This window comes from Mytilus galloprovincialis, chromosome 2, assembly GCF_965363235.1.
Source record: "Mytilus galloprovincialis chromosome 2, xbMytGall1.hap1.1, whole genome shotgun sequence".
In the NCBI taxonomy this organism is placed as follows: domain Eukaryota; kingdom Metazoa; phylum Mollusca; class Bivalvia; order Mytilida; family Mytilidae; genus Mytilus; species Mytilus galloprovincialis.
The window spans coordinates 44,577,010-44,684,691 of NC_134839.1; the positions used below are offsets into that span (position 1 = coordinate 44,577,010).

Genomic DNA, 107,682 nt, shown 5'->3' on the forward strand with positions numbered 1-107,682 from the left:
GTCAGCGGTCTAAGGTTCGCGTATTGCTTTTCTTTCTTAAAGAAAACAACTTGTTTATATATTGTGACTTAGATGGAGAGTTGACTCATTGACCTCATGTCATCATCTTGTAGTTGACAAATATATTGATGTATAAAAAAATATATAGCGTCTTACTGAAGCTAGATGTTCACGATTCCAACAACGGAATCTAGGATCGTTGTGTTTCAACTTAAGAAAATTCGTATATATGGTATTAGGAGACAAATAAAATGAGATTTCAAACCATTTAGATATCCTCATTTCTAGTTTGAGAACAAGGAGAATAGCACTTAAATTTAGGTTGAAGTATATAAATTGGATTTAAAACATTAAACTGGTACTTTTAAAAGACGATGAACCTGCATCACCTGGTAGCAGAAGATATGTGTAAAAAAAACTTATAACTTGTACAAAAACCCTGTACAAATTATAATAAACTTACATCTTGTACACAACATATATATCCGGAACATAAATATATCTCAACTTAGGATAGCAGTTCCTTATTTTTTATGGAGATGTTGTTTACCGAGCGCGGAAATGTAGAAACGATCCGGGTAAACTCATCGATTCTTTAAATAAACCTATTATAAAACGTTCCAAATTCAACACAAGATTAGATCTTTGAATATGGCTTTATTAAGCTAAATATTATTTTTATATACATATTTACATGTTAGGCTCTACAATCCGTCGATACTTGTATCTTGGCATTGCACAAGATCATGTTTTTTTCGGACTGTTAATGGCGTCTTTACATTAAACCCATTGGATTTCAGATGTGTACTGATTGATATACATAAATTTAGTCGATTTGGCGTTCACACGGTCCGATTCCAGTCAAAACGTCGAATGGAAATAGCGTACGTTTCGATTTCAGATTGTATGGAAAATCGTATCGTGTGAATGTACCTTTAGATTTTAGTGTCTTCTTTGTTGTAGGGATGTATAAATAACCTGCAACGTCCAGTTTGTGTTTTTTGTTAGATGGTTTGTCTGCTCTGTATCGATTTGATGAGTTACGTTCTTTCAACAGATTTTATCGTTTGTTCTTATTGTGCACTCCATGTGCACTTTCACAAGTATGGGGAAAGGTTTGGCGGCAAGCAAAAGATTTTAACCCAGCCCCATTGTGTATGTGACAGTCCCAAGTCAATTGTCTTTAATTGTGTAAAATTTGTCATTTACGGGCCCTTTAAAGCTGGCTATGCTGTATGGGTTTTGCTCATTGTTAAATTATTGAAGGTCGTATGGTGACCTATATTTGTTAACATCTATGTCATTCTGTCTTTGGTGGAGAGTTATATTTTAAATTATACCACATCTTCTTAAATATAAATAAGCATTAGATTTTTAGCTGCCATTTTGTTCCTATCGTCCGTATGTATATATATAATTCGTCACAAATTTAGCCCAACAATGTTGGATCTTTAAATTTGCTTTTGCAAATTTTTGTTTTTCCCTTACCGGGATTTGAACCCTTGCTTCTGTGACAACGTGGAAACACCGCCTGCACCGTGTCAAGCGTACAGACACTTGCTCCCATATATACCTTAATATAACACATATAGGATTTTTTTTTCTGAGACAAGTGCCTGTGGTCAAGCGCTTTAGACCACTCGACCACTTTGGTTACATAAAATATAGCCTTTTCTGGTCGATGTTTTACATTTGCTCGTCGTCTTTATAGTGTTCAGGTGTAACACAGAACATGATGTAAAGCAGCGAGAAGATGGTGTGCCTTTCAGATCAGCATATATATCTATAATACTAAAATTACGAGGTCCAATTTGTCAGCCGTCATCACGTAAAAACGACGAATCAAAGAATTCAACTTTATATATAACTAATATAGTACAAAGGTGTAGATTAAAAATTACACCACTCCAGGCCCTTTTGTTTTCCACGTAATTAATTTTGCCAATAATTGAGAAGTTCCGGGTCGAGTCCGATACCGATACCAATAGTATATTCACCTGTTACCGATTACCTTATCTGTACGTTCCGCATCTGACAGGCGCACCACCAAACGGTGTATTCAGGATTAATATGCTATATGCACGGGTCATAATCACAGGGTTGACACTACTAAATTGTCAAATTGTTACCTTAGTATTGTAGTATTTTAATCAGTAAGACTTTCTAAGATAACAATACGAATACTAAAAATCTGTGACTAAAAATAAGGCGTATAGGTACAGTTTTCAATTTGTTAGCGGGCATGACGTAAAACAGCGAATCAAAGAATTCAACTTTATTTATAACTAATATAGGACAATGCTGTTGATTAAAAAATACTCCATTCCATGACCTTTTGTTTTCCAAATAATTAATATTACCAATAATTGATAAGTTCCAGTTCGACGGGTTCAAACACAAAGATTTGAAATCAGAGAAAACTGTGTATCTTATAATCGGCATGACTTTATCAGATGACAATACTAATACTAAAATAAGGCTTGCGCATGGTTATATACTTTTATTAGTTCAGTCACAGACCCGCGATATCACGGGTGTGTTCTAGTAGATATAAAATGTGAGAAGAAATTCAGTTATTTTTTTCGACACAGTTTTGTATTATTAAATCAAGACTGTTCACACTTGATGCGGCAAGACTCAGTAAAGAACAAAATATTGTGGGACTTTACATAAAAATATTCACCTTACCTATGTACGTAGTGTATGATATATAAAGTCAACAAAGCTCTATTACAAGTGTATAATATTCTATGACACTCTGTAAAGCATAAAAGCAAAACAGGCACTGCTAAAGCTGGAAGCTCTTGGATAAACCATCCTAATTTGCCGTTCATTACGTAAAAACTTTTCTCAGCATATCGTCCGTACTTTGCCTCTGTAAATAGCAAGGATGCGAACAGAAACGCGCTCCATGCTATAAGTCCTTTAGCTAAACCATGGAAAAGTTCCTCTGATGCAACCATTGTCTCCAGATATATAGTTATACAATACCTGAATATTTCATTTTGATAAAAATAACACTCTTCATATTTCAAGCAACCAAATCGATAAATCCAAAGTTGAATGAGGCCACGTTAAGGTACTCGGTGATGTACTTGTATCAGTATTGTATGTTTCACAAAATCAAATATAAAGACTTATATATATCACACGCGTCACAACTTATTCTATCCACCGTAAATAAAATGAAATAAAATAATAAATGATAAATCCACGTGGGTGTCAATTGTATATTTGCTGATTAATTTTATCAATCCATATCAAATTATCAATATAAATATTATTGGAGTTAGTTGTGTACACGAATTCGGGACTATGTTTTATTCTGAGAAGTATTAACAGCACGAAGACAATGCATAGAAAATTATCAAATCCACTACTACATAACCTTGAAAGACAAATTAAAACAATGCAATGCAATAAGTATAAGTGGTAACAGGTTTGTGTATATTTCAAAGTTAACATTATACAAATATAAAATCCTATAACTTGGTATGGCTGAAATAAACTGAGCTATACTTTTCATTTTAAGAAAGAGATTTTTTAATCACAAGCAATATCATCATTTTGGCTTTCTTTGACTTTTCCAAGTTTCCCGATTGGGTCCTTTCTGGACGTTGTCTGACGCCATATGAACATCTGTTAACTTCCTGTTGTTAATCTATGCTGTGCTATCAATGTGGACTTTGATATTGTATAGTATTACCAGGGTAATTCTGGATAAATGAATTGTGGTATTAAATAACATTCATTATAATATATCATTAGCAATAATTTAGATCTTGAATTGTATTGTTTAATTAATAATGCATACTAAAGGGATGTTGCTAAACGGCGGAAACGGAAACGGAACGGAATACGGAACGGAAACGGAAAACGGAAACAGAAAGAATTAAAATTGTTCTTTTTGGTTATTTTATCTTCATAGGCATGTTTTATATAGTATAACACATGTTCACAAGAAGGAAAAACATGAATAAATTCAAAATAAAAGATTTTAAAGACAAACAGACACACAATAGTACACGAAACACAACATCATATAAACTCAAGGCTGAGCAAAACGAACCCCACCAAATACTGGTCAGGTGGTTAACTTAGTTGCTCCGGTAGGGTAAACAGATCCAGCTCCACATGATACACCCGCTTTAAAACATAGACATGAATTCATATTCATTCACACTAAAGGAATGTTGAAATTTGAAAGTTATCTTTATTTGTATTGGTAGTTTTTAAAGATTTTGGAGCTATGTTAAGACAACTGAAAACTAATTCTTCTCTGTACTTTTTATGACGGAAATGATACTTTATTTTACACTACGCATCTGATCGTTTGGATGTTTATATGCTAATCTTTTCTCGCCCCTACTTAAGTTATGTCTTTCCATTTTGAATATAACGGTTTATTTAGTGGTACATATTTAGTTGATACAATTATAGTGAATTGTTATTTCAATGTTTTTGCTCTGTCATGGTCGTTTTCTGTAGGTAGACCTGCTGTGTCTTTAGTTGTGGTATACTTTTTTATATCGTACATAGCTCTTCCAAGCTAGCGAGTTCTCGTCACTTGGCGTCCGTCGTCCGTATTTGTCTTCGTTTACTTTTACAAAAATCTTATCTGAAACTACTGGGCCAAATCTTACCGAATATACGTATTTTAGAAAGTCGTCTTACAGCTTTGGTTAAACTTGACAACAACCATCATTGGTGTATCTAGTTTAAAAAATGTGTTAAACCCTGGCTGCCAGCCAAGATAGCCGACATGGATAAAATTAAAACATAGGGATAAATTTAAAATGCAATTGCTGTCTATTGAAACCAGCTATTATTAGCGAAATTCTGATGTGGAAAAACATGTTTAGAATGTTGAGCTCTAACTAATGTCCATTCACGTCAAAACGGTCAAATGATTTGTTTTTTTTATAGGAGAAATGTCAACTCTTTATTGGAGTTCTCACTCTTTAATGATTTTACCAATCTTTCGTGTTTTGCTAATTATTTTGAAAACTATAAGTCATAGCTAATACTGTTAAAACAAAAATGGTTAGCAAGACAAGATTTACAAACAAGTCAAAATTTTCGCTATACGGTAAGTAGACTTTTTAAAGTAAATAAATGATTGCCCTAACATGAAGCCGTTTTATCCTCTCTTGTGGGTTGGGTAAAAACTAAAGAAGATAGAGAGATTTTTGCCATGAACTATTTAAGAGGGTGGTATAAAAGTGGAGTCAAATCACGAAAACACGTGAAATAAAAATCGCAAAAACCGTTGCACGGATAATAAAAATCGGGAAAAACAAAGCACGAGAAATTAAACCGTAAATATTAAGAGAAAAGTACTAATAGGTATTACTCAGCTGTTTTTGGAGATCATGTAGTTATTATTAAGTTTATTACATATGAAATATCCGGGATGACTTTGAATTAGTCCCGGTTTACTTTTAAATCAAACTCGGGACAAGCACGAGAAATTAAGAGTACTGACACGAAACACGTAAAATAAGAAGGGGAATACACGAAGCACACACATCGAACCAAACACGAGAAAAGGAGAAATAAAACGTCAAAGCACGGAAACACGTGAAATAAACGGTCGAAAAAATTGCACGAAAATAACCCTTTATCACCCTAATTCAATATAATATTGCAGAGGTCCTATTGTTTAAGATGCACACATACCTAGATGAATGGCACATGCTCTTTATATATAGTCTCTTGTTGTTGCTTTTTAGCTGTTATGTTTCCAAAACTGTTTGCGTTTTTCTTTGATATCTAGCTTCTATCCTATTGTCAACTTAATTGTCGTGTGATTTCGTTACTTCCGTCATGATTGATTTTCGTAGTTCTTTCCATTCCCCCTTAAATTCCGTTCATATAAATATTTTCTTTCCGTTTCCAGGGCGTAGCTACCCGGAGGCACGACAGCACGTGGGTGCATCCACGTCGTTTTCACAAATAAAAAAATATAAAAAAATAAAAAAATAAAAAAAAGCAGAAGAGAGAGATGAGTTGGTAAATCGGAATCGGAGACTGTTGGTGTCTTTCCGTCTATCCCGGATATTAGTTTGACAACCTAGTTACAAGTGTTGATGAAGCTGTTCATTCAGAAAACTTGAAGATCGTAGCTCCGAAGTTGCGTGCACATTGATTCGGCATGCAAAAAAAGAAATCGCAAAATAAAAATTTATAAATTGAATTTTAAAGGAAACACCTATGTTGTCACTTTTTTTAATTGATGACATATCATTAAATAACGACATTTGGTTTCAAAATAAAAAAAAAATGGAGATTATGACAAAATCGGAAGGTTACTTGTATTTTTTACAAGATTTTTACTTTTGAATTTGTAATACTCAGTCTAAGATATGTAGTTTTGGAGCACATTTTACAGTGAACAGTTCATATCAGTTTGGAATGAGATGTACCAATCGACATTAGAATTGTCAGATCCCTTCGATATCGTTAAAAATATGCCGAGACGATGTGGTTGACAGACTACCGGAGCCAATCACCCTGCAACCACGCCAAAACAGTATTGGAAAATCTCATTATTTTTTACGTTCATAGACCATATGATAAGGCAACTGGAGAGTGGAGTCGCGTCAAGTTATCAGAAAATCGCTTCTTTGTGCTCTATCTGCTTCATCGTGTTGTAGGAAGTATCACAAACGAACAAATCTCAATATTGTCTGAAACATACGAAACTGACCTAGCATGTAATTTTGACGAATTCAATTGGGAGGTCGCTCGATGCCGAACACGAACGCTGGTTTATAACATCTCGCGAGTGCTACCATGCCATGATGGCCCTGAGATCTATCAGTCACGGTACTACGTTTGTAATTGAAAACAAATGTACGATCAACAATGAACAACGAAAGATACATGGCATTACTGCATATTCATCGGGATTTCAGTGTGAATGTTGACAAAGTAATAGAGAAGTTTGTTTCTGCCCAGACCCGAAGAGCAGATTTTGGACAATTTTGAGTAAATTCTGTATCACAAATATGTGTTGTTTATGTATTACTATATTCAGAAGATTTATTAATAGTTTTACATTCATAAATTTTTATCTACATATAGCTCCTCTTTTAACCGTCCTATGACCGAAAACCGAAATTTAAAAAAAAAAAAATCTGCATAATAGGGTGCCAAATTTTTTTCGCCTCGCACCGCTCGGCAGTAGTTGCTTCCACATCGTTTCTTTCTAGCTACGCCCCTGGTTTCCGTTCCGTTTTCCGTTTCCGCCGTTAATCAACACCCAGTTAATAGAGGAATCATATGGGGGATTTCTAGAATTATATTTGTATACAATGAAACTATGGTGTTTTTACAGAAACTATAATTTTTTTTTATTTGTTTAGCTTGAATACATATTGAATTTGTGCTTTGTTTAAAAAGAGAATTTAATTTTAAACATCTCCGTAAACAAATCCAACCTTTTATAACTTACATATATTTTCAGGTACCCTGTACTTCACAGATTGATGCCTTGATACTTTTCTGTATATCTGTCACCTAGTTTTCAGTTGCAATCAGTTAACTTTTTTTTATAATATATTTACAATAGCAGATGGGGAAAATACATGAAAACTCAGATAAAGGTCAAATCTGTTAGATACATTGTTTGAGAAGTATATGTTTTATCAATATCACTGGAAGAAGTGACTGCAAGCTAAGTTGACATTTTCACTTGTTAGCAGACTGTTTTGCTTGATGACAATGTAAAGGATGAAACATATAATACAAACGGCATTAGATTTATGTCAAGTTACTGTTGCTAATAAACTACACCCGAGCCTATACATGTGGAAGTTTTATACTTTGACTGCTATAGTAAAAGTGAGGATAAATATTCAATCAGGAATAAGGAACTCATGCATTATCTGTACCATTACGTTTATTTCAAGAAGCATTTTTTTTTTTGGATTCAAGAATCGGATGACAGCCATTAAGAATTAAAACAGCATGAATAACGAAATGCTGAACCTTTTGAGCACAGAAAAAGTTAACGTGAGATATTCAAGTGCAGGTAAGTTAAATTCAATACACAGTAGCATCCTTCTCATCTGAGTAATGTCCCTCTATCACAGATAATTCCCGATTAGCACATTGCTAGAAAACAAAACATTATTGATGCCAACATTAAAAACATTAATAATGTAATTAAGCAGAAATACGAAAAAATAGTGCGAAATTTTTTATCTATTAACCCAGTCCCTTTTGCATATATTCATCTTAGTACTATCATTCAGCCACATGCATTTGTTTACAAAAGTATTCACCCTAAAAAGTTTTTTAACTTTTTTTTTTAAAGTTTTCTGGAATATAAGATTTTAGTTACAAAACTCTGAATACTAATGTGTTGTCAAAGACATCACCTATGACAATAAAATATTTTCTAAGACTTCTAAGAATTTACAAGGACCTGTTGTGTTTTTCTTCCCACCAAGTTTTTTACCAGTTAAGTTGTAACTTGTTATAAATGATTGCAGAAAAAAAAGTGAATAAACATTGTCTCTTGTCTTTTTTAGAACTTATTATTTTTTTCTTCACATAAAAAGAATTATCCTACAATGTTGTCTCAATTGTACTTGATATTTTTTTTCCTGTATATATGGGTTTTTTTAATATCAATTTTAGTAATTTTTGGACTTGAAGAATTCATTAAACATAACATTTTAATACAAATCAACATTTTATTTAATAACTTTAATTGACTTGTTTATAATAATTAAGTTATGTTAGTACATTAGTTTATTGATAATTTATGAAATAAACAATATATGATAAGATACTATGCTCAATTGCTCTAGATAAAATACTATGAGTAAATTAGCATGATTAGGGTATCAGCTAGCATCTACTTAGGTATTGTTTCAATTAACCCATTTGTAACCCCCTCCCTCCCTATTATACTGCAGATGACAACCTCATTCAATAAATTCTGGAGAACATTCTCATAATGCAAAACAGTTGGACTTTAATCATTTTCTTCAATGGGTTACAAAAAATGTGTTATGTTGATCACGATTGTTTGATATTCTATATATTATCTTTTTATTTGTTGATAGAATGAATATAATCTCTGGAAAATCTCATTTAGGTAAGTGTTCTGAACAGGTGTATATTTTAAGAATTCACTCAATTATTGTACAGGTCATTTAGGTGCCTTAATTATACTTGTAAATATGTCAAGACTATATGTTTCACATTGATTTTGAGAAAAGTGCACATTTGAAGTTGTTCTAATTCTTATAAAAAGTCAGGAAATTCTTTCAATATTAAAAAAAATAATATGTGAAGGTAAGTGAGTAGTCTGTATACTGACAGCTTTCTTGTTGGAGATTTTACTTATTAATCCAATTTAGATGAATTCAATAAACCTTTCATGTTCTTTGAAAAAAGATTCTTTCTGATATTTGAAGATTTCTTTTGGGTATATTACTCATTTGAAATATAAATTATTCAGTGGTTGTCTTTTGCTCTGTCTTTTGTTGCTGTTACAGATATATAGTTTTCTTTGTTTAACATTTGTCATATCTGAACATTCAAGTTTCTAGCTGGTAACAGTGGTTTTGATATTTTTTTTGCTGTTGTGAAATGCTATGCTCTGTGAAGTAAACAGATATGTTACACTTAGTTATGAACACTGTCAGTCAAATTTTGAACTGGTAAAAAAATAGCTCACCTGGCCTAAAGGGTTACACAAGAGATTCAAAATTGTACAAATAACTTGGTGCAAGTCTTACATAGTGTTTTAAGACTAATGAAAATAGCAACTAGACAGAATTCTATTTTGGACAATAACCATTTCAGAGATACTAGTATATGCCCCTTTTTTACTTTGAAAATTGCAATTTTTTTTTCATTCTGCTACTAAAGTTTTCCTCATCCAAATTTTATGAAACTCATACACAATTGGTCCACAAATAAGCAGCCTATACAACGTATTGGAAAAGTATTGTTTTTGCCCCTTTTTCTCTAAGGGGTTAGAGACTTAACCCTTGAAATCAATCTTAACCTTTCTTTTGAAGTGTGGAACCTTGTGGTACATTTACTGTACATAGAGACCCATACACTTATACCAAATTTATTTTCTGGAAACCTAAAAAATGCTTGTTTTTTGCCCCTAATTCCTAAACAATTAGGATGATAACACCCAAGATCAATCCCAACTTTTATTTTGTGGTATGGAACTTTGTACAATTTCATAGAAATTCATACACCTATAATAAAGTGTGGAAATTAAATGTCTTTGGACGTCAGGACAACATTGATTTATGCCATGATACAGCCACAAAACCTTTCGTTTGTATAAAATTACAAATGATAAGCTTAACAAGTTCTTCAATATGTGAAGATAGCCAAAATTTTCAGTCAACTCTGTATAGGAGTTATTTCCCTTTAAAGATAATCTATTTTCCCCCATTTTTGGAGAAATCATGGTGGTAAGATTAAAGACTGTAATCAGTAAAAATCATCTTTGTGACAAAGATATCTAAAAAGTGGAACAAGGCCTATATTGTAAGTCAACTCTGTTTTGGAATAATTGCCTCAAATTGACTATTTCTATCTATTTTATGCAAATTATCAATTGTTCAACAACTATACTAGCAGAACTCTACTTACAGATAGCAATAAACTGTAAATATTATAAATTATTAGCGAAACATGATAAACAAATTTTGTATTTTTAAAGTCCTTTTATTAAAATAATGCCTATAATGTTGCAGAGTGGCCATAATTGATGATGTACATTGATTGATCTAGGTAGCAACACATGGTCTTTAGAGTCTCTTATTAGATAACCTGGCAAAATGGGTGTGAAGTTGTGAACTATCGATACCCTGTGCCATCCATCTTCTGTTGTCCATCATTGTCGCCCATCATTCATTAACTTGATAAAAAATTTAATCTTCTAAAACTACTTGGCCAAATAAAAACAAACTTAGCCACACTCGTCCTTGGGTGTCTAGTTATAAAGTGTGTTTGTAAACTAACCTGCCAACTGACCTGGGCTACAAACTGCAAACAGTTATGGATAGAGAAAATCTTACCTTGGCACATATTTTCTAAATAATCAGATCTAATAACTCATTAGATAAAAGGTAAAGATGGATAGAAAAAACCCACCTTAAATTAATTATTTAAGGACAGTAATATCTCCAATTGTTTTGTTCCTAATGAGTTATTAGATCTGATTATTTAGAAAAAGCAAAAATTATCAGCAAGACAAGATTTACTACTAAGTCAAAACAGAAAAAAATTATCAGTCGGCATTGCCCTTAAATGACAATTCTACAGTGTTACCACTGTTAGACACTCTTAATAAGAAAGAATAGATCTTTTCATTAGTCAACATGGCCAAATAACCATCAAAATATAATTCATAGAGAAATACTGATAACATCAAACATGGCCAAATAACCATCAAAATATAATTCATAGAGAAATACTGATAACATCAAACATGATCTGCTAGTCAAATAAGATCTATAAATAAGGCAACATGACCAAAATCATCTTTGAACTCCTGTAAAATTATCATATAATCAAAACTATTTGATTACCACTATTAAGAGTTATTGCCCTTTAAAAGTTACTAGAACACACCCGCGAAATCGCGGGTATTCAGAGCGTATTTGAAAGGATGTAAAGTGTTGTAGGAAGAATTTTGTAAAAGATTTAATGACTTGAGAATTTCAGGAAAAGTTTCAAAAGTACTAAAAGGTACTTGGAGACAGGAAAATGTTTTTTTAACCCTCCTCCTTCATTTCCAAAATTCCCATTTTTTGTTTTCTATTAATTTCATTATAAACATACATTTAGTGTACATGTATTGTGAACATTCCAGTCAGGAGCCTGTAATTCAGTGGTTCAGTGATATTTGTTTTTCGTTCATTTTTTGTACATAAATAAGACTGTTAGTTTTCTCATTTGAATTGTTTTACATTGTCATTTCGGGGCCTTTTATATCAGACTATGCAGTATCGGCTTTTGCTTATTGTTGAAGGCCGTAATGTGACCTTTAAATGTTAATTTCGGTGTCATTTTGGTCTCTTGTGGAGAGCTGTCTCATTGGCATTCATACCACATCTTCTTTTTTTTGTAAAAAATTTAGTGACTTGAGAATTCCGAAAAGGTATCAAAAGTCATAGGTAATTTGGGACAGGATAATTGTTTTTCTAGCCCGGTTCCTCCTTTTTCCACAAAAAAAAAATCTTTTTTTTTTGTTTGTTCTCTATTAATTTTAATGACACATGAATAATTTAAGTGCTTATCTGTATATAATGAACTTTCATTACATGGGGGGAGTCGGGACTGGGCGGATTTAGGGGGGCCGCCCCCCCCCCCCTTTTCTGGAAAATAATTGGTGGCTTATATAGGGAATCACTGAAGAATGACCGTATGAAAATTTCTGGATCCGCCACTGCGGAGGGGCCCTGATCCCAATATCCCGGGCTTAAAAACATGAAATCCTGAGATTCTGAATTTCTTATACAAATTAAATATCTCGACATCCTGAAATTCGAAAAAAGAAATCCCAGATCCCGAAATGGTCAATCCTGAAATTTCGATCTTAAAAACACCCGTTCCAGACGTCCCGAAAGTGTATTTTCTTTTTAGTCAATTCTCAGTTTAATAATTGATCCACAGCGGTCATTGATTGATTATTCAGACCCTCTCTATTAAATAAACTCTGTGACTGCCGTGGATAGTAAACTTGAAAATTATTTCAGACAGAAAAATACACTTTATTCGTATTATATGAATTTGTTTCAAAGTAAAAAGAAAAACGCAAACCGGGGTTCTAATTTGACTTAAATTTCGTCAAATGACGGATATAAGACAGAAAATACACTTTATTCGTAGTATTAATGTATGTTCAAATTATACAGAAAAACGCAAACCGGAAGTCTAATCTGACTTAAAATTTCGCCCAATGACGGAAACATATCCGGACGTCTTTTTTCTCGTTTTTCACCCAAAATAACTCAATCCGAATAATCATATGAATGGATGACAAATGCGATTATGCACTGTACCCATAGGACACAGAGGCATGATGATTAATTTATTGCGGAAAGAAGAGAAGCGACACCCAAAATGAGGTCTTCTCGTTTAATAGTATAGATATGAAACAAGTTTCTTTTTAAAATCATAATGTTGTTAAGGAAATTATTGAACAAATGAAATAACTTGTACTAAATCAAGTCCTCTTTTTTTGTTAGTTTTTTGTTTTTGCCTGTTATCTCAATAACAAGATTGATTTTATAATAATATATTCCTGTTTCTCTGATTGATTACGTGTATCTTGCATTATTCAAGTTGAGTTCATACAGAAAAGCACACATAAAACTAAGCCATACTTCTGTTGAGATTATTAAATAGTAAGTTCAAATACTTTAAAAGGATTTTTACTTTTGAAGTTTTATCGTTTTAAAATTTTGAACCAATCATATAATTGACTTTCTAACCTTTTAAAGGATAATTTCACAAATTTATGAATCTGATATGAATTTTTATCAAAGGACATTTAAAAAGGCCGGAAACAGAGATGTTTGAGATAATCATATATACAGGTGATTCTTTATTTGACAAATAGCCCACCTGGGTAACAGCATGAACTCTTTGTCAAAAATAGCTATATTTACAGTTATGTAAATTTTTGTGAGTACCAACTTCCTGTTGGGATTATTATTATACCACACTTATACTTTAGACTAAGGACCATTGACAGTAGCTGTGGAAATATATATCTAATTGTCTTCAATTATCCCTCAAATTATACACTTTCAAACAGATTAAGGTCTTTGCAATTTAGATAGAAAAAAGTAAAAACACAAAAATACTGAACTCCGAGGAAAATTCAAAAAGGAAAATCAAAAATCAAAAGGCAAAATCAAAAGTCCAAGCACATCAAACGAATGGATAACAACTGTCATATTCCTGACTTGGTACAGGCATAAGAAAGAGAGCTTGGTGGATTTCTAAGGAGACATAATTTATGTTATTTTGCCAAATAAGGAGTACTTCTATTTTGTTCTTGATAGTAATGAAAGTTGCATACAAACATGTAAGGCCATCTTTACTTATATTTTAGGTATGGATTTCTTGAGTTATAATTTAGATATAGCCAGAGACATATATATGTCCCTGATACTGTTATTGGCTAGCTATTGGGAATTTAAATGTGGTTTGTTTTAAAGTGGGACACTTTATGGGCCATACTATTATAACTGAGTTGACAACCCCACCCAATTTTGTAATTTTTCCAAACATATAAAATTTGACAAGAAATGAGCCACCATTTTATTTAACAGCTTAGTTTTCAAATTGTAATTGCATTCAAAGCCAATTTTGTTTTCATCATCTTTTTCTTTTGCTTTTTTTGTTTTATAGGTAAGCTCCATTTCTTTATTTGTAGACAAAAGTCATTTCTTTTAAGTTGTCCTCATTTATTTATTTCATATATATTATATAATCAATATTTTACCAAACAAATATTCAAACTTATTTTCAAGTCTATTTTTGACATTATTGAATACTCCATTTATCATTCACATGTTAACAAGGTTGTTTATGTAAAATGGGAGAAAACAAAAAAATAAAATAAAATTGAGACTGGAAATGACCAAGTACGTCCCAAAATTGATTTTCTGTTCTCTAACTTTAGTTTCTTCACCCAAATGTTATGAAACTTATTCACAAAGCTTTTTTCGACAAAACAAAGATCAACTCTGATTTTGGTTGCGGCACTTTAACCATTTTAGAGTTATGCCCCTTTTCAAATAGAAAAAATGCTGAATAATTTTGTTTCTGTTCTTTAACTGAAGTTTGCTTAAACTAGCCGATATGAAACTTATAAACAATGCTTATTAACACAAAACTCTGATCAAGTATAAATTTGGGTAGCATGACTTTTACAGTTTCTGTCAGTTAATGTGTCTCTTTATAATTTTATGTACAACCAGGGGCATCATCTGTGTCCCATGGAAACATTTCCTATTTATTTATGCTAGGGTTCTGAAGAGTTTACAGAAGTCTCTATTACACTCTGGATGCTGCTGTTTTCGAAATGCAAATTATAATATTTTTGTCTACAAATAATATCCAGTAAACCAAGGTTAATCTATCATGGCATTATTAGGAATACATAAGAATGTTTAAGTGCATTTCATTGGCGGATCCAGGAGGGGGGGGGTTGTTCCAGGGATTGGACCCCCCTTTTTTTAGCCGATCAATGCATTTGAATGGGGACATATCGTTGAAACCCCCCTTTATCCTGGGTTGGAAATCCCTCTTTTTAAAATGGCTGGAAACGCCCCTCCATTTCTAGTGCCTTGTTAGATAAGCTGTAAATAGATTTTTTGCTGATTAAGATAAAGGATGAGTTTATTTTGATTTCATAGATAAATAGCAGTAATGATTGTTATTTCCACAATCTCCTGAAAATGTTGAGTTTTATTTAAAAAAAAATGACCTGTGCTGATCTATTTTTGTCCTAAAGCATGATATTATATATTAACAAGTGCTAATATTATGGTCATTTCTGTGTGAAATTGAAAGGAAGAAAGAAATAGAAATGGAAATCTTAAGTCAAATTTTCAAAAGTTACAAGTAAGTACCTTTCGCCCTGTAATTTCCTGTAACCTGTTATTTTCAGTAGTAAAATAGCTATTGGATTAATTGCCTCAAAAGTAAATCTTCCTGCTAGTCATATCTAATCAACAGTAATCTACACCTGTTAGGTTTATAAATATACCATGTTAACCTAGAATTTAAAACATGCCATTAAATGCAATGTGATATCCTACATTTTTCATGGTTTACTATATGAAATATGGTTTCATTGATCAAAGATCCCCTTATCAAATTATTAAATTAAACCTTCTGATTGAATTACCTCCCTTAGTTGTAGATCGAAAAATATATACATTTTATCAAATTTCTTTCTTGTCTTGGATACAAAAAAAACCATATTTTCCTTTCAAAACTTCCTTTGGCAGATATTTACAAATATATTGTTTTATCCTTATAAAAATAGCTTAAACTTTGAAAATTTTCGGAATGGAAAAGATGAAATAATCATGTTTTCAAAGAATTTCCTAAACTTCATGTATCTTTCTTATACTTTTGAATCTGACATATTTTTTTAATTCATGTTATTTGATAAACCAATTTAGAAGCTATATTTTTGGTTTGTTTGTTGTTAATAAGAATAAAAAAAGATTAAGATGTAAGAAGATGTGGTATGATTGCCAATGAGACAACTATCTACCAGAGACCAAATGATATGGTAGTTAACAACTATAGGTTGCTGTATGCGTTCAACAATGAGCAAAACCCAACTATAAAAGGCCCTGAAATAACAAATGAAAAACAGTTCAAATGAGAAAGCTAAACAATGTTTAAAAAACAAATATACAAACGACAACTACCAGACTACTGAATTACAGGCTGCTGACTTGGGACAGGCACATTCAGAATGTGATAAACACGAGATTAGTAACTGTCACTTTTGGACTTGAGAATGTACTAACCCACTTATAAAATGTGTCAAACCTTCCCCTAATCTGGGACAGTGGTGTAACAGTACAACATTAGAACTAGCTATATAAACAGTTTAGCTCATTAAATCTATTTAAGAGTATAACTCAAAGAGACAGCAACAAAACTACACCAAAATAATCTAGTATAATTATATAAGGTAAGTGTATTAATACAACACAGGATGTGGGTTTATTGAGGTTGTAACTTAACATTTAAAAAAAAGTTAAATGTCCCCTGCCGCAAGGCCTCATTTGGGACATTCACATAATGGGCAAAAGAGCAACAGTTTTGAACCCAAAACTTTGAACCTTCACACAAAGATTGCACATAACAAGGTTAAAAGTTGTGCACCTGCTATATGGAATTGTTTGCATGATTACTTTTTTTTTATTTCCATATACATATACATATAGTATTTAAATGTTTGAGTTATTATATCAGGAAATAAAACATATTATTTATACATTTTCTAATGTGAACATTCATCTTTTTCTTCCTCAATCTTTTGAAATTTGGTTTAGGTATTGGCTAATATTATAAATACAAAGAACTTGTCAGATAAGGAAAAACCAACAAATCTGTTCATTCTAATCTGAGACTACTATGTGTTATAGTAGTCTCAGTTCTGATTCAATGAAGGAAGAAAAACATATATTCAACTTATAAAAAACCCTAAAATTATTCAATTTCTTGGTAAGATAATTAATTCAAGCATACATTTATAACTGCAGAGCACCATTTGGGGCTGTATAAAGTGTGTGTTTACTGGAATTACGATCACAGGTAAGTGTATGGTTATAACAAGAAAGTACTGAACTGCAAAAACTGGGGAAAGTCTGTAAATCCTGACTATAGCAAAAGCTTGACTATATCAACCAACTCAGCAAATGGAAAATAACTATTATATTCATGATATATTCATATAGCACCAGGATGCTATATGAAATATGTTTTTGTTCAATATAGTGTTAAAATAGTATGAAGAATTTTCATTTGTTCAAAGATTTGTTGTTTTGAAAAATTCTATACATAACTTCTAGTATATTTTGTAATCCAAAAAGACTCCCAATTGTTACCAGCTAGGTTACTGTTTTTAGTTTAAAGGGTAGTATTCCTAATTATTTCTGAAATCAAGATAAATATAACTGTTGAGGTTATTTGGTTGTTCATAATTGATAGTCTTCAGATATTCTTGGTTTTTCTAAAAAATGCACACGAAAAGTGTCTGCTTCTGTAATGATCAAGATTATATCAAATAAAGTGTTTGCTTTATTGGATCACTACTATCTGATTGGTGTAAATGCAAAAATTATTTTTCAGAAAGCACATATTCTAAAGACTGATAAGATTTGTTTTTTTGATAGTTTTTGTATAAAGACTTTCTTGTACACATGCACAGATTAATATTGTTGAAACTGCCAAATGTGTCAGAAAAATGTTAAAAACAAACCAAGCTAAAATTTAGGCATCGATCAAAGCATTTCAAATCAAATAAGGTGTCATAATTTTATGTAATAAACATCACCAAAAATAATGACTGTTCTTTTCATTTGCAGTATTTTTAAAAGCTGAAAATCCTACAAGAAGTGTTCACCATAGCCAGTTATAAAAATAGACAGAAGACCATAAACTCTAAAACAAACTCTTATGCACACCTAACCTTTACAAAAGCCCAATTCCTAAAACCTAACACATAACATAAAAGAGGGGCTTAAAGTTGGGGCGGGAGGTATCTGCATGGAAGAACGCAAAATAAAATTGCCATTTCACGATGAACGAACAATTAAACAATTTCTTGCTAGTTGATCTTTTTACCAATTTAACGAAATACAGGGAATAAGGAACCTTTTTCTCGGCTGCACGTGAAATAAAAATGATGAAACATGTTGCATGAAAATAGCCCTTTACCACCCTCATAAAACTAACCCTAACATAAACCTAAAACATACAAAACAGGGTCCCCTTAAATGAATGTAGACACAAAAATAATAATCAGAAAAAATTCTACAAAGAAAAACAATAAATTATATGAAACTTGTAATACAAGAATAAAATCAAACAAACAGCAATCTATGAACTGTGTTCCATTCCCATTTAATACATTATGACTTAATAAACTTTTGCATGGTAGGGGCTGAATGTTAGAGACTTTTACACTGTTGATTCTCCCACCCTGACTCCTTTTGGTATTCATACATTGAGGAGTCCCTTAGTTTTTGTTTGTCGCCTAAATTTGCCTCTTCAAACATTGGTTAAATTATAAATGTCACCTTTATTAACATCTTCTTGATGAATCTGTCACATTCTTACAAATAACTGTTTAAGAGACTTGCTTTTTACCACCTTAATTGGGAAACAACCCTTCCAAATAATTACATTCGATAAATTCTTAAGAACTTGACAAAATGAAAAGAAAAGGGATAAAACAGTAAAGCGAAATAGACCTGTGAATTTGAAGCTGGTATTAAGAAGCATTCAAACAAGTTACTAAGGACTCATGGAGTTTTTCCTTGCAAAAGGCACTGACCATTGATTTATTGTGAGGATTGATTTTGTCTTGGGACAAAAAAAAATTCTTATGTATTTAATGAAAAAAGAACTAACTTTTATTCCGTAGAAAACAAACCTCCCTTCTGAAACAAATACTAGTAATTGTTTCAAGAAGCTTGTAATCAACCAACTATTGAAAATAAGTACCCCCTCCCCCTAATTGTCAGAGGATGTATTGACTGCAACTCAAGTGATAATCAACATTTTGAATCTACCAGCCGAAACATATTTCACTTTAAATAGAACAAGAAACAAAACATTGATGAGGAACAAACAAATTTCAAAACAGCATACTGTACAAACCAGTTCTGGTGAGAAGATTTGAGGCTTCTTCAAATCATAAATCCTCAAAATATATCATAACATAATGCATCCAACTAGAGCAAAAGAAACATTAAAAAAATTTAATAAGACTTTTTTTCTTTTATCCAGGCTCTGTTTAATCATGTGGTGCAAGATCTGTGCTTATATAGACAGGCATAAAACTTTTCAACCTGAGTCACTATAAAATTCAATTTGTGTTGCAATCAATCTCTTATTCTATTGCCTTACAGTTCAAGAGTTCAAAGTGTATGAAAAAATGATAAAAATCAAGTTACTGTCAAAGAACATTGAATTGAATTCTAACCAGCAGAAATCTTTTGATGCATAATTTTATCACTTTTTTTCATTTGCGACAGCTGTTGATTAAATTTACTTAAAAAAATACAGTTATAGATTTATGTATGTGAATCAATCAAAAACTTAACAAAGAAATTTTTTCCCCTTTGCAATCTGGGGGAGTAAGCAGTCACACTTCGTTGATCCTTATAGTTCCATTCAAACTTGAAAGAGGTTTTGTAAGGTTACTTATCAGTTTGAAATAAATTTAAACATTTTTTACCTTTTACCAAAGAATGTTCACTTCAATTGATTATGAAAACACATACTGGTGTGTGACAAATGAATCGTAGCATTTCTCTTTTTGCTTTGGATGTAGTTATCCAAATCAGATGAATCTTTCTTGATGTGCTTTTGTTTTGGAGATTCTGTTGTTAAACCCTACAATGGATTAAACTGTGACAATATTCAGGTTGATTTTCAAGCAAATTACCCCAGGTAAGGACCTAAAACTTCAGTTTATGCAGGAAGATTTTGAATTTGAAATGTTTATTCATGATCCAGATATTGATTAATTCTGATGCACTTGTACTAAGTTAACCCAGGGTATTTAATTTTTACCTGATTATAGAAGTCTAAATAGTCAGTGTTTAATTGACATTCTGTATTAAAGATCAAAACTAAATATTATGAAAAAAGATTGCCTACAGACACTATTGATATCAAAGTAAATATGTGCACCATAAATTATGATGTAGAATGTAAAGTTGTTTGAATTTTTTATGAAATCCATACAGTTGTTTGTTCTTTTCAGACATAAACATGATATTGTCATATATGTGCCAATAGCTTTTGTAATATAAAATGATCTAAGTTTTTCTTTGCTCTCATAACTGTATGAAATTTAGCTACAGTCAAGTCATACTGTGTTCATTGTTTCATTTGAAATACAAAAAAGTTTTACTTTTAAGTTTAAAGGTTAAGCTTATTCCAAGTTTACAAAAAAAGCTTTAAAATATGTTAAATGTGTGATGATTAATTGAACTTGCACATCACTGATCCTTTTTTGTTTTGTTATTTTCCTTCGTTTGCTATGTTACCCTTAAAAATACATAATTTCATGGATTACCTTTGCTGTCTTTTGAACGTAAATCAAACAGCATTATTGATGCATACTCTTGTGGATTTTGGTTTAAACTACTGAATTTTGAGGAGATGTGAATGATTTACACAGTGTTTGAGACTGGTTAAATACCATTGCAGTTTATATTTGATAGATCTTGTTTAGACTCTTGTGTATATAATCTGTTGTCATCAGAAAGGACATACCTATCTGTTTGAGATAAATGGTTTTACCTTATAGGTGACATATATAGCATAAGATTACTTTATCTTTCAATTTTCTCACCTTTGTAGCACACTGAATTTCTTCAGATTCATGAGGAATATTCAACTTTTAATTTAAGGGATTTTATGGTCAGTGTTATAGCTATGTAAAACACTTTCAAGGTTGTTATGTTTCAAGTGTGTTATTATTTGTGAATGTTAAGATTCTGAAAATATTCACCTTTACTTAAAGAAGCATTTTTATTGTCAAAACTGTTTGACTTGCATGACACTTAAATTCTGGGTATGAACATATACCAAGACTGAAGAATATTTCACCCAACCTAGACTTAATTTTCATGGATCAGTGATCAAGTTTTCTTTGATCAGTGATCAAGTTTTTTTTTATCCATGATTTAGGTTAAGTTTTCAAGGTCAAGTTCATATCTCAAATACTATTTAAGCAATAGGTCAACTATATAAGGGGTGTGGAATGATTAGGTTTACATTTCGAAATGATAGGTTCATCTGACATTAACCTCATTTTCATGGTCCATCAGTCAATGTCAAGTCTGGATGGTATGCATGGTTTGTTTCTCAGATATTATAATTAAGCAATAGAACAGCTGTATTTACGGAATGGCATGATTATAAAGTTTACATGTCTGTATGACATGTTTCATCTGACCTTGACCTTATTTTCATAGTTCATTGGAATATTTAGTTTTGTGATTTGATCATTTCTGAAATAACTATTAGGGATACTATATTTGATGTATGGAATGATTGTAAGGTATACATGTTAGTTTTACAGGTGTCATTTGACCTTGACCTCGTTTTTCTGGTTCATTGGTTAAGGTTTAGTTCTCTGTATTTTACTTTGTTTTTCAAATATTATAATCAATAGGTCAACTATATTTTATGTATGGAAAATTTGTAAGGTTTATAATTTTTTTGTCTGTCTGGCAGGTATCATCTGACCATGAACTCATTTTTTAGGTTCATTTAGTTTAGTTTAGTTTTCCCATTTAAGTCTGTTTCTTATACAATGAGGAATAGGTCATCCTTATTTGGTACATTGGATGGTTATAAGGCTGGCAGGTATCACCTGACTTTAACCTCAATTGAATTGTTCAGTGTTCAGTTTCATTGTTTGGTCTGTTCAAGGATTTGTATAGTTAGACTAACTATACAAATCCTTGGTCTGTTTCTTGGGTATTATAGTCAATATGTCAACTATATTTGTATAGTGTATGGAATGATTGTAAGGTGCACATATCTGTCTGGCAGGGTTTATCCAGGGATTTGTATGGTGTATGGAATGATTGTAAGGTGCACATATCTGTCCGGCAGGGTTTATCCAGGGATTTGTATGGTGTATGGAATGATTGTAAGGTGCACATATCTGTCTGGCAGGGTTTATCCAGGGATTTGTATGGTGTATGGAATGATTGTAAGGTGCACATATCTGTCTGCCAGGGTTTATCCAGGGATTTGTATGGTGTATAGAATGATTGTAAGGTGCACATATCTGTCTGGCAGGGTTTTTCCTGGGATTTGTATGGTGTATGGAATGATTGTAAGGTGCACATATCTGTCTGGCAGGGTTTATCCAGGGATTTGTATGGTGTATGAAATGATTGTAAGGTGCACATATCTGTCTGGCAGGGTTTATCCAGGGATTTGTATGGTGTATGGAATGATTGTAAGGTGCACATATCTGTCTGGCAGGGTTTATCCAGGGATTTGTATGGTGTATGGAATGATTGTAAGTGCACATATCTGTCTGGCAGGGTTTATCCAGGGATTTGTATGGTGTATGGAATGATTGTAAGGTGCACATATCTGTCCGGCAGGGTTTATCCAGGGATTTGTATGGTGTATGGAATGATTGTAAGGTGCACATATCTGTCTGCCAGGGTTTATCCAGGGATTTGTATGGTGCATGGAATGATTGTAAGGTGCACATATCTGTCCGGCAGGGTTTATCCAGGGATTTGTATGGTGTATGGAATGATTGTAAGGTGCACATATCTGTCTGGCAGGGTTTATCCAGGGATTTGTATGGTGTATGGAATGATTGTAAGGTGCACATATCTGTCTGGCAGGGTTTATCCAGGGATTTGTATCAGGTGTATGGAATGATTGTAAGGTGCACATATCTGTCTGGCAGGGTTTATCCAGGGATTTGTATGGTGCATGGAATGCTTGTAAGGTGCACATATCTGTCCGGCAGGGTTTATCCAGGGATTTGTATAGAAAGATCTTAATATACAAATCCATGGTTTATCTGACCTTGGAAAATTTAGCAAAACTTTTGATCATTTTTTTGCTTCTTTACTACTGTTGTGCTCATGGTAATGAAAGCAAATTGGTTGATTCATCTTAATACAAATTGAATGCCCTAAACAAGTGTATATTTGAAAATATAAATGTTCATGTACTTTTGAGTGAAAAAGATAAAGATTTATATAAAATGCATAGGTGAGGTAGTTCAGGCTCTTAAAACCTTATTGTCTTATAGTTTCATAATGTAGTGAATCGTTTAAGATCAAATTACTTTTTGTAAAGAAGATGGTTGCAATAATTAATGTATTGATATAAATTAAAGAGAAACTGAATTTGCATTATTTACTTTTGAAGGTACATGTATTCCAATATTAAATGTTTATTGAATTTGTTTGAATTGAAATTTTCTGATTAGCTAATTGTTTAGTAATTAGCTATATATGAAAAATAAATTTACTATTTGGTCTATTTGTGTAATGTATTGTTAGGTGAATTTTAAGATGGATTACAAGTAACATATTGATCGCCTATCCATTAAATACCTTGATCACATGACTTTGCACAGGTAAACATTAGGAGAATGGACCATAAGTCTCATTGTACTGTATAAACATCTGAAAACCAAAGTGTGGGTTATGGTTTTGGCCTGGTCTCATTTTGTAAAAATAGTGGATATTAAGGCATGGTCATCCTGTGTAATGTTGAACTAGATTGATTTTAAATTGATCCATCCATGGCCTTGTAACATGGATATCTTTCTACATTTTGTTTAAAAGGTAGGTTTTTAAACTGGAAGTTTAGGGGAAATCTGGAAACTGCATTTGCAATCAGCTGTTAAGGATTTTTATCTTTATATGTAGGGTCATGATACCATTGCTTGATTGAATTTATGTTTAGTTGTATAAAGATTGATTATGTTTTGATAAAAAGAAAAGCACACAGTGTGTAGAGGATCAATACCTACATTTATAATATCTAAAGTGATTAAAATTCTTTAAACATGATTACACGGAAATGGATTTAAATCATTAAGAAAACTAACATCTAGAAGTGGAATAAAGTCAAGTGGTATGTATGTTTTTGTGTATTTCAAATTTCCAAAGGTAAAAATGTGAATAATTGTGGCGTGCTGTACATGTAGGTTGTGAGTTATGTAATGTAATGCCTTAAAGGTGTTGTTTGATTTAAAGATACAAATAAGCATGCACTGATGCAGGATGTGTAATAAAGTCCTTTATAAACATAAAAGTACAAAAACTTTATATTTTGAGATTTTTATTCTGTGTAAACTTCATTATCATAATACATGTAATATGTAACTAAGTTTTGACACAGACATAATACAATTGTATTATATGTCTCTGGTTTGGTGAATTTTCATCCTCAATTATAATTTTGTTAAAATTAGAAAAAAATTATGCTAAAGTTTTGCATTTTAATTGATTCCAGTTAATGATTTTAGACATTTATAGATCTGAATATTTCCTAAACCAGGATTATAAAAAAGGGAATAGGGGAGAGGGGTTCACAATAAAGCCAGATGTTTGGAATAGAATGCTGTACATAAAGGGACTCAACTGATTACAATAAAATTGAGAATGGATACTCTCTTTACAAAGGTTTTGCACTTTTGTAAACAGAAAAGGGGATACTTTTTATGTTGTTTTTAACTCTCTAAACATTGAACTTTGAGTATACCAACCAACCAAGCTCTGGTTATTATGCATATTGAAAATAAGAGAAAACACCAAAAAAAAGTTCTTTGATTTAACCTGAATTTTGAACAGTGTGCTTTTGTTTTCTCTCTTGATGTTACTGGAGACAATCTTGTTCTTGTTTCTTAACTGATAACACAATCTCAATGCATTTTATCAAAAAAGAGGGAGTTGGTGGGAAATCTGTAAAAATCCAAAAATGACTCCTGATTAAAAGTTATGAAAGCAGGTGCACAACTCCAAACATTGTTTTTTTTTTTTTAATTTTGTACTGGACATGTGCTATACTATATAATTGAGTTTATGATACCTGTATCTGTCTGTCTGTTTAGACATTAATTATCTATTAGTGTACTTCCAAAACAGATTAGACTTGAAATGGAATATTAGGGTTCATTAATTTGCTTGAATAAATTGATTTAAGTAAGAAGTTAAAGTTTCAAATTGTTTCTATTTTGAAAGCCTGATTAGAGCTTGTTGTATGTGTAATGAATAAATTGAGATGATCTTAAATATGATAGCCAATATAATAAAGGCATTTTATAGATGTGTGTGGTTTCATTAGTTCTCAAACTGGTTTTATTTCAGGATTATCTTTAAAAATTGTTGAGGTAATTTGAATGATGCCAAACAATACATTCATCATGTTTACCTCTTTTAAAATAGTAGACTAGTATATCATTTTAATACATGCATATGATTTGGAAAATTAATCATTGTCCAATTTCTTAAACTACTATATATCCTATTTAACTTCAGGACTCCTGTTGTTTTACGAAGTTACTTTTATTCTAATAAAGACTGTTATAATTTTGGAAGTCCACACATTTTTTTTTATTAGAGTGCTTTAAAACATTTCTTCATTTGTAAATTTGCAAGACATGATTTTAAGTGTAATAGGAAATATCAAATTAACTTTTATCTAAAGAAGTAAATAGAGGTTTCATCTGGACAGCTATGAATATAGAGGTAAAGCAATTAAACTGAAAGTAATATTTTTTATATAAAGTGGAGGAAAATGATATATTATATTTTTATTTGCGGATCTTAGTACTTTTTAAAAGTACTGTATTAGTTGATTTGACAATTCTTATTATGTCCTATATAGGCACATAATTGCCAGAAAGAGTTGTGGTTAAATTTAGATTAATTGTGGTCATTCTTCTAAATAATTATTTGCATTATATGCTTTAATCCTAGACTTACCAGTCATGTCTTTGCATACAGCTATAAGTTATTCATGACAAGTGTAACATTGATTGTTTAGATTATCATTTGAAAGAATATCTTTTGTATCTGCACAGAGCATTATACATCAGCCAAAATTGACTATCAAAATTTCTTTCTGTCACATAAATCTTATGTTCATTATAGGACCAATAATAATAAATAGGATAGTTCTTTTTTATGCCCAGTGTAATGTGTTTTGGGGAACTGAGGTTCAAAGAAATACTGGGCATCTCTTACAGTCTGTACCTCGAACCCATAAGGTCTTGTTATCCTCCCACAAGTAACTATCTGTGAAATTTATATCATAGGTATATATCAGCAAAGTTTTGGACAATTTTGAAAATCAGTTCCAAACAAATATGTTTTTAAAAAGTGCTGTAACTTGCAAATAGGAATTATATGGAAAATTTGCACTGTATTAGCACTCTTGAGCTTACATTTCTTGCAGGATTGATTTGAAATATCTTTTGAAGGTTTATATATCTATGTAGGGGATGATTTTGAAAAAAAAAAATTGCATGAGGAAAGTCCCATAGAAATGTATGCACTTAGTTTATTAAGTTAAAACACTCTCAAGTGTACAATTCAATGTATGAAATTTAGATCAAAGGTTTATATCAGCAACATCCTTCACAAGATCCAATACAACACTGATATTTTTTTAACAGGAGTTATGTTCATAGAAATGTAAATTCTATATAAAACTGGTAAGCACTCTCAATTGTACTTGCCAGATATTCATGAAATGTATTTTTAAGGTTTATATCAGTAATGTTTCTAACATAAGTACAAAAATCCGTAATATTTTTTTATAGAAAATATTGCCCATGAGCAGATGAGACCAAGTTAATAACTTCACATTTTGCAAATTGTGAAAGTACAGACATAATTGAAATAACAGTGTAATTTTTTTAGTAAAAATTTTGTTGAAAAAGCAGGTTGGATATTTACTATTAGCATTTATTTATCTTATTTTTTTGTTATTGTGCCATATGGATTATGATGCCATTCAAAAATATATTCTGAATGTTTAAAAAGGGGATTTTTTTTTGGTGATAATTTTGGTTCAAAAATTGCTTAAAAAAGTGCCTGGACACTCTTCTGAATTAATTTGATTTTCTTATAGATTGGATTTGAGTAGGCATTCATATTTTCCTGCAAAACTTTCTTGATATATATAATATTCTTCCGCATTAACACAAATTTGTGCATAGATACTAATGATTTTTTTTATATATATATTTCTAACCTGAAACAGCAGTGCAACATTACAACATAGACAGAGACACTATAAAATATCAATAAAATGGCTTTACTCAATCAAAAAGACATATTTACTAAAATAAGTCCAATAATATGACTTACTGTAAAGCATAAATCATGTATCAAAATCTAAACAAACATGATAACAGAAAACATTTTTTTCCCTTAAAGTTTATTTTCTTTCCTCTGGTCTATTGATTGCTTAAAATGTAGGTGGTATTGGTAATTCAAAATTTTTGGTGAATTTTTATCACCTCAGGAAATACTGTAGAACAAAGAAATTGAATTTCAGAAATCTATATTTAATTATTCCTCTCTATAAAGAAATGAGGGTACCTGGATATGGGGAGAGAGCAAAGCTCGAATCCCCAAGGGATTTACTGACCCCATATATATTGTATAAGGTCACTAGCACACCGTGTAACAAGTTTATCTTACTGACCATCTTCACATGTGGTATTTTGACTAGTGGCCTATCAAAGTGATCTAGTCTTCAATACTTGGTTTTAAGATCCTACTTCCATTTGTCTATACAGAAAACAAATAACAACTTTTTATCATTAAATTTGTTTTATGAATTTATTTCAATCGTAAATTACATTTATCAATTTCTTAGTCTGTTGAATCCTTTTAGATTTCTTTTTTTTTTTGGTTTGAAAGGGAAGTAACTCCGTTATGCCACCAATAACAACTTGTAAGCTTAAACTATGTTTTATGAAATTATTTGAACCTTTCATCATCAATTTCTTCGTCTGTTGAATCCTTTCAGATTTTCCTTCAACACCGTGTTGTTTTTATTCAGAGATAATATTTTTTAACCTGTCCGTCAGTGAATCAGTTTGTCCTTCAGTCATTCGATAAAAGTCAAACTATATTGAATTGCATTCTTTCTTTAATATATAATCCTATATTATGAGAGGAAGAATCCAATTTGATTTTAATATCAAATTAACCTAACATAGCCTGAAATTTGTGCAAAAAAGAGATTTCTTGATGTAAAGGGATTCCAACCTTAGGGAAATACATCGTCACACTTAATGGGAGGAGAATATATATTTATTTTGATGTAACCTTTCTAAGGTCAAGGTCATGGTTACTAAAATACACCCAATTTGTTTTAAAAGTCTTTTTACAGATTTAAATTGAAATACTACCAATATAGAATTATAATTTTTCTGGTCTATTTACATGATACAAAGTCTTATTTATTAAGAGTAAGATTTTGAAGGTCACTATGTCTATGGTCAAGGCCATATTTAATTTTTTTTAACATCAAAATATGTGTAGAAAAGAGGTTTCCACATGCTTTAAATCAGTTACTAAACATGGGATAACAAACTTGCTAAGTTTTATGGTCACCTCTCTTTATTCATATTGATGAGAAGAAATTCACATCGATCTTCTTGTTACTATGTCTGTACTGTTGAAAATAAACTTACTAATAACTTATTTGATGAGATGTATAAGATGTCTTAAATCATGATGACATTTTGCATATGGGGACAAGGGGTATGTGAGCTTTTTCATTAAGGTTTTATATATATTGCTCAAGTTGTAGGAATAAAATATGTTTTCAGAGATCTTTAAGCTTAAGCTATTTTTCTTTTAGAACCCTGGCCGTTTTTTATTTTGGGATCTATCACTGGTAATTACTACCTAAGTGTATTGGTTTATTATCTAAATATGATATTGTAAATTATACATTTATTGGAGAGATAAATATCAATGATTCCTGTCAGCGTTAAAACAATGTCAGTTTATCTTGTTCCGTCTTCAATATATTTCTCTGTGTATGTAAATACACTTTTATTAAATAAGATCAGGTCAAGACATTGTGTAGATTTTTCACAAATCTGTATTTGAGAAGTTTATGCCAGGGTTGTTAACATTAGAAGTAGAGCAAATTAGTTTATGTGCAGTGCTCTTGTTTGTCATTTTACCTTTAGAATGTCAGCATTTTTTAGATATCTTCTTTTGTGCCACTTCTTTTCTAAGCTCTATAGATACAAACTTAGAAATGATTTTTTTTAGATTTAAATTCTAATCTTCATCTGAAGATATGAATTTTACCTTTCAGCAATTGCCTCCAAGGAACAGGGTAACATACTTTTACATTTTGCACAGCCAAAGGGATGCCCCTCTTTGGCAAGGGTTTTTACTGCTGGTGGGAAAAGACCTAAATTCCACTCAAACTGGTGCTAGGAACCGTCTTAAAATTGCAGTGAAATGAGAGGGTATTTTTTTTTTGGGGGGGGGGGGGGGGTTTGGGGGGGGTCTTTGTATAAAATGCCTCACTGTGACCTTGAGAAATTAAAAAAAAAACAAGGTTCTTTTGCTGTTTGTAGTGTTTGCTGTGCATGTTCTGATTTTGTGTCATGGATGAATACCCCATATCATTTCTTTTCTATTTTAAAATTTCCATATTTCTACTCTCCAGTCAACCTTGGATATGTGACAGTTGTTGAAAGAGGAAAATGAGTATGCATCAATGAAAGGGCACATTTGGGATTATTTTTTTAATGGAAACTATTTGACATTCATAAAGAGGACATATATTGGCACTCTTTAACAAAAAGACATGTTTTGCAGTTCAATAGTATCATATGGTCATGTTTGGAGTAAAAGGGAAATGCTAAAAGTGTGTTTTTTAATTTATCTACTCTTCTTTTCTTTTCATTTTTGTCGAGCCTTCGACTTAGTCGAAAAAGCGAGACTAAGCGATCCTACATTCCGTCGGTGGCGGCGGCGGCGTCAGTGTCCACAAATATTCGCTCTGTGGTTAAAGTTTTTGAAATTTTAATAACTTTCTTAAACTATACTGAATTTCTACCAAACTTGGACAGAAGCTTGTTTATGATCATAAGAAAGTATCCAGAAGTAAATTTTGTAAAAATAAAATTCCATTTTTTCCGTATTTTACTTATAAATGGACTTAGTTTTTCTGCGAGGAAACATTACATTCACTCTGTGGTTAAAGTTTTTAAAATTTTAAAAACTTTCATAAACTATCCTTGATTTGTACCAAACTTGGACAGAAGCTTGTTTATGATCATAAGATAGTATCAAGAAGAAAATTTTGTAAAAATAAATTTCCACTATTCTGTATTTTACTTATATTGAAGTTATAAATGGACTTAGTTTTTTTGCCAGAAACAAAACATTCACTCTGTGGTTTAAGTTTTTAAAATTTTTATAATGTTCTTAAACTATCCTGGATTTCTACCAAACTTAGACAAAAGCTTGTTTCTGATCATAAGATATTATTCAGAAGTAAATTTTGTGAAAAAAAAAATCACTTTTTCCGTATTTTACTTATAAATGGACTTAGTTTTTCTTCCAGTTAACATTACATACAGTCTGCAGTTAAAGTTTATAAAACATTTATTAGATTCATAAACTATCCTGGATTGTTTTACCAAACTTGGAAGCTTCTTTCAATCAAAAGACAGTATCAAGAGGGAAATTTTTATTGATGTTTTTCCTCGTTTTTGTTGAGTCTGCGATTAACAGCAAGAGTAGGCAAGACACTGGGTTCCGTGGAACCCTTACAAATTTTTTAATCTTAACCCCAATGCAATGTCAAAGTTCATGTTTTCAAGGTAATTTTAAATCTTTTAAAAAAAAGTTCTCAATACCTAATAATGGTTGCCACACATATATAACTTTGACTAAGTCAGTGAGACAATGCAATTCAAACCTTTATATTGAAAATTTAAAACTGTGACAGTTGAGTAATTGCAAGATTACTTTAATTATAGTTTAAGTTGTCATCATTTATATTGGTATATATTATCAGGAATATACACCTGAAAAATGTTTTAGGCTTAAAATCCTTAACCTTGTCAGCATGCAAATAAAGATGTTTCATCACCTTTTAAAATTGAACAATAAAAGTTGATGTTATCATTGTATAAATAGATTTAAACTTAGACACAAAGAATGTTTGGTTTAATCCTTAGATTGATTTTTGATATGGACTTTGATATAGGTGTAAATATAAGGTGTCTGTCTAGAAAGGGATTTAGCTTTGGGAATTTTAAATTACCATTAGGGGACTTGTCTAATTTATACTGTGGAGGAAGTATTTTAGTGTAGATTCAATATTCAGATTCAATATTTTATTAAAGTCTCACTACTTGCAATACATAGATATACAGTACATACAGAGTATATACACAATATAAAACAGACAATACACAGATATAATAAAATACAAGTACCATTCTATTAAGAATTATGAGAGACTGTAAAACAATGTCTATATAAAACTAGTTAAAATACATACGATTATTAAAATAATTTCATTTTAAGAATATAAAAAGGTATTTCTACTTAAATATCATAGCAGGTTTTGGCAACCATATCATAACAATTAATGTTTTTAAATAAATAAACAAATTTATCATAATCAAACAAATCAATAAAATCTACATTATATTTCATGTGTATGTCTGTCTGTGTTTCTGCCTCTAATTCTGTGATTCTGTCTTTGATTCTGTCCTTTCATTAGTCTTATAAATTTGTTTAGATTAGAGCTTCTGAAATATGGTTTCATCACTCATCAATTTTCTGTTATCCTAATACTCATACATTTTTTTTATGGTCCTGCACGAAATTTTAGTCACATTTTTTCAGGAACTACAAATCAAGGTTTTCTAGTTTTTGGAAATATACTTCATTTGAGCATGCAGCTTACACAACATGATACATGTATAATAAAGAAGATGTGATATGAGACAACTCTCCACAAGAGACCAAAATGACACAGAAATTAACAACTATAGGTCACTGTAGGCCTTCAACAAATGTATTCTTAATAAAGATTATGATGTATGTTGACATCCATTGCTCATCAACAATCTGTTAATTGTTATAGGAGGTTCGCAACTATCGGCAGTCCAACTTGGTATTTATATAACTGTTCTTAATAAGACATTGAAAGTATAATATAACAGTTGAGTTGTCATCAAAATTTCTCATGTGCAAGACAGTTTGCAACACTTTTACACCAGTCCAACTAAAAGGACTTAATTCTAATGTTTTGGATGGTAATTTGATACAACAGCTTTACCTAAAGATTTCTTCAATGACTACCAGAAGAAAGTATACAAAATGAACCATTAGAGAGAGGAGAGTGTTAATGTAAAATTGAAACGTAACAATATAAGAAAACCAAAACAGATTTCTAGGTAAACATAACATCTTTACTACCCCTAAACCATTTAGCCAAATTTTCAGATTTATACCCCAGTAACATAATATGTAAAGATGTGTAGTGATTTCATAAGAATGTTTCATATTTCAACCAACATATAAAAATGAGTAATTGAAGCTTTATCAGAATTGCTATCTTGGTGTAACTAGGGGTTACAGAATTTTATACCGTCCCCATTTGGTAAAAATGTGTAGCAGAGTTATTATTATAAGAGTTTTTTTAATTTCAACCATGGTATAAAAAATGAGTAAAGGAATATTCATAAGAAATCAATTGTTATATTGGTGTAGTTCATGGGGTGTACAGAATTTAACACCATTGTTAAAATTGCACCCCCCCCCCCCCCTTACACCAAGATAGATACTAACATCTAACACAAACCAGAAAAGTATCTATAATCAAAGCTTAATTTCATCCCTGTTGTACATATTATTTGAGAGTATTTCCTCCAGGTGTGATTTCAAGCAGACTGCAGTCATTTTGTCATTAATTAAAAGTATTATACTGTATAAAATAGTTATTTCCTTTTATAATTTTCTGTTACAATCTTTTAGACTATGAGATTTAGAGTTTGACATACAGTATTGTATTCACACCTGACTGTTTTTGAAGAGTCATTTTTTATATCAGTGGGTTGCTTTCTCATTGACATCTTTTTGTTGACAATACTGTTAATGTTACTAATCTAAGTGTGTTTTTACCCTACATGAAAATTGCACACATTTTTGCTAATCAACTTTTGAACTAAGTTAGCTATAGGTCAACTATGGTAGCTTTTTAAAACATGGTATACATTCATAGGAGAGATGGAAAGGATAATGATAACTTAAGAAGCCTGTTCACAAAACTGTATAAGGTTATATATAAATGATGTTGATTTGAATAGCAGATGATTTTAAAATACCTTTACACTTGTTATTTTCCAGCAATAAATAGTTGGTGACTACAAGATGTTACCATACTTAATAATGTAACTTACTGAAAAAGAAAAGAATACCATATTTAAGTGTAAACAATGTTTTTAAATGAATTTCCTCTGCCTTTCAACTATTTGAAAAGTTTTCTACCCTGTGCCATAAGTACAATGGACATTGTCATAGAGGAAATAAAAATGGGGCATATTACAATTAGACAGCAAACCATTATGGAACACACTCAACCAAAAGACCTTTTTTTTAAGATGATTTTTGTATAAAGTTTAAGAATAGTACAATATTGTGCATAACACTTCTGTAGCGTGTTAAACTATAAGTGAATGAGAAATGGCAATAAGTTAGGTAGTTTAGTATGGATCATGATTGAGCAATTTTCACAAAATTTAGGAACTATACTGTATCCTAGATGTAGAAAATCAGTTGGAAACACAACGTCAAATAGAATAAAAGGGAAATTAAAGTTTTAAATCTGGTTATTTGTGTAAATAGATTTGTTTCGATCCTATTAAACATAGATGATACCCATTTAAATACTATGTGAGAATTTTCATTCCTCAGATGTTAATTTGCCTGAAAAAATAACCACAGGAAATACAGAATTTACATTATTGTAATATGTGAGAACTAATTTAAGTTGAAGGAAACTGAATTTAGCCATATTTTATACATACAGGTTAATAGATATTTCCTACAGCTGAAATAACTGTAGTAAGTCATTTTTATTATTATATTATATATTTCAGAGTCTGATAATGGGGAACAAACACACAACATCTAAGAAGGATGTGGAATTTCCTGGTGAAATAAGAGGAAGAAGCAGATCCTTTACAGGATTTTCTTCAAAATTTCGTCGGAAAAGTAAAAGTCCAACACGCGAACGCAGCTCATCTGTTTCAGAGCAACGTCCAAAAAGAGGAAGCTTAAAATCTAGTCAAAATAGTGATGCTTATTCTGGTCAGAATGGTCATACAAAATTGTCAAAAACTAATTCACTGCCTGTGGACAGTTCAAGTAAACCTGTTACTCTTATTTGGAATAAAAAGTCTGCCAAGGAAGACAAAAATGATTCTTCCTCTTCAATTTCTACCTCAGCTCCCTCTAGATCTCGATATATGCCTCATCACCATAATTCATCAACAATCACATTTTTGGAAGGGAAAGATACACTTGGGCGGGACACAATTCGTAAAAGTTTTACACAACAGGAGATGGATGAATCTCCAAGATCTACAGCCAAAAGGATGAGACAACTCACCAATGTTATATATGGAGATAAATTAGCTAATCTTTCTCTACGCAGAGGACTTGCAATACAAAATCGTGACATGTCTTTGTCACAAGCAAGCCTGTCAAAGATCTCAATGAAGTCTAGGTCACTTCATAGTCTGCTGTCAACAGATTATGAGAATGATGAATTTGAGGACAATTTTTGTGAAAAAAGTTCAAAACAACCAGATTTTCACCAAAGTAATGATTTCTATTTTATGCGACCAAGAACAGGATCTGCTCCAGCAAGTGAATTGACTCAGAAAGGAAAAATGGCTATGGGAGCAGGTGACATTCAGAGAAGAAAAATATCTCATCAAATGCCATTAGAAAGTACTCCTAAAGAATTAGTTAGAAATTCAGGGTCATATGAGAAGGTTAATCGAAGGTCTCCTGAAGAGGTAATACAAGCCAGAAGAATGCTTGTATTTAGAGCTTTGAAAACTGAAGATGGGGTTGTTTTTCCTGATAATTCTAAAATACAAAATGAAATTGCAAATAATGGAGGTCATGTTTCCCCAACAAAGAATCTTAGAAATGTAGGTGTAAGGCAACAATCTCCCACAAAGGAATGGGTTAGTTCAGCAGAATATTATAAACAAGATTCACACAATCATGACATGTATGGCAACAGACTAAAGTCACCTAATTATGTTGTATGTAGCAACAGCTCAGACAGTGGCCCAGTTCTAGGCAATGACTTGATTCATTATGCTGCAGGAAATAGCTCTGAGGCTTTATTTGATAACAGATCTGTTTCACCTGGCAATAGCTCAAGGTCATCCTCACCTATTAATAATGAACAAAGAGCAATATATTCACAAATTGTTTGTACCCAAAACTTGAAGAAGTCACCGGTTAAGGAGGATCAAAATTCTAGAACTTTAGAAAAGAACCGAAATCCAAAAACACCAACCAAAAATGTACTGCCAAATATTGATGAATACAAAGTTTTAAGTTCAAATATATCTAAAGGTGATCGCTGGGGATCTTATGAAACTTTAACAAGAAAAGCAAAAAGTGATGATGAATTTATTGATCAAGAAAATTATCTTATGAGAGAGAGGAGTCATAGCTTCTCTTTGTCTTCACCTAAGCCAGGTTTTCGAAAAGAGAAGAGGATTGAAAAATCTTTTTATGATGGTGTGTGCATTTCGCCAATAATGGACTATGAGCAGTCTCCAAGATTACATACAAGAAGCAATAGTTGGTCAGTTCTCCATGAAAAGCATAATATCACTCCAAGGACAAAGGGTCACCAATCTATGAATAGATTATGGAGTTACAGTGTAACATCACTATCTGACATGAGTTCAGATCTTTCGGGAAATTACTCACAAAGGTTTCTTGATGACAGATTTAATAGAGAGAGTGGTAAGTAAAGGTTAGATGTCATGTATTTTCACTAACTAAATGTTCCATGTGCTATTACAGAAAAGTCATACTCATATAAATACATTTATATAACATACAGATGACTGATTTATTGATTATTGGTATTTAAGGGGGCTCACAGGTCTAAATCAACTTTTTTTTCTAATATAGGATTTTGCTATTTTTTTCTATGATTAAACTTTATCTTATACTGTACCTAATAGAAATATAACATAAAAATATGGGGTCAACGTTCACTTAAGCTCACAATCTGCCTCCGAAAGAAGCATACATTTTTGTTTATGTCCTTTTTTTCTGTTGAACTAATAGGAGAAATATTGGTAATATCAAAATATAAAAAAGAACTAAATTACAGAAATCGCTAAAATTTTACAATCATTTAGTTTATGTACAGTTTGTTTGAAAACAATGATAAAAAAAATATAGGTCACCGATGAGTTAAAAAAGATATTTCAATTTAACGTAAGAAAATTACATGTTTGCACCAAAGGGAGACAATTTGGAGCTTTTTCAATGATTTAAACATTTAAAAACGTCATCTGTGGCCAAACCAAATAGATTTGTCTGCGTAATTTTTGTACCATATTATAAAGTAATAACTAATAGTGTTATAAACAAAATTTGTAATGAAAAATCAAATGTTTAATTTTTGCTGAATTTTTATACCCACGAGCCTCCTTAACAACAGTATCAGTACTATTGGCTATTTGTTGGCGCCAGTTTTTAATGGTGTTTAGTTGAAGTGGGAAGTAAATTTTATATACTTTCTGTAAGTAGATAGTTTGTTGAAACACTCATTGTACAAGGGAAATGTTCATCAAAGTTGCCTTGGCTCCTGGGGCTTGAATATTAAAATGCAATTGTCATCTCAATTAATTGTGTGCAGGAACACAGGTGCAGACACTGTTTCAAATGACACTTTAAAAAAAATACAACAAACACACAAGTATAAAACTTCTCTTATGGTGTACTTTAGGTGATGTTGAGAGTATCAATTTACTTGTACTAGTCAGAAGAACCACAGTATTGGTGTCAGTCTTATGAAAGAGATCTGAATATAACCTCTTTGTCTCATGAATTATTATTAGTTTGACTATATTTTTTCCTGTTAGGAAGCATTTCACAGTAAAAAAAACCAACTTAAACCCACTAAAACTATAAAAAAAAAAAAGAGAAAATTTTCATCACAAAAAAAAAAAAAAGTTTTATTCTCTGGATTCTTTTATTTTCATGTGCACCAATTTTCGTGGATTACTGAAAACTTACCTTTTCATGGATATTTGATTTGGTGGTTAGGCCAAAGACTGCATACAACGGGAAAGAAAATTTGTTATTCGTTGGACATGTTAAATTGTGGTTAACCTGTACCCATGAAAACCACGAAAATTGGTAGATAGATAGATAATTTTATTAACCAATCATGGTGCCCAAAATTTGAGCTATACAATCAAATGAATTACAAAATAAAGCACAGAAAATGATTAGAATGATTAAAGTACATTTAAACAAAAAACCACATGAATACACATTTACACTAATTAACCTGATATAAACCAAGTTATTGACAAAACATAGTTGTTATGGGTGCCACTGTGACCTGGAGAAATTACATAAATCTTTAGGATAGTTCTAGGTCTATGGGAGACAACTCCTAATCAATTTTATTTCCTATATATATATATATATATATATCTATATATATTTTTCTTCTATTTTTTTTTTTCAAACAACAATATTTTCTATAATTTTCTTTCGTTTTTCAAAAAGGGAGTGCAATAAATTAGATAAGTTTGAAGTAACAAAAAAATCTTCAGATGAAAGAATCCAAACAAATTTCATTTCATCAGATAATCTTGAAAAATTTTTGAATTTAGAATTTAAATTAGATAGATGTTGAGATCGAGTATCTTTTAGAACAGGACATTTTAAAAGAAAATGTAGTTCGTCTTCAACTGCGTTCTTACATAGCTTACACTTTCTGTCTTCAGCTTTAATTCCAATATACCTCCCTCTTTCGATTTCAAGATCATGACAGCTAGTTCTAAATCTTGTGATTATTTGCCTGTCTTTTTTTTAATTCATTTTTAAATATGGTTCAAACATAAAAATATTTTTAAATTTTCTGTAAGTTCTTAATTTATTGCCAGATTGTAAATTAGTACACTTCCCAGAATTGCTTTCTAAACTAGCTAACCAGCTTTCTTTAAATTTAATAGTTAAAGATGTTTTTACTTTTTTTAGAATATGGTTTTGTTTAAAGTTTGACTGGTTAACAAATAGATATTCTAAGTCTAGAAATTTAAATATATGTTTAATGCTTCCTATCCAAGATTCCTGGTTATGTTTGTCCATAGAATGAGATAGATTTATGGCTTCCCTTAGAATAATATTTGAAGGTTCAATATCATTCATAAGATGGATCCAATATTTTACCATATTCATTATTACATAATACAGTGTAGGGAGTGAACCTAGTTCTCCTCTACATGCCATATTTGATGTTTTTATATTAACTCCAAGAAAATTTACAAAGCTTAGCTTAGTATCGAACGAATATAATGAATCCACAGTATTTCTCTATGAGATGAAATATAGAGATCATATCCAGGAACCAATATGTAAATAAATCAAGTTATCTATGAATATTAAATATCTCGCCAAAAGAGGCATCACAGGTTTTAGAAACAATCTGTATTTATAAAGTGCCACCTTCAGATTCTTTCTATAACAGTCCATAATCTCAAGAAGAAAGAATGCACATTATTTTGATTTCATTTTTATGTGAAATATGCTGGTTCATTTGGATAACCTGCACCTGTCCTGACAAAATCTTTTTTAAATCTTATTACAATTTTTGTAAACAAAATCATTAGATTAAATAATTGATTGCATCATATTGAATAACTTAATCTAAAGTTTATATTTTGGTTAATAAAATGAAAATTTGAATGGGTCTTTGAAGTCATTTTAAGAATCTCAGAATAAGATGTTTCTTTTATTATATATAGTTTTTTTTTCTGACTGTAATGTGATGATATTAAAAAAAAGATGTGGTGAAAGACAAAAGAGATTGTTTTTATGTTTATACACAATGCTGATTACCACAAAATACAGATCAGGTTTGAATTTTGGTGTATAAAAAAGAAGATGTGGTATGATTGCCAATGAGACAACTGTCCACAAGAGACCAAAATGATACAGACATTAACAACTATAGGTCATGGTACGGCCTTCAACAATGAGCAAAGCCCATATTGCATAGTCAGCTATAAAAGGCCCCTAGAAGACAATGTAAAACAATTCAAACGAGAAAACTGACGGCCTTTTTTATATAAAAAATTGAACAAAAACAAATATGTAACACATAAACAAACGAGAACCACTGAATTACAGGCTCCTCACTCACTCAGACTTGGGACAGGCACATACATAAATAATGTGGCGTGGTTAAACATGTTAGCGGGATCCCAACCCTCCCCCTAACCTGGGACAGTGGTATAACAGTACAACATAAGAATGAACTAAACTAAGTGCTAAAGTCACTTTTTAACTGCTAGAGTAATGCCCCTTTACATATGGAATAAAATGCTTTGCCGAGGGCAGCCTGATACGACTGCAGAGGTGGAACCCTGAACAGCTGGTGCGAGTTTGGAAACAATTACATTAAAGCTTGATATTGTCTGTATTTGGATTGTGATCAAATTTTTGACATCATATAGGATTCTTACACAAAATAAATGTGGTGAAACCCGTACAGAAATTGCTAACAAAAGCACATAAGTTTCACATGTGAAGCACATGAGATGCAAGTAAGAATTGTATGCAAATCAGGTTGCTCATATGTGCAGTTTGTTAGTTCATATGTGCCCACAAAAATCTAACATAATGCTCACATGTGCAATTCAAACCTCAGGTGAGCTTTTATCATCCATGTTAGTTTTATGTTAGTTTTGTACTTTGAAAAGTTTTTCCATTCTTCTAACCATTCAAAACTAACCTACATCATTGCTCATATGAGCTTTTTCAAAATGACATGCCCAGTCATGTACTTCCTGTAAATTCAAATTCATGAAAAGCATGCAATAAATGGAGGTAGATGGATATGGAAAATGTTAAGTCCTATATTGTGCTATTTGAAGAAAGGCATTGTTGAAATCTGATAAAACCAGTGTGGCTGTGGTTAATTATTTGTAAGTTATCATTTCTATTTCATTATTTTCATTTTTGTGTCAGATTTTGAAATATATTACAATTTTAAGTCCTTTATGGGAATATATATACAGGTTGCTTCAAAATAAGTACTACATGTATAAAGATTTTTCCTTTTTGAACTTTTTGAAATACAGTACTTATTAATCAAAGACATTCATTGTGTACTAAACTTGCAAGTCCCTCTTTTAGTTTTATAATGTAATGTTATGTTTTTAGTCATGATCATGATTATTGTTTAAATAAAAAAAAAATAAAAAAATATGAAAATCATAATTAACTGACAATAATTAAAGAATATAACTCTTTTAACATGATGTATCAGTTATTTTATTTTCAACTGAATTATTAATCAAGGTCATCGTGATGTAAAAATATATATAACTCTAGAAGTATTTATACCTTTTGTACACTTCAGAATGGTTTCAACATTGACAAAAAGAACATTTTGAGGATCAAAATGTGACTTTCATGTTTATTTTGTGAGAAATGACATACCAAAATAATCAGATGTCAAAATAGTGGCTTTCTTAGTTACGAACTGGTAGAAAGTGGAATTTATCCCTTCAAAATATTTGTCAACGTCCAATGAAAATTATCATTACAAACAAATTGCATAAGAATGCGCAATTCTATGCAACTGAAGATTTCTTGCTAAACGTAATACTGTGATATAATAATTGACACATCCTGTTTGGTGTGTATCTCCTGCATATCAGTTTAAAAAAACAAAACAAAATATGATAAAAAAAAAATCCACCCCACCCTTTTTTTTAAAACTCCAATTGGAGTAATTACCTCCAAAATCAATTCCAATATGCCCTTTGTGGTATGGTACCTTGCAGTACAATTTCAGAGGATCCATACACTTAAACAGTTATTGTCTGGAAACTAAAAAATCCTGAATGTTCGAGGCAATTACTCCAAAACTCAATCCCAGCATTCCCTTTGTGATATGGAACCTTAAGGTACATTTTTAGAGAGATTTATACACATACACACAAGTTGATGTCCAGAAACTACAAAAATGCTTTTTTTGGGCACCTTTTTGGCCCTATAATTCTTAAACTTTTGGTACCATAACCAGAGGCACTTGTCTCAGAAAAAAAAATTCCTATATACCTTAATATAACATTAAGATATTATATTAAAGATATACAGGAAAAAATTTCTGAGACAAGTGCCTGTGACCTTCAGAGAATCTTGATTTCTAGAATATCAGATGGTCCATAATAGACACTTTCAAAACTCACTAATAAATAAGAGTGAACCCCCTGAAAAAAAGCTATCACAGCCAAGAATAGCTTTAGTTGTTACCTCCTTTGGACTGTTAAACACTTAACACCAACTATTACATAAATTCCTTACTGTACATTTTTGTACATTACAATGATAATAATTTTGAAAATGTCTAAAGCATTGCTATGGTGAATCGGATTTGATGAATTAAGGATGTACTTAGGTGAGGTTTTGGAATTTGTGTCAAATGTTCGGACTCCTTGGTGTTTTTCCATACAATACAATGTAAAATATTTTGCCCCATAACACCCATTTATTTTTTCTTAGAAGACTTAATAGCTCATGAAAGGTCATTTACCAAAATTTTAGAAGATTCTTGATTTTCTTTTTATTGTTTTGAGACCCAAATGATATCAATGCAAATATAAGGTAAAAGTCCGAGTCAGCCTATTCCCGCCATATTTTAAATCTCAAATATCTGGAAAAGGAGGTCCATGAGCAATGAATATGTTTAGCTTATCTTTATCCTTAATTGATGCTCTACCAGCTTAAAGTATCAATTTTAATTTCTTAATTTCATAATTTTTACCTAACCTCACCTAAGTACATCCTTAAGAAATTTATTCAGAAACTAATTGGTTGCATCTCCCTCAGAATAACTTCATCTCAAATTTATTTGACAATTACAAGTACCCATAGATTGTAAAGGGAATATAAAGTCTCAATTAGTCGGGGTTTAACCTTTTCATATGATTCTCAACAAAGATTTCTACCCTGTGTTTAATATATTACCATGAAAGACAACCCTTATTATTTCAAGTCAAATTTGTTGATTTATGAAATTATCAGTATGAAAGTTTATTTAAAGAAAATACACTGTATATTTTGAATTTTTATTTAAAGGGTGAAAATTGTTAGAAAGTATGTTTTTAATATTATTCTATTTAAGCTGGGACACAATATATTGACATGCTCCCATCACTGTTAAGGATTTGATATTTAATACTGATACATGGGAGGTAACTCAAGTTATATTAAAACAAATCTACTCCAAAATACAGTTCTAAAATAGGAGTTGATTTTACATCTTTCCACATATAAAATTTTAGTTTTCAAATGAATTTTCAAAGTTTCAGAAGCTGATGGAATAGTTTTACATTTTGATTTTATAATCAATATCAAATAAAAGTTAGTTATAGATAAAATCATGTTTATATAAAAGAATGATTAAGATTATACACAGATTTGAAATAAGTTAACTCTCAAAAATCAAAATACATTAGACATTTACAAAATACAAATATGAATTTAACTCCTTTGCCCCAATCCCTCCCGTAGTTGTGAAGGTGACCACCATTCTTTGATGGCCCAATCTGACCCTCCAGACTCTTTTAAAACGTTCAAAACTGCTCCATCTGAACTGTCTTGACAGCACAGACATTAATTATACAATTCATAAACTTATCTCAGAGGTGTGTTCATGAAAATATGGAAACTTTTATAATGGCTTTTTGTAAGTTCAAAAATCAGAAAAACGTGCAAAGTATCCAAAATCAGGCGGGGTAGCAAGTCTTTTGGTGGCCACTACATTACTGGTATGGGCTGTAGTTATTAACTGTTATCATAAATACATGCATAGGTGATACAGGTAGACAATGAGGTGTAATATGGTCAAATGAAATCTGGTTTGTAAACTAAAGGTCACTGTTTATATGTCAGAAATCTGTAATGACATTTAGGCAGACCTGTCTTGTGAATGATAGACCCTTAAGTCATGGACTACTGGAATTATATAGTAATACGTTAATGGCAAAGAAACACAGTTTGGTCAATATTCACCTCTGAAGGTCGTCATAAAATAGAAAAATAGATTTATTTTAGATCACTGTGTTCTAGTTGAAGGTCATTATAAGTTACTGAAAATGAATGATCACTGGTTTGGTCCTTTTTATTCAGGTGCAACATACTGATACAATACTGAGTGCAAGTTGTACAACTGCAATGATCAACAAACATTGAGAGTCTATGTAACCTTATGTTGAAATTCTATCCTCTGAAATGCCAATCATATACAGGCAGTCTCAATACAACTTCAAGTGTTTGATATGTACAAATGTACAGTACAATGTATGTTTATAAAAATGAAAGATTTAGTATTTTATTTGAACCTTTTCAGTGAAAAGTAATGACAAAATGGATAATACGAAAAAAGTGCAAGAGTGTAATGCCAATGTTGGCCAGGTTAATTTATTTGTTGATCCTTACAGTTCCGTTTAATCTCCAATAAATTCTTTTGAAATCTGGGGAAATAGGTAATTTAGTCAATCAATAGCAATAACTCCTGTTAGGTATCGACTGAGTATTTTTAAGCACTGCTGCCTTTTTCTGTAGATCATATTAAGCTGATCATTTTTTCATGTACAATTTCTCTTTATCTACAATAGTTTCTGCAAAAAAACACTGATGGATAATAATCACCCTTAAAGGGTGTAACTTATAGAAGGCATTGATTTCTGTCTTATTGAATGACTCGTAGATCTTGTCCTGCAGATCATTTCTACTATGTACAGTTTATCTATTGTTGTTTTGAAAATGATAGCCATAATCACAAAGTCATTTAAAGGCAATATAAGTTACATAACAATTTTGGTCAAAATGTTAAGTTACGAGTAGGTAAATCTTGACATTCTCAATATCCAATATTAGGTCAATGTGAGGAAAATATCAAAGTTTTTTGTATGAGGCTGAGAAACTGGGGAAGGGTGAGGTTGTACCAAGCCCTTCCCATGTTTTGCACTGAGAACAAAAAAGTTCATATTTTTATGATACATGTATTGACCTAATATTGTCTTTATACTGCAAATTAAATTAATACATTGATAGCTTTTCAAATCGTAACACAAATGTCAAACTTATTTTCATCCCTTAATGGAACCCTGATTGTGGAGAAAGTGTTCCCCGGTGAAATTGTCATTATGCAAATATAGCTATGTTACTATATTTAGGAAATAAACACAACTAGATGCATTATAATTAAATACCGGAATTCTGATTGAAATAAAAAAAAAATAACAGATTTCAGAAAAAAAGAGGAAGGTTAAACAAATCTCCTATCCACAAATTCATATGGTGAATAGTTGTTTCATTGGCAATTATTTCAATTCTTCCCATTTTTACATCACAATGACCATGAAGGCATTCCGATCGATCGATGTATTGTTGCCATACTTAAAAAATAAATATAAATCTTGAATCAATAATTGTCCCAATTTTATAAGTCAATAATTGATAATTTGATATGCATGTTTTAAAATATGTGTCATACATTATTTATGATAATTTTTATAAATATTTTTTTTTTCTAGATATTAAAAGGAGTGGTATATGTTTTTAAAAATCCACTTTTAACTGTTTACTACAAGAAGGTTATGTAAAACAATTTGCTGTTTTAATAAATTATAGGTTGACTTAACAAAGATCAATCTCTTTAAACTTTTTATTGTTCAAAAAATTCTTCTTCAACTCATGTAAAACTATTTTACCCACAATTCTTTAACAATTCATTCATAAAAGAATTATCCCCTTCAGGATTAAAATTCATTCATGAATTGTCTCCCTTCTTATTGTTTTGTTTCCAGACGATTTCACTCCATGTGGATTACATTCTACCTTGTAGGGGTAATTGTCAAATTCGACTACTTTAAGATGTTGAGACATCAATTAGTTTGAATAAGATGATATTAAGTTACTGTTAAAATGAAGGAAAAACTGTATTCGATAAAATATATGTGATAAACGAGCAGTTGCTTAAATTAAATAAACACAAACATGAGATCCTCTTGAGAACCTCACTTTAAAACATTTGTGTAAATATTTCCTATCAAATACACACCTGAACAAGTTACATACATGTTTAGAATCTGCAGGTAAAAATCAAGTGAGTTGTTTTACATATTTATTGTACTTCTATGGGAGGATTCAGTTGAAATATCATAGATAGGTAAATTTTTAATGTTTTTAAATGTTAAAAGAGAAAACGAAGGAATTACGACTGTTGTTTAGCGAGAGTGGCCAGTAATGTAAATTTCATTCAGGTATGTGAACATATTTTCACCTGGCTTTCTGGTTATGTTAAATGTGATTATTGACCTTTTATATCGGAATACACTTGGTCAGCAAATTTAGCATAAAATGGGTCTAATATTGAAATAGTTTTCATGTTTTTGACAACAAGTAAAGGACCTATTATATTACAGTGTAATTTGTCATAAGGAGTGGTTCATTGTACACATGTAGGTACATTTTACCAGGATATATATTTAAGGGAAGTCAAAACATCATTCTTAAACTGTTGTATTTTAGTTCACATGGCCCATAAATTGGCATGAGGCTAGTCTGAGTCTCAGTATACATGGTATATAATGTGTATGGCCATCTGCTGTTGATTCATTTTTATACAAATTATTATTCCCTGATTTATTTAAAACGGTCACACAACAACAGACTGAAGTGTATTTATAATTTTTTGAATAATATGGTTGTAAATATTTTTTCTGGTGATGGTAAGTTTTAACTTTAAATTCTGGACTTCCATATTTTTCCTCTTCCATCAATTTATTCTTATCCTTTTCATACGACCGCAAAAATTGAAATTTTTTTTGTCGTATATTGGTATGATGTTGGCGTCGTCGTCTGCATCTTCGTCGTCGTCCGAATACTTTTTAGTTTTCGCACTCTAACTTTAGTAAAAGTGAATAGATATCTATGAAATTTTAACACAAGGTTTATGACCACAAAAGGAAGGTTGGGATTGATTTTGGGAGTTTTGGTTCCAATATTTTAGGAATTAGGGGCCAAAAAGGGCCTAAATAAGCATTTTCTTGGTTTTCGCACTATAACTTTAGTTTAAGGTAAATAGAAATCTATGAAATTTTAACACAAGGTTTATGACCACAAAAGGAAGGTTGGGATTGATTTTGGAATGTTTGGTTCCAACAGTTTAGGAATTAGGGGCCAAAAAAGGGCCCAAATAAGCATTATTCTTGGTTTTCGTACAATAACTTTAGTATAAGTAAATAGAAATCAATGAAATGTAAACACAAGGTTTATGACCACAAAGGAAGGTTTGGATTGATTTTGGGAGTTGAGGTCCTAACAGTTTAGGAATTAATTGTCCTGGGGCCAAAAAGGGGCCCAAATAACCATTATTCTTGGTTTTTCGCACCATAACTTTAGTATAAGTAAATAGAAATCTATGAAATTTAAACACACGGTTTATGACCATAAAAGGAAGGTTGGGTTTGATTTTGGGAGTTTTGGTCCCAACAGTTTAGGAACAAGGGGCCCAAAGGGTCCCAAATTGAACTTTGTTTGATTTCATCAAAAATTGAATAATTGGGGTTCTTTGATATGCCGAATCTAACTGTGTATGTAGATTCTTAAGTTTTGGTCCGTATTCAAATTGGTCTACATTAAGGTCCAAAGGGTCCAAAATTAAACTTAGATTGATTTTAACAAAAATTGAATCCTTGGGGTTCTTTGATATGCTGAATATAAAAATGTACTTAGATTTTTGATTATTGGTCCAGTTTTCAAGTTGGTCCAAATCGGGGTCCAAAATTAAATAATTGGGGTTCTTTGATATGCCAAATCTAACTGTGTATGTAGATTCTTAATTTTTGGTCCCGTTTTCAAATTGCTCTACATTAAAGTTCAAAGGGTCCAAAATTAAACTAAGTTTGATTTTAACAAAAAATGAACTCTTGGGCTTTTTTTATATGCTGCGTCTAAACATGTACTTAGATTTTTGATTATGGACCCAGTTTTCAAGTTGGTTCAAATCAGGATCCAAAATTATTATATTAAGTATTGTGCAATAGCAAGAAATTTTCAATTGCACAGTATTCAGCAATAGCAAGAAATCTTCAATTGCACAGTATTGTGCAATAGCAAGAAATTTTCACTTGCACAGTATTGTGCAATAGCAAGAAGTCTTCAATTGCACAGTATTGTGCAAAAGCAAATATTTTCAATTGCACAGTATTGCGTAATAGCAAGACATATCTAATTGCACAATATAGCAAGAAATTTTCAATTGGAGTTATCTTTCTTTGTTCAGAATAGTAGTTGAATCACCTTAAATCATTGTTTTATACAATATACAATGTATATTCACTTTGACTACCAACCAATCTTTAAAATATTTATGATGTATTTAAGAGTAGTTATTGTTGCAAACTCCATTAGAAATTTGAATTGATATCAGTTTTGGAAAAAGGGAAAGGGGGATGTGAAAAAAAGGGGGGGGGGGGCAGGTTAAATTTTTCTCATTTCAGATTTCATAAATAAAAAGAACATTTCTTCAAACATTTTTTTGAGAGGATTAATATTCAACAGCATAGTGAATTGCTCAAAGGCAAAAAAAAATTTTTTAAGTTCATTAGACCACATTCATTCTGTGTCAGAAACCTATGCTGTGTCAACTATTTAATTTTAGATTTAAACAAGTTTGAAGAAGGAATTTTTAATTGATTTGCAAAATCTTAACATTTGTTTTGTGTAAAAAAAACATATAATGTCAAAAATTTGATCACAATCCAAATTCAGAGCTGTATCACCCTTGAATGTTAAGTCCATACTTGCCCCAACTGTTCAGGGTTCGACCTCTGCAGTCATATAAAGCTGCGCCCTGCGGAGCACCTGGTTAATCTTTAAAAAATTTTCTTGTATTTTTTTTGAAGGGTTATAGCATGTGTTTGTAAGTCCTTGTGTCCTGTGCATCCTATTCTGAAGTACTGTGGATTCATTTATTTTCGTGGGTACCAATTTTCGTGGTTTGAGGAAAACTTGCATATTTGTGGATATTAAATTTCGTGGTTTTGGCAAAGTCTACACCTATTCCTTTGGAAAACTTATAATTCGTTGCACATTTGAATTCGTGGTTCTCCTGTACCCACGAAATCCACGAAAATTGGTATCCAACGAATATTAATGAATCCACAGTAGTATAAAAGTTGAAATACTTCTCATGATACATAAGACATAAACATGGATTATTACAGATCAGTTGAATTATCTATTGTACATGTAGATCTAGAGGATCTTTCAAATTAATGTTCAATGTAGGATTCAGTCTCAGAAGTAATTATATAGGATAAAATCAGATGTAGAGTTGTCACTTGTTCAGAAGTACTTAAATATATACATTGTATACATAACAGGCTATTATTTGAACTTGGAATTATTTTTAATTATGGAATTTGCTTGATTTCTTGTTATTGAAATTTTCAATAAATTCCACGTTTATTCTGTACTGAAATGTTCTGTGCTGCGCACAACTCTTTCTATTACAAAGAAAATAGTATTTTTCAATAGAATGTACTGTGCCGCGCACAACACTATCTAACCAAAATACATTGTATGGAAAGTGTTATTAACCGCTCAAAAGATCATAATACTAAATATTACATGGAATTTATCAAAAATTTTAAACACAAGAAATTATGCAAATTCCATAGTTAAAAATAATTCCAAGTTCAAATAATAGCCTGTTACATGTACATTGTATACATTGCATATTATATAGGAAGCAGTATAATATTCTAATTTATCTTGAAAACCGTTATGCACAGGGAAAATCTAACTTATTTTAGCAGTTAATTTTCTTGAATGGCAAGTTTTTTAGTCCTCAAAAAAGTCACTGAGGAAAGACAGGGGTGTTCAGTTTTTTGTAGCACTGATGGATCAACTGGAGAATATGGAAGAAATAGTTCTCTTCAATGATTATTAATGAATGAATCAGCATTACATTTAATGATCTTTAATGGCTTATCTAACCACATTGACACAAACAGCAATCTTAAGCGCTGTAGGCAGTGTCAAAGAGCAATCTAGCGCTGTAGGCTGTGTCAAATAACAAACTAGGGACGAAAGCTGTGTCAAAGAGAAATATAGCGCTGATCTGTTTATGTGTCAACATGTCTATGTGTCTATATGCTGATGTGTCTATATGTTAATGTGTCTGATTGGAGACTATGTTTAATAACAGGCATACATTATATTTGATACAGGTTTTAAACAATCCCAATGCTGCTGTATAAATATGTTATTGGTAAGGAACTACTTCTACCGTATATACATGTAACAGTTGAGCCCCACTGACACATCTTATATCCATGTACCGGGTACATTATTTTGGCCAGCCCTCCCCCTCCCTCTCCCTCTTTCAGTCATGGTTAACTTTAGAATGTTTGCATAGTACATGTAGTAGTAGTTTAAATGTTTAAAAACCTGCATGCTATCAATTCATTATACGGTTCACTACTGACCCCCTGCAGACCATAGAGGGTGAATTAAAAACCAAAGAGAATTCACCGTTCTAGATGTACCTCACCCCATATGGATTTTACTAACCCTCTATTATAAGTTATATGGTTTGCTACTGACCCCCTACGGATCCATAAAGGGTTAGTAAAATTCAGAGGCCGGAGGCCGAACCCCTATTGTTTTGATTCGCGGTCTATGGTCCGTAGGGGGTCAGTAGTTAACAGTATAACGAATTTATCGCACGCTGGACTTTTTCTGCTGCTTTATATTGAAAAATAAAAAAAAGAAACACAACTAAATTTATAGATGACGTCACCATTAACGCGTCATGAACCCCTTACAGTCTGATAGGAGGTCACCACATGACGGCGTTAAACCAATCACAGCGTGATGATTTACCCGCGTTGCGATAATGATGTGTAGGGAGTCAGTAGGGAACCATATAACTTACAATGAGGATGCACAATTTTACTCTTTGATTGCATAAATTAAAATGGGGTAGTTTGCGACCCCCTGTGCATGTTATTAAGAGATATAGTCCTTGAAAGAAATTGTTTTAAAAACTGTTTTTGTCTGACGCTATTGAAGATACAAATGTATATTAGAAAACAATATGTAGCTAATATGTTAAACAGGGCAAGATTTGCAAATAAATCAACATGACCATAATTGTCAGCCTCACAAATCAGCAGGGGCAAGAATGGTCACTATATTTAAAATTGATATGTAGCTCTGAATTTGGATTGTGATAGGTATATATATATACATGTTATAATTTTAAACATATTAGATCTTATGTCTTATGACATATATACTCAATTCAAATCAATGTTTGACTTAATTTATTTGTTTATTTTCGGCCAAACTGTAAGCTTTTTTTTTTTACAATAAGCACAATTCAGGGACAACTATTTATTAGACTACTGAAAAGGTGTTGCCACTTAAGATACAGATAACTCAAAGTTTAACATTTCAAATTACGCTACGGTGGGGGCATATAAATTAAATATATGAGATTCTATGATTGATGTGCTGAATCTAATGCTGTATTTAGATAGATTTTTGATATTGGACAATATAGGTAATTTAAGTCTAATTTTAAAACTTTCAGTTTAACATAGCTATGATATGACCAATATATGTATATATATGTGTCAAATATAAGGAGAGTATATTATGAACTACAGTATATGATTGAACTTTATTAGTTTAGAAAATTCCATGGATTTCTAAAGTATTTCATTGTTGAGAATTTCATGACATTGTCAAACACAAGAATATAACTTACAACTTTTTCATTCAAGTAAATCAATTTTCATTTTCTTTTGACACTCTCTAACATTACATTTCCTCTAGGGAACCCTATATATACATGTATATATCCATACTGGAACTTTACTACATGTAGCTTTAATATGTATACACAGTCCTATCAACTAAATAGAGGTCAATTCCACAACCCATAAATTTTGACATTAATATAAGTTTTTTTTAACAAGAATTGATTACATAACATGACAATTTATTAGGAGACCTGATTATAGGACAATTTATGTATCATTTAATACCACGTTGACATATATATGGTAATATAAAGAATTACAGAAAAGTGAAGTATAATCGATGTAAACCCAGACACAAGTGAGAAGTTAAGCCCCCCCCCTTTTTTCTAAGAAAATTTGGTTGATTATATAGGGAATCACTGAAGCATGACCATAGTGGGGCCCCCCCTTAGGCAGTCAGTGGGCCCCCACTTATGAAAATTTCTGGATCCTCCACTGGCCTTTCCACTTGTACTATCCTATTTGGCAATTTGGTGCTTGATAGATAAAGGATTGTTGCATGCAGTGCTAGCAATGATTTCCTTAAAACAAGTTTATAAATTAAGCTATTGGTTAAAACAAATATAAATATGGACTAATTCAAGTACACCTTCTCTGGTGGGCTAAATTTTAGTGACTCAGCACAAGGTAATTTTGAATTTAAAGGTTCAGTTAACTAAAAGCTAGCTCATATTAATAGAAAAACATCTATGTTTAAAATTTTATAACAAAAATCTTTTTCATAAAGTCTGCAGATTTTTTGAACAAAAATTTTGGTTTTATTTGCCACAAAATCCCCTTTTTTGCTCACCTGGCCTAAAAGGCCAAGTGAGCTTTTCTCATCACTTGGCGTCCGGCATCCTTCTTCGTCCGTCGTCGTTGTTAACTTTTACAAAAATCTTCTCCTCTGAATCTACTGGGCCAAATTAAACCAAACTTGGCCACAATCATCATTGGGGTATCTAGTTTACAAAATGTGTCCGGTGACCCTGCCATGGCCACCATGGCAAAAAATAGAACATAGTGGTAAAATGCAGTTTTTGGCTTATAACTCAAAAACCAAAGCATTTAGAGCAAATCTGAAAGAGGTAGAATTGTTAAACAGGTGGAGATCTATCTGCCCAGAAATTTTCAGATGAATCGGATAACCCGTTGTTGGGTTGCTGCCCCTGAATTAGTAATTTTAAGGAAATTTTGCTGTTTTTGGTTATTATCTTGAATATTATTATAGATAGAGATAAACAGTAAACAGCAATAATGTTCAGCAAAGTAAGATTTACAAATAAGTCAACATGACTGAAATGGTCAGTTGACCCCTTTAGGAGTTATTGCCCTTTATAGTCAATGTTTAACCATTTTTCTTAAATTTTAGTAATATTTTACAAAAATCTTCTCCTCTGAAACTACTGGGCCAAATTAATCCAAACTTGGCCACAATCATCTTTTGGGTTAGAAGTTTGAAAAATGTGTCCGGTGACCTGGCCATAAAACCAAGATGGCCGCCATGAGGCCATAATAAATAATAGGTTTGTTTGCCCAAACGCTACCTACCCAGAAAAAAGCTGCCTACTCAAATTCTTTTATTGTCCTGATTTGAAGAAGTTTTTTTTTAATCAAATAGGCATGAAGACTAATAAACATCTGATACTTCAATTTCTTTTTTTGAAAAAAATAAATAAAAAATGCCTACCTACCTACCCACTGTCTCAACCTTTGGGTAGGGTTTGGGCAAACCAAAATATTTTTAAGTATGGCCTGGCTAAAAATAGAACATGGGGTAAAATGCAGTTTTTGGCTTATAACTCAAAACCCAAAGCATTTAGAGCAAATCTGACGGGTAAAATTGTTTATCAGTTCAAGATCTATCTGCCCTGAAATTTTCAGATGAATCGGACAACCCGTTGTTGGGTTGCTGGCCTTGAATTAGTAATTTTAAGGAAATTTTGCTGTTTTTGGTTATTATCTTGAATATTATTATAGATAGAGATAAACTATTAACAGCAAAAATGTTCAGCAAAGTAAGATTTACAAATAAGTCAACATGACTGAAATGGTCAGTCAACCCCTTTAGGAGTTATTGCCCTTTATAGTCAATTTTTAACCATTTTTCGTAAATCTTAGTAATCTTTTACAAAAAATCTTCTCCTCTGAAACAACTTGGCCAAATTAATCCAAACTTGGCCACAATCATCTTTTGGGTTAGCAGTTGGAAAAATGTGTCCGGTGACCCGGCCATCAAACCAAGATGGCCGCCATGGCTAAAAATAGAACATGGGGTAAAATGCAGTTTTTGGCTTATAACTCAAAACCCAAAGCATTTAGAGCAAATCTGACATGGGGTAAAATTGTTTATCAGGTCAACATTTATCTGCTCTGAAATTTTTAGATGAATCTGACAACCCGTTGTTGGGTTGCTGACCTTGAATTGTTAGTTTTAAGGAAATTTTGCTGTTTTTGGTCATTATCTTGAATATTATTATTGATAGAGATAAACTGTAAACAACAATAATGTTCAGCAAAGTAAGATTTACAAATAAGTCAACATGACCGAAATGGTCAATTGACCCCCTGAGGAGTTATTGTTCTTTATATTCAATTTTTAACAATTTTCATAAAATTTGTAAATTTTTACTAACATTTTCCACTGAAACTAATGGGCCAAGTTCATTATAGATAGAGATAATTTTAAGCAGCAAGAATGTTCAGTAAAGTTAGATGTACAAACACATCACCATCACCAAAACACAATTTTGTCATGAATCCATCTACTTCCTTTAATATTCACATAGACCAAGGTGAGCGACACAGGCTCCTAAAGAGCCTCTAGTTCTATTAAATGCAATGAAACAATAAGTGATAATGCTTTGCACGAAGATTCTGCTTGGTATATATATATGTACAAAATGATCCATCTCTATTATTCATTGTTTTTGCTGTTTTGATACTATAACAAATGTATAATAGTTTATTACAGTTTGAAAATTTTGTAATTTACACAACTACTGCAGGGGTCATATAGCTTAATGTTGAATCCATAAACAAAATTGTCATAAATAAAGAGAAATATTATACTTAAGTCATATGGAAACGTTTGTTTATTTACCCTTTTCAGAGGCGGATTTAGGCCCCTCCCCCTTTTTTAGGAAAAAAAATTGGTTGCTTATATAGGGAATCACTGAAGCGTGACTGGAGCGGGCCCCCTCTTAGGTCAGTCAGTGGGCCCCCACTTATGAAAATTTCTGGATCCGCCACTGCTTTTTGTTTTACATAGTAAATAATGCTTGAAATGAATTTGACTGTTCAAGGATTAATATTTAGGAGAGGATATGGATGGAATTAATGGTTAAGTGCCAGCTACCTTTTTGCATGATCAACAATACTACATCAAAAGGAATTTAATCAGGATTTTTAAAGATATAGGTCATATGGTCTGTGAGATGTTAATTTTATGTTGCATGCTTTGATATGTGGAGATACATGTACATGTATATTTGTGTAATATTACCATTATACTGAGTTTATGATCAGTATTCATGCTATTTATATATTTATGTTCACTTGTTACATGTATCATGTGCTTTACTTTTAATTGAAGAAATTAAAGTTTGCACTACATGTATTGGACTGTAAACTGGATACTTGACATTTATAAGTGTAAATCAGACATGTTGTATTCAAGTTACATGTAGCCTCAATTGACTTTCAAACTGTTTATGGAACAAACACAGGTCGGGTTCAATATACTTGAATTATACATAAACAGTTTGGGAAATAATCGAACTGAACTTCAGTAGTTGTAGTAGGCAGTTTTAAATCAATCAATTGACAGAATAATGAACTGAAAGGAAGAATACCATTCAATTTTAAACTGTTTGTATGACAAAAGTTATAACCTAGGAAGTAAGGGTTTAATTGTTGTGGTTAAGAAAGTTAAACTATGTGAAATATATACAGACAGTTATGTTGTGGTAACAAGGTTACAAGATAAAGGACTACCATCAACTTCCTGTCATCAATAGTATGTTTATTAAACAGTAATTCTATTGTTCTATGGATGATATGCATTGAAAATGATTTTTTTTGAGGATTTTTATAAAGTAACCACAGCATATATCCTTACAATTTAAGTGATGAATTTGGTGAGATATTAGATTAAATATTAATTTATAGAAACAGTGAATACTTTATACATTCAAACTGTTATTTCTTTTTCGATTTTTCCAGATTTGGGCCTAATTCATCAGTTGAATATGGATAGTGATACAGGTGGAGTTTGTCCCATATGTCACATGCCATTTGACAAAGGAAAGAAAAGGAGATTAATTGATGCTTGTGGACATGAACGTTGTTACATGTGCATGTTTAACCATGACACATGCCCTCTTTGTGATAAAAGTAAGTTTTGATTACTACTGGAAGTTCCAAATTTTAGGGGCATACAATACAGTTGTAAGAGCAGATACATGTAAGGTATCCCAAGTTAACGTTGGTTTTCTTAAAATTGACAATGATAATCTTTAAAGTTCATAGAAAATGAGTAATAGGATAACTATAATTGGTAAATTGGTTCCTTGCAACATCTACATGTCCATCAGGTTGGGTTCACCTGACATGAACCTCATTTCATGGATCAGTGATCAAGGTTAAAGTTACATGTTATTTAAGTCCTTATATGGGTTACTATAAGCATTATATCAACTATATTTGGTGTATGGAATGATTATAAGGTGAACATGTCAGACAGGTAGGTTTAATCATCTGACCTTGATCTCAAACTCATGGTTCATTAAGCAGTGTTTAGTGTATGTTATTTGGTCTATTTCTCATATAACATTGGCCATTGTTACATTAGAGTTTGTTTCTGTGTGTGGTACATTTTAATGTTGTGTTTCTGTTGTGTCGTAGTTCTCTTTTATTTGATACGTTTCCCTCAGTTTTAGTTTGTAACCCCAGATTTGTTTTTTTCTCTATCGATTTATGAATTTCGAATAGCGGTATACTACTGTTTCCTTTATATGCCATACAGGTCCACTGCATAAGTGTATGGAATGATTAAAAGTTGTTGGTTTTCTCCGTGCACTCCAGCTTCCTCCACCAATAAGAAATGTCTGCAACAAAATAGCCCATAAGTGGCGCTTAAAGGAGCTTTAAAACACCAACAATCAATCAATATATCATTTATTTAGTTTGATTTATTTCCCTTTGAACAGAAAATTAATAAGTACAATTGCATATGGATAAAATTAAACTTTTATTTGTTTCAACAAAAATTGAATTGATGGGATTCTTTGAAATGCAGAACCATGTATTTAGAGATTTTGGGCTCCTTATTCAAATTGGTCCTCTGACCTCATTGAGGTCTAAAGGGTTTAATTCAACTTTTGCTCAGTTTAATCAAAAATCGAATTCTTGGGGTTCTTTGATATGTTGATTCTAACAATGTACTTAAGATTTTGGATATTGGACCATAATAGCAAAATGTCTAACTTCAAAATTTTCAATCCCTTGACAAAATTCATTTTGTGTCAAAAACTTATGCTGTTTCAAATATTCAATTATAGTCCAAATTCAGAGCCGTTTTAAGCTTTATTGTAGTGTCCATACTTGTTCAACTGTTCAGGGTTCAAGCTCTGCAGGAAATCTGGTGTGCTGTCATTCTGACAGCCTCTGGTTATTTAATATTTGTATGCAGGTTTACACAATAAGAGAATTCAAAGTCTAATTCATTTTATATATTTTAAAGTGTGAAACCACCCAATGCATTAATATTCCAAATGTCAAAGGTGAAAGTATAATGCAAATAACATTCATGAATCCTTTTAATTTTTCACAGATTTTGTTACCCAAGCAAATAATTTATTACAAAGCAGTGATTCCTTGTCACAGCGACCAAAATTAAAAACCAATGGACATTTTTCACCCAAGATGCAGACTTCACAACCATACAGATACAGCAGTCATCAGGGACCAGTGGATTCAGTGACCCAGACAACACCCAAACTACATGTATGCCAGACAAGTATGTATCTTGTGTGTCAATTCATTGTGTGAATCTGATAGTGGTAAAAATAGGGATGTTTTATTTTATATCTAAGTTGCCTGTCTATAAAATAAAGAACTGAGCTACCCCTCATGTACATAAATTTGATTTGATTTGTAACTTTATTACCAGCAAGTTTCTATGTTTCAGTCAAATATTTATGATATTGCACTTTTAACCTTCAAATTCAATTTGCACAACGTAAAATACACCATTATAAGATTTACACAATGATTTGTTGTGCAGCTTTTATTAATATTTTCTATGTAATGCTGATTAATCAATGAAAGTACAGCAGGTCGCTAGTGAGGAAGATGGACTCATTGTATAGTCATGTTAGTATAAGTTGAGATTAACTGCTATAAAATACATAACAGATTTTTAGGATACGAAGTTTACTAAATTATACTGTTTAAAAAAAGGAAGACTTTATTTTGATTCATTGTTGCACATGCAATGTTGGAAAGACAGTGTGAATGGAAAGTCTTAGATTATTGATATTATATTTGTTTTAAATGAATTTACATTGCATATTCATCATGTCCATATGAAACATTGGACTATAGAGAAATTTTGTTTTTGAAGTAAAATCAATAGTGTTTTGAATAGGACAGAACCAAACCAGCTTAATTTGTTTGACATACGACTTGTTAAGAGTTGTACCTCTGTATTATACCATTTAATATTCCATTAAATATCATTATGGACTGGAATTTCCTAGGCTGATATCAATTACAGGCATTCAAGTTGTCTTAAACATTTATACTCTTACATCATGGTCTATAGGAGCTAGTGCTGAATCAAAGGGAAACAAAAGAATAATGTCATTACTGTGACTTGACTGTTAGTGCTGCTATCCAACTATAACAGCTTATTCAAACTTCTAACCAAATTGCAATTTGTTTTATAAAACCAAACTGTTCAACTGGTCAGAAATAGTCAAAATGTGAAAGTGCTAGGTGATAAATTAAAACATACTTGCAATCCTATAAGTTTATAGTCCACTTTTAATAATGTTGTTGAGGAACATAAGTTTAACAGTTTGTATAGAAATGTTATTGTCATTGTCATGCTAAAGGTGATAGCTAGTAATTTTGAATTGCTATAAAAACGTCCAAACTAAGATTTCATATAGTTTTTCTTTCGAAAAGTCTTCTATTACAATTATCTGCTACACATCTCTTCCCACTGCCTCTACCTGAACTGCTGTGATCTCCTCTCAGCATTGTTGTAGATGAAACTTGTTAGTAGATATTCAAGTTTGTTTATATTCCTTTGCAATAATGGAAGTTCAGAATGTGACGTCAAACTTAGCTACTCGATAAAACCGTCTCAGGTGTGATTACAGATGCAAAACTCACCTGTTGGGAAATCTTTTTTAATACATGGAATTTTGAAATTGAGTTCTTGCAATTGATTACTAAATTTATTTGAAAGAAGTAAAACCATTTAAAAGAATTCAACATTTAGACTTATATGGCACTTTAATATACGATCAGTATGGAGGTCATTCATCATCTTGGGTTGCAAATATTAGCAAATGAGCAGTCCATATTTTAAGGAAATAAGCATATGTTGATGCAGAAATGCAATACATTTTTGGAGATCGTTCATATAAATGAGGAAAATAATATAATTTTATCTTTTGATATATCTACTTTGTTTACAAATGCATTATATACTTTTTTGATCAATAGAACTTACACTTTGCCTGATAAAATAGGAGGATAACTCGGATAATTTGATTTAAAAAGGAATGTACAGAGAATTTTTCTTTTTACATGACATTGTTTTTTATGTCTAATACTTATAAATTGCAATGTATTCACAACTTTTGGATTGAATAAACATTACTTTGGTGTTTATTTTTTCCACAGAATGAAGGAGTTTTTCTGTCATCACAAAGTTTGGATCTTCCTGTCACCAAACATATTAATTGATAAAAAATCAGGAATGAATTAAAAAAAAAAATGATAAGTGTTTAAATAAATATCCATTGTCTTTATTTCTGCAACATGTGCAAGTTGGGTTTAAATTGTATTATTTGATAACTTTTTGGGGTTAAAAAACATGAATGTCAAAAATATGACTAGTTTTTAACCTTGAACATCCTGTAATAAATTTTATAAACCAATAATGGATATCCCATTCATGTTTTCCCACAGGACATTACATTTTTTATAACATTGGAATTCAATCTTGTAAAGGAAAACATGAACAATTACAAATAACTGATGATAAATCATATTATTTAAGAAATAATTCTATACTGCCATGCTCTATGCTCATTTTAACATAGGTAGGTGTTATATTTGTTAATATCTTAATACCGAGCGTTAGCGAGGTATTAAATGTTTACAAATATAATGCCTACCCATGTTAAAATGAGCATAGAGCATGGCAGGATAGAATTATTTCGATTCTAATAGGAATATTTGAATTTTTTCACTTCAAAGCGGACCTATAGTAGACGCTCAGAATGTCGCCATTTTGATTTCATGAACCAAAAAAGTTATAGAAAATCAGCAGTTTATCAATAAAAAAAGAACAGAAACATTTAAAATTACTTCTAGAATGTTTTTATTTAATTTCCTAGCGAGCAAGTTGAACACCAACAAAAATGTCCATTTTGATCTCTGGCGTTTTTCAAAATTCATCTGACGTTGCAATTTCAATTGTGATGTCAATCACGTGCAGCCCATGTTCTATTTGAATTAGAACATGGCTTTGTACCCAAAGCTTAAGAAGAACGTCATATTAGAATCCTTTGTATATTCATGGTTAATTTGGAACATATCTATTTAAATCAGAAATGGTTTTGAAGTGAACTCTATTGGCACTTATACCACATCTTCTTATATATCTGTCTATCTTGGATGGATATTTGATATGCCTTATAGTCTCAGCATAGATCTGAAACTCATATAACTCAAAATGTACTGGGGGTTGGGGGAGTGGGCATATTAAATTGATAACTTGACTATGCAAGTGTACTCATTATCTACAGGGGATATGTTAAAAACTATATATATGACAATTTTATATTAGAAATTGTCACCTACTTAATGCATTGAGAAAAGATTTTTATGATAAAATAAAACTTGTGATAATTTCATAGAATTAAACAGATTTTGCTTTCTATGTAAGAAAATATTGATTTATTAAAAAAGTATTATACACCTATGGCCTTTAACCCTTTCCTCCATAGTGACGCCTTTTGACGCCACCCCCTTTACTCCATAATGACGCCCTTTGACGCCTGTGTAGGATCTCAGTTGAAAGGCTGTGACTACAAAGTGTCTGCAGTAGACTAAATAAAATTTGTATCCAATATGAAAAGGAATATCATAGGAATATCCGACTTAAATTTATTTGATAAAATATTTGTTTTTCGCAATGCATTAATACTTGAAAGCATATTTTCAGAATTTTATTGAAAAAGCCTATGCGAATCAAGTGTGCAAAAAAAAAAATCAATGGAGGAAAGGGTTAAAAGGGTAAATATTCAAAATTGTCAACACTAAAAGGTTATTTCACAGCCCAAAGTGAAATAATTTTTTAGGGTTGACAATTTTGGATATTCATCGCTTTTAAAGGATCACAATTGTATAATTATACAGAACTAACAGTGAAGGGACCTTTTGGACCTTTGAAAAGCATTCAATTTACTGTATAGTGACAAACACTAGTCAGTGTTCAAACATAAATTTGGAATTCATTGTACAATTTGTATATGTAAGTGTCTGAATTTTTAGGTAAAGTAGGTCCAGTTTGAAATTTGAAAAGGTAAAAAATTATTATGGTTAAAGCTGTAAAACTGAAATACAGACCCCGGGGCTTAACATAAACTTGTCCACATTATGAGTTAGAGCCAATAGACTCTCTACAATTTTGATATAATTTGTCCCAAAAGTAGTTTACACTGTGAAAATCTTTTCATAGAGAGAGCAATTGCGATTTTTTTTAATTTGTGGTTTTTGCCTCAAAGAAATGCACTATATTATCAGGCTAAGTAGGTTAAATCCCAATAAGACAGTAACAAAGTGCAAATATAAAAGATAAATTTAGGTATTCAGGAACCAATAAAATATGTAGGTGGAAACTGGTATGGTCAAAAGAGATAGAAATGAATCATTTTAAAGGCATTTCAAAATTCATTAGAATTCTGCACTTGTATTAAAGTGTTAACATGGGGACATTATCAAATCAGCTATAATTTGTACTCCTTCAATATTAAAACTTTTTAATAGGCTATTATTGATAAATGTGTTGAAGATGTTTTGAGTAAAATATTGACATTTGGATAGTTTAAAATTTGACATTAGAATCAGAAAAATCAACTCTTTCATTTCCAGATATGTTAAATCTTCTGAATTGAATACAGTTTAGTCCTTCTTGAAAATGAATCACTTTGTTTACTTAATCAGGGATTCATGTATTTTCTTGTTGACAATAAAATCTTTCTTTTTTGTGTAGATGACAATTGTGAGGTATTAAGTGCTTAAATGCTTCAAGTTTACTATTTGTAGTTGATCATTGATAAGATAAGTTATTGTCAAAGGCATGAATGAAAATTAAATTGTGAAAAAAAAAATTATTACAAAAAAGAATGAGTCATCAGCCATTGAGCAAAAAATAAATGTATTGAGATTGTGTCACTTCGTGTAATGGTTGGTAGGATAAATGTTGAATCAAGCTAGGCCAAACCAAATATTGGGTTTATAAAGGTTTAAACACTACAATTTATTAATTTTTAGTACTGTCATTTCAAAACTGAAATAAATCTGTTTATGATATTATATAAGTGCAAATTATGGATTTAATCCTTTCATGAATAAATATATGTTCTTCACCAGAATTGGGATTTTTGTTCCTTTGTTCATGTTGTAAAGATCGAAAGGATTTTTCAACAATGAAAGTTATAATTGTGTTTTTTTAACCAGCACATCATTGGATTTTTTAAATTATTCATTATATAAAAGCTACTGTAATTGAGCAAGAACACTTTAAAGTTGAAATATTAAGAAATACTTACTGAAACAAAAATGATGTATAGCAAGGGGGGTTAGTCCCTTCATGCCTATGATTTCTGGATGAAAATAAATCAATTGTAAGGTAATTCTAATATGTATAGAAAATCCAGCAAAAATTTATCGTGTTGCAAAATAACAACAGATCATGTTTCCTCAGTAAGGAGTGGAATGCATGTTGTCTGTTCTATGGTCGGGTTGTTGTCTCTTTGACACATTCCCTATTTTCATTCTCAATTTTATACTTCATGCAACAGATCATGTGATTTTCTTGTATCTTCTAGACAGTTGTTACTGGGATTGCGGCCAAGGAAGAAATAATGACCATGCATGTTATTTGAAGATTGAAGATAAGGAACCAGATATTTTTCCACTATTTCCTTGTTGAGATCAATAAATTGATAGATTTGCTGGAGTTTTGATTGCTCCCAAATTGTATTTGTTTATGATTTTATGTTCTTTTCCTTCTTTGATAGATAGAAATTACCTTTAAAATTAAGAATATGTCAAAATGAAGTAAATCTGCAGTTATAATTGGAAATTGTGTATTTTGAATGGATTTTGATTGGCATACTTTGAACATGGATTAGACATGAAGAGGATTTTATTCATGTAATAATCAGACAAACAAGTGAATTAATAATGTATGTTTTTCTTGGATTTTTTTATTGAAATTAGTAGAAAGGAACTTGAATACAAGTAAGGTAAGGTAAGTCTGTAAAATAAGAAATTGAAAGGATATACAATGTACCGATAATTACATAACTATTTTATAGGTATTTTAATATGTTTTAATTACAAGGGTTCATTAACATGTTAAAAAAAAAAAGACCTTGAAACATAAAAAGAATAGATTTAATGACTCACAAGTATGCATGGCCTGTGTGTGTCATACCTAAAAATTATAAAAATTCAATAAAACATTTATTTCTTATTCCTTATTTAACCTGGCCATATGGTATACGGTATACAGATTATTTGGTTTGCAGCAAGCACTTTAATTATATAACTCATAATTCAACTCTGAGATATAGGTTTACTCCATTAGTTTTATTTTAATGTATGTACAAGTTAACCTTAAATAGATGAAATTTTTGGAATATTAGGTAGTTTAAATCCAAATATAACTGTTTACCATGTCAGTATATAAATATTCTGTAGATAATTAATATAGAGTTACAACTTACCAGAGTTTTACCAGTGACAGAAATTGGAGTTTGGGATAGTTTCATATTGTGGAATTTAAAAATCTACATTGAATTAGGTTCAGTTGTTTTGGCTCCAAAGAACTTGAGATCTATAATGGCTTCCCCAGTGCAATGTGTTGAGGGAAACATATTTCTGTCTGTCTGCCCGTCTAGTCTTGTTAGCACCCTCTAGTGTACAATTCTTGCCAGGCACAACACTGCTATTTATAAAGGAGCTATGCCCTTGGAAGTGGAAGTTAAAATTGCATTGTTGCAACTCTCATGTGTACTATTTTGTTTATGAAACATATCACAGGTTTAGATCAGCAATGTCCTAATGAGTTATTCCCCTTTCCCAATTCATTATATAGGACATACTAGAATAGCATTTACTCTCAAGCCTTCATTTCCCTAAGATATTTATAAAAGTTTCAAGGAACTTTAATTTTATGTTATTGTCCTTGAAATTTGAACTCTGTTCTTTTATTCAGTGATTGCATTACACTTTCCACTTTAAGCTATCCACTGCAATAAATATACTAGAATACTAATACTAAATAGGAAAAATACTAGAATGGTGACCCACAAGGACAATTTTGAGATGAGTTTTGCAAAGAAAAAAATCAGTTATTGAATTGGTGAAGTATAAGCTACCAACAGTTTCTGTGCAATCACTATGAACCATTTAAACAATGTTTTTTCAAAGGAGTAGGTGCGATAAGGACCTTATAAAGGGTCCCTATTTCTAGCCATAATTTCAAATTAGTCCAAATGAATCATAGCTAATTCAATGACTAGATAGGAAATATCATTTTGTTGAATTTACATACTTTTATTTATGACCTTACAAACAGCATTCATATTGATTTTTCATGAAATTCAATGAACATACTTCAATTCTAATTGATCTTTTAAACAGGATCGACCATAGAGTGTATGCTTCGACAAAATAAATCTGTTAACATGATTTTTGTTATAACATTTTACGTAATCTGAATGTTTAGTTTGTTGATGTCTGCACTCTAAGCTAAGCCTAAGCCTAAATTTGTAAAAATCCAGACAATTTTGTCAAATTTAGCAAAAATGAAATAAAACTTTGATAAAACTAGTCCTTTATTACTTTGCTACATGTCTTTTCATCAACTTCTTGAAACATTGATCAGGGCCAAGTATTGTCCATATTGACTTACTCCTTTTAATATGAAGGAAGGAATTGCTATCTTAAACTTAGCATTTGCATCATACTATCAAAATTACAAGGAGGAGAGACATATCTGTGTCAACAGTTCATTTGAGTATATCTTTTGGATGTCCTGTTTAATCATTGTTAAAAATAACTATTTTGAGAGTCCAGTGTTTATAGGGAATGTATTTGTAACAAAATTGTTGATTGATTGTAGTATAAATAAAGTTCTTGACTTTTATTTTGCAGGCAATCAACAACAGCAGCCATCAACTAATCTTCCAGTCACACCAACTAAACCAAGATTTTTCCAGCCAATATGTCCAAGTCCAACACCACCAATACCACCACCTCCAAAAAATTACACGGTAGATTATAAACATGCCAAATATTATAGTAGTGACTCTGCAATTGACTCTCCTGACCTCAGTGGCAACAGTATCACCATGACAACGAATGATGACCTTGATGAGCTTTCCAAGTTAGATCAGTTGGGACTAAACTTGCATGCACCCCATGGTAGGTATTACCAAAAAAAACAGTATACAATTTGCTGATAAATAAATATAGGAAGATGTGGTATGAGTGCCAATGAGACAACTCTCCATCCAAGTCATAATTTATACTAGGTAAACCATTTTAAGTCAAACAAGAAATCTGCCATTAACTTTGTTTAGATAATGCAGACTTGTATTTTGTTCAATATGTTGATTATCACAGAGATTTTGCATTGTGATATAAGTTTAAAGAAAGAAAAAGGACATGAATGTATTTTGTGAAAGATAACTTCAATGACCTAACCCCCTTGGTCCAAGTTTCTTTGTTCAGAAGTGTATTACAAGTTCTCAAGGGAACTATTTCATACTTTATATCTAAAATTACCATAATTATCATCTTAAAACCGATCTTAATATATCTAAAAAGGTGCAATACAAAAAAACAACATAGATATATCAAATAAATGTCAAAGAAACACAACAAATATACTGATTGTCTTGACACAACATTTCCTTACTAAACTTTCACTAAATTTTCCTGTTTTATTAAGTCTCCCAAACAAAGTTTGGAGACTTATTGTTTTTGCTCAGTTCTTATTATGTCACCCGATCGACAATGTCGGGTGACATATTGCTTTTCCTCTGTTTCTTTTTCTGTATTATTATTATGTCACCCGATCGACAATGTCGGGTGACATATTGTTTTTCCTCTGTTTCTTTTTCTGTATTATTATTATGTCACCCGATCGACAATGTCGGGTGACATATTGCTTTTCCTCTGTTTCTTTTTCTGTATTATTATTATTATTATACTTCCACCTAATTTTGTCCGCCCGCTTTCTCAGAACCAAAAGTACCAATCAGAATGATGGTGCACTATAACAAGGAACCCTGACTCCCCAGAGTCTGTGCAACTTTGGAACTAAAAAATGGCTGCCATCACCATGGAAACGGAAAAATGGTGAAAAAATATAATTTTGGAGTTCCTTGAATTATTTGAGAATGCTTAAGCTTAAAATCTTTAGATTTTAATACAATGTAGGTGCCCACTATATTCCGGTTTTGGATGATTTTGGCACATTTTGGAACTGCTATGTTGCCATGGCAACTACACCAAAAATTTCAAAAATATGGAAATGCTCCAATTTTTTTGAAACTTTAGTATAACGATGAGCAACTTTGGTAGATGTGGAATTTGGCGTTGGAATTTCCAAAATGTCTGCCGTTTCCATGGAAACAATGCAAAAAGGTCAAAATGCTCCAAAAACTTCCGGGTTTGGTGAATAACTTTGGTATGCTTGAACTTAAAATCATCAAATTTTTATGCAATATAGTTGTCCACTATATACAGGTTTTGAATGATTTTGATAATCATTGGAACTACTATGTTACCATGGATACAGGAGCAAAAATTTCAGAATGCTTCAAAATTGATGAAACTTGATATGATTGTTAACTATCAAGTCTAGATATGACTTTTGAAGTTGGAATTTCCAAAATGTCCACGGTTGCCATGGAAACTGCAAAAATGTCAAAAATTCTCAAAATGGTTTTAACTTAATGAAATTTGATATAATTGGTAACTGACAAGATAAGATGAGATTTTTGACTTTGAAATTTTCAAAATGGCTGCCGTTGCCATGGAAACGGTATCAATGTGAAATACTTTAAAATGCTCTGAATATACTGAAAATTTACAAAAAGATGAATAGCCATGCATATTTGTGCATTTACTGTTAAACAAGTTTGAAATGGCTGCCGCTAAGTGGCAATAGGGGGAAGGGTGACATCCGCTATTGCTTGCAATGGCAATTCTAGTTATTATTATACTTCCACCGAATTTTGTCCGCCAGCTTTCTCAGAGCCAAAAGTACCAATCCGAATGGTGATGCACTATAACAAGGAACCCTGACTCCCCAGAGTCTGTGAAACTTTGGAACTAAAAAATGGCTGCCATCACCATGGAAACGGAAAAATGGTGAAAAAATATAATTTTGGAGTTCCTTGAATTGTTTGAGAATGCTTAACCTTAAAATCTTTAGATTTTAATACAATGTAGGTGCCCACTATATACTGCTTTGGGATGATTTTGGTAATCATTGGAACTGCTATGTTGCCATGGATACTACACCAAAAATTTCAAAAATATGAAAATGCTCCAAATTTTTTGAAATTCTAGCATAACGATGAGCAACTTTGGTAGATGTGGAATTTGGCGTTGGAATTTCCAAAATGTCAGCCGTTTCCATGGAAACAATGCAAAAAGGTCAAATGCTCCAAAAACTTCAGGGTTTGGTGAATAACTTTGGTATGCTTTAACTTAAAATCATCAAATTTTTATACAATATAGTTGTCCACTATATACAGGTTTTGAATGATTATGACAATCATTGGAACTACTCTGTTACCATGGATACAGGATCAAATATTTCAAAAATTTCAAAATGCTGCAAAATTGATGAAACTTAATATTATTGTTAACTACCAAGTCTGGATGAGACTTTTGACTTTGGAATTTCCAAAATGGCCACCGTTGCCATGGAAACTGCAAAAAAGTCAAAATTCTCAAAATGCTTTGAACTTAATAAAACTTGATATTATTGTTAACTGACAAGTAATAATGAGGCTTTTGACTTTGAAATTTTCAAAATGGCTGCCGTTGCCATGGAAACGGCAGAAATGTGAAATACTTTAAAATGCTCAAAATATACTGAAAATTTACAGAAAGATGAATAGCCATGCATATTTGTGCATTTACTGTTAAACAAGTTTGAAATGGCTGCCGCTTAGTGGCAATAGGGGGAAGGGTGACATCCGCTATTGCTTGCAATGGCAATTCTAGTTATTATTATACTTCCACCTAATTTTGTCCGCCCGCTTTCTCAGAGCCAAAAGTACCAATCCGAATGATGGTGCACTATAACAAGGAACCCTGACTCCCCAGAGTCTGGGCAACTTTGGAACTAAAAAATGGCTGCCATCACCATGGAAACGGAAAAATGGTGAAAAAATATAATTTTGGAGTTACTTGAATTATTTGAGAATGCTTAAGCTTAAAATCTTTAGATTTTAATACAATGAAGGTGCCCACTATATACTGGTTTTGGATGATTTTGGCACATTTTGGAACTGCTATGTTGCCATGGAAACTACACCAAAAATTTCAAAAATATGGAAATGCTCCAATTTTTTTGAAACTTTAGCATAACGATGAGCAACTTTGGTAGATGTGGAATTTGGCGTTGGAATTTCCAAAATGTCTGCCGTTTCCATGGAAACAATGCAAAAAGGTCAAAATGCTCCAAAAACTTCCAGGTTTGGTGAATAACTTTGGTATGCTTGAACTTAAAATCATCAAATTTTTATGCAATATAGTTGTCCACTATATACAGGTTTTGAATCATTTTGATAATCATTGGAACTACTATGTTACCATGGATACAGGAGCAAAAATTTCAGAATGCTTCAAAATTGATGAAACTTGATATGATTGTTAACTGTCAAGTCTAGATATGACTTTTGAAGTTGGAATTTCCAAAATGGCCACGGTTGCCATGGAAACTGCAAAAATGTCAAAAATTCTCAAAATGGTTTTAACTTAATGAAATTTGATATTATTGGTAACTGACAAGTTAAGATGAGACTTTTGACTTTGAAATTTTCAAAATGGCTGCCGTTGCCATGGAAACGGTATGAATGTGAAATACTTTAAAATGCTCTGAATATACTGAAAATTTACAAATTTGTGCATTTACTGTTAAACAAGTTTGAAATGGCTGCCGCTTAGTGGCAATAGGGGGAAGGGTGACATCCGCTATTGCTTGCAATGGCAATTCTAGTTATTTTTATTATTCTTCTTTTTCTTTTTCTTTTTCCGCCACTTTAAAAAATGAACTTGTCCGCAGCGTTTCTCCAAAACCACTTGTCAGATTTACTTAGGATTTCATAAAGTGTTATACTAGCATGTCTAGGTGAGCCATCAATCGTTCGTTTGTGCATTGGGGTCTATTAAGGGGTATTTTGGGGGGCTGAAAGAAGGGAGGGGTTTACTATAGAACCCTATGGGATTTTATTTTTGAAAATTTTCAAATGAATATAACTTGAAAACTTTAAGTGATAAACACACACAGTCTTCGAAAATGATCAAGTGACAATAAAACAAATCACCTGAAATAAAGGGGGAATCTCTAGGGGTTCATCCCCACCCCCTTAAATTTGAGAATATGCTATTATCTTGTAAACGGTCCAGATCCCCACCCCTAAACCATATATATTCTTGTAGGGGACAATAAAACAAATCGAATGAAATTAAAGGGAAGTCCCTGGGGGTCACCCCACCCCATTCAATTTGAGAATGTGAAATTATCTTGTAAACGGTCCAGATCCCCACCCCTAAACCATACATATTCTTGTAGGGGACAGTAAAACTAATAAAAAGAAATTAAAAGGAAGTCCCTTGGGGGTCACCCCACCCCCGCGTGTTTGAAAACTTGTAAACGGTCCATATCCCCACCCCTAAACCATGTATATTCTTGTATGGAACAATAAAACACAACAACTGAAATATAGGGAGAGTCAATGGGGGTTACCCCTACCCCGCTCAATTTGAGAATGTTCTATTATCTTGTAAACGGTCCAGATCCCCACCCCTAAACCGTATATATATTCTTGTAGGGAACACTAAAATAAATGAAATGAAATAAAAGGGAAGTCCCTAGGGGGTCACCCCACCCACTCTTGTTTGAAAACTTGTAAACGGTCGAGATCCCCACCCCTAAACCATATATATTCTTGTATAGGACAATTAAACAAGTAAAATTAATATGGGAGCTTTGTTTGGGAGACTTCGTAACAGCATCCTGTTACAATTACTTCTTGTTGTCTCCCTTTTTACCTCATTGTAAAATGATGTGAGTTTCCCCATCACTTGACCTCCTTTATTTGTTGACCTGTAGTTACTTTAATTTAAGATATATGCAGTGTGATCTACTTTACAGTCATGTTTTCAGTCGTTGCTCCTAGCAAAATCAAAATTTACATGTACTCTGAATAGAATTATTTTAGGTCTTAAGTAAACCACAACTTATATATATAAATCAAAATTTAGATAATTTAGGCCTAAAAAACCTTTCTTATTTTCTTTTTAAATGTTTCCTCTGATCTTGAAAGGAATTGTTTCCTTATGGATGATAAAATTAAAAAAATAATGACTGAAAAATATGAGATGTACTCACTTGCATGTGAACATTGAACTTACATGTATCGTTCAGAAAAAGCAAGTGATAATTTCAAGATTGCTGGTGATATAAATTCCTGCTTATAAAATCAGGTACAGATTTAGAACTTCTGTAAATTTCTGAAAAATATTGAGAGGGTCGTGTGAAGAGCTGGAGAGTTGACACCTATGTTGTAGTGGCTGAATTCAAGAATCAGTACCAGTTATAACTGAATAACTACTGCATTATATCCTGAGTTTTAACCAAGAGTTTTAACCATTCTGTGTGGTGTTCAAAACCAGTATCATCATTCATTAAACAACAACATACACTTACTATTAGAGAATATTTATTCTATTGATTTGAACGAAGGGATGGGAAAGCTAAATGTATGAAGAAGGGGTAGTTTTTTTGTTTCAACTTGGTATCAGGAAAAATAATCAATTAGTAAAAAGGTCTTTTTAACCAAATTTTTGTGACAAAAATGTCGGTTATTGATTTGAAAATGTACGGCGGGCGGGCGGCAACCAAATGTTGTCCGTGCAATTTCTCATGAACCTTTAACCAAAGCTTTTAAAATTTTAATTTGTTGTTACTGACAACAAAATGAAGGTCAAGTTCAATAATGACGATTTTGACTTTTACTGTCAAGGAGTTATGGTTCTTGAAAGATTGAAAAATGGTGTTTCCAGTCGTGTCCGTGCATTTACTCATGAACTGTTCAACCAAAGCTTTTCAAATTTTAATATGTTGTTACTGATGACAAAATGGAGGTCAAGTTCAATAATGACGATTTTGACTTTTACCGTTCAGGAGTTATGGTTCTTGAAAGATTGAAAAATGGTGTTTCCAGTTGTGTCCATGCATTTACTCATGAACTGTTCAACCAAAGCTTTTCAAATTTTAAAATGTTGTTACTGATGACAAAATAGAGGTCAAGTTCAATAATGGTGATTTTGATTTTTACTGTTCAGGACTTATGGTTCTTGAAAGATAAAAAAATGGCATTTCCATTCATGTTGTTGCATTTACTCATGAACCATTCAACCTAAGCTTTTCAAATTTTAATATGTTGATACTGATGACAAAATGGAGGTCAAATTTGATATACTTTCACCGTTCATCAGTTATGGTTCTTGTGATATTGCCAGGACACAAATAAATGTTAATAAATCCAGTTTGCTGTCGTTGTGACAGCCTCTTGTTCTTGTATAAAGTCATGAAGGGGCATTAATTATGACAAGCACATATTTTTATCCTTATTTATCAATACTGAGGGTATACAAAAACTTAGTAATTGTTGGTAGACTAAAACAAAGCAAATTGTGTATTTTTCTTTAGCTGGGAAACGTAGTCCCCCTCCTCCACCACCAGATGTTGCTCAAAATGATCTGATGATGAGACTAGGCTTGTTACTAGGAGAAAGAGTACCTATTAGTGAACAGGACCAGTTGACACCAATCTGTCAATCAGGGAACCAGACTGAAGAGACATTTACCAGTGTGTCTTCATTAGGCAGCTTTGATGCTACACCAGATCGGGGGATTTCAGATTCAAGTCCATTATCTACTTTGACAGGTTTGTAAGGAATTGAACATCATCAGCCTTACCCCAAGGCCTATATCACCCTGCTCAGTCAATCCCTAATTCTTTTTTCACGGCTTTGATACATGAGCAGGCAAATCAGCCATGTCACAATGTGTAAGGATACATTGTCAAGCTTGCTGTTGTTAAGTGGAAAACTGCCTAAGGAAGAGGAAATTATGGCTAGTTATACAACCATAAACAGCAGATTTGTATTGACATTGTTATATATATCAGCAGCATGACAAAATGTAAATGTTTTTTGTTTGTTCCCTATTCACCAAAAAGTTTTACTTGTGGAAGGTTGGCAATCATACCACATATTCTTTTTTTATATCAACTGTATATTGTAGTATAAGATCCGTAAGATTCAAAGGAATTCAAAACCTTCAAAACAAAATTCAAATACCAATTAGGTAGTATATAGTTAAAAAAGGTTTTATATTTTATAGACCTGCAATCAGTCTTGTAACTAAACCATTCTGTTCTATCTGTATATAAATGTACATGAATCACAGAAGACAATGCAGAATGAGCTATATCATACTAAAACCACATCCAGAGTGCAGAAAACCAACTAAAATCCAAGTGCATAAACTATTCTCTGTTGTATGTTGTTCCAACAGTTTGAGATCAGAATAATACCTGTTGACCTGTTGAATTTGCTCATGATTTCATTAGAAATACATTTCTTCATATAAAGATGAGATATCATGTATTATGTTATGACATAAAAAAAATCTTTACATGCTTTTTTCAGCTTCATCTGGCAGTGAAAGAGCCTCATCAGGAATACATATGGGATGTGGATCTCTTTTCCCCTCCAATCGGGATCCTAGTGCAGACAGTGTTAATTCCCTGATGTCTAATAGTTCTAGTCATGGAATCAGTCCACAGTCAACTACACAGAGACCACACTCAATTACTAGTTAGTGATATAATTCTTTAACCTTTCTTATTCATGACCATTTTAATATAAATGAAAGGAGATGTAGGGTAGCTGTCAATCAAACAGTAACCCAACTACATAGATATTATAAAGACATCAAAGGGGGAACAGGTCTTGGCTATGATGCCTAGTAACTAAGCAAATTTACTTACATGCTTAAGATAATACTGAAAACATAATCTTTTCCTGTCTGCCATACTATTACAATAGAATTTCTTTGATACATGAATTTAGATTTTTATTGACTGTAAATATAAAGATTGGTATGATTATCAAAGAGACAACTCTTCAAAAGAGACCAAATGATACAGAAATTAACAACTAAAGGTCACTATATAGCCTTCAACAATGAGCCAAACCCATACCGCATAGTCAGCTATAAAAGGCCCAGAAATGATGTGTAAAACAATAAACAGGAAAATATCAGCCTCATTTGTGTACAAAATAATGAACAAATAGGCATGTTCTTTTTGTTATCTCCAATTTATTATATAAAACAGAATGGTAAGGATAAAGTTTTCAGATAAACAAATTTTTGATTGAATTTTAATTTATATTTGGCAAAATGATAAGATATAATTGTATATTAAAGCAACATAAAGATGAACTAAAGTTGAATAAATTCAATATACTGGTAAGTCAAATTTATGTATTTTTATAGCCTCACAGCCAGGTCAGATTGAAGATCTAGGACTGTTTGGTAAAAGGCAGTCACCAATGAGAAGATCAGCCCGTGCTGCTGTTAGTCATCATCAAGACAGTCGTGGCTCCCGTATGTTGAGAATCAAACCACCACAGCTTCACTTGTATCCAATCAACTTTGAGCTACCACATCCTGAAGGCAAACCTATTTTCGTTGGTAGAGAATGGCTGTTCAAAGAAATGGAAATGGTAAGCAGTTGTAAATCAAACAAAAATCTGTATTCTAATTCCTTTTACAATACTCACAGTACCAGTCAAATATTCTCCAAAGTGATCTTGCCTTTTAAGAATGGGTATGATATTAGTATACAGCTTGATGTTGAGTGGTAGAGTGTAAGCAATTTTTACATCTGGTGTGCAGCCACATCATGTTTTCTGATGATTTAGGATTTTAAAACACCCATTGTATAAATATAGATTCCTACACTGCAACAAGTGTATTACGATATTTCTCCACTCGAGACAGTTAAATTTTATTATTTAAAGCGCGAGGCTTGCCGAGCTCTTTAAATAACTAAAATTTAACTGTCGAGAGTGGAGAAATATCGTAATACACGAGTAATAGTGTCGGAATCTGTTTCTCTAATGATCTTTATCCTTCTTTTTCAAAGATTTTCAGAAACTTGTGTTCTTTATATGCGACGTCATCAGGCATGGTCGCCTTTTTTCATGACGTCACAATAGGAAAATTCAGAAGAAAACAAAACATTTAGACGTCATAATCAAATTTCGACTAATCATTTGCCGAGAACAGATTTTTCACTAGTGAGGAGAAATATTTTTCTCACACCGGTCAGGAAATGTGAAAATAGCACAAAAATTAGAGAAAGAAAATTTCATAAATCTTTTCTTGGCATCTATGAAAGGGGATGATTTTATATTTGATCTGGAGCTTGATAATGTTGAGTTGTAGCTTACATTTGCCCTGCTGTCACTTGCAGTTTGTCTTTAGTTTGAACTTTGTCAACTCTCATTGTACAAGGAATTTTTTTTTCAAAGTTATCTTTGCCTTTATTAAAGAGAATGATCAGTTATGATTTTCACAGTATATATTGTACCTCAATACATACAGAGACAGTCACAAGCACAGACCTAGAATTTGCCTTATTATTAAAGTAAGGAATAAAAAATTAAAGTCAGTATTTTGGTTTTAATTAGGCATTGAATAGTGAACCCACTTCAGACCAGCCAAGAGGTGTTGTAATCTCAGGAGGTATTGGTGCTGGTAAAACTGCCATCTTGGAGCAGTTAATAGACTGTAGTTGTTTTGGCGATGGAAGAAGTGGACTTGTAGAAGGTAAGTACTTTATTTATAAAAATTTGCTAGAGTAAATATTTTGAGAAAAAAATCTTACTTTTTTTTTTTAAACTAGCAACATGCTGCAAACAAACTATACTTTGAAAACGTGCTATTTACATGCCTAAAAAAATAAGTGAATTTATTGTGAACTTAATGAAACTTACAGATTCATCTCCAATTGATCAATCTATTTAAACTTTTGTCAGTCCTATTAATTGTCCAATCAAATACAGTGGCTATTGTTCTATGTGTAGCTTTTTCACTGGACACTGAGACCTTTAAATTCTTTCTAAGAGAAATATACCACTCCTTGATTAATTTACCTGAGTTAAATAATCATCTTTTAAAGATGTTATTTATATTTCTATTTTCATTTTTATGCAGTTTAGGTATATCTATTGAGATATGTTTAGTTTTTCTGGTTTTATATTACAGGATCCAGTCACAGGCTTCACCAAGATAGATTTCACCCTAATGGGATAAACTACAGCCCAACTTCCACACTCAACAGTTCTCCACATTCTCATCTAAGTGCTTCTTGTGGCAATATGTCGTATGATGCACTGCGTAGCCTGGGATCACAAGTTGTAGCATACCATTTTTGTCAGGCCGACAATAATGTGACATGTCTAGTTCCAGAATTTGTACATAGTCTAGCTGCTAGGCTCTGTTTAGTACCACAGTTGTCGTCATACAGAGAATTGTTGCTTCAAGATACACAGTTACAAGATGTGTTGAGCCTTAAAGAATGCATAAAAAATCCTTCCCTTTCTTTCATAAAGGGAATTGTTGGACCATTACAAAATTTAAAAGAGACTGGAAAAATTCATTCGGATAGTTGTATAATTTTAGTGGACTCTTTAAATGAAGCAGAATTTCATAAACCAGATTACGGTGATACAATTGCTTCCTTTTTATCACATCACTTAGATGATTTCCCTATGTGGCTTAAATTAGTGGTTACTGTGCAGACAGTCTTATTAGATATAACAAAGTCTCTGCCATTCCAACAGATCTGTATTGACAGGGATCCAGAAAACCAGTATATTGCTGCTGATCTTCAGGATTATGTTAATCATCGTCTGGAAACCAGTCCTAGTGTGAAAAACAATATTGCCTTAAATGGTCGATTGGAAGCAGCAACACAAGTAAAATTTTGTAGCCATTTACAAACATTAAGTAAAGGTTCTTTCTTATTCTGCAAATGGACATTGGATCTTATTGAACAAGGTCACTTGGTGCTAAAAAGTTCTAATTATAAGATATTGCCAATGAATATATCAGAAGTTTTTTTATTGCATTTCAACATTAAATTTCCAAGTGTGAGGTCTTTCGAGAAAGTTTCACCAATTTTAGGTGTATGTCTTGCAACTTTATATCCTCTTAAAAAAGAGGAAATATTTGAAACAATTAATTCTGGATATACACAGAGGTACATTTCTTGGGAGGATTTTAGTCATAGACTTGAAGTACTGTCAAAATTCATTCATAGAAGGAAGGATGAAACATACATGTTTTTCCATCCGGCATTCAGGGAGTGGTTAATACGACGTGATGATTCTGATAATCCTAAATTTCTTTGTGATCTAAGGTAGGTTAAAGCTTGTATGTTGATTTTTTTTTTAAATTGATTTGATTTAGTGAAATACTTTTTTTTTAAAGATAGGGTAACTGAGTTCTGAATGAAATATATGAAAGATTGATCCAATGGCATGACATGTCAATGAACAATGAGAATTTTACAAACAATAATTTTAAGAATTGGATACAGAGGGAGCAAAAACAATTGTATGTCAAATAAAACCTGAACAGCATGGTCCAAAATAAAATTGACCACCAGACAAATAAAAAACGCTACACAGAAATCTAAAGATTTAGCAACCTTACATGGTCAATTGAAAATAAATCCTTACACTAACAGAAATTTGAGGGTTTTCAGTGGTCCGGTGGTCCAAGTAACAAAAGAAGTTGTAATATCATCTACTTTAACACTAGCCTATCAACACTGAAGTTGTGAGTTTGAATCCTGCACATTGCAGGTAAATGATCCACACCAATCTTAATGGACTAGGATCTTCAGTGTTCATGCTTTCTTTTGGGCACTCCAGATTCTGCTGAAATAATGCTGGAAGTGTCATTTAACACCAACAATCATTCACATTAGAATTTGATTTTTATTTGACATCTGTCACACCCTATATTTATCATTTGACATCTGTCATGTACATATAAAAAAGAAGGTGATTAAGTGATGGAATATATATATATATATATATGAAGAAAACAAAAAAAGAAATCTAATGCATTTCATCATAAATTTAAATTTAAGGAATGATAATTCATAATTTTCCACCTTTTTTTTCAGAAATGGCCATGCTTTAATGGCATTTAAATATTCTCGAGTAGACGCTCCTCTCCTCTCAGACAAGACAATAGAACTGGGACATCATATTTTAAAAGCACATATTTACAAAAACATTAGCAAACAGCGAGGGTATTCATCACGTGATATGCAGGCATACTGGATGGCTCTTAGTTCAGATAACTTGAACGCTGCCCTAGCTTGTCATAGGAATCTGTTTTCTCCAAATGTTAAGGTGAGGAGAGAGTTATCAATATTAGAAATAAGTCATTTAATTTGACAGTAGCATTCTGAGATTGTTTCCCTGATCAGAATTGTTAAGTTTGAAAGGAAATTTAAAAGATAAGAATATATTGCTAAAAGTTTTAAAATGATCTGCTTTTAAATGAAAACCAAAAGATGATAAGTGACAGGTCTATTAACTAAATTTTTCTATGGACTTGTCATGTGTGTTTTAAATTGAAACTTTGCTGGATAGACTCAAATGATAAGATCTATGAAACGATAATTCTTTAAGAATTATAAATAAGATATAAAGTGCATAGATGTATGTAGGTACATGTTCCACCAAAATATAATAATCTGAACCTGACTGATGTTCTTCTCTGTTGCTTTAGGTCAGTCGATTGATTTTATTGTCCGGAGCCAACCCAAACACTCGATGTAACCAGTTGAACCATGCACCAGTTTTAGGAGTAGCTGCCAAAGAAGGATTTGCTGATGCAGTGTCATTACTGTTAGAATTTAATGCTAGTGTAGATGCAGTCAATGATCAAGGAATGTCTGCTCTGTGTTTTGCAGCAGCAGAAGGTCATATAGATGTCATCAAAATGTTGTGTAGGAAAAATGCAAGAGTAAGTTTTCATCTGAAAAAAATGAAATTATTTCTGACTTCATTGGATTGATAAATATCTCAAGTGCTTGTATCTTAGAATAGAATACTATCACAAGAAAAACAATAATGAGAAGTGTAAGGGAGATAACTCATATTATTTATACAATAAATTAGAATTGTATTATTTTGTATTGAGTTGTTAAAGAGAGGCGAAAGATACCAGAGGAAAATTAAAACTCATAAGTCAAAAATAAACTGACAACGCCATGGCTTAAAATGAAAAAGACAAACAGACAAAACATATAGTACAAAAAACACAATATAGAAAACCAAAGACTGAGCAACAGGAACCCAACCAATAACTTTTAGTGATCACAGGTGCTAATTATAAGCTTTACATTGAAGAATATATGAACTGTCTTAAAGTGCAGCAATGCAAATAATATGTAGACTAAAAGACATATGTAACATTACAAATCTGGAAAGGGCTTTTTAACATTAAATATCTGAAAAGGACTTTGGTATTATTAAAAATCATAAAAGAACTTTGTAACGTTAGATATCTGAAAAGGACATTTGTAAAGTTACAAATCTGGTAATGACTTTGTTTTATTTAATATATCTGAATAGGACTTTGGAACCATTAAAAATCTGAAAAGGACATTTGTAAAATAAAAAATCTGAAAAAGGCATTATTTTGTAACATTTCAAAAAATTCTATAGTGACCTAAAGTTGCTAACTTCTATGTCATTAGGTGTCTGGTGGACAGTCAACAGCTATTATACCATATCTTTTTATTTTAATATAAATCAAGTTCTTGTATCAATTTTAAGTATTTGTTTTTGCAGCTGTCTCATGTTGACAACTGTGGACAGTGTCCTGCAGTCCATGCAGCACTGAATGGTCATCTTGATGCTTTAGCCTATCTCCTGCAATGTGATTGGTCATCCTACGATGGACAGCTGATAAAAGTTGAGGCCATGCAACAAGCTTTAGTGGCTGGAGCAGCCATGGGACATATCGATGTGAGTTGTTCCCCATTATAAGAATTATAGTTGCTAGTATAATTTCTTTTTATTAGTAGTTTTGACCATTTTGTATATCCTGTTGTTTAATAGGAATTGTTAAGGAATCCATTGATCCATTTGTTCTTTGGTTTTAGAAATGGTCTTAATTGTTGTTTTAGAGTTTTATGACTTTGAATATTCATAGCTTGACATGAAATTTGTCACTGATATATAAACCGATAAAGGTAATCTACTTTAGAACAACCTATAGTGGGTGAGAGTTTAAGAAATAAGATTTGACAGTTTGGGTATAATGATAAAAGTACTGGGTATAATGATAAAAAAAAATTTACTAGATGTCTGAAAAATATTCAGTGATGAAACAATTTGCTAGCAGGAAACTTCAGAACATATGACATCTGTTTACTAGATATGAAGTATTTAGAGCTTTGAAATTTAAAGCATTATATAAATTTGTTGTGCAGAATGGATAAAATTCCTATGACTTGCATTCTGTGCCTTTTGTCTCAGACAACATCACTGAATGTGAATATGAATAAAAGAATAGATTGCTTGGTAGTTTGTTGATGGCATATCCATTGTGAATATAAGATGAGAAGTATACACGGTGAGACGTTCATATCAAATTCAATCATGATCAGTTGAGCAGTTGATACAGTTCCATGTGTGTGAAGTGAACCCTTTGTTCTGACACACAAAACAAGCAGCTAATTCAATTCATAATCAATATTATTCTAGTTATTTTTGATACTGTTCTCAAAGATTTGTGACACATTCATAAAGTATAAATCAGGCTTTAAAATATAAAAAATACTAAGAGTGCTTGAAAATTTTAGGATATCTGTGTTTTCTCTTTTCTGACATTTATTGGTGTCAAAAATATATTTTAGATTTGTGAATACCTGTTGCAGACAAACAGTCATTCAGTTGAAGGTTTTGGGATAAATAGCTTAGACACTTTATTTGGTGATACACGTAAGTTATTGAATTATTTACCTTTAATTTGTATGACATCAGCAACAATCGTCGGAGTTTGAAGTTTGTAAACTTTTCTACTTACTTTAATCATGCAAATATCTGAGTAATTTTTTAAAGACATATATTTTTATTCTTAGATTCAGCTTATTCAAAATTAGAGAGAATCATGACTTGTTTATTGAACAAGTTTTTCTTGTGATTTTTTTGTTGCAATGCATACACTGACAAAGTTTGAAACTTTGACCTCGTAACTCCTCCTGTTCCTCTGCTTTCAGTTTATATTGAAAGACATCTAACCAACTTATTTCTCCATGAAGATTAATATATCTAAAATGTTTTTTTTTCAAATTCACAACTTCCAAAACAGACAAATTTTAAATGCTCACAAGAACTAAAACTCTACCTTTTAAAATCTTGAAAACAATTTGCAGGAATTCTGACCATGACTGATATTGGAACTAGTATTTTTTTTATGGATCCTCTTTTAAAAAATCGCCATTCTGGTAACTTTTGGCGTTCCCCATAATGGATTTAACAACTGTCCAAATTTCATAATTTGGAGGAGACAATTGGGTTTTTAAACTGAAAACAGGAATGAAGATAATTAATCAGGGAAATCATGTAATATGACATTATTTTACATTTGCCTTATATACTCTTTTATAGCCCTTACAGCCTCTTGTGCACATGGCCACCATGACATGGCCAGCTGGTTAATAGACCAAGGTGCCAATCCTAGTCAACCTAATGGTAAAAGTTTTTCGCCACTATTGTGTGCTGTAGATTCAGGAAAGTGGGATGTGGCTGACCTTCTTTTAGGTGTTGGTGTTGATATAGAACAGGTTGACAAGTATGGACGAACACCACTGATGATAGCTGCTTATAAAGGACACATTGGTGTGGTAGAGATGTTGCTTGCTAGAGGTAGGTTGATTAACTTGATTCAAACATTCATTGGAAAACTGTTTTTGTACACATTAACAAAGTGATGAACACATTTTTATAAGTCAAGTAATTTTAGTAAATTATGGAGAATAAGTTTCATCTGTATCTAAAAAAATATGACAAAAAAGCATTTTGGTATTTCTGGGTGTTTTTTAATTTTATATTGATTTTTTTCTTTTTGATTTTCAGGAGCATCAGTAGAATCAGTAGACAAAGAGGGACTAACATCCTTGGCGTGGGGATGTCTGAAGGGGCACCTACACATTATCCAGACTTTACAGGAGAGAGGATCAAATCTACACCATACTGATAGGTGTGGTCGGTCACCATTACAGCTGGCAGCCTTCCATGGAGATTCACATGTTGTAAGTTCTTGAAATTATTCAGATTATGTTTTAATTTTGCATCCTAACAGTAAAGTAAAAAGGCAGTTATTACACAGCATAAGAAGGTCAATGTTAAGTATTAATTGTTAGTATTTTTAAAATCTAAATAGTGATTATAATCACTGTATCTCTAAAAAGTGCTAGTAAAGATGTTGTAATTTGAAAATAACTTATGTCAATATATGTTGTGCATAACTCCCCTGAAGGTTCAAAATTGTAACAAAAACATGTTGTATAATTGTTCTTTTCATTTGGGCATTTGTACAGAATTTATATTAACAACCACTTTCAGGAGTACTGAGACATACACTGGTCAATATATTATTGAAAGTACTTTGCTATTGTTAAAAGATTTTTAAATATAGAACTTTTTACGCTAAAATATGTATGAATGTATATGTATATATAAGAATATGATATTTTATTATTCCAATCAAGGGCCCTTGATGGGCAGCATAACATGTACACATAAAACAATACATCATGATTTGTAACAGAAAAACATTTTTATATACTAAAATGAAACATTAAAAAAAAGTTCAGACAGATGTTATTATCTTCATTCTATAAAAATCATATACATTTAATTCCAGACAGGATCAGAACCATAAAATCATTACAATTATCATTGTTATTACATACCTAATTTAACATTTCGTCTAACATCTAGACATGTAATAATATAGCTCCCTAAATATTAAGTACAGACAAAGTTTCATTAGTAAATAACCAAACAAATTTTTCCTCATTTGAAAGATATATAAAATTAGGACAGATACAGTTTATCTCCTTGAAAAATATCTCCCTATCATTTTTGTATGCTGGACAACTAGTTATAAAATGTTGTTCATCTTCAACCAGATTTAGAGTACATTTCTTACAAATCCTTTGGTCTCTTTCTATATATAATGCTTTATACCTGTCTCTTTCTATTTTGAGATCATGTGCACTGATTCTAATTTTACATGAGGCACTTCTCAATTGAAAATTGTTTAAAGATAGATACATTTCCTTTGAAAAACAAGTTTTAAGTTTGAAATAAGTATCTAATTTATTACTCTGTGTATTTGTTCTTTTTGTGTTCCAAAATTTTACAAAACTATTACAAAGTTTTTGCTTAACTGACTTGATAAAAAAAGTTGAGCTTCAACACCAAATTATGAATATTCAGCTTTTTAAAAATGAAATGTATGGATGAATACCAGCATTCAATATAACTATTAAACATGTTTTTGTTACACACATAGGTATCATACAGTAAACCATCTTTTATATCTTTTTATTCTGAACCAATATTTTAGCATTGATAATACAACTGAAAAATATAAAGGGAATCTACCAAGCTCTTCTAGCACAGCTAGGTTAAAAGACTTTTTTGTTTACACCTAATATATACTTCATATATCTTAAATTGGATTTATCTAAAAAATCTATATTATTTGTAGGTCCAATATTTGATAGACCAAGGAGCCAATATTGAGCATGAAGACCTAAATGGAATGAGAGCCTTAGATAGAGCAATTGATAGACGGAATACATCTGTTGTCGTTAGCTTTCTGAGAAAAGGAGCCAAATTAGGTCATACAACATGGGCAGTGGCTGCAGGGAAACCTGATGTCATGTTGTTATTGCTCAACAAGCTCATGGAAGATGGAAATATTCTCTATAAGGTAGTCAAAAGTTCACCATTAAATAAGCATTCTTGATACACATGAGATGTTTTACAAAGATATATGTATTGTTCTATAATAAACTACCTACTGTTCTCTAACAATTTTTTGTTCAGAAAACGTTAGAATATTATTATGCCTACAGGATTGTGAAAAAATGGAAAACTGCTTAGTTGTATCAGTGTAATGTATGATTCAAACAGATTAATATATCCTGTAACTACAAATTAGGGATGTTTGCCCCTCTTGCTTTTTTTAATTTTTGGCAGATTTTGTACAGGTTATAATGTTGTCTGACTTTCATTTGACGTAGTTATTTACCTTTTTCCTGAACTAATTCAAATCATTGGCGAATCCAGGGGCTGGGTTCCTGGGGTTGGAACCACCCCTTTTTTTTGACGATCAATGGGGCATATGAATGGGGAAATATTGTTGACACCCCCCCCCCCCCCCTTTTTGTCCTGGGTTGGGAACCTCCCCTTTTTAACATGGCTGGATCCACACCTGCAAATAACTGCTCATAGGTCAACCTTTATGTGGAGCTAAACTGCTTTTTATTTTTTAACAAAATATGTAGTACTGGTATATTTGATATGCTGCTCCAATTTTAGAATGGGCTGGCAAATAGGCATGGAACTTTTGCTAACTTGATATGGACATAGTGTATTAGTTTATTATAAGGTCAGTTTAAGGGTTAACCTCTGGTGTTTGGTCAATGATATTAGGTATGCAGATGCATATTAAAGGCATAAGCATAATGGTACATTACAATACAATGGAGATCAGTTGGTTTCGCCCCCTCAGTCGCAATTTATCGACTTTGAATGTTTTTCATAGTTAACATAATAAATTTGGGGATTAAGTCAGTGTGCGGAACCACTAATGAAAAGTCAATGATAGCTAGTTTTTTTCTAAAGTAGAACTAGAAAAATGGTCAAAGATGCTTGCTTGCAATTAAAAAATGATGATGTCAACAATGAATTATTCAATCGTTTAATCGGTTTGAAATTTTGATTTTCCCATTTGGAACTTTCCTTGGAATTTGGTATTTTTGTTATTTTACTTTTAAGTTTGTGTTTAGGTAATTTTTATGGTGAACTTAATGGAATGTCAAAAATATTTGTAATACAGCTGTAAGGCCACACCAATTTGATTGATAGTTCTTTGGATTTTCCCGCTCCTGTTTTGGAGAAATTGACTTTTCAATAAAAAAAAAATAATTACCGCTTCCGCAAATTTTTGGGCCGCATGCCGCTCCAAAATTAGTTTATCTTTAACATTTTTTTTCTCATAGACGTTTTTCTTGTGCATATATTGCTCCAATCGATTCAAACGTACGTGTGATAAATCGTTTGTTAATAAAAGGTAAAAAATCAGTATGCCAACATGAAGTTGTGTCAAATCATTGCATAGGACAAATAGTTATTTAACACACAGTTAATTGAAATGGATTTCATTCTATCTATGAAGACTTGTTCTAGAAGTCAAAATAAAAAATCTTTCGTTAGACAACCATGATCATAACAGTACTCGCTAGAACCATTGTCATTCCCGATCATTGTTTCAATAGACACAGTCCGAGATTAATCTGACGTACAACAACTGTTTAGCCAGACTAGATATAGAGTTGTTCAACGGCTCCAGCTTGTCAAGCAAAACAGCCGTTGGACGTCAGAGTTATCTCGGACTACAACAGACATAGATAGAGCTATCTGTCTTAGATGAAATTGATATTAAATTTACATGATTTTAAAAAAAAATATGACATTAATCATATTTTCAAATTGATGAAAACCCATATCCCCTTGTTAGTCTATTGACATGCACTCAGAACTCTTTTGTAATGGTCTGTAAATAAAAATAACGCATGTATTATTGGTACAACCACTTCCAGTTTGAGATACATTTATGTTTCAGGGGCAAGAAGAAAATGTATTTTGCCAAATCAGAATAATGCATGTGAATGTGGTTTAAGGACATAATGTATTTTAAGAGAATGTTCCATTACACTGAGATCAACATTCATAGCAATATAACTATTTTACTCAACATGTTGTTGAAATATTTACCTCACTCATTATGTTGATCCTTTTATAGATACATAGTTCCAACTAGATGCCAAGCAGCCAATAAACAATCACTTCTATATATGAAAACAATTGTATCAAAGATATTTAATATTTTTTTAGGGCATTTTGGGGAATATATGCACATATTTTAATTGTATTCCATACAATATATTTACCTACTTACATAATTCCTCTCGCTAAACTTTATCCGCTTTGCCTCCTTATTATATACATGTGTGAATTTAAATAAATATACATACAGTTAAAGCTTATTTGACGAAAATAATCAAAATGATACTAAACCAAAGCGAACCAGAAAGTTGGGTGTGGTATAGACTGTACTACAGGCACAAATACATCAAATAATATGCATAAGAGCATGTTTCTCCTCCTTTTTCTTTGAAGTTACCCAGTTTTGACATGTACACAAATTTCTAAATTGCACAATTTAAAAAAATATTATACCGCTCGCTCCACTTGTAGAGCACCCGCCTCAACAAAACTCATTTTCAAGAATTTTTTACAATCAAAAAAATTTCGCTCGCTCGCTCGCCCCATATTTTTTGGAGCTTTTGTCTAAAGAACTATAAATCAAATTGGTGTGGCCTAATTGCATTAGTACATCTCATTTCTATAGAGATTATTTTGCCCAACCCGCTTGGTCATAGTCTGTTGACTTTGAAACTTTCGCATGGTTTACATGTCTCAGTTAAAGTTTGGGATTAGATCAGTTTTAGATGCTAAGTCAGTGATATACTTTGAACACGTTTTAATGTATTTACTTTACACAACTTTGATAATGACGTTCATATTAGTTGTTAAAAGTTGTGCAACAAAAATAATCTTCCAGCACCATTAAAAAAGTTGACTCAATTATAGCACCATGCTGTATGATATGCAATGTATTAGCATTTGAAAGTTTCATTTCCATGGGAATTATATGGCGCCACTCGCTCATCGTGACTTTGTTTGAAGGAAAGACTTATGATAAGTCAATGGCATTCAGTATGCAGTTGTATTCACATTGGCACATCTCATTTCTATGGAGAAACTTAGTCAAAAACACACATATAGATCAAGTGAGCTAAACATGCTCTTTGGAGATTTTAAAAAACAGTGAAGAGTAAATATTTAGTTTTCCTTTTTTCTCCTATTCAGAAAAACCGTATAAAAGAGGCAGCCCAGAGATACCAGTATGCCTTAAAGAAGTTCCCAGAAGGGGGTGAATGTGATGATACCAAAACATTTAAAGAACTTCGTCTTAATTTACTGCTGAACTTGTCCAGGTGTAAACGTAAAGTAAATGTAAGTACAATGTAGATGTATTTGTATAAAAAATTGCATTTTAAATATGAAAATTATAAATAAATTGTTCTTAAAAGAGTTCCTGCAAATATGTTCTCTGTTAGTAGGATATATTATCACCAGTTCTGAATTTTTATACAACTGCAAAAATTGAAAATTTTTTGGTCGTATATTAATGGTATCACGTTGGCGTCAGCGTCGTCGTTGTCGTCGTCCGATTTCTTTTGGTTTTCGCACTATAACTTTAGTTTAAGTAAATAGAAATCTATGAAATTTAAACACAAGGTTTTTGACCACAAAAGAAAGGTTGGGATTGATTTTGGAAGTTTTGGTCCCAACAGTTTAGGAATTAGGAGCCAAAAAGGGCCCAAATAAGCATTTTTTTGGTTTTCGCACTATAACTTTAGTTTAAGTTAATAGAAATCTATGAAATTTAAACACAAGGTTTATGAACACAAAAGGAATGTTTGGGATTGATTTTGGGAGTTGAGATCCCAACAGTTTAGGAATTAGGGGCCAAAAAGGGGCACAAATAAGCATTTTTCTTGGTTTTCGCACCATAACTTTAGTATAAGTAAATAGAAATCTATGAAATTTAAACACAAGGTTTATGAGCATAAAAGGAAGGTTGGGATTGATTTGGGGAGTTTTTGTCCTAACAGTTTAGGAATAATTAAGGGGCCCAAAGGGTCCAAAATTTAACTTTCTTTGATTTCATCAAAAATTGAATAATTAGGGTTCTTTGATATGCCAAATCTATTGTGTATGTAGATTCTTAATTTTTGGTCCCGTCTTCAAATTGGTCTACATTAAAGTCCAAAGGAGCCAAAATTAAACTGAGTTTGATTTTAACAAAAATTTAATTCTTGGGCTTCTTTGATATGCTGAATCTAAACATGTACTTAGATTTTTGATTATGGGCCCAGTTTTCAAGTTTGTCCAAATCAGGATCCAAAGTTATTACATTAAGTATGATTGTGCAATAGCAAGAAATTTTCAATTGCACAGTATTGCGCAATAGCAAGAAATCTTCAATTGCACAGTATTGTGCAATAGCAAGAATTTTCAATTGCACAGTATTGTGCTATAACAAGAAATATCTAATTGCCCAATATTGCACAATAACAAGAAATTTTCAATTGCAGTTATCTTTCTTTGTCCAGAATAGTAGTTGAATCAATTTTAATCATTGTTTTATACAATATACAATGTATATTCACTTTTACTACCAAGTGATAAATTAAAACAATCTTTACCATTCAGTGATAACAAGCACTTTTTCTTACATTTTAATATTTTATGATGTATTTAAATGATTAGTTATTGTTGCAAACTCCATTTGTAATTTGAATTGAGATCAGTTTTGGAATATGGGAAAGGGGGATGTGAAAAAAAAATTGGGGGGAGGGGGGGGGGGTTCAATTTTTCTCATTTCAGATTTCATAAATAAAAAGAAAATTTCTCCAAACACTTTCTGAGAGGATTAATATTCCACAGCATAGTGAATTGCTCAAAGACAAAAAACAAATTTTAAGTTTATTAGACCACACTCATTCTGTGTCAGAAACCTATGCTGTGTCAAATATTTGATCACAATCCAAATTTAGAGCTGAATCCAGCTTAAATGTTGTGTCCATACTTGCCCCAACCTTTCAGGTTTCAACCTCTATGGTGGTCGTGTAAAGCTGCGCCCTGCGGAGCATCTTGTTAGTTGATAATAAGAAAAGTATTTAACTACACCATAATTTTTGCCATATTGTAGGTTGTAACCATGGTAAAGTATAATGGTTGAATTTGTTAAAGAAAACATTAGTGCCTGTTTTGTTTGTACAAGAAACTTCCCCAAACAGTTTATTGCCAAGATCCTTTATTGTATTCTCACTATTTCCACATAGAGTCAACCTGACAAAACAGTCACCTTTTTACTAAATGGTTAAAATCAGACAAAATAAATAATGCACGATACCATAACAAAAAGTGAAATTAAAATTGACTTCCCTGTGCACATATCTGTGAAAATTTTGTCTAAGGAGCCTATATATTATTTATTAAATTTCCTAGATTAAAGGTGTGTAATTGAAATGTTCCCCTTTATTTTACAGGACTATGAAGGTGCCATAGAACTTGCCACGAAAGCCTTAGACATTAAAGCCAATAGTTTTGAGGCCTTTTATGCTCGAGCACGTGCTAAGAGGGATAACAGGCAAGGTGCTTCAGCCTTAGACGACTTAAAAGAAGCATTAAAGCTTGCACCAAACAACCGGGAACTTCAAAGACTACTGATGAGAGTTCGTGATGAATGTCGAGATCAAGCTCGATATGAAAACATCCAAGGAAGCCATCAGAGTTTGAACGATCAAGAAAGAAGAAGAGAAGAAACTGCATTATAGGAATAATAGTGTTTAGTAATAAACATTCCTTATAATATTTAAGTCATAAAGATTTGTTTATTATATCAGCATTGCACGTGCAGCATTGTAAGCTTTTCTGATATAGTTATAGTGTAACATTACTAGCACTGATTAATACAGAAACAGCAAGATAAACTTGAAGGAAATATTCATAAAAAGATTGACATTGTGAATGGCACATTTAATTTTTATATGACTGCAAAAATATTATTGGGGTTTGTATAATGCTATGATGTTGTCTTCTGTGTCGGCTTCGTCCAATGACACATTTCGTTTCCGGCCATTAACTTTTGTTAAAGTCTATGCATCTCTATGAAATTTTACAAGAAGGTTCCATACCACAAAAGAAAGGTTGGGATTGATTTTGGGGGTTATAGTACCAACAGTTTAGGAATGAGGGATCCAAAAGGAGAGTACTTATTTTAAATTTTTGTGAAAAGTTTCAAGAAGAATCTTCAATTTCACAGTATTGCACAATAGATTTTTAAGATATTTTACCCCATTTATTTTGTGTCAGAAACTTATAGTATGTCAAAAATTTTATCACAATCCAAATTCAGACAGTATGTACCTTGAATATTGTGTCTAAACATGCCCCAACTGTTTAGGGTTTTTGACCTCTGCAGTCATATCAGTCTGTGCTCAGCAAAGCATTTGATTTAATTTGTTTACTACGAAAACCGACATATTAAAAAAAAAGAGAAAAAGTTTGAAACAAATTAAGTCTTGCAGTTTTATATTTTTGTTAAGTTTAAACTTGCTTTAGAATAAGTAATCTAAGAAAAATTAAATATGAAAAAATTTCAACAATTAACTGGAGATAACATGTATTCAGAAATTCATTTAGCACACACATTAATTATCAACGTTGTTGGTTCACAAGTTGAATTTCTATGAAGTTTTGAAGCAAAGTTATCTACAACATTGTGACAACATTAACTGTTTATGACATCAGAGGAGTGAAACTATTGCTTTTTATTTTACTTGTAAATTACAGTAATTAATTGCAATGAATGTAATGATAACATTATTGATTAGAAGAGAAATCTGAGGGTGAGGACATTCTTATTTTGTTGACAAGTTATTGCCTGTAAATAGTTCAAACGCTCTACAAATAATAAGTAGACATTTTAGTTCTAAATTTCATTGGTGCAGCTTTATCCAGCTTATTTATTGTTTTATGTCATAGTGTATTGTTTTATTTAATCTTATAAATTATTTTTTTTCAAGATATGATTATTTACAATTCTCAACAGTTGATGAAATAATCATGTCAAACCCAAGTTTTACATTGGTCAGTCTTGGATACAGAAATGTCAACTTTCATGATCATACATCACTTTTTAAAATAGATTTTGTTGTTATTTTACTCTCCCTTTGGTGTATGAATATTAGTAAATGTCTGCCTAAAAAAAGATATCTTGTAAAGAGATGTTGATCACAAAAGATGCATGACATATCATTTCCGGAAGTCTTATTTCAAAGATTTTATTTAAAATGACATGGTTAATATAACAGTTGCATCTCAAATGACATTTCTGCTTTCATCTATTTTCTTGAAACTTGTATGGAATATTAAATCTCTCTCAGAAATCTCAATTTTTAATTTTTTCAGTTTGTCATTTCAGAGTTAAGGGATATTTTATTTAAGGCAATTTTTCACTCAAGTATATGTATGTTTGAAATAAATTACTTCAAACTTTTTATTGTTGTTGGGATTGATGATCTTCAGCTCAGCTGTTTATAACTGATTGTTTGAAGTCTTTTTTAATTCAGCATTTTATTAATTTATTTTTAATTGTGATATGTCAGTTTATTTATATAATTTAAAGGTTTAAAACCAGATTTTTAAAATATTGGAAAGATCTTGTTCATATAAAATATTTGGATAATGCACTAGATAAAATCAAATGCAATCTTGATTTGCTTTTCAGTGTCTTAAATTTTTATTTTTTATACATTTTAATCCATGTGACTTTATTATTCATGCCTTAAATTGATATTCTGTTATGTTATTGTAAGTTTACATGTTTGAAAGTTGTATAGTTATGAAAACAAGGTGTAATTTTGATTGTTAATTGAAGTTATAAATATTGTGGAGAACAAAGTTTTAGTGGAACAAATATTTTTCTGTAAGATGAATATTTTTCGGTTGGAAGTAAAACTGCTTTGAAACAAATCTGTTGTTTATTTCATATGCTATAAATAATTATCTAAAAATACACATACCAGTAGAAGCTTAGGTTCATACCTTCTCCATATAACATACAGTTTTCCTGCTTGATTTGCAGAATTGTCAGTTTAGCTTGTACAGCTTTCCGTCGATGTAGGCATTTTATCTGCCACTATTTGACTAGCTCTAAACCTCACAAATATATGGGACTAGCCTCTTTTTACAACAGTTTCCATGCAATAAATTATTCAACCAATGTATTTCAAAATTAAAAATGTTGCTACTAAGGACAATTTAGGTCAAGTTCTGTTTGGATCTAACCCTATAATGAATTTACTGACCCCATATATATTGTATAAGGACGCTAGCGCACTGTAACAAATTCATCTTACTGACATGTGGATTTAGACTAGTGGCCTATCAAAGTGATTAAGTCTTCAATATAAAGAATCTACTTCCATTTGTCTACACTAAAACAACTTGTTTGCATTTAAAGTGTTTTCTGCATTTATTTCAATGATTCATCATCAATTTCTTCGTTGAAATGTTTCAGATTTTTCCTCAACGCTGTGTTGTTTTTATAACACCACTTACCTTGTATTAGAATGAGCCATTCCTCCTAACCCCATATAAAATATACCAGGCCCCCATGCTGTAGATTTTAGCTAATGGTTCTCCTAGAAATGTTTAGGAGGCTGGTCAAATTGCTTATATGTTGTTAGTGATGAGTAAATAGATATTGACTATTTTCACTGTTCAGGACATAGGATTTATTTGATTGAAGGTCAAACAAGCCCTCTTAAATTAAACAAGAGTGCACATGCTAAAATGTTTAGCCTTCTTTACTAACCATTGATATTATGTTTATAGTCCTAAATATAAAGTTCTACTATAACTATCACATAAACTTAACATAATCCAAGAAAATGAGGTTAAGGTCATATAAACCAAACAAGAAACTAAAGTACACCTTACAATCATTCAATACACTAAAGATTATAGTTTAAGAAAAATCAGACCAAAACACAAAAACTTAACACTGAGCAATGGACCATGAAAATGAGGTCAAGTTGATTAAACCTGCATGACTTACATGTTCATCATAAAATATTTCTATACACCAAATAAAGTTGACCTATTGCATATAGTATTCGAAAAAAAGACCAAAACTCAAAAACTTAAATTTGAGAACTGAACCATGAAAATGAGGTCAAGGTCTGATGACACCTGCAAGTTGGAAATATACACCTTACTATATTTCCATACACCATATACTTAAATTTGAGAACTGAACCATGAAAATGAGGTCAAGGTCAGATGAAACCTACAAGTTGGACATATACACCTTACTATATTTCCATACACCAAATATAGTTGACCTATTGCATATAGTATTAGAAAAAAAAGACCATAACACAAAAACTTATCTATAACCACTGAACCATGAAAATGAGGCCAAGGTCAGATGACACCTGCCAGTTTGACATGTAAACCTTACAATCCTTCAATACACCAAATTTACTAGATTTATTGCTTATAGTATCTGAGATGTGGACTTACCACCAAAACTTAACCTTCTTCACTGATCCATGAAATGAGGTCAAGTGAAAATTGTTGAACGGGTATGAGGACTTTGCAGTATGCACATACCAAATATAGTTATCATATTAGTAATTACTTATAATAAGAGAGAAATTAACATTACAAAAAAATCTGAATACATAAAGCTTTTAAGTTAGTTAACACTGCAGCCTCTGAATCACTATCCCTATGTCGAGCTTTCTGCGACCAAAGACGCAGGCTGGACAAAAATAGTTCCTGCATACCCTAAAAAAATATAAAGCCTGTTTACTGTCAATCGAACAGCTTATTGTTTGTTTATTAATGTCAATTGCGTATGTTATATGGTATTTCCTTTGCTGTCATGCATGTTTAAGGGCAACCTGCACAAATCCCTTCTTTAATCAACCAGAGGTATGTTGTCTGTTTCACTTTAAGGGTCCAATTCTAAAAGTTATCAAATCGTACTGTTATACATTTTAGCTCACCTAGCCAAAATGGCAAGTACGCTTTTCTCATCATTTGGCATCTATCAACTTTTAGTCCAGTAAAACTTTTACAAGCAACTTCTCTAAATCTACTTGGCCTAATTCAATCAAATTTGGATAAAATTCTTTGCTGTATGCAATTGATTGATGTAATATGTATACTTGAGTATTTTATGTTCTCATTCATAAATTTGTTCATGGTTCTTTTCACTTTGAGATCACAACATTCTGCTGACCAGATTATTTTCTCATTAATGGTACCTGATGTGAGATCGTCAGAAAAATATTCCTGGACTGCCCCACCTGAATTTTTCTATAATCTCTATGCATTTAAATGTTGTAATACTCTTTGAGTCTGAAGCACCTTTGAATTCAAGTATCTTGTAGTCAATGTCAAACTGAATTTTGTTCCCAACAAATTTAAAATTATAAGAATGTTCTGCTATTAGCTCTTCAAAACTTTTTCAGATTTACTTTCAGCTTCTCACACATAAGAATTCTCATTCTGCTGTCAATATAGTCCTTAATCAGGCCTAAAGTAGATTTAGCAACTTCTTTGCTAACTGCTCCAGATTCTCTAAGGTTATTTGAAAAAGTCTCTTCACTTTCAGTCTTTTCCATGCTAGATTGAATATACAAAAACATCGGAAATTCAAACCAGATGCTCCACAGGGTGCACCTTTATACGACCGCAGAGGTCGAACCCTGAACAGTTGGGGCAAGTATGGACACAACATTTAAGCTTGATACAGCTCTGAATTTGGATTGTGATTAAATAGTTGACACAAAAACAGGTTTCTGACACAGAATGAATGTGGTCTAAGAACTTAATCTAAATACATGGTTAGATTCAGCATATCCCCAAGAATTCAATTTTTGATGAAATCAAATAATATTCAATTTTAGACCCTTTAGACCTCAATGTGAACCAATTTGATAACCGGACCCAAATATTAAAAATCTAGATATATGGTTAGATTCAGATATTGAAGAACCCACTATATTCAATTTTTGTTGAAATCAAACAAAAAGTTTAATTATTGACGCTTTGGTCATTAATGTAGACCAATTTGAAAAACATATTGCTTGCTTTTGCGTAAAACTGTGTTAATGAAAATTTCTTGCTATTGCGCATTATTGTGCAATTAGATATTTCTTGCTATTGCACAATACTTAGCAATTGAAGATTTCTTGCTATTGCACAATACTGTGCAATTGAAAATTTCTTACTATTGCACAATACTTAATATAATAAATTTGAACCCCGATTTGGACCAACTTGAAAACTGGGCCCATAATCAAAAATCTAAGTACATGTTTAGATTCAGCATATCAAAGAACCCCAAGAATTCAATTTTTGTTAAAGTCAAGCTAAGTTTAATTTTGGACCCTTTGGACCTTAATGTAGACCAATTTGAAAACAGTACCAAAAATTAAGAATCTGAATACATGGTTAGATTTGGCATATCAAAAAACCCCAATAATTCATTTTTTGATGAAATCAAACAAAGTTTAATTTTGGACTCTTTTGGCCCCTTATTCGTTGGGACCAAAACTCCCAAAATCAATCCAAACCTTCCTTTTGTGGTCATAAACCTTGTGTTAAATTTCATAGATTTCTATTAACTTATACTAAAGTTATTGGGAAAAAAACAAGAAAAATGCTTATTTGGGACCTGTTTTTGGCCCCTTATTCCTAAACTATTGGGACTAAAACTCCCAAAATCAATCCCAACCTTCCTTTTGTGGTCATAGACTTTATGTTAAAATTTCATAGATTTCTGTTGACTTATATTAAGGTTATTGTGCGAACCAAGAAAAATGCTTTTTTGGTCCCTAATTCCTAAACTGTTGGGACCAAAACACCCAAAATCAATCGCAACCTTCCTTTCATGGTCTAAACCTTGTGTTTAAATTTCATAGATTTCTATTTATCTTTACTAAAGTTAGAGTGCGAAAACCAAATGTCTTCAGACAACGACGACAACGCCAACGTGATACCAATATACGACCAAAAAATTTTCAATTTTTGCGGTCGTATGAAAAGCTTCTAGTACACTTATTGCATTGATATGACTAAAATGACTTTTAACAGTTATCAAACTACCAGCAGAATTCTTTAATATATCCAATCAAACAGACCTAATCATAAATACCATAAAAATGTGTAACTTGAGAACACACCAAATTTGTATGGAGATATATTTATGTACAACTTTGATAAATATAATAACTAATTATTCACTTTTACTGATGCTAATAAAACATTGATGATTTTTTTTTTTGAGTGTCGTAAAGTTTAACAGGAAGCATATACACAGCAGATGAAACTAGATGAAACTATATGTGCAGGTGTTTAGAAAGTCTAAAGCTAATTAAATTGGCAAAAATCAGCATTGTGTAACTAAACACAGCCTTAATTTGTAAGTCATCATTGAAGACTTGCATACTAAAAATTAGTGCAATTTGTGTGGAAAACTATAATAAAACTATGGCTTGTGGGGCCAAAAAAGATTTGCTTACCCGCTACAACTCAACATAATTAAGCTGCAGATCAAATGTTTAAATCATTCCCTTTAACAGCAATAAAACATTTTGATGCAAATATTCCTTGTGTAGCTATATGGCAGATGTTAGTAAAATGCTCTGCAGGCTGCAGCTTGATACGACCGCAAAGAGTCAGCATTTCAAAGAACCCCAAGAATTCAAGAATAAAACCCCATTGAAACTGGTCAAGAAATTGGCAATTTATACTAAGTATTAGAAAAGTTATTGTCCAGAAACTAGGTGTCTTTTGACGAAGCTGATGCTGACGACGAGGTCGAGGACATGATACCAATATACGAATGCAAAATATTTTAGTGTTCGAATAAAAATATTTAGCTCAACACAACATAAAATTTTGAACCTACATATATTAAATAATGAGTGTTTCAATTTTCAAATTTCAAACTATTGATTGCTTACTGTAATCCCGCTTGCATAGTTTGCACAGGTACATTGTCTGCACCCCCTTCTCACCACGAAATTTCAGGTAAAAAACTTCTGGTAACTGATGAAATTTACTGTTTGTTTTTTTTTTACAAAACTTGAAAAACACTGCACGATTGTTAAAATAAGTCAAATTCACACAAAAAGCAATAAACAAACTTGCAACCAGAAGTTTGAAAAGTACTTGTAAAAGAAAACACAAGAGTGCTCACGTTGAAATATCTCACCTTCTTTACTTATCATTGATAGTATGTTGATAGTCCTTAATATAAAGCTTTACTATAACGCCTTTATAGCTGACCTTGTGGACAGTTGTCTCATTGGCAATCATACCACATCTTTTTTTATATCACATAAACTTAACATGATAAAAAAAATGAGATCAAGGTCATATAAACTGAACAAGAAATACATGTTCACCTTACAATCATTCAATTCACTAAAGATAGTTGACTTATTGCTTATAGTTTCTGAAAAAAAACAGACTTAACCAAGAAAACTAAATATTGACCAATGAACCTTGAACCTTGAAAATGAGGTCAAGGTCAAATAAAAGTTGCGAGACTTGCGTGTACATCATAAAATATTTCCATACACCAAATATAGTCTATTGCATATAGTATTAGAAAAAAAGACCAAACTCAAATACTTAACTTTCACTGAACCATGAAAATGAGGTCAAGGTCACATGACATCTGCCCGCTAGACATGTACACCTTACAATCATTCCATACACCAAATATAGTAGAACTTTTGCATACAGTATAAGAAAAACAGACCGAAACACAAAAACTTAACTATAACCACTGAACCATGAAAATGAGGTCAATGACAGATGGGTGTCTTCAACCTATGCCAACATTTGATAAAAATATATTCAACCTATGCCTACAAACAAAATACAATAGGTGTTGTTATAGCAATTTTTAATTTATAAAAGGTAAAATACAGTCAGTATATTTAAGCATTAAATATTACTCTTTTAAAACTCAGAAACAAACATAAAGTATTTGCAAAATTGTGTTGTAGTAAAAATAGACTTTTTTCTAAAAAGTAAAAAATTGTCAAATACTAGCAAAATTGTGCTGAAATAAATATTAAAAAAATAATAATAAAAAAAAAAAAACATCTAAAATTAAACACTTAGGTCTAACTATACTTGAGAAAACGAGCTAAAAAGATATGTCATTTGTGCAGATTTGTATAATAAATTTTGATCATTATTTTTTTTGTATTTTATATGAAACATACTTAGACCATATACCCATGTATTACATCTATGCTTAGACCGTTGGTTAACCCGTTCGAATGGTTTAACACTAGTAATTGTGGGGTCCTATATAATAGCTCACTGTTCGAGGTGAGCCAAGACTCCGTTTTGAAGGCTGTTATTGGACCTATAATGGTTAACTTTTATAAATCGTTACTTGGATGGAGAGATGTTTCATTGGCACTTATACCACATCTTCCTATATCCATTCAACAAGCAACAAAATATACCATACTTCAACAGAAACTTTTTTTTTAAATCAAACGAATTTTGCAAAATAAAATTTAAAATAGATATCAAGTAAAATTATTTTTTGGTTCATTTATAGGCAGCGACTTTCCAGTGGGACAGTGCACCCTTTATTTACTTTGTTTTAGTTAAAATTAAAGTACAGATCTATGTGTTTGTTTTTATTCATTATATTGAGTTGTAAGATTTACGGTTACATTTGGTGTCTCTTATTTGTTAATAAAAAAGATAACTTGCAAAATTAATATTAAAAATGAGTGTAATTTATACTAAACAAACTTGTGACTATCCTAAAACCATCATAAGAAAACTCTCGTGTAGTCCTTACTTTGTGACAAACTTTTAAAGATGTCCAAATTTAGGACCATTTTGTGAAACCAACTAAGGACTAGAATATATACCGTAAAACCATTCTAAGACATATCTTACTCATGGGGTAGTTTTGTGAAACTTGCAACAGAGACTGAAGGATAACAACATGACACCAGTTGATTGTGCAGATGCAGCATCATATCTTATAGTATGACTTCTGAGACTTTTATATGATTCCCAATAGGAGCCAAGAACTTTGATGAGATTTTTCTTTCAGAAAGGTATATGAACAGAGATAAGTAGTTACTTGATCTGCATCCACCTTTGGCGACACAGATAACCAGATGCTCAGCAGGGCGCAGCTTTATACGACCGCAGAGGTTGAATCCTGAACGGTTGGGGCAAGTATGGACACAACATTCAAGCTGGATTCAGCTCCAAATTTGGATTGTGATTAAATAGTTTACACAGCATAGGTTTCTGACACAGAATGAATGTGGTCTAATGAACTTAAAATATTTTTTTTGCCTTTGAGCAATTCACTATGCTGTTGAATATTAATCCTCTCAAAAAAATGTTTGAAGAAATTTTCTTTTTATTTATGAAATCTGAAATGAGAAAAATTTAACTCCCCCCCCCCCTATTTTTTTCACATCTCTCTTTCCCTTTTTCCAAAACTGATCTCAATTCAAATTTCTAATGGAGTTTGCAACAATAACTACTCATTTAAATACATCATAAAATATTAAAATGTAAAGTGCTTGTTATCACTGAATGGTAAAGATTGTTTTAATTTATCAGTTGGTAGTAAAAGTGAATATACATTGTATATTGTATAAAACAATGATTTAAGTTGATTTAACTACTATTCTGGACAAAGAAAGATAACTCCAATTGAAAATTTCTTGCTATTGCACAATATTGTGCAATTAGATATTTCTTGCTATTGTGCAATACTGTGCAATTGAAAATATTTGCTATTCCACAATACTGTGTAATTGAAGATTTCTTGCTATTGCGCAATACTGTGCAATTGAAAATTTCTTGCTATTGCACAATACTGTGCAATTGAAGATTTCTTGCTATTGTTGAATACTGTGCAATTGAAAATTTCTTGCTATTGCACAATACTTAATATATTAATTTTGGATCCTGATTTGAACCAACTTGAAAACTGGGCCCATAATCAAAAATCTAAGTACATGTTGAAATTCAGCATATCAAAAAAGCCCAAGAATTCAAATTTTGTTAAAATCAAACTTAGTTTAATTTTAGACCCTTTGGACTTTAATGTAGACCAATTTGAAAACGGGACCAAAAATTAAGAATCTACATACACAGTTAGATTTGGCATAACAAAGAACCCCAATTATTCAATTTTTGATGAAATCAAACAAAGTATAATTTTGGACCCCAATTTGGACCAACTTGAAAACTGGGCCAATAATCAAAAATCTAAGTACATTTTTAGATTCAGCATATCAAAGAACCCCAAGGATTCATTTTTTGTTAAAATCAAACTAAGTTTAATTTTGGACCCTTTGGACCTTAATGTAGACCAATTCGAAAACGGGACCAAAAATTAAGAGTCTACATACACAGTTAGATTCGGCATATCAAAGAACCCCAATTATTCAATTTTTGATGAAATCAAACAAAGTTCAATGTTGGACCCTTTGGGCCCCTTATTCCTAAACTGTTGGGACCAAAAATCAAACCCAACCTTCCTTTTATGGTCATAAACCTTGTGTTTAAATTTCATAGATTTTTATTTACTTATACTAAAGTTATTGTGCAAAAACAAAGAATAATGCTTATTTGGGCCTTTTTTTGGCCCCTAATTCCTAAACTGTTGGAACCAAAACTCCCAAAATCAATCCCAACCTTCCTTTAGTGGTCATAAACTTTGTGTCAAAATTTCATAGATTTCTATTTACTTAAACTAAAGTTATAGTGCGAAAATCAAGAAAATGCTTATTTGGGCCCTTTTTGGCCCCTAATTCCTAAAATGTTGGGACCAAAACTCAAAAAAATCAATCTCAACCTTCCTGTTGTGGTCATAAACCTTGTGTTAAAATTTCATCGATTTCTATTCACTTTTACTAAAGTTATAGTGCGAAAACTAAAAGTATTCGGACGCAGACGACGACGCCAACGTGATACCAATATACGACCAAAAAATTTTCAATTTTTGCGGTCGTATAAAAATGTGTGATGAGCCGTCTGACAACATAGCTAAAAATATAACATAGGGGTAAAATGCAAAGTTTTACCTTGAAACTGCTATTATATCCAATTTGTCAAACAACTTATATGAGTTAATTCCCAAAAATAATGAATTTTACAATTTTGTCTTATTAAAAATGTACGGTAATAAAAATATCTTGAAAATTATAAGAAATAGAGAGAAAGTTTAAACATTAAACAAAACTATTATCATTCTTGGTGGATTTAAGAAGCTCTGGGTTTTTTCACAAACATTGGAAAAGTTTCAAAGTCAATAGACCATGCTTCACTTAGTCTGACCTACTTATAAACTTTAATCAAAGAGCTGATAGCTCTGAGGTGGAAGAAGGTGAATAAAAAGTAACTTGAATTACCATAAAAGCAGCCCCACTAACCCAGCCAGCTTTGTTCCATTATCGTTATGACTTATTTTTTTTCTTCAAACAAGAATGTGTCATAAGTACATGCAGTGGGATTTCCAGTGAAACTAGAACAATAGAAAAGTCACTCTTCTTATGAAAGAGATAGAAAAGGTCTAAAAACAGGAGAGACAATTTACGCATAAAACCCGATATGCATAGGGATGAATATCTCTTAAAACACAAAACCATTATATAACTTTTATACAACCACTATAAATAAAGTATATGTTAAAGCTAAATGTGTTAATATATGATTTTTTAATTGCCAAACATGCTGTAAATTGAACAACCTATTGTTCAACATAGGGGTGTGTAAAAAACTGCCACATTTGACTGCATATTTTTCTTTTTTTTTGAAAAAAATATATATCAAACCTTAATAATGTAGCTTTCTTGGTATCCAATTTTTAACGTGTTCCGAAATGTAGTTTCGTCACAAGAATTTTTCAAAGTTGTGTCATTTTGCCTATATGAATGTCGGTAAATTCGTATGATCGAGCACACCGACAAGTATATCGTTGGGACAACTCGATATAATGTAATCAATATACGTGAAAGATTACCTAATATGAAGTTTATCAAAATCATCATAACATAATTGATCAACACATTATGTTTGAACAACATGAGTCCTACAATATAAGATTTAAAGGTGCATATCATTTACATTCAACGTTTTTATTGGATTTTTTTTTACTACAATGTAACCTCGAGGTTCAACGTTGATAGTTAAAAAAAAAATCCCAGAATTTTTTTGAATGATATTGTAAATGATATGAACCTTCGAATTCTTATAACATCGGAATAGAAAATATGTGATCCGAATTAACCATGCACGTGTGTTACAGAAGATTATGAACTTTTATGATTTAAGGGTTTTTCTTAAACAATATTATGATCCCAAATTTGATGAATTTTGTTGGCAATACTTTAATATACACACTACATATAACAAAGTATATATTAAATCTCAATGTATTATTATTAGGAAAAATGTTTGACTCTGTAAAAAAAAATCTCCCCCCTCCCCCGTATTACATGTAATGGTTTAAACCTAAAGGATTCGCACTAACTGCCCAAAAGGGGTCCGCTCCAGTCTTGAATCAGTGATTTTGTTTATCATAAACAAAATATTGTCTCACACTGAAAGGGGCAGTCGGGCAACATGCACAGCCCGGATTGTCAAAACAACTAAGATTTACAAAAATGATTACAAACAAAAACCATCAGTTGGACAATCTTACTGGAATCTGATTATCTCTACTGATAAATAATGCAACACTAATGACACATTTAAGTTTTGGAATGATTTTATTCACAAAGAATGTTTCTCATTGGTATACATTTCTATGCTCTTGTCTTTTCAGAGTTTATATTGGAAATTAAAAATTGCTGCATGAAAGACACTAGCTCCACATTCCTATGCATATGATTTTATATGTATGAGAATCATTCCATAAAATATTCGTTTGATATCCTTTCAATGCATGACACTGTCTAGTGGTTTTTCTGCCACAATTACAAGGAAAACCTGGCTAAACTTGTGCTAAATCAAACACTTTTAAAATCTTACATCGCTATTGATGTTAAGCAATTATTTAAAGGGCCATCCGGAACTGTTGGGTTTTATGACAGTCTTCCTTCCATACACACCATCGCTGCAAAATAATTTGAACATTCAATTAGATGATTATAATATTATTTGGCAATCCAAAGAGAACCTGAAAACATCAGACCACAATAAACAGAGACCCCAAAAAAAAGCCAATTTTACTTTACAATGAAATTGAAAAAGTAGTTAGTTACATGTCAAATCATCTTTTGGCTGTCGACAAAAAATAAATAAAATCTAAATTTCGTAGCATTTTACCCCCCCCCCCCTTTTTTTAACTGAATTTGTTCAAGGTATGGTGGTTTTACCCCTTTTCAGATTTCAGTATGTCATGTTGTATATCTTTTATAAATTAGATGAATTTCTAGCAAGTTTCTACGATATTCTTTATCATTTGACAAAATACTATGCATCTGAATTAAATTGTTTACTATTTGAAAAAGCGCGCCTTCTTTTACTTTAATTAACTTCCCTTTATTTCACATAGCAACAAATATTAAAAACTGCCACATTTGACTGCATATCAATTTTTTTTCCCCAAAAAAATATATGTCAAGCAGCATAATTAACTTTACAAATTGGGAGAAAATCAAGATGTTCCGACTATAGGTTAGTATTAAAAAAAAATAATGAAAGGTTGGCATGATTCCAGGTTTGAACCCTGACGACACTTAAAATCGAAAATTCACTTATTTACCTATCATATGGAGATACGATGATGTGATAAACTTAACAATTAATAATTTACCTGGTGCATTATCATATTCACATTACGTTGACACGTCTCAGTTCGTCTGTGTTAGCTCATTTCAAGCTCGTAAACAATGTACACCATTTTCCGCTATTCTTTACCGATTACCTCTAGTCAGAAGAGCCCACTGTTTACAGGGGCGATAATATTTTGTCACCAGTTCACGCACTGCATGGATTTCCCATCAATACAATCATTTTCTATGTTCAGTGGACCGTGAAAATTAGGTAAAATCTTTAATTTGGCAGAAAAATTAGAAAGATCATATTATAAGGAACACATGTGTACTAAGTTTCAAGTTGATTGGATTTCACCTTCATCAAAAACTACCTCGACCATAAACTTTAACCTGAAGCAGGACGGACTGACAGACCAGAAAACATAATGCCCATAAATGGGGCATAACAATACTAACCCGCCGCATTTTTGCGCCTGTCCCTAGTCAGGAGCCTCTGGCCTTTGTTAGTCTTGTATTATTTTAATTTTAGTTTCTTGTGTACAATTTGGAAATTAGTATGGCGTTCATTATCACTGAACTAGTATATATTTGTTAAGGGGCCAGCTGAAGGACGCCTCTGGGTGCGGGAATTTCTCGCTACATTGAAGACCTGTTGGTGACCTTCTGCTGTTGTTTTTTTCAATGGTCGGGTTGTTGTCTCTTTGGCACATTCCCCATTTCCATTCTCAATTTTAAGACTTGTCTGTCACCAAAAATTAAGAGTCTACATACTCAGTTAGATTTGGCATATCAAAGAACCCCAATTATTCAATTTTTGATTAAATCAAACAAAGTATAATTTGGACCCCGATTTGGACCAACTTGAAAACTGGACCAATCATCAAAAATCTAAGTACATTTTTATATTCAGCATATCAAAGAACCCCAAGGATTCAATTTTTGTTAAAATAAAACTAAGTTTAATTTTGGACCCTTTGGACCTTAATGTAGACCAATTTGAAAACGGGACCAAAACTTAAGAATCTACATACACAGTTAGATTCGGCATATCAAAGAACCCCAATTATTCAATTTTTGATGAAATCAAACAAAGATCAATTTTTGACCTTTTGGGCCCCTTGTTCCTAAACTGTTGGGACCAAAACTCCCAAAATCAAACCCAACCTTCCTTTAATGGTTATAAACCTTGTGTTTAAATTTCATAGATTTCTATTTACTTATACTAAAGTTATGGTGCGAAAACCAAGAATAATGCTTATTTGGGCCCCTTTTTGGCCCCTAATTCCTAAACTGTTGGGACATTAACTCCCAAAATCAATCCCAACCTTCCTTTTGTGGTCATAAACCTTGTGTTTACATTTCATAGATTTCTATTTACTTATATTAAAGTTATTGTGCGAAACCAAGAAAAATGCTTATTTGGGCCCTTTTTTGGCCCCTAATTCCTAAACTGCTGGAACCAAACATCCCAAAATCAATCCCAACCTTCCTTTTGTGGTCATAAACCTTGTGTTAAAATTTCATAGATTTCTATTTACTTAAACTAAAGTTATAGTGCGAAAACCAAGAAAATGCTTATTTGGGCCCTTTTTGGCTCCTAATTCCTGAAATATTGGGACCAAAACTCCCAAAATCAATCCCAACCTTCCTTTTGTGGTCATAAACCTTGTGTTAAAATTTCATAGATTTCTATTCACTTTTACTAAAGTTAGAGTGCGAAAGCTAAAAGTATTCGGACGACGACGACGCCAACATCATACCAATATACGACCAAAAAATTTTCAATTTTTGCGGTCGTATAATAATCTTCAGAGAAAATGTTTTTGATTGGCTTATCAATTTGATCATGAGAAACACAGAATTTGATTGGCTGCACACGATGGTTTTACCTTGGGAACAAAATAAGGAACAGATGATTTTCATTAAATCGTGTTTTAAGAGTTTTTTTTAACAATTTTTAATTTTTTTTAATAAATGCAAGGACGTATCATAAAACGTCCTTGATAAGAGTGAAGAGAATGAACACAGGGCGAATGTACTATATGGTCTAAAGAACTCAGGATGAACAGACCAAGGGCGAACATGTAAACAGGGCGAGTCGACCCGATCCAAATTCATGCATGCGTACTACAAATATCTACATTAAAAACATCCGGTTACAAGTAAACAAACAATGTTCATGTAGATGAGATGAAATCTAATAATTTACATAAATAAAAGGGTACATATTTACAATAGTGATTGTTTTTCAATCCTAATTTTCAAATAAAAAGATTCAGATGCTTAATCATGTGTAACAAGAATGTGTCCGAAGTACACGGATACCCCACTCGCACTATCCTTTTCCATGTTCCATGGACCGTGAAATTGGATAATTATCTAATTTGGCATTAAAATTAGAAAGATCATATCATAAGCAACAAGTGTACTAAGTTTCAAGTTGATTGGACTTCAGCTTCATCAAAAACTACCTTGACCAAAAACTTCAACCTGAAACTCCCACTTTCATTTTCTATGTTCAGTGGACCGTGAAATTGGGGTCAAAAGTCTAATTTGGCTTAAAAAATTAGAAAGATCATCTCATAAGCAACAAGTGTACTAAGTTTCAAGTTGATTGGACTTCAGCTTCATCAAAAACTACCTTGACCAAAAACTTTAACCTGGACGGACGGACGGACGGAGCCACAGACCAGAAAACATAATGCCCCTCTACTATCGTAGGTGGGGCATAAAAATCGGTGTCAAGAATGGAAGTTGTTATGAAATTATAATGCACAGAAACGGATGCGGCATACAGAGGTTGTAACGGTTGTAAAGTCGGCACCATAGGTCTTCAGAAGACTTGAAGTCTTCTTCCACCAAAAATGAAATTGTTGATGCCCCTGTCAGAAACAGCATGCCTTAAGTCTTAAGTCTTGCTTCAGCAACTGTTTGAGGCAAAATAAAAAAAAGATTGAAATTTTTATATTTATTTGTAATGATGACCAAAAAATATTCAATTCATGATAGTTGTAGCAAACTTAATATAAACTTTACAATGGAAATTGACATCAAAATGAACGTCTTGCTAACAAATTTTTTTCGAAATTCCAGTCAATATTTTTAAGGAGTTACTTTTATTCTGCTATATAACCAACTCCAACTGTTGTACTCCTCCCCGTGGACATATCCAAAATAATATTCAGATATTTCTCACATGAGTAACTTGCTATGAAATTTCAACATTTACAAAAACACCAAAAAATAATACTGAGGTGGAATAAGAAGGATTTGGTGGGAGTCTTATGTAAACATTCTGAATTTATTTAAGTTAAAACCTACTTTACTTTAGATATACTTTTATTTCTAAATGCCACATCTTTATGGTGCTTTCTAAAGTCTTGAACAGTATGTTTTCAATAAATTTCAAACATTTTCAGCAGCTAAAGACATAGCTTTCAAAAGAAAGAGAGAAACATCTTATAAAAAAGAATTTTTAAATAAAGTGATTGCTTAAATACTCAAACAACATTAATATAAAATATCAGTAATGCAAAAGTACATCTATACCAACCTTTAAGGCAGCAATAATATTAGAACATGCTTATAATCTACATCTTAACATATAAACAAGAGTATATTAAAATATCAAAATGTTATTTACACTATTTACAATTACGGGTATTAAGTTGTAGCCTTTTAAAAAAAAAAAATTTTTAGGTCACTTCACATTGATTCTCCATACAGTAATCTAATTTTCATTTGCCTAGAATGAACGATATTTATCACATTTAATGAGAGCCTAAAGGATCAGTAGCAAAACAATTAAATGGCAGACATCTTTTTCAATTTGACCAAAATTTCCCTACCCCCTCCCTAGCAAGTCTGCCATTGGATTTAATGACAAAAATTTTGGAAAATTTGAACAATTACTGATTATATGACTGGCATTTTAATTGCAGTAAATTTTAAACATTAGTATGGTATCTATTTTTATTTTTAATTATAACTTAATAAATTTCCACCTTAGTTGAAATGAAATTAAGAAATTTGAATTGTAAAAGATGGCTTTTGTCAAACAGAAAATTTCAAGAAACAGAAGTGACCTAACATTAAAAAATAAAAAAATACTATCAAAGACTGTTATAAAATAATTGTACAAAGTTGACATATTCATAATTCAAAATGTAATAAAACAGATATGCAGAACATACTGCAGATTCTCATAGCAAGCACAACTCTAAGATATGCACAAACATCTATGAAATAAAAGATTACAGGAAGAATTGCCAACAAGACTTGTTCTCATCTTAGGAGAATTAACCAAACAACATCTTTAGTAAAAGAAATCAACAGTTACTATAAAAACTGGAACATAATCTTTCCTTTCATAATAAATGATAATTCAAGGAACCATACATGATGTTTATATTATGGGTATATAATTTTCTGGATATTGTACTGACAAGTGTTAATATATGTGACACAATTAAGCAATGTTTCAGAAAAATAACCAATTATCATCAATTCAATTGACAAAAAGAACATTTTACATTTCCTTTTTGCAAATCTC

At 31.7% G+C, this 107,682-nt stretch overlaps 2 protein-coding genes and 1 long non-coding RNA gene across 10 annotated transcripts in view; 1 reads left to right on the forward strand and 2 right to left on the reverse strand.

Annotated features, from left to right (window-relative positions):
* The window catches only part of LOC143063652 (3-oxo-5-alpha-steroid 4-dehydrogenase 1-like), a 22,773-nt gene extending 19,583 nt beyond the window's left edge, over positions 1–3,190 (reverse strand). For 2 of the 4 annotated variants that reach the window (XM_076235913.1, XM_076235911.1), the window contains exon 1: positions 2,992–3,186. In XM_076235913.1, coding sequence (XP_076092028.1) covers positions 2,992–3,028 — 37 coding nt within the window. In that variant the 5' untranslated portion in view covers positions 3,029–3,186. Of the gene's footprint in view, positions 1–2,688 lie in introns of all 4 variants that reach the window. The other 2 variants (XM_076235909.1, XM_076235910.1) reach the window with 2 other exon arrangements.
* A 20,728-nt stretch (positions 3,191–23,918) lies between these two features.
* LOC143063654 (protein TANC2-like) lies at positions 23,919–91,296 on the forward strand. Of its 5 annotated transcripts, XM_076235915.1 has the most exons (19): positions 23,919–24,101; positions 34,427–36,323; positions 55,664–55,834; positions 57,273–57,458; positions 65,129–65,398; positions 71,934–72,170; positions 72,937–73,104; positions 73,787–74,016; positions 74,986–75,124; positions 75,563–76,718; positions 77,493–77,724; positions 78,107–78,343; positions 79,174–79,350; positions 80,244–80,328; positions 80,998–81,255; positions 81,466–81,641; positions 83,108–83,332; positions 86,560–86,706; positions 88,809–91,296. In XM_076235915.1, the coding sequence occupies exons 2-19, from the start codon at positions 34,436–34,438 to the stop codon at positions 89,094–89,096; spliced, it is 6,270 nt and encodes a 2,089-aa protein (XP_076092030.1). In that variant the 5' UTR covers positions 23,919–24,101; positions 34,427–34,435; the 3' UTR covers positions 89,097–91,296. The 5 variants fall into 5 exon arrangements, with proteins under 5 accessions (XP_076092030.1, XP_076092034.1, XP_076092032.1 ...); XM_076235919.1 differs by lacking the exons at positions 23,919–24,101; positions 34,427–36,323 and adding an exon at positions 45,414–45,470; XM_076235917.1 differs by lacking the exons at positions 23,919–24,101; positions 34,427–36,323 and adding an exon at positions 45,635–45,729.
* An 11,071-nt stretch (positions 91,297–102,367) lies between these two features.
* Positions 102,368–103,296, reverse strand: LOC143063656 (uncharacterized). Its single transcript, XR_012975072.1, has 2 exons — positions 103,169–103,296; positions 102,368–102,466 (listed from the first exon to the last, which is right to left on the reverse strand). It is a non-coding gene; the product is annotated as an uncharacterized LOC143063656 (long non-coding RNA).
* Positions 103,297–107,682: the final 4,386 nt, after the last annotated feature.

Coding starts and splice junctions, on each gene's coding strand:
- LOC143063654 (XM_076235915.1), top strand. CDS start 34,436: ATGGGGAACAAACACACAACATCTAAGAAGGATGTGGAATTTCCTGGT. Junction 73,105..73,786: donor GAGACCACACTCAATTACTA/GTTAGTGATATA, acceptor GTATTTTTATAG/CCTCACAGCCAGGTCAGATT. Junction 79,351..80,243: donor CAGCCATGGGACATATCGAT/GTGAGTTGTTCC, acceptor AATATATTTTAG/ATTTGTGAATACCTGTTGCA.